This window comes from Phascolarctos cinereus, unplaced genomic scaffold, assembly GCF_003287225.1.
Source record: "Phascolarctos cinereus isolate Bilbo 61053 unplaced genomic scaffold, phaCin_HiC Scaffold_3;HRSCAF=262, whole genome shotgun sequence".
In the NCBI taxonomy this organism is placed as follows: Eukaryota; Metazoa; Chordata; class Mammalia; order Diprotodontia; family Phascolarctidae; genus Phascolarctos; species Phascolarctos cinereus.
In genome coordinates, this window is record NW_027555736.1 from 186,834,709 (window position 1) to 186,976,026 (window position 141,318).

Genomic DNA, 141,318 nt, shown 5'->3' on the forward strand with positions numbered 1-141,318 from the left:
TAAGAGGTAGGAAGAACATATTCCAGGCATGGAGGAAGTGTTGTTGAGTCATATTCAACTTTTTGTGACTCCATGGACTTGTCCATGGGGTTTTATTGGAAAAGACACTGGAGTAGTTTGCCTTTTCCTTTTCCAGGGTGTCCCCATTTTACAGATGAGGAGCTGAGGCAAAGAGGGTTAACTTGCCCAGTGTCACACAGCTAGTAAGTGTCTGAGGCTGCATTTGAGCTCAGATCTTCCCGACTCCAGGAGGTGTTCTATCCACTGTGCCATCTAGCTGCCTCGTGGGGATAGCCAGTATAAATGCAGGGGAAGAGAAGAAGCAGCATGTGTGTGGAATAGCAAGAAGGTAGGTTTATGACTAGGTTGTAAAGGGCTTTAAAAGCCAAATGGAGGAGTTAATGTTTGATCCTGGAGGCCATTAGAATCTTTTGAGCAGGGGGGTGACATGCTTAGACCTGTGCTTGAGGACAGATCTCTGGCAGTCATGTCTAAGGGGAGACTTAAGAAAGGGAGACCAGTAAGAAGCTATTGCAAATGTCCAGGCAAGAAAGTGATAAGAGCTTGAACTAGGATGCTGGCCATGGGAGTAGAGAGCAACAGACAGATGCTGGGAGATAGGAATGACAAGATTGGATGACAGAGTGGATAGAAGGGTTGTTATTCAGTCATGTCTGAGCCCTTGTGACCCTATTCGGGGTTTTCTTGGCAAAGATAATGGAGTGGTTTGCCATTTCCTTCTCCAGTGGATTCATTTTGTCAGGCAACCAGAGGTTAAGTGACTTGCCCAGGGTCACACAACTAGGAAGTGTTTGAGGCTGCATTTGAGCTCGGGTCTTCCTGACTCCAGGCCCAGTGCTCTAACCCCTGAACCACCAGCTGCCTCAAAGATACAAAGGTAAGAGAGAATAAAGAATCAAGGATGACTATGAGGTTGCAAACCTGAGCCACAGGAAGGATGCTATCTCCTTGACCGAAATAAAGAAGTTCAGAAGAGTGATAGGGGAAATAATGAGTTCAGTCTTAGATGTGTTAAGTTGGAGATGCATCAAGGACATCCAGTCTGAAATGTCCAGTAGATAGGTAGGGATTCAGGACTAGAGTTCAAGAGAGAGAACAGGCCTACAAGACAGTGAGGTGGCACAGGGGACAGAATGCTAGACTTGGAATCAGAGAGACTCAAGTTTAAAGACTGCTTCAGACACGGTGTGACCCTGGGCAAGTCAATTAACCTCTATCTGACTCAGTTTCCTCATCTGTAAAATGGGGATAATAATAGCTACTTCTTCAAAAAGCAGTTTTTGTATTTGATTTCTTCAAATATAGCTCTGAAAAACAGGCTTTTAAAAAGCCCATTGTGTTTTGTTTTTGCTAGGCAATGGGGTTAAGTGACTTGCCTAGTGTCAACACAGCTACTAAGTGTTATGTGTCTGAGACTGGATTTGAAACTCAGGTCCTCCTGAACTCAGAGCCGGTGCTCTATCCACTGTGCCCCCTAGCTGCCCCTACCCATTGTGTTTTAAATAGAGATAGTTGACTATGTCTGTAAACCCAAATCACTCTGGCTTTTATTGAATGGCCAATAATAAGCCTAGCAGTGGTGAGGAACCTGGGCCTTAAGGCCGCCTGTGGCCTTCTAAGTCCTTAAGTGTGGCCCTTTGACTGAATCCAAATTTTACAGAACAAATCCTTTTAAAGTTTGGATTCAGTCAAAAAGAAGGATGCAGGTGGCCTTAAAGCCCAGGTTCTCCACCCCTGGCCTAGCTCAAGCCTCCTTGTCTCATTGTTTAGGTTTTGATGGCTTATGAGTGGAAATAGCAATTATTTTCTGTTCTGGTCAAAAACTCTGAGGTCCTTCCCCTCCCAGATTGAGATCTTTTGGGTGGTAAATTGGGCCATCTCTTGTCTCAATCCTTATCTACTCCTCAATCATTAAACAGGTATGGCCTCAGACTCCTGGGAAAAGCTTTAATTTAGAAAGGCCAAGGTCACCTGTTGCATCCCAGGCCAGCACCAGTCATCTTGACCTTTGTCTTTTTTTTTTTTTTGCTTTTTGGTGAGATGATCAGGGTTAAGTGACTTGCCCAGGGTCATACAGCTAGTAAGTGTTAAAAGTCTGAGGCTTTGCCACTGGACTCTGATGACTGTGTTGGAGGGACTGATCACTTTGCACAGCTCTACCTCACTCAAATCCAATTCACTTTGCAAGTGAATCATCCACATGATGACACTGGTCCTCTTCAAGAAAGAAGCATCAACAGCAGCAGTAACAGCACCTAACTCACAGGATTGCGTGAGGACCAAATAAGATGAAATGTATAGGAGAGCTTTGCAAACCTTAAAGCACCATATGAGTGTTAATTACTATTATTGTACGGATCTGGGAGCGGATGCTTGGAAGTGACAATCAAACCCATGACAGTCCTGTGGCCAGGATGGGACGGATACACTGGATCGGGAAAGAGCTGGAGGCCTGTTAGCAGGGAGTAATCCAGGTGTGAAAGTGTCGAGGAGGTGACTAACATTTGTGTTGTCAGACAGTGAAAGCAGAATAACCAAATACACTTGTTAGGCCATCAGTTTAATTCAGTATTAAAGTCCACTAAAGAATTGATACTTTCATACAGCCTGCATATAAATCTCATTATATAAGTTTCAAGGTAATTGAGGATCCTGTTGTTTTCACTTTCAATACACACAGGCCCTGTAATTTGGCTCACTCTTCAACAATTTAAGTAGATTGTGCTTCCATGATAAATAACAGTAATCACGACCTGATTGTGAATGGCAAGGAGAGAGGTAGAGTTGGAAGAGGATCCGAAGTCAAGTACTCCATGGGTATACTTTGAGTTGACCTCGGCTTCCAGTCCCGAGAACACCTATTCTGTGAAGTCAATGGCATCCCATGAACTTGGCTCAGAATTCTCTGTTGCAGGGCTCTCACAGCTTACAGGCTTGGCCAAACTGTTCTTGGGGGGGGGGCAGGGGGGGGTCATTACCGTAGTTTCTAAGCTATGTCCCTAAACAGTGCTATTCCCTAAAATCAACAACCCAAACATGTCTTGAACTTTGCCTAGCATTTGCTAAGATGTGAATGCTGGGACCCCACTTACTTGATGAAACAACATTTCATTGTATCAAGTCCATTCCAATTCTGAATGGTCAGTGGCAAACTAAAATATGGTGCACTGCTTGTCTACATTGCTGAAGATGCCAATATGGCTTAAATGTACACACATTGTCATTATCCTGACCAACAAAAATGACCATAATAATACAAATTTAATTTTTTTTTCCAGAGAAATTTAAAACTGCTTCACAGATCGCATCCCCCGTTTTCTTGGGACATCCATGCAAATGAGAGAGGGAAGAGGCTAAAGTCATTATCTGCACTTTATAGAGGAATAAGGATTTTTTAGCCCAGTTCTCCTCATTTTACAACTAAATGTTAAATGACTTGTCCACGGTCAAACAAATAGTATGTATGACTATATCATACATATGTACATATGTATATATATGTACATATGGACAAACTAGGATTTGAGCTCAGGTCTTCTAATTCCGATACTCTTTTTTTCCCCCTTTTTTCTACTGTATCAAGTTTCTTCTCAGTTAAAACAAGCTCTGGTTCTGCGGTTTCTCCTCTGTCACAGTCCTTAGTCTTCTCAGATGATGGTATGCCTGAGCCTGTGGCAATATTCCTCATCATTTCAGGGAGTTATTCAGGAAGAGTTTTATTTATTTCTTTATTTTTTAAATTAAGAAAACTGCAGTGGTTTCATCGTGGGTCTGAAAGTCCAATGTCCCTCTCATTTGTTACTTTGTGCCTCTTCCCTTCCCTCACATCTCTCCCTCTCCCTAGTATATGAAGCTGGTACGTGTCCAAGTCAGTTTGACTGTGTCCGTCTCTCAGTGAGAGAGTGTGTCTTCTACCAACTAATCAGTTGGCATTAGACTCTGATGCAATGGTGGAAGAGACAGAAATGCCATCCGTGAGAGTCACCATGTTTACGATGAACACGCTTTCTTGAACTGCTTCTTCCTTTCCACAGCTAGGCGTAAGCCTTGAAGGATCGTGTCTGCGTTATTCAGGATGTTGTATTCAGAGAGGTTGACCATTCGGTCAAAAGCAGACTCCGTGTAAGTTACCTCCTTGGTGGCATAGGGAGTATTGTGGCTGTAGATATCAACATGTCCATCCTCCATCTCCTCTGGGCTACGCTCCACACCTAAGGGAAGAGCAAAGAGACCCTCCAGTCACTCTGCTGACCTCTGACCTATATCTGCCCCCAAGGACTGGGAACATTCCAGTGATGGTGGAGTATCTGGAATCAATCCTTCCAGATAAGGAGGAACCCGATCAAGGAAAGGGTATGGTTTATGACATTTCTTGGACTTCAGCCTGACCCTCCTGCACTGATTCCTGCTCCCCTTGCAGCTTCTCCTTAGAATTCCCAAGCTGATGGTCACTCTTGGGGTTCTTCTTGATCACATGCTTCTTTCTTACCCTTTATGTATATGCTAGGTATGGTAGATGGAGAGCTGGCCCCAAAGCCAGGAAGACTTGGGTTTAACTCCTGCTCTGAAACATACTGTATTTCACTGCACAATCATTGCAGATTTTATGATAAATTTTTTTGCAAAAAAGTGGGGTGCGACCATTGTGTGAAGTTTTTTAAAAAAAATTATGCCACTATTACTTGTCTTTTAATTTCTGTGTCTCACACCAACTTTTCACTCACTGAAAACTGTCTTTCAGCAGTTCTGTTTCCATGCTGTTCAGTGAACACAATCACTTTCAACTTGAAGCCCGCAGAATAGTTTTTATATTTACCCATAATCAGAAAGAAGTGCTTTGCATGTGTCAATGTATCGGCAGACGAACCATACAGTTTAGCTAGCGTGGAAGATGCAATTCTTACCATATCACGGGACTTACGGCAGCTTTGCCTGCCTGCCTGCTTCCCTTGCACCTGCAGCTTGACAATACCGTTAGTATTGCAATGCTCTAAACAAACCACACAAGCCGGCTTTTGGAAATATACTGACAATGCAAGTGTGCTGAGAATTCTAGGCTTGTGACTTATAGTGCACGAGAGATAAATGCATATCCACATGCCACTGGTGAGTACATTACTGCTCTGTTTACCTTTTAAGTGACTTGACAAACAATTATACCATGTAATGATTACTCGATGAAAGGTGATAAACCAATTTTTGAAAAAACAGGGTGCAATGATTATGCGGTGGTGACAATTATGCAGTGAAATATGGTACTAGCTGTGTAACCTTGGACAAATAATTTTACCTTTCAATGCTCTAGGGTTGGGGAACCTGTAGCCTGGAGGCCACATATGGCCCTCTTTGACTGAATCCAAACTTCACAGAACAAAATCCTTTTGGATTTGTTCTGTAAAACTTGGACTCAGTCAAAAGACCGCACCTGAGGACCTAGAGGTCCACATGTGGCCTTGAGGCCCCACAGTCCCCACCCCTGCCTTGGGGCAAAACCCTGTTTACCCTGATTAAAAGCTCTGGTGTGTGGCTGTTATAGCCAGCTTGGTCTATCCTTTTTCTAACCAAAGAACTATATTAGCTCAAAGGTTCCTGCAGCCCCTATGAAAAGAATTCCTATTTCTAGAGCTCTCACACAAAGGGTTCACAGTATCGTTGGGACCAAGCCTAGGGTGATTCTGAAAGAGAGAGTGACTTACCTGGGGCTTTATACTTTTGGAAAGAGCCATTGATGAGTGGAAAGAACAGTACTATTGGGGCATCTGGGTCATCTTCATCAGGTGTCAACAGGTAACACTCCTTTAAGTGTTCTTCACCTTCTTCTTTCACACTGTATTTGGGGAAGGGGATATTCTGCACTTTGCAGTACTCACAGGTCTGTTTTAGGGGCTAGAAAAAAAATATCACAGGAGAAAACATGAGTCTTAAATGGGATTGTGCTCACCTGGACTGAGGTTTGCTCCTCATGTGACTTTGCTTCTTAGAATCCCTAGTTTATTTTTTGGGGGGGGTGTTTTGGAGGCAATCAGGGTTAAGTGACTTGCCCAGAGTCATACAGCTAAGTAAGTGTCTGAGGCTGGGTTTGACCTCAGGTCCTCTTGACTCTAGTGCTCTATCTGCTGGGCCACCCAGCTGCCCCGAATCTTCTTTCAAGGCACAGCTCAAGTGCCACCTGTCCTACAGGAAGCCTAACCTGATCTTCCTCAACTGGTAATGCCTTCTTTCCCCTCCCCCTCCACTTATCTTGTATCTCTCTTAGGTATACCTATATATTATATGTACATTTTAGGCTGCATGGTGTAATGAATAGAGGGCTGGTCTTGAAGCCTGGGAGACTTGGGTTCAAAGTCCTGCCTCTGATACAGAGTATATGACCTCAGGCAAGTCATATAACCTCTCAATGTTGGGAGAACACCCTCACACCCTAAAGTGCAGAGAAAATGCCAACCTGCATTGGTAGAGGGTGCTTCCTCACCCAGGAAGAGTTCCTTCTACCAATAAAATCCCAATCCAATCCTTCTTCCCCATCCTATGTACATGCTATTTTTCCCTGGCAGGACTCTAAGCTCCTTGAGCGGGGAACAAGGAAAGAGAAAAGAAAAAGCATTTATTAAGGACTTATTATGTGCCTGGCATGGTGCTGAATGCCTTACAAATATTATGTCATTTGATTTTCTCAGTATTTTGAGGTAGGTGCTCCATTTTATTATCCCAATTATATTATCTCCATTTTACAATTGAGGAAACTGAGGCAGTTGAGTGACAGCTAGGAGGCACAGAGGATAGAGCACTGAAAGTGTAGTCAGGAAGACCTGAATTCAAACCCATCTTCAGACATTTACTAGCTGTGTGACCCTGGGCAAGTCACTTAATCTTTCCCAGCCTCCGTTTCCTCATATAAACTTTTAAAGTGCTATGTAATTGTTAACTAAATATTTGAGGGCAGTGTCTTGTTTCACTTTTTTCTTTGTATTTCCTAGCAGCTAACACGGTACTGGCATGTCGTAGTCACTGAATAAACACCTGTTGTTTAATTGGGCTCTCAGTGCAACAGACCTTACTGGTTTCTGCTGTGAGAAATGCCCAAGACCCCATTGGACCCAATTTCATGTTTTCCAAGGTGAAGCAAACAAACTTAGCTTCCCCAAACGGCTCGTCACTTTTGATTATTTTCAGAATAAAGAAGAGCCAGAGGAAAGAATGCTAGGCTGAAAAACCCCTTCCCCAGGTAACTTGAATGAAAGCATTTCCAATGAAGCCTCCCAAAGCCCTATAAAAATAGAATTGTTATTTATTATTATTATTATTTGTTATTTATTATTTACAATATAGTATATATTATTATTAATTATTGTTACAGTTTTGTAGCCCTTTGTACTTCTCCTGCCCTTATCAGGACCAAACTTCTATCAGCTATTTACATAGCTGATATATTTATATGTCTTATCTTCCCTGTAATACCCTCCCCACCCCTCCACCCCACTCCCGAGCCTGAGTTTCCTCCTCTATAAAAATGAGAATCACAACATCTGTAGTAATGAACTCATTATTGAGCGGCTTATTATGAGGATTAAATCTGATAATGTACATGAAGTGTTTAACAAACCTCAAAGCCCTCCATCTATTTCAACTATAATTAGTTAATCGATTACCACTCTATCAATTTGTTAATAAGCATTTATTAAGAACTATTAGAAAGATTATTGGTTAGAGATTCAGAGCACCTGGGTTCAGATCTCACCTCTGATGCTTGCTTCCTGTGTGACCTTGAGTTACTTCAGTTCTCTGAGCTTCATTTTCCTCATTGGTAAAATGAGGAGGTGTTAGACTAAATGACCTCTGAGGTCCCTTCCAGCTCTAGAACCCTATGATTCCTTTATTTGTTTTTTTGCGAAGCAATTGGGGTTAAGTGACTTATCCAGGGTCACACAGCTAGCAAGTATCAAATGTCAAGTCTGAGGCCAAATTTGAACTCAGGGCCTCCTGACTCCAGGGCTGATGCTCTATCCACTGCACCACCTAGCTGCCCCTGACCTTTTGATTCTTGAGGGTATGGCCTGTGCCTTATTCATCTTGGTATCTTCACTAGTACCTAACACTAGGAGATACTTAATAAATATTGGTTGAATAAATGAAAAGTAAAAATCAAAGTAAATATGAAACCTGTAACATACTTTTTTGGGAGTAATTTTGTATAAACTTCTCTCTCCCTTCTCCTTTGAAAATGAAGACACTGTGGTATCCTCCTTAATGGGCATAAAGCTTTAGAATCATTATCTATTTTTTAAAAATTATTAATTTTTTTTTCTTCAGCACAAGCTATGGAAGAATTTCCAAGTGCAGCAGGCTCAGATCAGTGTCTAGGATAAGAGTCTACTACTAATGGAGTTGATTAAAATTCTAGTCCAGATGTTTAGATGAATGTGATTGGCAGCTGGATGCCTCCTTAGTCATTGGGATGGCTGAGCTCATATTATTCATGAAAAACAACAAAGCTTCTGCCTCTCTTGGTCCAGGATTCCAGAGACCATTGCATCCTCTCAGCTCAGAGCTCACGTGTTCTCCCAGGTATCCAAAAAGAAAGAAAAAAAAAGAAAAAAAAAGAAAGAAAGAAATTACATGCCCCAGAGAATTGATCTCAGAAGAGATTCCAAAACTCTTGGCTCAGACCAAGGATTTAGTATGGATCTGTATAGGCAGAATTTGAGGCTGACCTGATTAAAGCATAAAATAGAGCACCTTGTCTTCTGGACTTGGAGTCAGATGCTTGGGCAATTTTATTTAACCTCTCTGGGCCTCATTTCCTCATTTTAAAAAGAAGGTGTTGGAGTGCATGACAATCTCCGAGGTTCCTGCTGGCTCTATATCTGTGATTCTGTGCTTTGGAGTTCAAGTTCCAGCTGTGATATTTTTTACCTGTGAGACTGTCTACAAGTCCCTTTCTTTCTTGGAGTCATAGTTTCCTCATTTATGTTGCTGTTTTTGTTATGTCCGACTCTTCATCATGCCATGTGGGAGTTTCTTGGCAAAGCTACTGGAATAGTTTGTCATTTTCTTCTCCAGTGGATTAAGGCAAACAGAGGCGACTTGCCCAGGATCACACAGCTAGCCAGTGTCTGAGGTCACATTTGAACTCAGGTCTTCTTGACTCCATGCCCCATGCTCTATCCACTGCTCTACCTAACTACCTCCTCATCTATAAAATGGGGATACATGGATCATAAGTAGTCTTCAGCTGGAAGGGACCTTAAAGGTCATGTAGTCCAACCTTCTCACTGGATTGACAGTTGAGAAAACTGAGGCCCAAGGGTGCTACGTGATATGTCCAAGGTCCCACAGGTGGCAAGCTAAGTATCAGAGGAGAGATTTGAATCTAGGGGCCTCCAACTCCAGGCTCAGGATTCTTTCCACCGTACACACGCAGGACCTATTTCACAGGTAGGTGAGGAAAGACCTTTGGAAACCTTAAAACATGAGAGGAGAGTGAGTTCTCATTCACAGATCAAAGATTTATAGTTAAGAACTTAGATCATCTTCTCTAGCCAGTTCCTCATTTTATAGATCAGTAAACTGAGGACAAGGGAACATAAGTAACTTGCCCAAGGTCACACACCATGACTATTTTTTGCCCTCTAAGACATGGAATTTTTCAGGTACTGGAAAATTCTCAAAATAAAAAAAAAAGTTCTATGTACATGAAAATTTATTTTTCTTGTCCAAGAAAGAACCAGGATTTGAACTCAGGGCCTGTGACTCCAAATTAGCCCTCTTTCCACTTCACCACACCATTGCTATGATTGTTTCCCATCACTTGCCTTTATCTGGGAACCTGCACAGTAATTAAGATGTATGATGATGTCAGCTTTCCTCTCCGGTCTCAGGAGGGGTGGGTAACTGGAGTTGATGAAGAACGCAGTATCCAGCAGGCAGAGATGGCTCTCAGCTTGTGTCAGACGGTTTGGGAAACAATCCAGCACTGTGTCTGAAAGCCAAGCCCTTTCAGTTATTAATATATCCCTGCTACTTGTTAACAGCGCTGCTCCCTTAGCAACAGTGTATAGCAAAGGGTACTGAGTGTTCTGCCTGATCCTTCCCAGACTGGTCTCTTTTACAAAAGGCCCACTGGACGGCAAGAGAACCCAGTTGCCCCTTGTATATTCTCTAGTCCTGCCATCCTCTCCACCAATGTGGAATATAGCCTCTAAGCGAGCAGAGATCCCTTTCTGCCTGGGGTCATTGGAAGATCACATTCTCTTAGGGATTTTGGTTGACGTTGCATAGTACGGGCAGAGAAAACCAGTTACATCATCTCATTAGATCTCAGTGAAAGGGAAGGGCTCAACACAGCCCTAACAAATTTATGGAGCTGCTCTGGCTCGGGGCCAAGCATGTGGCTGGACACCCTGCAAAGTAAGTCCTTGTTGATGGAAATCATTGGGACAGGCTTACAAATCCATCAGGATGCAGCCAAGTAAGAAGTTGGTGAAAATGGAAAGACATTTACAAGGGCTTTGTTTTTCTTTTTCTTTTTTCTTTTTTCCCAGTGGGCGTGGGTGGGAGGGCAAAGGAGGAGGACAGGGAAAGAAAGGGAGGAAGGAAGAAGGAAGAAAAAAGGAAAGAAAGAGAGAGTAGAAAAGAGGGAGAAAGAGAGTAGGAAAGAAAGGAAAGTGGGTCTTGGAGGAGTTCTCTCTCTCTTTTTTTTAAGTGGAGAGAAAAGAACCAAAAGAAGTCTAGAAAGAAAATTACATAGGCAGGACAGCTTAGGTTGATCTTATATACTTCAAAAGAAAATCAAGCTATACATCATAGAGAGGAGCATTTTTATGGACAATCCTCTTTTCTAATACATACATACATATTATATATACAGACATACATACTCATGCAAACACACACACACACATGCACAAGCATACATACCCATTCTATTTGGTATCCAAAATAAAAATAAAAAAGAATTAATTTTTTTTTTTAAAATGGAGTGACACTCAAAGCCTTGGTGCTCCTCTTTATCAACACAAGTATTTTAAAAATGCCTATTATGTGTCAAGGACTGTGTTAAAGCACCAGGATACAAAGAAAGGCAAAAACATAATCCTTGTCTTCAGGGAGCTTAAACTGTAATGGGAGAGAGACAATGTGTAAACAGCTGTGTAATACAAGTGTAAATTCACTGTACATATTGTGTAAATGGTAGGTAATCTCAGAGTGAAGGCCCTGGGGTTGGGGGGTGGGGTGCGGTGAAGGAGCAGGAGAGGGACTCTTCCAGAAGGTGAAATTTGATCTGAGTCTTAAAGGAAGCCAGGATGAGGAAATGAGGAGGGTATCCACAATTTACGTTATTGCTGCTTTATGGTCACAGGTGCATACCCTCAAAGATCACAGATCTAGAGCTGGAAGAGACCTCAGAGTTCTTTTCATAGATGAGGAAACTGAGGACCAAGGAAATGAAGTGACTTAACCAAGGTCATGCAGGTAGTAATTGTTAAAGACACTGGTGGTGAAGTGTATAGAACACTGAGCCTGGAATCAAGTTCAAATATGGCTTCAGACATTTGCTGGCTGTTTGACCCTAGGCAAGTCATCTAACCTCTATTGCCTCCTCAGGATAATAATAGCATCTACCTAGAAGGGTTGTTGTAAGGATCAGCCGAAAAAGTGTTTTGTAAAAAGTGCTTAGTATCATGCCTGGCACATAGTAGATGCTATATAAATACTGATTCCCTTCCCCTTTCCTTCTTACTTGACCAAGTCACACAGGTAGTCAGGTAGTAATTGTCAGAGGTGGGATCTGACTCCAGAGCTAAGGTTCTTTCTGCTCTACTAAGAACGTAAGGACTTAGAAGGCAGGGTCGTTCTCCTCTCTCTCTCTCTCTCTCTCTCTCTCTCTCTCTCTCTCTCTCTCTCTCTCTCTCTACTTGATTGCTTGCTTGACCCACCACTATTCTTGATACTGCTGAACGGAGGGACAAGAAGGGAAATTTTACAGTCCAGACAAAAACAGAACAAAACAAAATACTTGTAAGCCAATGAAATTTGGGGATTTTTGTCCACCTATAACTAAAAAGCCACTTGCATTTCTTCCATATGGATTCAGGCAAAATAAAAGGATGTCCCCAGAACCAGACTCACCTTTCCAGGTGGTGAACTGGCTATTTTGCAGATAGTCTGTGTGAAGCTGCAGGCCCTGGAGGAAGTTGTGGAACTGAGACACAAAGGCTCGGTAGGTGAGGACATCCCGTAGAGTATTGGCTAGCTTTGTGGCAGGTAACACCACTGTTGTCTCCAGGACGTTTGTGTCGCACTTGGGGATTTCAGGCAATAAAGGTTCATCCTCTGAAAGAAAAGAGGGGAGAGGGAATAGGATGAGGAAACTAGAGTTTCTCCACATAATGAGTTGGAACCTGATGATATCATTTGACAATGGTGCCCCCCCAGCACCTTAGAGGGTTGGAATTCCCTGGCTACGGGATGCTTTTCTTGCAAATATTAAAGCCCTTCACAATCTTGTTCCAGCCTACTTTTCCAGATTTATTACACACTACTCCCCTTCACTATGCCTTCAGTCCAGTCAAAATGGCTTTGCTGTTTCTCACACCTGACATTCCATCTGTCACCATCATGCCTTTATACAATCTGTTTCCCCCATCCCTGGAATGCATCTCTGCCTCTTGGGATTCTGAGTTTTTGTGAGTGCTAAACTCAAGCACCCAAATTACCTCCCTCTCTCTCTTTCTCTGTCTCTGTCTCTTTCTCTCTGAGTTTATATATACATACACACAATTTAAGTATTTTTGTTATGTACCTATTGCCAGGCATTGGAAATACAAAGACAAAAATGAAACAATTCCTGCCCTCAGGAAGTTTTTATTCTATCAAAAAGAAAATACATACACAAAAAAGTAAAGAAATATGTGTGTATTTGTAATTATATATACATATATATATTTGTAGCGCCAACACCTGGCAATACATATACAACAAAAATACTTAAATAGTAGATCAACAATTCAATAAACATTTTATTATTTGCTACTAAGTGCCAGGCACTATGATAAGTTCTAGTACTTAATGAATAGCTGTTGATTGGTTTATTGATTAGGTGGCACAATGGGTAGAGCACTGGACTTGGAACCAGGAAGTCTGAGTTCAAATCCTGCCTCAGACACTAGCTGTGTGACAAGGGGCAAGTGTCTTCACCTCTGTCTGCCTCAGTTTCTTCAACTGTAAAAATGGGGATAATAATAGTATCTACTTCCCAGGGTTGTTGTTGCCTGGCAAAAATACTTAAATATGCACATGCACATACACACACACACACACACACACACACATGGGTAGCTAGGTAGCGCAGTCTGTAGAGTGTCAGTACGGGAATTAGGAAGACTCGTCTTCCAGAATTCAAATCTAGCCTTAGACACTAGCTGTGTGACTCTGGCCAAATCACTTAACCCTGTTTGCCTCAAGTTTCCTCATCTATAAAATCGGCTGGAGAAGGAAATGCCAAACCACTCCAGTATCTTTGCCAAGAAAACCCCAAATGGGGTCATGAAGAGTTGGATGTAACTGAATGACTGAACAACATATATAATAAATACAAGATAATTTGGGGGATGGGGAGAAAGACTTCATGGCAGTACCTGAATTTGGCACTCACAAAAAGTTAGGAATCCCAAGAGGCAGAAATGAGATTTGTTGTCAGACAATAATTGTAGAGTGCTTTATAAACCATTAAGTGCTATATAAATGTTAGCTGTTATTCTTATCGATCGACAAAACGCTGTCTTTTCACTCAAGTAGCTTACATTCTATACCCCAGGCTTGAGGTAGAAAGAACCCAAGGGACAGAGACATAGTACAAGGAAGAGGCCAAGGGATCATGAATGGAGGACAGGAGAGATAAAGGGAATAGGGGCTCAAAGAAAAGAGATCCTAAAGGAGAGGTCCATGCATTCCTTTAGGTTTGTGTAAGACAGTGACAGCCACAGGGAATTCAGAAGTTCGAGGGTAGAGGTCTGTGATACACAGTCAAGATGAAGAGGGGAATGGCAAGTAAGGAGAATTGGAATTTTCATCATCTAGTTCAATGGCCCTTAGCATAGTGCCTGGCATGCAGCAGGTGCTTAATAAATGCGTATTGCTTCTCAATTACTAACCACAGAATTTCAGGACCTTGGACTTCACCTCCCACTCCCTCCCTAGCCCCCACTAAATTGTGCTCCTACTTTCTTTTTTCTTTTTTTCTTTTTAAAATTTTTAATTTTATCTTACTTTTTTTGTGCTCCTACTTTCAACCCAGCCTCCTCTTTGGATATTATTACCTTCTCAAACCCTTTCAGCTTCTCAGTCAGCAAGCCTGGACACTGACTTTGCATTTTCCTTAACACACCACTACTGTTGGACTTTTCCAGTTCACAAACCTGTGCCCTTGGTTGCTGACTTCTGCCTTGCTCATGCCACAATTCTGCCCTGCCCTTACCCTTTGGCAAAGTTCCTTTGGAATGTACCTGCTCCCTGCTCCTCCCCTTCCCCCTCATCTGAAAGCCTTGCTGCACCCAACCAAAGCCCCCATAGTTCCAACCCTAGGCCAGCCTATGGGTGGGACCAGGAGATAACATAACAGTACCCAAGTTATCTTTTGGGGGTGCCACTATAGCTATGTGGCAAAGTCACAGAAATTAGAATAGGAAAGGACCTTGATGGCCACCTAATCCAACCCATCCCTGAAAAGGAATCTTTACTATAATCATTGATTAATCAACAAGCATTTACTAATCCCCTACTATGTGCCAGGCACTGTGCTAGGTAATAGGAATATAAAAATGTAGAATGAAACAATCCCTGCTCTCATATGATAAGTGATCATCTGCTCTCTGCTTGATGACTCCATAGTGCCTCAAAACAGCCCATTCCATCAGTTTTTTTAAGAGGGAAAGATCTTTTATTTATTTATTTTTCCATTTTTATATTTCACTTATTTTTGCAATTAATTAATTAATTAATTTTTCGTTTTCGGCATTCGCTTTTGTAAGATTTTGAGTTCCAAATTCCACCCCCCCATTCTGCTTCCAAAGAGGTCTAGTTAGTCATGTTCTTTTCCTGACATTAATACCCTTGTAAATTTCATGCATAGATCCTGGGTTTTCCCTTTGGGGGCCAACGCAATGAGTGTAGTTTCTTTTCTGTATGACAGCCCTTCAAATATTTTAAGACAACTTTAACATTTCCCTGAGCCTTTTCTTTTTCAAACTAATCATCTCCAGTTCCTTCAGTTGCTTGCTGTTTGTCTAAACTCAAGAATCTGTGATTTCATCATTACAAGCTCTCCTTCCATTGATACAGATAAAAGTTTTTGAATTTCTGGTAGTCAGAATTCGTGAGTTTGGGTATTAAAAGAAAAGAATGGAAGGGGTAGCATGGAGTTATCATGATATGGATTTGTAATCAAAGGATCTTGGTTCAGATCCTGGCTAGGTTCCTTACCACCTGTGTTACCTTGGGCAAGTCACTTAACCTCTACAGGTCTCAATTTCCTCATCTGTAAAAAAAAGGGTTTGGACTAGATGACCTTTGCGGTTCTTTCCAGCTCTAAATCTAGGTTCTATGATCCAGAATGCCAGACATGTCTTAATGAGCCTCTCTCCACCTAGCTGGACAGGTACTCAGACAACAGAAACACAGTCCCACTCAAAGCCCAGCCTCCCCTCCTCAACACTTATCCAGGGTGGTAGGACCTCTAAGAGAATATGCTCCTCTGGAAGAGCCTTCAAGAACCCGGGGTGGGAGTGGGAATTCGGTGGAAGACTGAAACTAGACACACATTTATAAGCATTTCACAAAGTGCTTTGCCTCCCAACAATCCCATGAACTGCGCAATGCAGGTATTATTATCTCCATCTTACAGTTGAGGAGACAAAGGGTCATAGGTTATGTGATTAGCCCAAAGTCACACAGATAGTAAGCAGTACAGTTTATATTGAATGCCCATCATAATCTGGCTCCAGCCTCCCTTTCCACCTGATTTAAGAAACACTCTTCTCCTTATTAGGGCCAGACTAACAGTCTATTTGCTGTTCTCCATACATAACATTCCATCTCATATTCATAGGACTACAGAATCACAGAACTTTAGAGTCAGAAGAGATCTCAGTAGCCCTCTCGTTCATCCCACACCCTCCAAATAATTCCCCCGGGTACTCAAACAAATGGTCATCTTGTGTCTGCTTGAAGAGCTCCAATGAAGAAGAAGCCACTCTATCAAAGGCAGCCTATTCCACTTTGGGATGGCTCCAATTATTAGTAGGTTTTCACCCCATATCAAATCAACATCTGCCTGTCTGTAGATTTTATCTTTTGCTCCTGTTTTTGTAATCTGGGGCCAAGAAGTGCAAGTCTAACCTCCTCTACAAGACAACCTTTCAAATGCTTGGTGCTAGTTATCATGTCCCCTTAAGTCTTCACTTTTTTTTTTCTATCAACAAGCATTTTTAAAGTATTTATTCTGTGCTGGATGTGTTGCTAAGTCCTGGGTATACTCTGCCCTCAAGGAGCTCACTTTCTAAATGGGAGAGACAACATGTAAATAAATAGGTTCTTCTTGTTCTTTCTAAATTTCATTTTACTGAGCCTTCACATCTGCAAGTGAAATTAAACATGCCCAGTTTCTTCAATTTATCCTCAGAAGGCATCAACTCAAGGCTCTTTACCATCCTGGTTACTTTCCCTTAGGCACTTTCTAGCTTTGTTCTCAGGCGTATGCTGGTAAATGTGTGCTGAAAACTCAGGACACATCTTAAGTTTATTCTATATTAGCATTTTCTCTCTCACTTTCTTAAATTTAGGCAATCAGAAATAATAATTCAAGTCTTTATTTGCAGTGTCTGCTGATTTTCAAGTACTTGTGTTGATTTAACAATTGGCTGGCCAGAATGAGCTGTCTCTAGAACATCCCATTAAGTCCTTTCTAAAATGTAGTGCTCAGGACTGATTACAAAACTTCAGATGTGGTCTAACTAGGGCACAGTGCAGTGGGGCTATCACCTCCTTATTCCTTAGGAAGCTGTCTTTCTTAATGCAGAAACATTCATTATTTTGGCTGCCAACTCACACTGTTGACTCACATTGAGCTTGTGGCCCACTAAAACCCCCAGATCTTTTCCATACAAACTATCTTACCATGCCACTCACCTTTCCCCTCTTCTCTCTTGATTTGCAGAGTAGAATTTTTTGAACCCAAGTATAAACTTGATATTTATCTCTATTCAATTCCATCTCATTAGATTTAGCCCAATGCTACACATATCCCGTCTGGATCTTGACAGTCATCCAGTAAGTAATGTAGCATCCTCATCTTTCCCAGGTTTGTGTACCTAGGATTTCAATATGCATGTCACGTCGATCTTTATCCAAGTTATTGATTAAAATGTTAAACCCAGGCCTGGGGATAGATACCTGGAGTCTTCTAGTGGAGACATCTTTCCAAACTGACACTAAACCTTTAATGACCATTGTTTGAAACTGTCCATTAAACCAGTTCCAAATCTATGTAATTATGCTATTGTGTAAACCACACCTCTCCATCTTTTCCCTAGGAATAGCAAAGATGCTTTACCAAATGCTTTGCTGAAATCTAGGTAAGTTCTATCTATAGCATTTCCCCGATCTAAAAGTTTGGCAACCAGTCCCTCACACTTCCTCTTCATTTCTACCTCTAAGAATCCCCAGCATTCTTAGGTCGCTTAGCCTAAGCATCACCTTCTCCATGAAGCCTGTCCTGATCTTCTCCAATTGCTGGTGCCCTTCCCGAGAAATTACTTTGTATTTAATCTGTATCTATTTTGTTTTGATTTATCTGCATGTAGGTTATTGCCTTCCATCCTAATAGAATGTAAGCTTCTTGTGGGCAGGAACTGTTTTTTTCCTTTGTATCCCAAGTGCCTGGCATATAGTAGGTGCTCAATAAATGCTTGTTGAATGAATGAATAAATGAAGCTGGAATTCAAACCTGGGTCTTCTGACTCCGAATTCAGTGTTTATTCTACTACTGTAGTATAGCGAAGCTGCTTTATATCACATTTGCTGGCCTCATCCCTCTTTTCCCTTGTCCTCCCTCCAAAGCAATCACCCTCCACTCCAGATAAGTCATTCTCCTCACCACCCCTATATAAACCATGCCCTCCCTTCCCAGTTCTATTGCCCCAAACTGGTGTCTCCTTCCCTAGCTGACCCAGCCTCTCAGAGAGCCATGTTATAGTTTAGGCATGTGGTTAGTTTGTATCTAAATCCTCCCCGCAAGAGGAAAGCAACTGGTTACCCACCAATATCGTGCACTTTTTCTCTTGTCCACCTGTGGAAAAATTCCTCTGAACTGTGGGACAGATTCCAGGCATCAAGCATGTTCAGGGAGAAGATGCTGCTCCACAGGCCTAGGAGTAGAAGAAGCAACAGTGAGGTTCAGATCTGGCTTCAGATACTTACCAGCTGTGTGATCCTGGGCAAGTCACATAATTCTGTCTGCCTCAGTTTCCTCAACTGTAAAATGGGGGTAAATAATAGCACCTACCTCACAGGGTTGTTGTAAGGATCAAATTAGATAATACTTGTAAAGCACTTAGCACAGTGCCTAGCATATAGTAGTATATAAATACTTGTATCTCTCCCTCTTCTGTCACTTCTGTCCTTCCTTTTTTCCTCTCTCTCCTTCCTTCCTTCTTTTCTTCCTTCCTTCCCCAATAGCTCTCAGAGCTATTGTCTAAATCCATTAAATTCTCCAGAGGAGAGGGAAGGCAGAGGCAGAGAAAAGAGGAGTTCTAAATCCCTGTCTGATCCCTGTCAGATACGAAAGAGGGAAATAAGGCAAGAGCCTGACAGCCCGCCCCCACTCCCCACACCATCCTGGTTTCTGCATAAGGAGAATGATTAATGATTCAAGCTCAGCTTTGCCATTTGCTGCCTGTGTGCCCTTGGGTAAGGGTCATTTAATTTCCGTGGGCTTCAGTTTCCTCAATGGTATACATACATTCTGACCAGCATAAAACCTCTCTGTCTCCCTACAAATAAAATGAGGGAATTCTACTAGATGATTACTAAGGTCATTTCTTGCTCTAAATCTATGATTCTGTAATTCTTTGATCCATTCTGTTATCATTCATAAAGCATTTATAGCCTACCTATGATGTATAGGGAACCACTGAAGGAACAAAATTGTGAAGTGGCTATCATTCCAACACGAAATCTGCTTGGATTTCTTCCACCTAAATTACCAAGACTGTAGAATCATAGATTAAAGCTAGAAGAGGGGACCTTAGGGTCAATGAGCCTGAGCAACAGTGTGCTGATAAAGGTTTATCAATTGGCTCTCTGGGGGAAAAATATTTGCAGGATATACTTTTAAGTTTAATTAAGATTAACAACATTTTCTCCATTATGTTCTTAAGTCTAGAGAATCAGCAACACAATAAATCACTAATCTGTAACATTTTCTGATTTCTAAGGTGCACACTTTAACACTGAAAATTTAGCAACGTGTTGGTTAGAGCCGACTCCAGAACATCCCTGTGTTGAATTGTTCCTGTTCAGTCATTTTTCAGTCATGTCCAGCTCTTAGTGACCCCATTTGCGGTTTTCTTGGAAAAGATACTGAAATGGTTCGCCATTTCCCTCTCATTTTACAGATGAGGAAACCGAGGTAAACAGGATTAAGTGACTTGCCCAGGATCATACACCTAGTAAGTATCTGAGGTCAAATTTGAATTCAGGTCTTCTCGACTCAAAGCCTGGTGCTCTATCCACTGTGCCAACCAGCTGCCCAATGCTCTCCTTTATAGACAAGCAAACTGCAACCCAAGTTGGTGATGTGACCTAGAACCAAAGGAATGTGCAGGGTGGCTAAAGTCACAGGGTCATAGATTTAGAGCTGGAAGGAACCTCATAGGTCACCCAGCCGAGCCCTGTTTTTAAAGGTGAGAAAAAACTGAGGCCAGAGAGTTTAACCAAGGTCACACAGATAGGAAGCCAGAGGTGGGATCTGAACCCAAGACCACTGAGTCCACAGCCAGCACACAGTCTTTCCGCTAGAGAGCCTTCAGCCTTCTGTTGGCCAATAGATATCCCAGGATAAACAATCACCTAGCAAGTAACATAGCCGGGACTCGGGGATCCTCTTCATCAATCGTCCCATGTAGAATTCAGAGCCAAAATATTCCGTGGGGACATAGGCTCCATATTTCTGGAATCCCACTTCGTAGGGGGTGAACTCCACCCATTCTGTGTACAAAACAGCAAAAGTAAGGGAGTGAGGAGCCATTTCTGTTCAGGGGGCCTCAAAGGAGAGCTTCAAGTTAGGACGATTGAGAATACAATGGCGTTAAGGAAGGAAACCGTTAGCACAGCCCTCTTTGCTCTCTCTGAGTCAGGGGTTCTCAGCCTTTCTTGTGGAACACTCTCCCTTCTCACCTCTACCTTCGGGCTTCCCTGGCTTCCTGCAAGTCCCACCCAAAATCCCACCTTCTACAAGAATCCTTCCTCCAGCTCCCTAAATTCTGATACTTCCTTCAAGTTGGTTATCTCCAATTTATTCTTTCCATATCCTGTTTGTTAGTGGTTCTTTGCAGGCTGTCTCACCCACCAGACTGTGGGCTCCGTCAGGGCTTTCTTTAGCTTTTCTTTGCATCCCCAACACTTAGCATAGTGCCTGGCACATAGTAGGCACTTAAAAAATGTTTATTCACTATCTGACTGATTTTGTGCCTGTGGACTCTTCAGAATTATATTTTAAATACATATATTTTTATTTCCATCTGCAATCCAAATGTTTTTCTTTCTTTTTTTTGAGGCAATTGAGATTAAGTAACTTGTCTAGGGCCACATAGCTAGTAAGTGTCTGAGGCCAGATTTTATTCATATTTACAAAGGAAACCAATTATATTGGAATATAGGTATCAAAATATTAAAGAGACAAATTTGTGATAAAATAATATACTTATTTTTGGATCCAATAAACACTTTAATTTCAAAGTAGCAATCAGCGTAAATGATATTTTGAGATATCCATAACAACTGTAATGCAATATGAAAATATCTGTGATTTCCATTGGTGACAAAGATAGGGATAATAATGGCACCAACCTTACAGGGTTGTTGTGAGGATCAAATGAGATAATATGTATAGCCTCAGACACGTACTAGCTGTGTGGCCCTGGGCAAGTCACTTAACCCTGGCTCCCTCCAAAAAAAGAAAAGAATATTTTTTCCCTTTGTGCTACATAAGTGCTATCTATTGTTACTATTAAAGTCACAGGTACTGCTAATACTACTGTACTTTGTTGCTAACATTTTAGTTAGAGGTTAGCGAAAATAAAAATATGATTTTTCCCCATGCAAGTTCATAGATCTCCCTCAAATCTATCCTTGGTCCCTGAGGGTAGGAACCATTGCTTTAAGCAGAGATGCTCAAGAGCAGGCCTGCACAATATATGGTCCGTGGGCCACTTGCAGTGGGCCAAAGGATTCCAGGCGGCCCACGAAAAATGTAGAGGATATGAAAAAAAGGAAAGATATAACGAATTTGTCCGTGCCCTGCTTAACCCGCCTTCCACTAGTCACTATTGTGCCCATCATGTAATTTGGTGGGTGGGTTGCCACACGACCTATGGCAACCAACCATCATCAGTCTGTCTAGTCTGAGAGGAGTGAGAGTTGTATCTTTTTGCTCTGTTTTTGGTCATTACTAAATGTAAACAGTAAGAAAACCTGAAAAGTGTATTAAAACTTGTGCCACTTAGCAAAGTAGTTTTTTTTTTTAACATTAATGTGGTTTCATGACAAATAAAAATCTTAAGTAGTAAATATAATTAATTGATATTAATTGAAACTTCCCTTTAAAAATATGGCTTATTTCAAAATAGTTTAATTATTAATTATACCTTGGAAAGTGAGCTGCTAAAAACCTATCTGCAGCCTGAAGAAGTTTAGCCAATTTTAATTTGGCCCCTACCTACAGTCTGCTCAAAAGTATGGGAGGAATGAAGAAATTGCAATTCCAACATAAGACAGGGGAGGGCAGTATCTGCTCAAAAACAGAAGATGACCTAGAACCCAACTTGGCTGTTTCTGGCTCCATGTCAATGACACTGAAGACGATAAGCAGAATAGCCCAGAGAAAGTTATTCCCCACAGTCTAATAAAATGATACTGACAATGGAAAACCAGATTCTCTCTAGGAATCTACAAAGGGAAGAGTCCTGCCCCCTAGACAGTAAAGAATATATAGAATTCTTTCCTTTTGCACAGGTTGCATTCTTCCTGTTCTATGTCATTCAAAGCTGGGAAAGCGATAGATGATTCCAGGAAGGCAGGAGAGTCATGAGATCCAGGGGGAGAGCAAATTAACATGTTAATTAATTAATTAGTTAATTGATCAATTAAGCATTAGGGATATAAAGAAAGGTTTCACAGGTTCATAGATCTAGAATGGGCAAGAGGTCATTTAGTCCAAGCTTCCTCCTCTTCTATTTTACAGATGAGGGAAACTGAGGCCCAGGAAAGTTGTATTTTATTTAATCATTGTTGTGGAGATAAGAAAGATGGTGGTCTCTTAGGAATGGTGGGGCATGGGCAGGAAATGCATCTGCAATCTCAGGTTAGCTCCACCAGATTTAATTCTGTTAACTGTCCAAGGGATGCTGGAATTACCTCTGAAATCCTGGTTGCTTACATCATCCTTCACATTGATGGTGAGGTAGATTGGGAGGGGATTCTGGCCCTGGCACAGAGCTTCTTTTTGCCATGACAACTTCCCTTCATATTTCTGTTTGGAGAAAAGAAGGAATTAAGGGAGAAGAGATGGGCTTACATCCAAGGGTGAGGGGATCTGAGAGAAATCATTGGAACAAGGTTCCACGAAGGGACATACCACAGGACATAATCCCATGAGGGGAGACACAGAGACATGGGGACATCTCAAGGCTGCTGGTGGATCATGGGATTAAAATCAAGGCTGTCAGATCCAATACCTTAGTTTTACATATGGGGAAACTGAGGCATAGAGAGGCTAAAGGACTCCTCCAGGATTACATAGCCAGGAAGTTTCTAGGGAGTCTGATTTCAGCCAGGCAGTGCAGGTTATTATTCTGTGGATGCAGGAGCTGTAGTGAGCTATGGGAGGAGTTCAAGGGGGAGGAAGCTCAGCCTTCAGAAGTCTAGAAGCCTGAGACAAAGTCCTGATTGCTCCACACTAGACATGGTTCTGCATGCTCTCTAGGGGCCAGCACTGAATTGGGTTCAGGCTCAGTTAGAAAAGCAGGACAGACTCCTAGCAGTCTTTCCTCTCATTGACACAACCAAACTATTGGGTGCAATATCATCCCTTACTCTCTGAGAGGAAAGCCTGCCTAGTAGTCACTTTTATTTAGGGATATGGTAGAAGGGCTGCTAGGTGGTGCAGTGGATACAGCACTGGCCCTAAAGTCAGGATAGACCTGATTTCAAATCTGGCCTTAGACACTTACTAGCTGTGTGACCCTGAACAAGTCGCTTAATCCCAATCGCCTCAACAGAAACAAAAAAAGAGCATGTGCTAGAGCCAGATCTTGAGAGCCAATTGTTAAATTTTCAGTGTGAGAATTTATACTTCAGATAGCACAGAAGCTACAAATCAGGGCTTGATTTGCCTAGTCTTAAGAAAGCAATAAAGAAAATGTTAATAATGCAGGCTAAATTTAAAAGCCTGTTGTGCATTTTTAGAGAGTTGGTTGTTAAACATTTATCAAGATACTTCTGGTTTTTTCTGTCTCTGCTAACCTCTCAAGTGAACGTCCTAATAGTCTGGTGCTGAGAATTTTACTTTGTTGAATCCCAGTTTGTGAACACCAGGATTTGGTCAATTGCACAAACTGAACAGATGTAGAAACATCAGGCTGGGTGTAGACCCAGCAGATTGGGCCATACTTGAGGAATGCTTTATGAAAACCAATGGATCAGGCAGCGAGGTGGCGCAGAGGATAGAGCACAGTCCTTAGAGTAAGGAGGCCCTGAGTTCAAATGTGAGCCTGGGTAAGTCACTTAACCCTAATTGCCTCTAGAAACAAAACAAGAAAATGAATGGGCTTAGAGATGTTTTTTATGAGTACATTTTCAGACATGGACAATGTGGGGGTTTCTTTTGTTGGACTATATGGCAATGTATTGAGGGATTTATTTTTCATTTTAAAATAAAATAAAAATTGTCATTCACTGGGAAAGAAATGTTCTTTTTAAAGAACCAGGTAGCTATGTGGTGCGGTGATTAGAATGCCTTGAGTCAGAAAGAGCTGAATTCAGTGAACAAGTTACACACACACACACACACACACACACACACACACACTGTTGAGTTAAATGCTTCAGATTTTCCTCAAGATACTTAATATTTGTGTGATACTGGGTAACTCACTCATCCTTTCTAAGCCTCAGTTTTCTCACCAGTACAATGGGGCACCTACGTCACAGGGTGGTTGTAAGGGTCAAATAAGATAACATATTTAAAGTATTTTGTAAATTGTAAAGATTATAAAAACTTGTTTGCCTCAGTTTCCTCACCTGTAAAAATTGGGATAATACTGGCACCTACCTCCCAGAATTCTTGTGAGGATCAAATGAGATAATATTTGTGAAGTGCTTAGCACAGTGCCTGGCACATAGTAAGCATTATATAAATGTTACTCTCATCTATTAAAAAGAAAGTATGGTAAAATGGGTAGTATCAGAGTCAGGAAGACCTGAGAAGAAATCCCACCTCTGACATGTATTAGCTGTATGACCACAAGCAATCTCTCTGGGACTCAGTTTTCTCATCTATAAAATGAGAATAATAATGCTTAGGGTACCTGCCTTGCATGGCTGTTGTGAGGCTTATGTGAGATCAGCTATGTGAAAGTGCTTTGCAAACTTTAAAGTGCTATATAAATGTCAGTTATATTTTCTTAAGATGTCAAATTTCAGACCAAACTTAACACTTTTGGTTTACTTCAGTCAAACTTTAAAAAACATAATATAAAATTTTTTTCCTGCAGTGGATGAGAGGGAATATATTATTAATGCTCATCATTCTGTATGGCTGATGCATTTTCTTTATCATGGGGGTAGGTATACAAAGAGGCACTGGACCTGCGGTTTAATTGGTACAGGGAACTCCTCAGGAAACTCTTTCTACCAGTTCAGGTGGATCTAGTTATCATTTTATCTATAATTCAAAGTAGCTAGCCATATGGATCAGCATTGGCCCAGAAGCCTAAAATCTGCAAGGAGATGGCCTGGAGCCCCAAAACATGTGGATGCCTATTCCCAGGACCAAAGCCGCTGACCAGTCCTCGTTTGAATAGTGCTGACTTTCTTCAGGTCGCTATTGGCCACATACTCATAGGCTGTTAAGCTCTCATGACCATGTGAGGATGAAAAAGGTCAGGGAGGAAACATCTGGCAGATTGGGGATAGATTTGCCAGCAGATATATTCTTCTGACTCACCCACAAGATAGATGAGTCACCAGTTATACCTGCGTAAGAAAGAAAGTTTGAAACAACCAAGCCAAATGTTACAGGGTAGAGTGACTTAGCAAGAAAAGCCTTAGTCTATCACCTGAATTTGAGGTAGAAAGGCACTCCTGTATTACAATGGCAGTGATGTAGGGGAAAACCACTCCTGTGCTCCTCCCACCATCCCCACACCTCCTAGTACCCTACCCCCACTGTTAAGTTCAATGCTTCAAATCTTGCCTCAGATACTTAACAGCTATAGGACACTGGGTAACTCATCCTTTCTAAGCCTCAGTTTTCTTATCTGTATAATGGGGCAGCTACTTCACAGGATGGTTGTCAGGGTCAAATGAGATAACATATGTATTTTGCAAACTGTAACCACTATATAAATACTAGCTGTTTTTATATAAGCATATATAGAGAATAACTATAAAGAGAATAAGTACAAATATATACAAAGTAGTTAGATTTAAGGAACCTTGGGAGGGAGGGGAACAGCAGGTGAGGGAGTCAGGAAAGGCTTCATGCAGAAGAAGATGCTCACACAATCAAAGCAGCTGAGTCACCCAAGAGCAGCAGAGAACCTACCTCATCCCCCAAAAAGGACTCGATCAATAAACCCCACAGGTCTGTGAAGGTAACTCTGTAGCCTTCTTGGCTCCTTTGTTTCAGGTTCTGCTGGTAGTATCCGAGTTGTTCAGGGCAAAGTGAAGGGATCTTGTTTTTGACAGCATGTCTGCGAGCCTCCTGGATGGCCTTCTCCAGGTTTTTGGAGGACCAGTCAGCGTCTTTGTATAAGTTGGACATGGTCCTGGGAAGAGGCATTTACATGTTACAGGACATCCAGAGCACCCGTGGGCTTGACCTTCTGGGCTGGGGAGAGAGTTGACTCATAGGCTTACCAGGGACCATCTGATCCAGTTCTGTTTTTACAAATGAGGACAACAAGGCTGAGAAAGGAGATGTGACTTTGCCCAACGGGTCCAAACTTACATCCTCTGACTCCAAATGCATTCACCTTATGTTTCTGCTTCCTAAATGGCACATGAACAATTGTATCCCAGCCCCGCTGGGATGAGACTTAGGCTGGGTAAGGGCTGTCAGAGACAAGGGCATGAGGATTGCTCATTTGGTAGACTGCCAAAAGCCTCTGCAGCTGAAAGGTGTTTTTGTTGTTGTCTTAAAATGTTGTGAGCCTGCTTCAATGGGCAACGGAGAAGATTAACACCAGGAAGGGTTTCCCTAGTGGTCTGTCTTTGCCTGTCACTGCCTTTCTCATCCACGTTATCAAAAAGAACAGATTCTCTATTCTGTGTAAATGTCTGAGCTCCCATAAATGTGTACAGCTTCTGTATAATTGTGCAAGTGACTAGCTCACCCTCGGTTCTCTTCCCACAGCGATTCCCCTCCTAAAAGGACTCGGTAAAGTCTAAGCTCCTTGAAGGCAGGAGCTGCTTATTTTTTTCAGTTATTCAATAAACACTTATTAAATATCTACTATGTGCCAGGCGCTGTGCTAAGTGCTGAAAATACAAAAAGAGGCAAAAGATAGCCCCTGCCCTCGAGAGGCTTACAATATAATGGGGGAGACAATATTCAAACAAATATATACAAAGCAAGTAATATACAGGATAAATGGATAATCAAAAGAGGGAAAGCACTGGAATTGAGGAGTTATACACATACACACTTTTGTGTGTGTGTGTGTGCGCGTATCTATATATATATATATATATATATACACACACATGTATATATAAGTATGTGTGTAATATATATTATATATCTATATGTTAATATAGATACATATTATAATATATCTATATGTTATAATATATAGATACATACATATCCCTATATAGAGACATTGATACAATGGTTGCTTCAAAGCCTTTGTCCCCTGTCCCTCGTATGATACTCTGGCATAGCAAGGTTCAGGTCCTAGGAGTATCTGTTTAGGGTATAGGCAATAAATATCCCTAGTACCCAGCACAGCTCCTTGAATATTTTCTTTTTTCAGCCTGGACCTATGATTTTATTGGCCTCAATCAATCAATTAGGCATAGATTAAGCATTTGCTGTATGCCAAGCACTGAGTTAGGTACCAATGATACAAACAGAATGAATGAAACAAACCCTACTTTCCTACCTTACATTCTAATTGCGGAGACAAGTACAGAAATAACTTTATACAAAGAAAATAAAAAGAGAATAAATACAAAGAAATACACAGTAATTAAACTCAAGGGGGTTTGGGAGAAAGCGTTGGGGAGATCAGCAAAGGTATCGTGGGAAAGAACTAGTAAAGAGAAGTCTGTGTAGAAGTTGTATTTCTGGCACCCATCACTGTGCATGATATATAGTTGGCAGCAAAGAGGCAAAATGGACAGCACTGGGGACCTGGCTCGAAGAAGGCCTGAGTTCAAATCCAGCCTCAGACTCCTACTAGCTGTGTAATCTTGGGCAAGTCACTTAGCTTCTACATGCCTTAGTTTTCTCATCTATTTTATATATTATATATATGATGTATAATATAAAATGGGGATAATAATAACCTACCTCCCAGGGTTACTGTGCAATCAAATGAGATATTTGTAAAATGTTTTGCAAATCTAAAAATTCTACATAAATGCTAGCAATTATTATTATTAAATGCCCATTGAATGAATAAACTGGATTTGATTTAATGAATGAATAAATGAATGAGTGAGCAAAATGGAAACTTTCTATGCTGATGTAGATTTACAACTCATTTGTAACAGAATCTTAGGGAGTTGCTTGCAGGTACCAAAGGATTAAATGACTGAGAGATTAAGTGAGGGTCACATAGCTAGGATGTATTAGAGTCAGGACCTGAACCCAGGTCTTCTTGACTCCAGGTCAGCCTTCTTATTCACTTATTCTCCTCACACTCCTGGCACATGGACAGAAGCACTGGTGAGACAAAGAAATATGGGGGTGGTGGAAGGGTGGGCAATGATCAAAGCATGAGTAGCTGCTCACACCTTTGCATTGTGGGCTCAGTCAACATGATACAGTTAGGGGAGGGGGGGTGTGAATGCATTTCTCTAGCATGACATATAAAAGTGATCTCATGACACTGATTCATACCACTTTGCAATCCCCTCATGCACGTATAATATTCCATTTTGTATTCTAATCTATTGTGTATGTGCACGTGCTTTCCACACACATACACACAACAGTTGTTTTTTTTTTTTTGACTTTATATTTTCTCTAGGGCTTATATAATATGTTACCCTTGTTGTTGCTGTTTCGGTCAGACCTATAGAAAGCTCCCTGGCAAGGAAGCTCGTTCTACCAATGTGAATCAATGACTGTTCTGCAACTTGAGATGCCTAAGGCATTGAGAGTTTGCCCAGTGTCTACAGTACCAGAGATGTGACTTGAACTCAGGTCATCCTGACTCAGAGGGCAGAACCCATCTACTACTCCACAGTGCTTCTGCATTACCCATGATATCATAGGATTATAGAATTAAAACAAGAAAGGATCTTAGAGGCCATAGAGTCAACCCCCCTAATTTAATAGATGGGGAAACTGAGGCACAGAGAGGGTAAGTGAAGTCACCCCAGTGTTATACAGCAAGGAAGTGTCTGGAGCAGAATTTAACGTCTGTTGAATGTTCAATGGCTTGGCGTCAATGATATTAGAAATCAGTCCAGTTACTGCCATAGACCCAATAGAAGACAGTGGAAAAAGCAAGGGATGTCAGCTTTGGGGGCCAACACAAGGGGCTTTTCCCCTCTCCCCTCAAGACCCAACACTCTAAGGCTTTGCTCCAAAGCTTAAGCCACTCAGGAACTCCTGAGGGCAGCTAGGTGGCACAGTAGATAGAGCACCGGCCTTGGATTCAGGAGGATCTGAATTCAAATCTGGCCTCAGACACATGACACTAGCTATGTGACCCCGGGCAAGTTATTTAACCCCCATCGCCTAGCCAAAAAAAAAAAAAAAAGGAACTTCTGAGTACTCACCAACTTGCACCTGAAAGGCCTGTGATGTAGCTGGTACAGTTCAGGATGTTCAGCTTTTGAAGACCCAACAGGTGGCCATACATGGAGGTCATCGATCTCAAGCCACCCCCTGTGGCCATGATCGCCACCAGAGGCACCTGACGGATACACAGAGACAGAGTCAGAGAGAAGGAGGCTGGGCAATAGGGCTGCAGAGGAGAAGCTGGAGCAGAGGATATTTTACCACACAGAGAAAGTAGAGTGGTTAGAATGGGGACAGAGTGGAGTGGAGAGTTTAGAAGAAAAAGCTAGATTATAGCAGAGGGGGGAGTCTAGAAAGTCTAGAAAGGTGAGAAACCAAGAATTAGATTTAAACAAAAAGCAAAAAAAAGATCTATCTATCTCTCCACCTATCTCTCTATCCATCCAATTATCTCTATCTCCCCCCACTCCCACCCCCCGCCCCATCTCTCTCTCTCTCTCTTTCTCTCATAGGAGCATGGATTTTATAGTTAGAAGGTACTTTACAGACCATCAAATCCATTGCTCTCATTTTTACAGAGGAGGAAGCTGAGGCACAGAGAAGTTACGTGACTTGCTCAGGGCCACACAATTATTTCCAGGTACCAGCTTACCCAAACTAACTCCAAACCAACTAGAATATGGAGGAAAGAGATGTAAGGTCAGTTGCTTAATCTGAACTCCAGCAGATCTGGGCAAAACAAAGGTCTTGGGGAAGGCCACTACATGTCCTGGTCTTACCACTGCTTGGAGAGGAAGGGCCCTGGTTCATGGAACCACAGAACTTGAGAGCTGGACGGGTGATAGGAGCATCGATCCCAATTCCTTTATTATCAACGTGTAAAACAACTGCAGCAACAAAATGAATCATATGCCCAGAAAAGTGAAATCCCTTGCCCAAGGTCATACAGGGGACCTGGGCTTTTAAAGCAGGAGGCTTTAAAAACGTTCTATATAACAGATCTTTGGAGCCAACACTGGTGAACAATGTGAGTGATCAACCTGGAGTATGCGGCTTTGGGGGCATGGAAAAGAAAGGTCCTTGGGTTGGCGTGTTTGAGATGCCAAACGTTCCTTAAAGGTAGAGAAGTGAAGGGAAGGGAAGGACATTCTTTCCAAATCCTACCTCTTCCAGAGAGTCTCCTGTTGGTAAATGAAGGGGGGGAGGGGCTTATTGAACTTCTATTTACTATTAGTCTCCCTCCCAACTTCTGCGTTTTTCAAAAAAGCAATCTATCTTAGAGAGATCATTTGGCAGCTAGATGGCATAGTAGAGAAGTGCTGATTTTGGAATCAGAAAAACCTGAGTTCAAATCCTGCCTTTACACTTAATAACTTTGTGATCTTGGACAAGTCACTTAATATAATTCAGCCTCAGTTTCCTCTTCTGTAAAATGTGGATAATAGAATCTACCTCACAGGGTTACTGTAAGAATCAAATGAGATAACACATATAAAGTGCTTTGCAAACCTAAAATCATTAAGATAAGTGTTAACTATTATCATTGGGCAGCTAGGTAGTGTAGTGGATAGAGTGCTGGCCCTAGAGTAAGGAAGAAAGTTCAAATTTGGCCTCAGATAAATACTCTGTGAACCTGGGCAAGTCACTTAACCCTGTTTGACTCAGTTTTCTCATCTGTGAAATGAGATAGAGAATGAAATAGAAAACACTCCAGTATCTTTGCCAAGAAAATCCCAAATGGGGTCACAAAGAGTTGGGCATGACTGAAAGTGACGCAGCATCAACAAAAATTATCATCATCATCATCACCATAATTATTATTACCTCTTTTGGAGGTGGAGTCTCTAAGGATTGGCTCTAACTCCTAGGAAGGGTAAACCTTATACAATACTAAGGCTAAATTATAAAAGGGGGAAAAACCCTCCAAACCCATAGTAGAGCCCCTATTTTCCGCTGTCTTCCCCAGCTGATTCTACCATATTTCTCAGGAGGTTGGAAGGAAAGGGCCCCTAGGAAGGAGAGACAAAGAACCATATCTTTAATTGTTGGGCTCTCGTTGTCATGATCCTAAGATATACGGACAGTGCTTGAAGGAAGCCCTTAAAGAAGGAAAGATCTACCAGATCAATGAGTTGTGGGAAGAGCAGGATTGAAGTGGGGAGATCTTATTATACACACCTAACTGGGAGTAAGGGCCGTAATATAGGACACTATAAATCATCTTAGAATGGATCTTGTTGCCTCTTTGATTATCCTAAATTCCCTGATAATCCTACAGGGATAGCTGAGCTGTAAAGGCAGCCCCTGGGTATGCACAACAGATGGGAGACATAGCGACATAGATAGAGACAGTGAGTGGGAGTTGGTGGTACGGTAGCAAGAATTCTCCAAAGGGAAGGAGAATGGCAAGTTGTCCATGAAAAGCAGAGAGAGTGGCCAGCCTTAGTCCCAAGCCAACTGACCTCATTGTCTTGAAGATTCTGCTCCAGCTGCAACACCTGCTTCAGGGCTTCTGCTACAATCACCTTCCGCTTCTGCAGGAACTCCAGCTCCTCTGAGCATAGACTGTAACCCAGCCTCACATTCAACTCATCAGGGCTGTGGTGGGAGAGAGGATGCTTGTCACTCACAATGCATGAGAGCTGTTACCTCCATATGCTTGAGCAGCTAACTCTCCCATTCCTTAGCTTAAGTGGGAAAGAAATTGGTGCCTTGAGAAAGACACTGGGTTTGAAGCAGAGAACCTGGATTTGAATCTTACCTCTGGAATTTACTGCCTGTTTGGCCTTGAGTAAGTTGCTTTACCCCTCTACGCTTCAGGAGGTGGACCAGCTCACTCTTGGATTATTGCAATAGCCTACTAATTGGTCTCCCTGACTCTAGTGTCTCCTTTTTCCAAACTGTTCTCCAAACCATAGCTTCCAGAATATTTCTTTTAAATTTTTTATTTTTTCCAATTACATGTAAAATTTTTAAAACATTTGTTTTTTAAAATTTTGAGTTTAAAATTCTCTCCCTCCCTTCCTTCTCTCCCCCCTCCTTGAGAAGGCAAGCAATTGATGTAGGTTATACATTGCAGTCATGCAAAATTTATTTCTGTATTAGTCATTTATGAAAGAAAACACAGACAAAAAAAGACCAAGAAAAATTTTACAAGTAAAAAAAGTGTGCTTCCATCTGCATTTAGACTTCATCAGTTCTTTCTTTGGAGGTGGATAGCATTTTTCATCATGAGTCCTTTGGAATTGTCTTGGATCATTGTATTTCTAAGAACAGCTAAATCTTTCACAGTTGATCATTGTACAATATGGCTGTTATGTGTACAATGTTCTCCTGGCTTTGTTCACTTCACTTTGCATCGGTTCATGTTAGTCTTTCCAGGTTTTCCCAGAATATTTCTTAAAGCATAAGTCTGACTCAGTCACTATCACGCTCAAAAAGCTTCTCCAAATCTCCCTCAAGATAAAATAGAGACTCCTGATTGAATTTTAAAGCCTTCCACGGTCTGCCTCCAGCCAGCCTTTCCAGGTTTATGGTGCATTATTTTCCTTCATATACTTGATGCGTCAGCAAAACTGGTGTATCGGTTGATCCTCATACATGACATTTTATCTCCTATCTCCATGCCTTTACTAGACTTCCCTCTATCTCTAGAATGTACTCCTTTGTCCCCTCCACCTTATAAAAGTCCCTAGGTTTCTTTGAGGCTCAGTTCAAGTGCCGACCTCTATGTGAGTTCCATTCTTATCTTCCCAGTACTTTGCATTTATTTTATTTATTTCATATGGTTTTCTCCCAGTAGAAAATAATTTCGTTGACTATTTCATCTTTATCTCGTATACCTAGAGCCTAGCATAGGGCCTGACACATAGTAGGCATTTAAGAAATGTTTGTTGAATAAATGAATGAGTGAATGAAGTGTCAGTCTGAATCCTGTGATTTCTTTCCTATATGCCTTGAGCAAACAAGGTCCAGGACACTTCATGTAAATATCCCAGGACAAAGGCCTCATCTTCTTATTTCCAACTTACAACATCTCTAATGATTCTACTATTTTTATTTCATTGCTTAGTCTAAGAACCTACAATGACTCTCTATTGTCTATTACATGAAACTCAAACTCCTCAGATTAGCACTCAAGGCCCTCCTGAATTGGGCCCCATGGGTCATTCTTCTCCAACTTTACCTTCTACTGCTCCCAACGAACACCTTGTATTCCAGTTAGGCAAGTCCCTTTGTTGTTTATAGGACACATCAAACTCACTCTCATTGCTGTGATTTTGCTCAGTCTATTCTTTCCAATGTGGAATACCTTCCTCCATCTTTCCTAATCTTTTCCATCCTTTAAGGCTCAATTCAAGTGCCTCACTTTTCCCTAGCTACTCCAGCACACACCAGTCTCTCCCTTGGCTGAACTCTTTTAGCACAGGGTCAGTACTATACAGTTCAATATTTTACTACTTAACCATTATTACTATTATTTATTACTTACTATTATATATTGTTTCTTAATCATTTTATAACTCTGAGTTATCCTGATCCTGATCATTTAGTAACTTTAAGTTCTAGATCTGTAAGATCCAGGAAAGCAGGAACTGTTGACTTAGAATTTCACAGAAACATATAATATTAGAGCTTCTGGAAGGGACTAACGTTATCTGGTCTTTTTTACCACCAAAGTCTTTGGCACTGTCAAATGGTTCATCATCTAAAGTGGTCATGTTTCTATCAGTAGAAATAACAGTAAAGAAGATGCATTACCATTTGTTTTGATGTTGTACTCTAAGGATCATAAGACCTTTCCCTCTGACTCGCACCCTTATTAGAATGTGAGCTCCTTGAGGGACTGTCTCACATCTGTATTTGTATTCCTAGACCTTTGCATATAATAAGCCCTTAATAAAAGCTTTTTCATTTCCTTCATTCCTTCCTTCCTTCCTGACCTAGCAACAATATCCCCAAAACTTAATTTGCTTTTTTATGTGGGGGGGTATGTGACAGTGGTATGGTTGGAGGCAACTTGAGCATTTATACCTAGGAAATCAACAAATGCTACAAATCAGGACTTGATTTATTGTTTGTCGATTGCCTAGACTTAAGAAAGTGGTGAAGAAAATGTTAATAATACAGATTAAATTTAAGTGTATAGTGTGGATATTTTTTCTTGGAAAGCTAGTTGTTAAATATTTATCTGCACACCTCTGGACACATCACTGCTACTACTAATACTACTTCATTCCTTCATGCATCTTCCCACTTCCACCCTGTAACATTATCCCCCATAACTTAACTTTTTTTTCTTATTGCTACCCTATTCAAGAATATACAGTGGCTTCCTGTCACCTAACTAACCAAGTCTAAACTCCTCAGTATGGCAGTCATTTTACAGATATGGAAACTGAGGCCTAGAGAGAAGAGATGACCAAAATCACTTGGCTAGGTAGTCATGGTTAAGAGTAAAAGCTAGGTTTCCTGAATTCCAGTTCAATGCTCTATTAACCATATTTCTATTTCCTAGTTCTCTCTCATGGTGCCCACATATTGCTGAATGGGCACATGGTGGGTGTTCAACAGTTATTTGCTTACTTCACTTACTACTTGCATATAAGATATGGCTCTCTCTGTCACTATCCAGGAAATGTCAGACATTGGAGAAAGCCCTGTCCTTAACCAGGAGCTCCTCTTGAACTTCACCCATCAAAGTATGACAAAGGAAATGGGAAGTGTAGTTGAACGCTCAGGGGTAGGAATTCCCATCAAAATTCCCACTTCCACTTCTCAATGCCATTTCCCTTTCTTCCTCCTATGTCCTTGCCATTCCCTTGAGCTCCTCAACATGTTCAATAGGACCTAGAGCCCCCAAGAAGCTGGAAAACAAGGATTAGTGTAAATAGCAGTTCTGATGTATGGAAAATAGTGGGGAAAATAGAAGAATTAGAAGAGAAGAGAGACAGAACTGTAAGGATAGGGAAGGTACTTTACCAGTCTTTGGCTGTCACATGTAAATCACAATTTTCATTCTGAGAACCAAGAAAGGGGAAAAGTCTTTGTCAGTGTTGTGATATTTCAAAGCAAAATAGCCCACACCAAAAGCTTACACACTCACTCATCAATATTCACTGACCCCCAACTCTGCCCACCATCCCCATGAGCTCATATCATCACCCCCCACACACCCTCACACTCAACTTTCCTTACGTTCCAACCTCTGTGCATGGTTTTCGTACTCAGCCTTTCAGTACCTCTTTCCCCACCAGGCATCACCAAACAACTCCTCAGACACCATCTTGCCTCTGCATATACAACTCCTATATTTTTCTATTATATAAATGCCCACTGCACCCTGAAACAATGTTGTCCATACCTCTGCCTCTCATGTGAGCATGCACAGGCAACCTTCACAATCTGATAGTTAGATACTCATTCCTTTACCCCACCATCTCTTGGCATCAGCTCTCTGACTCAAATTAACCTGGCTAGGGGGTCCACGTAACTCTTCCCTGATTCCTTAACTCACCATCGGTACTGTCAACTCTTGTCCATCTGGGAGGCAGTCCAAGGACATGCAGACAGAACGGTTTCCTTTATGGGTACCACAGCAGCAGGAAAGCTAAGAGAGAAATTTCTTTAAAAGGGAGAGTAAGGCTTCTCCCATATAGGCTAGGTACCCATTCTCCCCCATTTCCCAGTGAAACTAGGTCCGGGAGCCAGTTAGACCCTGAAGCTTCCCGTGCCCACAGATGATTTCTAAACACCCAGGGCTTCCTACCCCACAGGTCCATCGACTCCTGGGCACTTCCACGTGCATTTGGGGCTGGAAGTATTTGGTGTAGTGGAAGAAGGCAAGATCTGGGCATTGGTTGCTGGAGCTGTAGCAGGGTGAGATGTACTGGGTGTTTTCATAGGATTCATTCACTGTCACGCTTAGTTGTTTTCCTATGAATAGAATGAAGAAGGTCACAGAATTTGAGAACTGGAAGGGACCTTATGGTTATATACTCCAACCTGTACCTGAAAAAGAATCTCTGCTACAACTTATTCAATAAGTGGTCACCCACATAATAATATTCATATAATATCTATCTATCCAACCATCTATCTATTATCTCTCTATCCTTCCATCTATCTATCTATCTATCTATCTATCTATCTATCTATCTATCTGCTTGAAGACCAGTAGTGAGGGGAAGTTATTACACTCTGGTAGCCTATTCCACTTAGGGATAGTTTTAAGGTCATTTGGTAGCTTGGGTTCTCTACTTAGTGTCAGGAAGACCCAAGTTCAAATCCCAACTCAGATGTTTATTAATTCTGTTTCTTTAACCTCAGTGTCATCATCTGTAAAATGAGGGCATTAGACTCTATATCCACTAAGATCCCCTCCAACTCTAAATCTATGATCCAATAATTGTTAGGAGATTTTTCCTGACATGAGGACAAATATTTCCCTTTGTAACTGCTCCCTACTGTTCTTATTTCTGGCCCTTGGGACCAAACAGAACGTGTCTAATCCCTCCTTCATAAGACAGCCATTTAAATACTTCAGAGTTATCATTTCCTTCTTTCTCCTCTGAGCTCCTTAGTTTTCTTCAGGCTAATTATTCCTAGTTCCTTCAACTAATCCATACATGATAGGGATTCCATGCACACAACACCCACAGTGTCCTCCACTCCTTCTTCCAAGGCTGAACATTTGTCATGGAATTCTGGACTTCCACCAAGCTAAATCCAATCTCCTAAATCATCAGGAGAATAGGGAGTGGGATCTGTGGAAGTCTCCGAGAAGGTAAGAGAGAGACCTGAGTCTGCGTTCCAGGAGTAGTTCCAACAATTTGATCATAATAGAGACTTCTCCTAAATGTTTATTATGGATTGAGGAAGGAAGAGAAAAATTAGAAGGAACACAGAAGGGACTGACACAAGTGGGAGGTACAAGTTTTAAGGAAAGGGATAAGATGCTGAGCTCAAGTTCTCTGGTGAAAAGCTGGTCAGAGAATACCTGTGAGCAGAGCCTAGGGGACATGGGAAGAGCTGAGAAGGGAAGGGCCTACCAGATTTGACCTGAAGCCAAAAGAGGGTATACCTGGAACCCACGCAGAAACAGACTTCACTCCTTTAAAGAGCAATTGGGGGGAGATTAGAGGGGAGGAAGGAAGAAGGAGAAGTAAAGGAAATGTGATAGCTCTGTAAGGAAGAATGAAAGATAAGGATACCTCCAAGGAGAGTTGAGAAAATGAACTCCCTACCTTCTTTGTGGAGGTAGAGGAAGATGGGTGTGGAATATTGCATATATTCTCAGATGTGATTAACATGATGGCTTAATTTTGTGGACCTGTTCCTCCTCTCCCTTTTATCTTTTTTATTCTTTGTCACTTGGGATGACTCACTGGGTAAGGGAGGGGTAAATTCAGGACTGAAGTGATGTAAAAATAAAAGATAGCAATTTCTTTTAAAAAGAAAATTAAAAGTAAATGAGCAAGAATAGGGCTAGGAATTTGAGAAGAGACATTTCTCAGGGTCATAGGATTTTAGAGTTGAAAAGGATCTTACAGGACATTTTGTCTAAACCCCTCAAATGAGAGAGAAGGTACTTGCCCATGGTTATATAGATAGTAAGTAGCAGAGGTAGAATTAACATTTTTATTAATGATTTATAAATTTTTATTGATTTCTTTTGTTCTTTTACATCCCCAAAGTTTCTCTCAGTATCCTTCCATTCCCAATTCCCAGATAGCCACCTCATATAACAATATTTTTTTTAAAAGGGTGGGATGGAATCAGCAAAACTGATCAATATATCAAAAAACTCTGAAAATATATGTAACATGTCACCTTGTGGACTTCTCAGAAATGGGATTTAGCCCCAAGTCCTTTAACTATTGCTAGTTTGGCTCTGGGAATCTCTCAGTGAATCTGTGGGCTTTGGGGGCACAAGATCTATTCCAGAGCTGTCCTGAGATATGGGCGGGGGGGGGGGAATTTAAATCTACTTAGGACATAGGTTCCCAAAGTTGGCAATACTATCAAAGGGGCAGTAGTGGCCTCTGGTGCAATTGGGGGGGGGTAAATAAAAATAAGGGGACAGTGGAAGCATAAGGAAAGAAGAAAAGATAAGAAAATTTTGAAAAACCATTCATACATGTTTCATTTGTTGTGTAACAGAGTTAAAGTTGTGGCGATTACATTATTTTCCAAATAAACATACAAAATGCAAGTTATAACTGATCGTTGGTCAAGTCCCCGTACAGACTTAACAACCAAGTGTTGGCAGGTAGCTCTCATTGTCAGGAAGTCCAGTGTGCATAGGCAGGAATATGTGCATGGAATGACTTATTTACAATATGATACTATATAGTTACAAGATGCAATACTGTACCATCAAAATTCTAATGCAGGAAAACCCCCACAAATTTACAATAAATTATTAAATATAAGATGTGTCATTTAAAATATATTTATTTTATATTTTTTTGAAATGATGCAAATTTTAAAAAAATTAAAGGGTTAAAAAAAAAGTAGATTTCCAGGGCGGGGGCAGTGGGTAATTTTTTTTTTAAAGGGGGGGCGGTAGGCCAAATAAGTTTGGGAACCTCTGACTTAGGATGAGGCAGTTTTGAGGATCCTGAATGAAGTTTCATACACCCACCCCTCTTCTACCCAAGCCCCCTCCAAATTCTAACAGTGTTTCTGAACCTTGGAAGGTAGAACTGACTGGACATTTCAGATAGAAGAATGCTACCCCATCCCACCCTGCCCATCAAAGGAAATAAGTCTCTTACTCTTTCGATTCTTCTTCTGTTTTTTATGCTTCACATGGACTTCCAGGCAGGAAACTTGTCTAGACTGTAACAAAGGAAATCCCTATAAAAAATCTCTGTGGTACAGTCTATCCCTCACTGTTCCTGGCCGTAGGAGAGGGCCTGGGCAGAAGGGAAAAGAGGTCAAAGCGACAGGGCAATTGTAAATGTGTGTGTGTGTGTGTGTGTGTGTGTGTGTGTGTGTGTGTGTGTATGTGTGTGTGCATATTGGGGCAAAATGGGTCCCAGAGAAGGCTAAGACAGGGTGAAAATACAGAGCCACCACAGGTAGGAGATGGTTCAGAGGAACCATCCAGGTCTGGAGAACGAGGCTTGGGAAGCAGGCCTTTCCTTGGCTAGGGAGGAAATGGGTAGCTCTTTATATCTGTGTTCCTGTGCAAACAAACAAGACTTTGGGGGAGGAGAATCACGAGAAGGTGGCAGAAACAGATCAGTTCCCTTTCCAATAAGATCCTAGGGCCTGTTCAAATTCTTTGTGATGCCCTATAATGCTGGGCTATTGAATATATTTGCTTGTACCACCTGGAGTGACAGCTCTAGCTTGGAAATCTTTGTCTGCTTTTGGAGATTTGGGATGAAGAGAATTTGAGCTATTGGTATGAGGGGTTGGCAAAAAGAGGTTATTACTAGGGAAACAAAAGATCTCTGTGATTATTATCATCGAGGGAACAAACAAAATAGGTATGCATACGTCCCCAGGGAAGGGCGTTCCCTTTGTTGGAAACTATCTGAGAGTAGGGCTGGGCATGGTTCGGCTCCTTTGGGGTTAGCTGAAGGACCCTAAAGGGGATAAGTCTGAAATACCAATAAAATAACCTCTCCTCAAGTGTGCATCCCCAACCCCCCAACCTCCCAACCATTTACTTCATTTTTCACACTTCCAACCTGTCCCATAAAAATCCCACTTTGGAGGCTGCAGTGGGTATTATTTTTCAGTGCGGTCAGTAGGGTCCGTCTTGTGGTCAGTTTCCTCTCTTACAGCCCTCTTCCCCTTCAGGGATGCAGGAACTTGCTCATCTAGAATTGCTCAGGGAGGGATAGTTACCACTAGTACGCCATTGGTGAGGAGGCTTTCAGGTGGAGCTGGGCTGAAAAACAGGATTAAATCCCCCAGTCAGCTACTGTTTCTTGTAGAAGCACCCCTTTCCCCAGAGTCAGTTAGGCCTGTGGCTCTTCTGAATGGGCCCCGGGGAGCCCAGATCTTGGCTAGGATTTCTACAATGGCTACAATACTTTCCCCACACTCAGCACCAGCTTTCTGGTGCATCAGCCTAAGGACTACCATTGAGACACTGATTTAATGAATCATTCATTCATAAACCCTCCCACTGAGACTAAGCATACTCTTCCAGTATCTTTCAGAAGGAAGAGAATCTTGGGAGGGTAGCAATTTAACTAGCATTCTGGAGAGTTTAATTGTCATGGTGGGAGAGAGACTGTGTGAGATGCCAAGAGGTGCTAAGAGGACTTACTTCCTGAGAATCTGTATGAATTAATGATTAAGGAGAAAGACTGGAGACATTTCCTGAGAGAACAGAGTTTAACTCTTACGTTATAGAGGAGGTATCCTAAAGAAAATTATTGAGAAATTTTGTTATCCACAGAGAGTTGAACGGTGGGAATATCTTTCCAGAGTTGAAAAGCCTGCAATTGCAGGTGATAACTAGAGGTGACTGGCTGTAATCTTTCTCATTGTCATATATTGTTGAAATATTTAAATATATCTTTGTATTGTCTGTCATAGTGTTAGTCAACTAACGTTATATATGTATAACATTGACATTATATGTCATATATTTGGGTATATTAGCTTACACGTATAAATTAACTCTATATAGCTTATAACACTGATATAATAATAAAAACTAACATTTATATAGTGCTTACTATGTACTAAGTTGGTCCTCACAACAACTCTGGGAGGAAGGCACCATTATTACCTCCATTTTACAGTGGAGAAAACTGTGGCAAAAAGAGATTAAGTGACTAGCCCAGGGTCACCTAGCTAGTAAGTGTCTGAGGTCAGATTTGAACTCAAGTCTTCCTGACTTCCGACCTGGTACTTTATCCATCGCATCACCACTGACCACAATAAAACCCCACGTTTATTTAAGTCTATGAGACAAGGAGTTTTGCTATTAAAAAAGAAATGAGTGGAAGCTTATGGAAAAAAGGGACACTAGTTTATTTAAAAACCTGGGGTGGAGGCTCAGAACTAATTGATTACTGAGATTGTGCATTTGTCTTAATTTACGAGGAAATATCTATATCTTGATTGACCTAGGACCTAGGATAAGAATTAATAAGGAGATGAGCCAGTAGCAACTTAAGAGAGGTACGGTCATTCCATCTGCTCTATATGAGGTGGCAGAATGGGGGTTGGGGGAAAGAGAGATGGGATGGAGGGGGAAGGGCAGGGAAGTTATTCCTAAAACCCTGCTAGACAGACATCCACTTATTTATTCAACATATCTATTGAATATACTTAGTGTATTCAAGACATTGTCTTTAGTGCTTATATGTAGACTAGCAGGGGCCCAGACTTGGGAAGCAACCATTCTGGAGTGATAAGGGAGATCACTCACCTCTCCTCCAGCAAGAATTCCACTTCTAGTTCTTCCATGCCCTACCAAGAGAAAAGGAAAGAAAGAAATCAGCTCTGAGTTATGACCCTGTTCAGCTGATATTTCCCTGCCCCAGAGAAGCCCTTGCAAACACTGAAGCTATTGGCTTTTCAGATACCTAAATGCCTCTACCCTCTTTACAAGGGCTGTTATTGCAGTCTGTGAAGGATGGAGCACTGATTATGGATATGGTAAGATCTAGAGCTGGAGGTGCCCTTAGCAATTATCTAATCCAACCTTTTCATTTTATAGATGAAGAAAGGTGAAATTCTTTGCCTAAGGCCCCAGAGGAAGGCAGAGAATATAGATTTAAAGTTGGAAGGGACTTCAGAAATTATCTAGTCTAGTATCCTTCTTTACCAACGAGAAAATTGAGACCCAGAGAGGTCCCCCAAGTCACATATCATGGACTTGGAAATGGAAGAAACATTAAGGGGCAACTAGGTTGGCTCAATGGATAGAGCCCCGGCCCTGGAGTAAGAAGGACATGAGTTCAAATCCAACCTCAGACATGACACTTCCTAGCTATGTGACCTTGGGAAAGTCACTCAACCCCATTGCCTAGCTGGAAAAAAAAAAAGGAAAAGAAACATTAAGGGAACACTTTATGTGGCCTTTCTGTTTCAAAAACCTAGCAAAGTTAAATATCTGCCCATGGTCAAAAGGTAGTAAGTAGCAGAGCCGGAATTCAAAATTAAGCTCTTTAACTCTAAATCAAGTGATTTTGAGGCCTCTTTTTCTGACACATAATTGATCCCAAGGCTTTTCTTTACCTGGGATATCCCCGCTAGTTACTGCTTTATGCCAAGTCATTGACCCTAACAGGTACACCAACACTTGGGTCTGACATCTGATCATAGAGCACATGAAGCTGAGTGAGGTTATATCACTTCATCTTTCTAAGACAGTTTCTTCATTTATAAAACGAAGGGAATAATCTCTAAGATTCTTGAGATGGGAGTCCAAAACACACTTGCACTTGGGTCCAAAAAAAAAAATCACCTTCACAAGTACAAGATGGTTGGGGAAAGGCTAGCCAGTAGTTTGATGTATTTAGAGCTCAATATGAGTCAACAGAAAAAATGCTAATGAGATATTAGGTTGCATTAAGGAAGGCACAACTTCTAGGATTAGGGAAGTGATTGTCCTGCTCTGCTTTGCCTTGGACAGACCATCTAGAGGCCAACTCAATGATTGGTCAGTCCCTACATGGAATCCCTATTATGAGAAGGCCCCAAACCACATTTACTTTCTTACCCTTACTTACTTTTCTTAATTATTTATCTTATTCTCCACTTCAGGTTCATTTTGGTCTGCTCATTCTCCACAATGGTTACTGTTCATGTGGTCACCCTCCTTCCTCCCAATCCTCTTTCAGCATCCCTTTATGTTTTGTCTTCCCTTATTAGCAGGTCAATGTTCTCATGCCAATCAGTACTGGCACTGGGGCCATGAACGACTGCTATACTTCCAGCCTGAGCAAGGTAATGGACCCAGTCTCAAAAACAAAAACAGTTATCCAAGAACATGGGAGATTAGCCAGGTCTCTCTCCTACCATGTCTGTCCCTGTTAATTAGGCATACTACACAAGTCTAGACTTTGGTTTAGTAGTATTGGGTCTACCCAACTTGTCTGAAGCTCCTGCCTAGTGGGTTCAAGGTGGGATAGGCTGCTCACCTCTTCAAGCAGGAGGCACTACCTGGGTAAATTTGGGCAAGTCACTTAACCTCTCTGGGCCTCAGTTTCCTCATCTGTAAAAATGAAAGAGTTGGTCCAGATGACCTCTAAGGTCATCTTCCAACACTATCTGTGATCCTATGAAGGACCTGTGCTGTGCATTGAGTACTTTTACCCACCTCAGGGTTGAGTGGAAATTTCACATGGGTCCTCTTTCGGAAGCAGAGCTTGCTGAGGTCATAGAGGACAGTCAAGAGGTGATCATCTGGAGTAAGTGAGTCCTCATCACAGACACTTAGTTCAAGCACATTCTGGGGAGAGAGAGAAGAGGGATAATGGGAAAGGAGAACCTTCAATTACCAGAACTTCATTGCTTCAGTTCTTGGAAGAGAAGATGAATGTGACCAGAGACTGGCCCAGTGAGGATAGAGAGTTGGCAGGGTCTTTAGAGACCATCAAATCTAACCCCCATCATGAGGAGAAGTGGAAAAGGTGTGAGAGATAGTGCGGTACACTGGAAAGAGTGGAGAGTCTGGGACCAGAGAACCCGGCTCTGAATCTCTCTTCTACCACATATCTGAGAATCCCTGAAAAAAAATCATTGGGCTCCAGTTCCCTCATCCATAAAATGAGTGGCTCCTCAGGTTCCTTCTGGCTCTATATCTAAGTGATTTTTTGAGTCAGAGGATGGGGATTCATTTTCTTGCTCAGCTATTCCCTGTGTGACTTTGGGCAAGTGACTTAACCTCTCCGGGCCTCAGTTTCCTCATCTATAAAATGAGGTGGGGATAGTTGGTCTAGATGACCTCTAAGGTCTATTCCAACTCTTAGTCCATGATCCCATGATTTTATAGATGAGGAAACTGAGGTCTAGAACAGTTAAGTGACTTGTCCAAGGTCACACAGTAAATGGCAAGAGTTTCTACTGTATTACATTACAGCTAGGAGAGGACACAGAAATTTGTGGGTGAGAATGGGTGTGGGCGTGGGGTGGTTGACACAGAAGTGCCTCCTGAGATAGGACCTCTGCTCCTGGGCTTCCCACTCAGGGGCTGCTTCCACCTCCAATGTCAGGCATTGTTAGAACTTTGGAAGGAGGTGGGGCTAGGAACACAGTCCCGTGAGCTCCCATGATATTTGCTTATGATATCACCCTAAACCGGTCCTATTTCAAAGGACCACTTCCTCTGGCAGATAGTGGGATGTGGGAGGACCAGGATGGGAAGGGCAGTCAGTCAAGATGCCAATCCAGGGAAGGAATGTAACAGGTTTCGTGGCTCCAAGATCTTTTTGTTTATGATGTGACCTTTCACTCTAAGTTATGTGGAACTTATTTTGATAGTGTATGAGACATTAAGGCAGCTAGGTGGCACAGTGGATAGAGCATTGGCCCTGGAGTCAGGAAGACGTGAGTTCAAATCTGGCCTTACTAGCAGTGAGACCCTGGGCAAGTCATTTACCCTTTGTTTGCCTTAGTCCACTGGAGTAGGAAATGGCAAACCATGCCAGTATATTTTTCAGAAAACCCCATGGACAGTATTGGCATGATATGGTCCCCAGGGTCACGAAGAGTTGGATGTGACTGAACGACTGAATAACAACAATGAGCTATTGGACTATGGCTAGCTTCTGCTAGGATGTTTGACAGTTTCCTCAACAGTTTTTGTCAGATTGAGTTTTGAGCCCCCATACCTGAGGTCTTTGAGTTTATGAGATACCACATCTACTGTGTTTATTTGCTTCAGTATTTAATACTTCACTTGTTTTTTGTCCTTCATTCTCCAAGAGGACCATGATATCAAGAAGGTGATGTCATGACTTGCAAATGAATTGGATTGAAGTGAGGGAGGGCTGTGCAAAGTCATCAGCCTCACTCTCTTCTCCAGAGCCATCTGGGTCCAGTGGCCAGATACAGAGCAGAACAAATGGAGATGGCCGGATGCAGTGGGAGACCTTGGCCTTTTTGAGGTAAGGGCTTTTCCAGATCTCAGTTTGACTGAGGCAACACCCATTCAATGATTAAGGCTAGGTAAGAAATGAGGCAAAGAATAGCTTGTTTTACCAAGTCAAAAACAACAAAAAAAATCAATCTGGGAGGGGAAGACCTTTAGGGTTTCTGGCCAAAACAGAAAAAATTGCTACGTACACTCACTCTGAGCCAAACTCACTCAGAGTCCAAACAATCATCAAATGAGGCTCATCTGTTCCACTCAACCTGCTCTTTATTTCCTAATCAGTATCAAATAATTTTGATGATTACTGTTTTGTCTTATAGTTGGGATTTGGTACTGTTCTTCCCACTTAAAAAAATTATTTTACTTGAGATTCTTGACCTTTTGGCCCTCCAGATAAATTTTCTAGTTCTCTGAAATAATCCTTTGGTAGCTTCATTAGGATGACGCTGAATACGTTAATTATTTAGTAACATGTCATTTTTATTATATTGGCTCAACCTACCATAAGCAACTAATATTTTTTCAATTATTTAAGTCTGTCTTTATTTGTATAAAGGGTGTTTTGTAGTTATATTCATATAATCCCTGTGTCTTGTTAGGTAGTCTGCCAAGTATTATGCATGCTGTAGCTATTTTAAATGAATTTCTCTTTCTATATCTTCTGGCTGAATTTTGTTGCTATACAAAAAATACAGAAATGCTGATGATTTACATGGATTTATTTTATATCTGAACTTAGCTGGAATTATTGTTTCAAATTAATTTTTAGTTGACTCTCTAGAATTCTCTAAGTAAAAGCATATCATATCATCACAAAAGCAATAATTTTGTTTATGCTTTGCCTTGCTTATTCTTTCAATTTGATTCTCGTCTTATTATAGCTAATATTTCTAGAATGATATCAAATAGTAGTAATGATAATGATCATCCTTACCTTAGCCTTGATCTTATTGGAAAGGTCTCTACTTTATTTCTATTACATGTAATACTGGCTCTTGCTTTTTAGATAAGTATTACTTATCATATCAAGGAAATGTTCATTTGTTCTTATGTTTTCTTTTCTTTTTGGAGGCAATTGGGTTTAAGTGACTTGCCCAGAGTCACCTAGCTCATAAGTATCTGAGGCTAGATTTGAATTCAGGTTTTCCTGACTCCAGGGCCAGAGCTCTCTACACTGCACCACCTAGCTGCCCTTATTCCTATGTTTTCTAGTGTTTTGTTTTTTTTAAAAATAAGAATAATTGGCAACTAGGTGGCGCGGTGGATAGAGCACAGGCCCTGGATTTGGGAGGACCTGAGCTCAACTGCGGCCTCAGACACATAACACATACTAGCCGAGTGACCCTGGGCAAGTCACTTAACCCCATTGCCTAGCCAAAAAAAGAAAAAAAAAAGAATAGTTATGTCTTGTCAAAAGTTTTTTCTGTATATTCATATGCTCATATGATCTGGTTCTTATTATTAATATAATCTATTATGTTGATAATTTTGCTAATATATAATGAACTCTACATTCCTAGTACAAATCTAGCCTGATCATAGTGCATATTTTTTTGTGATATGTTGCTGTTGTCATTTTGCTAATATTTTGTCTAAATTTGATCTATAGCAATGATCATCAAGCTTTTCATTCCCAGGACCACTTTATACTCTTAAAATTATTGAGAAGCCAAAGAATTTTGTTTATGTGGGTCATATCTATCAATATTTACAGTATTAGAAATTAAAACTGGTACTTTAAAATGTTTATTAGCCCACTTAAAATAATAAACCTGTTACATGTTAACACAAATGATATATTAAATGAAAAATAATTATATTTTCCAAAACAAAAAATGTAGTGAAAAGAGTGGCATTGGCTTACAAATTTTTTACCAATTCCTTTAATGTCTGGCTTAATAGAACACAGCTAGATTCTTATATAAGCTACTGCATGTAATCTGTTACAAAATGTTGATTTGGTTGAATTATATGAAGAAAATCCGGTCTTACACAGATATATATAGTTGGGAAAGGGAGGAGCATTTTAACAGGCAAATAGCTACATTATGAAAATAGCTTTGATGTCACAGACCCCACAAAATGTTCTCAAGAACTTTCAGGGGTCCTTGGACCACACTTTGAGACTCATTAGCCTGTAGCTGTTTTTTTTTTCTCTGCTTTGACTCTTGCTGATTTTTATTTCAAGGCCATATTTGTTTCATAGAAGAAATTTAGTAGGCCCTTTTCTTTGTCTATTTTTCCAATATCTGTAATATTGGAACTAATTTTTTTTAACGTTTGATAAAATTCACATATAAGTCCATCTAATCCTGGAATCTCATTTCTAGGAGCTCATTTATGACTTGTTCAATTTCTTTTTCTGATATTGCTTATATGGGTCATATCTGTTAATATTTACTGTATTAGAAATTAAAACATACTTTAAAATGTTTATTTACTAGCTTACTTAAAATAATTATTATTGTCAATCTCAGCATTTAAGTTTTTGTTAATATTCATTTCATTTAAGTTATCAGTTTTGTCAGTATGTAATTGTGCAAAATTGCTTCTAACAATTTTTTTATTTCTTCATTTGTTGTGAATTCACCTTTTTCATTTTTTATTCTGGTGATTTGTTTTTCCTCTTTCTTTTTAAAAATCAAATTAAGTAATGGTTTATCCATTAAAAAAAAACAGCTCCCACTTTCATTTATTAATGCAATGGGGTTTTTTCTTCCATTTTTCCAATTCCTTATATGATTTAAAAAATTTGTATTTTGACTTTTAATTAGGTTTTTAAAAATTTGTTGATTTTCTAGTATTTTTAGTTGTATGCTCAAATCATTGATCTGTTTTTTCTCTTTTTTGTTGATGAAAGGGTATAGAGTTATAAATTTTCCCCTGAGGACTCCTTTGACTGAATACCAAAAATTATGGCATGTTGTCTCATTGTCATCATTATCTTTAATGAAATTATTGATTGTCTCTATGATTTCCTCTTCAGTCCACCCATTCTTTAGAATTAAGTTATTTAGTCTCCAATTAATTTTTACTCAATAGAATTGCCAGTTGGTACTCATTCTTGCTCCCTTCTCACCAGAATGCTTTTTAAATAAAATTTAATAAAATATATAGAATTCAAAGGAAACCGAAAGTTAGTGAAAATGGAAATGAGAATTTTGTCCTCCATTCAAGTTCATGGACCCCTCTGTAATCTATCCTGGGACTACACAGATCCTAGGTTAAGGAATCCTGATCTAGACCTTAGTCCTTGTGTTAGAAACAGAATAGCTTTAGATTTATACATAGTACAAAAAAAAATGGCAACTCATTCCATCTCATTTTTACCTCAGGGAAACATGTAGCCTCCTTTGTCCACCAGCCTCTCACCTGTCACTGTCATGTCAAAAGATCATAGATTTAGAGCTGGGAGGGAAACTATAAGTCACTCCCTCATTTTACAGATGAAGAAACTGAGGACTAGAGAGGTTAAATAACTTTCCCAGGGTCACCCAGCTAGTAAGTGTCTAAGGCAGGATTTGAACTGAGGTCCTCCTGACTGAGTTCAACATTCTATTCATTACCCAAGACTACTTCACAAAATTTAAAGAGTTAGAAGGAACCTCAGAAATCGTCTAACACCTTCATCTTATAGATAAGGAAACTGATACCAGAGGGGATAAGTGATTTATTTGGACAAAATCACATAGGTAGTAAGAGAGCTAAGATTTAAATCCAGATCTTCTGACTAGGGAACTAAGTGGCACAGGGCCTGGATTCAGGAAGACCTGAGTTCAAATCTAGTGTCAGACACTTACTAGTTGTGTGACCCTGGGCAAGTCTCTTAACCCTGTTTGCCTCAGTTTCCTCATCTGTAAAATGAGCTGGAGAAGGAAATGGCAAACCTCTCCAGTGTCTTTGTGAAGAAAACCAGAAAATGGGCTCATGAAGAGTTGGACATCACTAAACAATGACTGAACAACAGCAATCCCTGACTATAAACTCCCCTCCTTTCCACTTGCATGTCATGACATCACCTCCTTGACGTCATGGTTCTCTTCTAGGCCGAAGGACAAATAACAATGACAACAACAATAAACTCACACCCTTTCTACAATACCAAATGGTTTCTCTGTCAAGACTACTAGAGACACATTTAGAAATGGCCAAGAAACACTTACCCAAAGCAGAAGGACAGGGACAAATGAGCAAACAGGGACACCAAAAAGCAGCTGAAAGGTGCAGGCTCCTGGCCCTTACCTTCACCTGGCTCTGGATCCGGAAGTTGAAGGTTTCATTCCACTCCGGGTTGCGACAGTTGGAGATAGTCCTTGTTCTCTGCTTCTCGTGGGAGGCGGTTGGGAGCCAGAGACTTACGAAGCAGTCTGTCAGACTCACTGCCCGAGGAAGACACGGAGGGGAGGGAGAAAGAGGTGGAGAGATCAGGGTCCAGAAAGGAAAAAAATGGAATCCCAATTAGGCTGGTCCAAGACAAGTGGTCCCCTCAGCCTTCGGTCGTGACCTCCCTCACATCCCCCAACCAGGTAAGATTGCACATGCAGAGAGAGACACCCCAGCTCAGCCCCAGGTCTGCTTGACAAACTCCTAGGACTTACTGACATGTTGTCTCTCACATTAGAATGGAAGCTTCTTGAGGGCAGGGACTATTTTTGTCTTTCTTTGTATCCCATGCACTTTGCATAAATAAATACTTTTTGACTGACTGACTGACTTTCTTTTGAAGTGGCTAGGGAATTTCTTGGACATGAGCCCCAACTTTATTGCCCCATCATTGCCTCTAAGACCTGAAGACTCATCTGGTACGATACCCTCGATTCTTTGGCAAAATAAGTTTCTAAAATCTCAAATAAATCTTTGCTTATTCTAGAATAGCAGTGTGCAATTAGGCCTGAATTTGAGGATGAGACCTCTATATTCACACCAATAAGACTTTATTCCCTTTTAATGACTGGAGGAATTTGGAAAGAAAACCTTATCTGGATTTGAATGAGAAAATAGTGATCTAGACTGAGAAGTATAATAATAGCTACCATATGTATAGTCCCTCAAGGTTGGTAAAGCACTTTACAAATATTATCATATTTGATCCTCACAATAACCTTGGTAGGTAGGTGTTATTATTATAAATGTGGCTGCTGAGTCTAGAGAGTAAAAGTCCTTAGCCCTACAGCATGTATATATAAATGCTATTTTCCAGTCCTCAGCAATACTTGGATCAACCCAAAAAAAAGTGTTTTGGGTTTGTTTTTTTTTTCGGGGCATGGGGGGGGGAAGAGATCACCTATGGGAGGTACAAGAGGGGCAATATGGCCTAATGGGTAGAGAGCTGATCTCAGATTCAGGAAGACCTGTCAGGTCCCACTTGGTTATGTGACCTTGGGCAAGTCACTTGACTACTCAGTGTCCTGGGGACTCTGTAAGATGGTAAGTTTCAGAATAATGGCTGATGCGCATTAGTAGAGAGAACTTCATCTTTGGGATAACCCTACATCAATCAAATCATAGATCCAATCACCAGCACCACTGGGCCCCTCTCCACCCCACCCAACCCCCCAATAGTAGGCTCAAGCAAAGGCCCTTAGTGGGAGTTGATAAGAGTCAGAAATTGCAGCTTCTTTGACAGAAATGGCAACACAGATTTGAAGAAATGTTTAGACCTTCTTTGGGTCTAAGAAGAAGAGAGATGCCCAAGAGTCTGGGATCAGCCTCAGTGTAGAGCCATAGAGAAGAGCCTGTTGGAAATGCCTTGATCACAAGAAGAGAGACAGTTAATTCAAGGTAAGGGTCCTGAATCAGTCAATAAACATTTATAAAGCCTCTGCTATATGCTAGGCAGGCAACGAGGTGGCCCAGTGGGTACACTGTGCTTGTAGTAGGAAGACCGAAGTTCAAATCCAGCCTCAGATGCTTATTAAATGTGTGACCTTGGGCAGGTCATTTAACCCTATTTGCCTTGGTTTCCTCATCTGTAAAATGAGTTGGAGAAGGAAATGGCAAACCACTCCAGTATCTTTGCCAAGAAAACCCCAAGTGGGGTCACAAAGAGTTGGATGCAACTGAAACAACTAGACAACAACAATATCTGCTAGGCATTGTGCTAAGTTCTGGGGATAAAAAATATTATAATGTATTATAATGCACTATAAATATATAATACACTAGAAGTGTATAATGTATTCTTGTTTGGATATGGGTTGGATTGGATGACTTCCAAGGACCCTTCCACCTCTGACATTTTGTGGTTCAGTAGAAAGAGTTACGTATTTGGAGTCAGAAGACTAGGGTTCAAATCATGACTCTGCTACTTGACACCTTGGTGACTTTGTACAACATATTACTTTACCTCTCTTGGCTTAGATTTCTTTGTCTTTAAAAATGGATGAATTGGACCAAATGACCTCTGAGGCCTCTCCCAACTCTAAATCTATGATCTAAAATTCTGTGAATAGACATCGATGATGATGGTGAGGAAGATGATGGAAGACAACAATGGAGTGCCGAACAAGGAACTTATCTTCAATTTGAAAGGGGGTAGTATTCTAAGGCATACTCAGTTTGCACATCTTTTTTCTCATAGGGTGACTATCCATGGGCTAGGTCATCAAGGTGAGCTTTCTTTCCTGGAAGGGGGTGGTGGGAAGTGACTCAGCAATTGCACATTACAGTCAGAGGCAGAGGCAACTCCTTCCACACTTGACTCAAGGATGGTTTTCCCCAGGAAGAAGTCAAACAAGTTGCTAGGTGGCTGCTGATGATTTCATTTGAATGTGAGGAGCTATCCTCAGGATTTTCCAGGATAAAGTACAAATGCCTCTGTCATTTCAAAGCCCATCACAACCTCAACCCAATCTACCATTCCGGCATTATTACACATTACCCCCCTTCACACACACTATGGTTCTGTCAAAGTGGTCTTCTAACTGCATATCATTCACAGAGCTTTATCTCCCATCTTCTTGCTTTTGCACTGGCCATTGCCCACGCCTGGAACACACACCTTCTTCACCTCCACGTCTTAGAATCCTTTGTATCCTTCATAGCTTAGCTCAGGTACCACCTTCTGCATGAAGCCTGGTTCTCCACCCTGTCCCCCTTCGCTTCCTGCACCTGGTATTGGTACTTTCTCACTCCCTGGAAGGAAGGAAGGAAGGAAGGAAGGAAGGAAGGAAGGAAGGAAGGAAGGAAGCATTTATTAAGCACCTATTATGTACCAGGCACCATGCTAAGTGCTTTATAGATACTATCTCATTCGATCCTCACAACAACCTTGGAATATAGGCTCTATTATGATCCCCATTTTGTAGTTGAAAACACTGAAGCCAACAGAAGTTAAATGACTTAGCCAGTGACACACAGCTAGGATGTGTCTGAGGCCAGATTTGAACTTATCAGGCCCAGTGTTCTACGCACTATGCCAATGAGCTACCAAATGATCTCGTATCTATTTGTAGATAACTATCTTGTATCTTGTATCTATTTTTGCATGTAACTATCTTGATCTTGTATCTATTTTGTGGGTGTGTATATATATATATATATACATGCTGACTCTTCTGAATAGATTGTGAGCTCCCTCATGGCAGGACCTATTTCACTATTGTCTTTGTCATCGCTAGTTCTGGGCACAATGCCTGGTATATAGAGGAGTTTAATAAGTATTTGTTGATCAATAGTTTCGTAAGGGCAGCTAGGTGGTACAATCCACTGGGTGCTGGGCCTAGAGTCAAGAAAACTTATCTTCCTGAGTTCAAATCTGGCCTCAGATACTTACTGGCTATGTGACCCTGGGCAGGTCACTTTGGCCTGTTTGCCTCAGTTTCCTCATCTGTAGAATGGGCTGGAGATGGGAATGGCAGGCCGCTCCAGTATCTTTGCCAATGGGGTCATGAAGACTCAGACATGACTGAGACAACTGAACAACATCAAGTTAAAAGACCTTCACAGAGAGCCATTTTGGCTGATACACTCGAGGTTCAATTGTGTGTGTCCTTGGGATGGAGGCTTTTCGATCAAATTCATTAGCTTTTTCTTTGGGTGAAACAAAAAGAAAGTTTAAGGAATAGTCTCATATCTAGAAGACACTAATAGATTTCTAGACACCAGTGATCTCGTAAAGTAACTCTGCCCCACATGTGAGTAAAATATACGGATGTGGTCACCTTCCCAACCACACACACACATACACACACACACGATCATCCATGGCATGGGGCAAACTACAAGATGTAACCTGTGACGTTTTCATTTGGATGACCTTAGATTAAAGTGAACATTCAGGGCATCTCGGGAAAAATAATGTACAAATGTCACAAAAGAGCGAAACTTCACCGGTATGTGTGACTATGTGTGTATGGAGGAGAGGAAAGACAGTCCTAAGAGAGTTTAAAGCGGGTACATCTAACCTTTCTTGTGTCACAGACCCCTCTGGCAATTTGGTGAAGCTTATGTATCCCTTCTTATTTTAAATAATTAAAGGAAAGGTTAAATTTTGGTCCAAGGTTAGAGAAAGTAAAGATAATTTTTTTTTCCATCCAAGTTCATAAACCTTCCCTGGTATCTTTCTATGGGTCCTTGGACCTTGGCTTAAGAACAGTTAGTTTAGGAGCAGCTAGGTGGCACAGTGGATAGAGCTCTAGTCTTGGAGTCAAGAGGCCCTGAGTTCAAATGTGACCTCAGACACTTGACACTTACTAGCTGTGTGACCTTGGCCAAGTCACTTAATCCCAATTGCCTCACCAAAGAGCAAAAACAAACAAACCAAAAAACCAGTTAGTTTATGACAGCAGTTCTCAGAGTATTGGCTGTGTACTCCTGGATGTCCCTGAGACCTTTTCAGAGGATCCTCAAGGTCAAAACTATTTTCATAATGATTGTTGTTGTTCAGTTATTTCAGTCATACTCAACTCTTTGTGACCCCATTTTGGGGCTTTCTTGGCAAAGATACTGGAGCAGTTTGCCATTTCTTTCTCCAACTCATTTTATGGATGAGGAAACTGAGGCGAACGGGAATTAAATGACTTGCTCAGGTTCACACATTTAATAAAGTGTCTGGGGCTAGATTTGAACTCAGAAAGATGAGTGTTCCAGACTCCAGGTCCTGCACTCTATCCACTGTGCCAGTATTATTTCATAATACTAAAATGTTATTTGCCTATTAAAATGCTTCTCTCTTTTTCCCATCATACATTATCTGTGTGAGACTGGATTTTCTTCATGTACTTCAACCAAAACAACAAATCACAACAGAAGGAATGCTGAAGCAGATATGAGAATCTAGTTGTCTTCTATTAACATTAAAGCAATTTGTAAAAAATATTTAAACCAATGCCACTCTTCTCACTAAATTTTTGTTATAGTAAATAGTTTTTTCATTAAAATGTTATTTATGTTAATATGCAATATGCTTATTATAGTTATTTTAATGGATTAATAATTATTTTAAAATTTATCCATTTTAAAATCTAAAATGCTGAATATCAACAAATACAACCCATGTAAACAAAAGTTCTTGGAGTCCTCAATAATTTTTAAGAGTGTAAGGAATACTTACATTCCTAAACTTTGATAACTGCTGGTTTAGAACTAACTCGTACTCCCCAAAACTGCTGAGTGCAGTCTGAATCAGATTAAAATGTAATTGAGAAATAGTTAACAAAAATTTGAAAATACAATACAACATAGATGATGTTAATTCGTGATTTTCTAAGTCAATCGCTCCATCAGGGATCTGTTTCTATGAGTTTGATACCACTAGTTTGGTGTATACACTGGCTGTATATTAGCACCTCAAGAGAGGGAGCCCTTGTACTGGGGACAGTGCTGGACTTGGAATCAAAAAAGACCTGGATTCAAACTCTACCTCTGACACTAACTAGCTGTGTTACCCCTGGCAAGTCACTTAACTTACCTGAGCTCTGAGTCTCAGGTAACTCTGTAAAGATTATGCTATCTGTAACTGCACATGTACAACCTATATTGAGTTGCCTGTCTTTTCAATGAGGGTGGGTGGGGAGTGAGGAAGAGAGGAAATCTGAAACCTAAAGTTTTAAAAATATATGTTTAAAAAAATGTTTTCACATGCTACTGGGAAATAAGAAATACAGGAAATGGGGTACAGAGTTCTATCCTGCCCCGCAGGAAAATAGAAGGGGAAAGGGATAAGAGAAGGGGGGGGAAGAGATAGAAGAGAGGACAGACTAGGGGAAGGGATATTCAGAATGCATGCCATCTTGGGGTGGGGGGAGGGGTGAGATGGGGTGAAAATTTGGAACTCAAAAATTTGTGGAAGTGAATGTTGAAAACTAAAAATAAATAAATTTATATTAAAAAAAAAAGATTATGCTATCTGCCTCCGTGGAGTTTTCATACGCAGAATTCTCACAACAAATAACATCCCAGGCACTTGATGATTAAAGTATTTGCATTTCATGTCTTTCAGAGCTTCACTGTCCCCATCCCATCCCGAGGAAGAGAGGTGCCAAATGTGATCTGAAAGGTAGATTACCCAGTGAATCATAAACTCTGCCACAAGGGCATCTGAATGAAGGAAGATAATCCAGGTCACAGACTACCCCCAGGTATATAAGACCCAAGATGCAGATCGATGCAATGGAAAGAACCATGGGACCTGAGATGAATTCAAAGGAACTTGGATTCACATCCTGCTTCTGTCATTTACTAAGCTTGGACAAGTCCATCTACCTCTTTGGGCATCATTTTTCTTGTCTGTAAGACAAGGGAATTAGATTAGATGACCTTTAAGGTCACTCCCAACTATAAATCCATGATCCTGCTGCCCAAAGAGTAATGAAGCTGCAAAATCTGAGTGAGCGAAGAGTAAAGTCTTTGACCAGTGCCTGGCACATAGCAGACGCTTAGCAAATATTTATTGACCGAATGAATGAACTAGCACTGGCCTTCTTCCTGCTTTCCAACAGAGAGATGGATAACTTCAACATTACTCATATTAACTGTTCCTTCTTCCCCACATGCTGTTTAGAGGATGGGGCAGGCCTATAAACCAGTGTCCAATTAATACTGCTAACCACAAGCCTCCCTGAAATGCTATTCCTTTCATGCCTCTTTCCCCTGACAGATGAATTAAACCTGTAATTTGCCTGTAAGAGCTTTCAGTGACACTGGTTCAGGCAGCCTCACTCTCAGGATGAGCTCAGAGACACAGTGTTTTTTGTTGGGGGTTTTTTTTTTAACCACCTTCCTCCCATCTCTGTTTTTTCCTTTCTCATCATCTCATGTCTAGATTACTGCACCAGCCTATGAGCTGTTTTCCCTTCCCCTAATTTCTCCTCCAATTCATTCTGAACACTGTGGAGAAACTGCCACCAAACACTCCTTTCATCATCTCACCTCTCCTATCCATGAACCTGTACTAAGTCCCTGTTGTTTATATGATCAAATTCAAACTCTCTCTTTTTGCCTTCGAGGCGTTCCAGTAATCTGATCCCTATCTTACACTCTCAGCAGTGTTCAGCCTTATCTCACAACTCCCAGCATGTCCTCTCTTTTCTTATTGCCCTTTATACATGACAAGCTTATTCCTGCCCATCTAGTTTGCTTATTATACATCCTCTCCCAGAATGCCATTCCTTGCTTCTCTCCACTAATCCAAATTCTACCCACACTTCAGGTCCTGGCTTGAATCCCCTTTCTTCCCTGATGAACTTCACTACCAATAATCTCTCTCCACGGGTATACTGGTTAATGTTTAACATCTGGCTATCCAGGGGAAAAAATATAGCCATGACACACTTTTAAGTTTAACCTTCAGTATTAGTATTTTCTCTACCACTTTCTCAGGTCTAGACAATCAGCAAAACAACAAATCATGCCCCAATCGGTACTGTTTGCTGACTTCTGAGGTGTAAATGCCTGCATTGAAATGGGAGAGCAAGGAATATTTCACCTGGCAGATTTGTGGAAACAGAAGAATTTATGAGCAAATAAGAGATAGAGAGAATAATGAAATGCAAAACGGATAATTTTGATTACATTGAATTGAAAAGCTTTTGCACAAAAAAAGCCAATGCAACCAAGATTAGGAGGGAAGCAGAAAATTGGGAAAGAATTTTTACAACCAGTGTCTCTGATAAAGGCCTCATTTCTAAAATATATATAGAACTGAATCAAATTTATGAGAATACAAGTCATTCCCCAATTGATAAATGGTCAAAGGATATGAACAGGCAGTTTTCAGATGAAGAAATTAAAGCTATTTATAATCATATGAAAAAATGCTCTAAATCACTATTGATCAGACGAATGCAAATCAAAATAACTCTTAGGTACTACATCACATGTATCAGATTGGCTAACATGACAAAACGGGAAAATTATAAAGGCTGGAGGAGATGTGGGAAAATTGGAACACTAATGCATTGCTAGTGGGGTTGTGAACTGATCCAACCACTCTGGAGAGCAATTTGGAACTATGCCCAAAGGGGTATAAAAATGCGCATGCTCTCTGACCCAGCAATACCACTTCTAGGGCTGTACTACAAAGAGATCTTACAGATAGGAAAAGGGCCCACACGTACAAAAATATTCATAGCAGCTCTTTTTATGGTGACAGAGAATTGGAAATTGAGGGGATGCCCATCCACTGGGGAACGACTGAACAAGTTGTGGCATAGGAATGTAATGGAATACTGTTGAGCTATAAAAAATGATGAGCAGGTGGACTTTAAAGAAACCTGGAAAGACTTATATGAACTGTTGTTGAGGGAAGTGAGCAGAATCAGGGGAACATTGTACTCAGTAACAGCCACATTGTGCAATGACTAACTTTGATAGACTTAGCTCTTCTCAGCAATGAAACGATCTAAGACAACTCCAAAGGACTCATGACGGAAAATACTATCCACATCCAGAGAAAAATTATGGAGTCTGAATGCAGATTGAAACATACTATTTGCTCTCCTTTTTTGTTTTGTTTCATCTTTCTTGTGGTTCCTCCCATTTGTTCTAATTCTTCTTTACAACATGACTAATGTGAAAATATGTTTAATAAGAATGTATATGCAGAGCCTATATCAGATTGCACACCATCTTGGGGAGAGGGGAGGGAAGGTAGGTGGAGAAAATTTAAAACTCAAAAGCTTATGGAATTAAATGTTGAAAACTAAAAATAAATTAATTTTAAAAAAAGAAAAGAAAATTGAACGATGGATTTCTCCCTTGCTGAAATTCCTATAGCACTTATAATTTGATATATGAAGTCCAAAGTGAATTCTCTCTTGTCTTTCATTGTTTTATAATTGCTCTACTTTTCTCTAATTGTTTCTTGTCCTTAAGTCAGTCAAACAAGTCAACTCGGATTTATTAAGCATCTACTCCATGACAAGCATTGTTCTAAGCCCTGGGGATACAAAGAAAAGCATAAGACAGATCCTGTTCAAGGAGTTCACAATCAAATAGAGAAAACATGGGAAGAACTGTATACAAACATGCAAAGATCATATACAAACAAGATTATATAGCAGATAAAGTGGAGATAAACAACAGAGGAACTAGCCTTAAGGGAGAGTTAGAAAGGCTTCTTGAAGAAAGTGGAATTTTAGCTGGGACTTGAAGGAAGCCAGGGAATTTAGGAGGCAGAGATGAGAAGGGATAGAATTCCAGGCAGTAAGTGAAAATAACTGGAGATGGGAGATAGAGCATCTAGTTCAAGGAAATGAAAGGAAGCCAAGGTCACTGGATCACAAAGTAATATCTCCTCCCCTAGGATCTTAAGATCACAGAGGCCATCTAGTCCCATCCCATTATTTTACAGAGGAGGAAACTGAGATTTTGAGAAGGTAAGTGACTTGTCCAGGGTCACATAGCTAGAAAGTGTCAGAGGTTGGATTAGAATCTAGGTCTTCCTTATTTTATTTAATTTTTTTTAGGCAATTGGGGTTAAGTGACTTGCCCAGAGTCACACAGCTAGTAAGTGTCAAGTGTTTGGTCTGAGGCCGGGATTTGAACTCAGGTCCTCCTGACTTGAGGGCCAGTGCTCTTTCCACTGCACCACCTAGCTGCCCCTTGGTCTTCCTTATTTCAAGGCCATCCTTCTAGCACAGCGGTGGGCACAGTCATTCCTTTTTTGGGGGGTTAATGACTCATTTTTTAATAAAAATTGCTGGAGAAATAGAAAGGTGGATCAATGGAACAGAATAAACATACAATTGACAGCAGCAAAATACATATAGTGATCTTGTATTTGACAAGTGTAAAGACTTAAAATTTTGGGATAAGAATTGATTATTTGTTAAAAAAGAATGTTGGGAAAACTGGAAAACTGTACGGCAGAAACTGAACATAGACCAATATCTTACATCATTTGCCAAGATAAGGTCAAAATGGATCCATGACCTAGATACAAAGAGAGATATTACAAGAAATTTTGAAGAACATGGAACATATTATTTATCAGACTTATGGATGGGCAAACAAACTATGAATAAATAAGAGATAGAGATCAGAGTGAGGTATAAAATGGATAATTTTGATTGCATTAAATTTTTAAAGTTTTTTTAAAAATATAACTTTATTAGTTTTCAATATTTACTTCCACAAAATTTTGAGTTCCAAATTTTCATCCCGTCTTGCCCCTCTCCCCACCCCAAGATGGCATGCGTTCTGAATATCCCTTCCCCTAGTCTGCCCTCTCTTCTTCTCTCCCCCCCTTCTCTTATACCCTTCCCCTTCTATTTTCCTGTAGGTCAGGATAGACTTCTATACCCATTTCCTGTATTTCTTATTTCCCAGTTGCATGTGAAAACATTTTTTTAAACATATGTTTTTAAAATTTTGGGTTCCAAATTTTCTCCCTTCCTCCCTCCCCACCCACCCTCATTGAAAAGGCAAGCAACTCAATATAGGTTATACATACGCAGTTATGCAAAACACTTCCATAGTGGACATGTTGTGAAAAACTAACTCTATTTCCCTTAATCCTATCCTGCCCTCCTATTTATTCTATTCTTTCTTTTGACCCTGTCCCTCCTCAGAAGTATTTGCTTCTGATAACCCCCTTTCCCAGTCTGCCCTCCTCTCTATCATCCCCCTGCTCTCTTGTCCCCTTCTCCCCCTATTTTCCTGTAGGGTAAGACAAATTTGCATACCCAATTGAATGGGGCACAGTCATTCTTAATGAATATTTGTTAACAGAAGAAGAGAGGACCTTATTTTTTCCTTAGTGAGGACACTAAGATTGGGGTGATTGGGCGTTTTGGGGGAGCAGCTGCTAACTTGGGGTAAGGCTTAGATGATCACTTGTAAATAGTGACATCCACATTCCCCACAGGGCATTGACACAAGGGATTTGCCCTTCAGAATAGGAGGTGATGAGTTCAACCTATGGGATGTAGAGTCAGGGCTTTTTATCCTCTTGAGATGTCTTGATGAAGCAGAAGGATAAGTTGAGGCAGAGGTAGAGAAGGGGGAAGATGAACTTGCTCCTCCTCTGCCACGGATATCTCCACACCACCCTTAAAGACATCTTCTCTCCTCTCTCCTCCCCACAAAAAAGAGACGGCCCTGGGAACCATGATTTGGGAACATGGCAGTAGGGGGCTCTTTCTTTCCAAAGAGTGAATATGAGGTCCCAAGAATGCAATGACTATTAATTTATTCCTTTAGGACAGAGACCAAAATCTCAGCGTGCTCTACCCTGATAAGTTTTATTCACAGTGGCAAAGAATACTTACTCAGGACTGAGGGTACAATGTGTGTTCCCATTCTGAATCCTCTTAGCTCCCACATCCAATCAGGAGTCAAGTCCTCCACCTTGTGGAGTCAAGTTTCCACCTTTACAACCTCTCTTGAGCATCCTCTTTTCACCTCTGACACTGTCGTTATGCTGGTGCAGACCCTCATCACCTTATGCCTGGATTATTGCCATGGCCTGGTCAGTCTCCCTGCCTCAAGTCTCTCCTCACACCAACCCATCTACCACTCAGCTGTCAAATTCATCTTCCTAAATCACAGGTCCGACCATATCACCTCCCTATTCAATAAATTCCAATGACTCACTATCACCTTCATGATCAAACATAAAGTCCTCTGTTTGGCGTTCAAAGCCCTTCATAACCTCACCTGCCCCTCCGCTCCCCAACACACACCTTTCCAGTCTTCTTACACCTTTCTGCACCCCCCTCCCACACACACTCTCAGATCCAGTGCAGTGTCCTCCTTGCTACTCCTTAGACTAGACACTCCATCTCCCAAGCATTTTCACTGGCTGCCTCCCATGCCTGGAATCTTGTATTTCTTCATCTCTGCCTCCCAGCTTCCCTGGCTTCCTTCAAGCCCCAGGTAGAGTCATACTTTCTGCATGCTGACCCTCCCAATCATCTTTAATTTTAGTGCCTTTCCTTTGAGATTACTCCCAATTTATTGTGTGTATATATAATTATATAGCTATAGATAGCCACATAGATCTATATCTGTACATATGTACATATTTAATGTATATGTATATATGTATGTGTATCTCTCTCTCTCTCTCTCTCTAAATACACACACACACACACACACACACACACACACACACATCTTATTTAAACATGGTTGTTTTCATGTTGTCTCTTCCATTAGGCTGTTAGGTCCTTGAGAGCAGGGGCTGGTTTTTTTGGGCCTTTCTCTGTACTACCAGCATTTAATACAGAACTTGGTACATAGCAGACTTAATAAATGCTAGTTGAGAGATAGCTAGGTGGCACAGTGGATAGAGCACCAGCTCTGGAGTCAAGAGGACCTGAGTTCAAATTCAGATTCAGACACTTTTTAGCTGTGTGACCCTGGGCAAGTCACTTAACCCCAATTGCCTCCAAAAACAAATAAATGAATAAATAAATAAATGCTAGTTGACTGATCCTGGAGAGCTCCCAATGATTGGTTCCTCAGAAGGAAATCCTTGTAAGATCTGAGTTCTTGGGACCACACAAATTTTTCTGACTGCTACTGCCTCAAGGCCTCTACTTCCTTCCAGAAAGCCATAAAATGGGAACACCTTAGTGTTGGCTTCAGCACTCTGAGAAGCTCATATTCTTGAATGGGAGGGTTCTACAGGTGCAGGTGCTAGCAGCAGAAAACAGGAAATGGCAGAGTGGGGAGAGTGAAAGCTGAAGAAGAAGTGAAGGGGCTCAGAGACAATATGGTGCAATGGAAGGGGTTCTAGACTTGCCCTCAAGAAACCTGAGTTCACAAGAGAACGTTGTACACAATAACGGCCACATTGTGCAAAGACTAATATTGATAAACTTAACCCTTCCCAGCAATACAAGGATCTAAGACATCTCCAAATTCCTCGTGATGGAAAATGCTATCCACATCCAATGCAGATCAAAGCATACTATTTGCTATTTTTTTCTTCTGTTGAGTTTTGTCTCCTCTTTCTGGTGGTTCCTCCTATTGGTTCTAATTCTTACTTACAGCGTCACTAATCTGAAAATATGTTTAATAGGAATGTATATGTATAGCCTATATCAGACTGTGTGCCGTCTTGGGAAAGGGTAGTGGGGAGGAAGGGGGAGAAAAATTTTAAACTCAAAAGCACATGGAAGTGATTGTTGATAAATCAAAATAAATTAATTAAAAAATTTTAAAAAAAAAGAGAGAGAAAGAAACCTGAGTTCAAATCCCAGTACTGCTACTTGCTTGCTCTGAAATTTGTAAGGTGGAAGGGCTGGACTCAATGACCTCTAAGATCCCTTTCAGCCCTAATAGTCTATAAATCAAAAACAGGCGTTTTGGAGGCAGGCATTCTCTTTGTTTTCTTTTGTTTTCTTTTTTTTTTCTGGGGGTGAGAGAAGGGAGAGTAGGGAGGGGGGGAATAAACCACGAACCTTTAATGTCACTGAAATCTAGACCAGGCACAAGACCTCGGTAGGCAGCCCTAACCCTCTCTCTAGCCAGGACCTGTCGAGGCCAGGTCTGACCATCTGGACCTCACAGACAGGTAGGAGCCTATTGAAGTGATACTCACACACATCAGCCTGACGGACATTTTTCATCCGAATGATCCTCACTGAGAGAAGATGACAGGGAAACTGGTCCTGTAGAAGGAGGAGAAATCGAACATGATATTAAGAGAGCTATAACTAGGTTGCGGCACAGACATGGGACAGGTGTATTTCTCCTTTAATAATGTACCATCCTTGGAGACGATAACAGCACCTACTTATGGTAGTGCTACTTACAGTACAGTATAGGGCTATAGAGGCAAACAAATGAGATAACATAAGTCAAGGGCTTTGCAAACTTAAAGCACTACATAAATGTTAGTGATGATTATTTTTGTTATTATTATTACCTCTTCAAGTCAATAAACATTTCTCAAGCACCTACTGATGTGCAAGGCATTTTCCTAGGCTCTGGGGATATGAAGACAACCCCCAACCCCAACCCCACCAAAGTCACTGCCCACAAGAAGCTTACATTCTATTGATTCAATTTCCTTATCTGTAAAATAGGAATAATCCTACTCAGGTTATCTACTTCACAGTGCCCTGAGGAAAGGAAAGTGTTTTGCTAACTGTAAGGCATTTCCTTCTCCTCTTTCTTTCTTTCTTTCTTTCTTTCTTTCTTTCTTTCTTTCTTTCTTTCTTTCTTTCTTTCTTTCTTTCTTTCTTTCTTTCTTCTTTTCTCTCTTTTTTCTTCTTCCTTCCTTTTCTTTCCTCCTTCCTTCCTTCCTTCCTTCCTCCTCTTTCTTTCCTTCCTTCCTTCCTCCTCTTTCTTTCCTTCCTTCCTTCCTTCCTCCTCTTTCTTTCTTCCTTCCTTCCTTCCTTCCTTTCTTCTTTCCTTTCTTTCTTCCTTCCTTCCTTCCTTTCTTTCTTCTTCTTTCTTTCTTTCTTCTTTCTTTCTTCTTCCTTCCTTCCTTCCTTCCTTCCTTCCTTCCTTCCTTCCTTCCTTCCTTTCTCTCTTTCTCCCTTTCTCCCTTTCTCCCTTTCTCCTTCCTTCCTTCCTTCCTTCCTTCCTTCCTTCCTTCCTTCCTTCCTTCCTTCCTTCCTTCCTTTCCTTTCTTTCTTTTTTTCTTTCTTTCTTTTTTCTTTCTTTCTTTCTTTCTTTCTTTCTTTCTTTCTTTCTTTCTTTCTTTCTTTTTTCTTTCTTTCTTTCTTTCTTCCTTTCTTCCTTTCCCCTATAAAATATCCACCCAGACCTCACCTTTGGTGATGCCAGTTCTCTCCCATATAAACAGTACACCAAATTACTTGTAATCATTTTCAGCTGGAGGCACTTGTGCCCTCTTAAGGAATCAGTAATGAGTATGCATTTCTCTTCCTACCTCAATATAATTTAACTTATAACTTAAGCCATGTTCCGATTTGATTAATTTCTCTTTGTTCCTATACATTCTGTTTTTAAGACTCTGCCTAGTATCTTAATCCCAGGGAACATTCTTGCTAAATGTTCTAGTCAGCACCTCATACTCAGTTTGTCCAAAGCTGAACTTATCCTCCCATATTTTACTCCCACTTTCCACTCCTTAATAAACCTGACTCTTTTTTGGTGTAGTAGATAACAGCGTTCTGGACTTAAGTCAGAACTTAATGAGCATGAGTGTTTCAATATACAAAGAAGAGCCAAAAGGAAGGTTGCATAGGAAACTATGAACTTCTGTTATATACAGTTTGGGTGTTTTTATGTGCATGTCAAATTTAATGCTAGTAATAGTAGTAATTACTAGTAGAAATAGAATTTCCCCTGCTTATCTGTGTCCCCTTCTGAACTTCCTTCTGCTCTCTTCAGCATGTGTGTGTGTGTGTGTGTGTGTGTGTGTGTGTATATATATATATATGTATATAAATTTTTTTTTGGCTAGACAATGGGGTTAAGTGACTTGCCCAGGGTCACACAGCTAGCAAGTAACTAGTGTTTGAGGCTGGATTTGAACTCAGATCCTCCTGACTTCAGGACCAGTGCTAGCATATTTTTTTGGAAAGGATGTTTTGTTGATTTTTTTTGTTTTTTTGAAGCAGCATCTTCCAAATGGTGGGACACAATTGCCTATTTTGGGGGAGGGACGTGGGGAGATGGAGGAGGACAGGAGATCTTTCAGGGCATGATGTGAAACAATGACTAAAATAACTGGATATTTTCTTGTACAGTTCTTGCATAAATAATTATTTTTGAATCATTTCAACTCTGTCTGATTCTGAGACCCCATTTGGGTCAGATTTGACAAAGATACTGGAGTGGATTGCCATTTCCTTCTCCAGCTCATTTTTCAGTTGGGGAAACTGAGGCAAACAGGGCTAAGTGACTTGCCCAGAGTCACATAGCTAGAAAGTGTCTGAGGCTGGATTTGAACACAGGTCTTCCCGACTTCAAGCCCAGCATTTTATCCATTTCACCACCAAATTGCCCCATATAAATAATACATTTTCTTTCTTTTTTTTTTTAAATGAAAACGAAGTTCAAATCAAAGTCAGCAAAAGAGAGACTAATACAGCAAATTTGTTCCAACTGAGGTGGGGGTGGGAGGTGTGGAAAGGGCCCTACAAGTAGGTGTGGGCCATCCTGGATGGGTGGTGCCCCTCCCCCAACTCCTCCAATCTACCCCCAGTGTTTCTCGTTTGTGTTCTAGACCACTGGGGAAAGGGATGGGGCCCTCGGCTAGAGGGAAGGAGAGGGGGGATGCTTATGGCAGGGTCGATGAACCTAGATGACAGCAAGCTAAGCTCCATGACCAAAATGAGAGCTTTGTGTCTGACACACTTTTGCTCAAAATTCCACTTGTCTCTATTACTTCCCCTGCCCGGAATACAGAGACCCGGAACCTCCTCCCCTTTGCTCTTCTCATATTTCATCATCAGTTCTCTACAGGATCCACCCATCCTCTTCCCTTTGGTCTCTGGCTCAGACCCCTGTCATCTGCTTCCCGGACACTCTGAAATCTGCTCCACCCGAGTTTCCAGTTTCTCTCCTTTTCTTAGTTTCAAAGTGACTTCAAATCATCTTTCCTTTGGGGAAGGGGCGGTCTGTGATCACGTGATCTCCCTTCTTAGCTCCTCAGATACCTTCTCAGACTTAGTACCATCTTCATACAAAGAAAAAACCTCTCATCCATTAGGCCTCTGGCAGTCTATCTTTGTTTGGACTCATCATCTCCTACCTTTTCTGCCCACTCTCTTCAGCCGTGCAGGTCCTAGGGCTAGTGGACTTAGCCTGGAAGAGCAGTTCTCAAAATACGATCCAGGGAACCCCCTTCCTAGGGATCTGTGAGGTCAAAACTATTTTCATAATAATACTAAGATGTTTTCATTTCTAGAATATGGTAAATATCAATAGATAAAATCCACATAAATAAAAGCTTTTTTGGGGGGGCTCTCCTCACCAACTTTTAAAAAAAATAATTAATTTTTCATTTTTAATAATCACTTTCATAACCTTCTGAGTTCTAAATTTTCTCTGCCTCTCTCCCCAAGGTGGCATACAATCTGATATGCTATCTACATATACATTCCTGTTAACCATATTTTCGTATTAGTCATGTTGTAAAGAAGAATTAGAACCAACAGGAGGAGCCACAAGAAAGAAGAAACAAAACAAAACACAAGAAAAAAAAAAGAGCAAATAGTATGCTTCCTTCACCAACTTTTAAGAGTGGCAAGGGCTCCTGTGACCCGAAAGTTTGAAAATAGAGTTGGAAGGCCTGATGAAAGATAGTTCTGCATGTTGGACGGGGTACCAGATTTCTGAAATAAACAGAGGATAAGACCCCACTGCAATCACTGGGTGAGAGCACTATTGAAAACAGTCTCTAATTGTCTTGCACTCAGTGATACATTTCACAAAAGTTTGTTCAACTGTTGATTTTTTTAGTTGGATTAGAGGTTGTGTGGCTTAGAGCAGAACCAGCTTCAGAGCATAGTCCCAGATCTTAAACTATATTGTAAGGCAATAATTATCAAAACTATCTGGTACCGGCTGAGAAATAGAAAGGTAGATCAATGGAACAGAGTAAACTTACAAATTACATCAGCAAATGAATGTAATAACCTTGTATTTGACAAGTATAAAAGCTTAAAATTTTGGGACAAGAACTCATTTATCTGGTAAAAATTGTTGGGAAAACTGGAAAGCAGTATGGCAGAAACTGGGCATAGACCAATATCTTATACCATTGACCAACAAGATAAGGTCAAAATGGACACATGACCTAGATATAAAGAGAGAGATTACAAGAAAATTAGAACACGATACATATCACTCATCAGAGTTATGGATAGGTGAACAATTGATAAATAAACAAGAGATAGAGAGCAAAGTTAGGTGTAAAATAGATAATTTTGATTACATGAAATTAAAAAGGTTTCATGTAAGTAAAACAAATGTAGCCAAGATCAGAAGGAACGCATGACCTTAGGCAAAATGGTCACTTAACTTCTCAGTATTTTGGGCAAAACTCTTTGACTATAAATTGAAGAAAAGGTGTCAACTCGCATTGGTGAAGGAGTGCCCTCACCTAGGAGTTGTCCATATCAATAAAATCATAGGTTCAATCCTGTTCTCCAGGATTGGGCATCCTCTAAGGTTGATGGCTCTAGAGAAATTATTTGATCTCCATTGAGAATCTGGGGTAGAACATTCATATCAGACCCATTCCACACAGTCTTTGGTGCTTCTAAACACTGGATTTTATCAGTAGACCACTGATATTGGGCCTTTCCTCCCAGGGCTTTGGCTCAGAATCAATTTGAGACAGTTATTTTAGTAAATGTGATAAAATTACTTCCTCTAATACATTTTTCAGCCAGCATATGTTGGAGGGCAGACTGGTTCACTCTCAGCTGCTCCTCTGCCCAATTCTGCATTTCCCGAGTCTTTCCCTTTTATCCTCACCCACTTCCTTTATAAGAAAGCCATCCCTAATAACATAGATTTTTTAAAAAGAGAGAAAAAAAAGTAATTCAGAAAAACCAATGAACATATCAATTATGTCTGACAATATATGCAATGCTCCACATATATAATCACAGTATATGTAATACTCTACATCCTTAATCCCCACCTTTGCAGGGAAGGGAGGGAGGTATATTTTCTCAACAATTCCTCAGGCAAAGCAAAGCTTGGTCATTATGATTACCCAATATTAAATTTCTTGGTAGGGAAGGGGTAATTTTCACTCCAGAAAAATTCTGGAAAAGGTAGTTTACTTAACTCTGAAACACAAAGTAAATTATTCTCTCTCTCTCTCTCTCTCTCTCTCTCTCTCTCTCTCTCTCTCTCTCTCTCTCTCTCTCTCTCTCTCTCTCTGTCTCTCTAGTTGCAATCCCTGCAAAAGTTACCTCAGATGCTCTAGTTGAAGCCACAAGATGAACAATGCATCTGCTGATCCTTTTTATAAAACGAACTCAGGAATGATATCTATTTTCCTGCTCAGAAATCCACTCTATTCTACCTTTCATTTTATAATGTACACTGGAGAATGTGGTTTCCACTGTTTTGAAAGTTTTACAGTGGTCTTCGACAAAAAAGCAGTACAATTCTGACCCGATTCTCCTCTTGAGAAGGCATGGCTGGGTTACAGGTGCCAAGATCAGATAACAGGTACAATCTCCTTGATTTTTCATTGTTTAGTGGCAGGGCTGCTGAGCCTAAAAAGGTCCTGCCTAGTTTATTTGAACATGATAGAAAGGAGGAAGGTGAGGGTCAGGTTTTAGAAACAAGACAACATAAGCACTGACCAGGAGAGCTCAGGGGTAACTATGTGATGCAGTAGATAGAGTGCTGAGGCTGCAGTCAGGAAAACTCATCTTCCTGAGTTCAAATCTGTCCTGACACTAGCTATGTGACTTGGGATAAGTCAGTTAACCCTCAGTTTCCTCATCTGAAAAATGAGCTGGAGAAGGAAATGGTAAGCCACTCCAGTATCTTTGCCAAGAAATGAAGACTTAAATGAACTGATACAAAGTGAAATGAGCAGAACAAGGAAAATACTATACATAGTAACAGCGATATTGTAAGGTGATCAACTGTGAATGACTTCGCTATTCTCAGCAATACAATGATCCAAGGCAACTCTAAAGGACTTAGGATGGAAAATGCCATCTCCCCAGAGAAAGAACTGTTGGAGTCTGAATACAGGTTGAAGCATACTTTTTTTTTTACTTTATTTTTCTTGGGTTTTTATTTTGGTCTATGTTTTCTTTTACAACATGACTAATATGGAAATATGTTTTGCATGACTACACATGCATAACCTAGATAAAATTGCTTGCTTTTCAATGAGAGGGATAGGAAGGAAGGAAGAGAATTTGGAACTCAGTTTTAAAAATGAATGTTGAAAATTGTTTTTACATGTAATTGGGGAAAAATAAAACATTAAATTAAATTTAAAAAAAAGAAAGCTCCAAATGAGGTCATAAAGAATCAGACATGACTGAAAAACAATTGAACAGGGAAATTTAGGGAAAACCTTATGCCCAGAGGACCTTCTGCTTTCCCTCTTACTTTTTAAAAACTGTAATTAGTGGTCCAGTTGGGAAGATTCCAAACCAAAGCAGCGGCTGATCTCAGCCTGGGAAATGGGTCAGGTCCTCAGAGGATCTCCTAATAGCTCTTCTGTCCTCTAGAAACATGGCTTGTTAGCTTTCAAGCCTCCACTTGTCACGACATCTTAGGATCACAGTTTTATTCTGGAAGAAACCTTAGAGGCCACTCAATCCAACCTACTCGCTTTTCAGATGAGGAAATTGAGGCACAGGGAAAGTTAGGTGACTTTTTCAGGGTTACACAGCAAGTAAATGCCTGGAGCAAGATTTGAACCCAGGTCTTCCTGACCAGTGCCTTAGCCATTACATCATGTTGCTCTTATCCTTCAGTGAGGACTTTGCTTCACCCAGACCAGACAGGTGTGTGTCTGTTCTAAAAGTTCTCCAGGAAAGGAGCCTCCCCCTCAGCCCCCTCCAGAGGAAGTCTCTCCTGTTGTCTAACCCAGATACTTCCTGCTTCTGAAACAAAACTGTTCTATCCTTAGCAAAGATGGTCTACAACTAGCCTCCAGCTTCTAGAAGAACCCATCAAAAACTTGAAGATAGTTATTAGGAACCCTTTCTTTCCTTTTCCCCTAACTGAAAAAAAAAATCTGTCTCATCGATTCAGTAGGGGGAGCACTGAATTTGTAGTTAAATGACCTGAGGTCAAGTCCCTGCTTTGGTATTTAGAAATTGTGTGACCTTGGATAAATCACTTCCCTCTCTGGGCTTCAATTTGAGCCTAGGTTCTTTGACTCCCTATTCAGTGTTCTTTATATGACCCTGCCTCCTTAACTTGGGATCCACTCTAAACCTCAGATCATATCCTATCATTTATAGATGGAGACAGTGACTGCAGTTAATTTATAAGCAGTTATCAATACACCTGGAAGGTTTGAGCCATACTTCTAAGGGAAAACTGAGGCACCTTGCCTCATCCCAAAGGCAACTGTGGCACAATGAGCCCTGGGCCTGAAGTCAGGAAGATCTGAGCTCAAATGTGACCTCAGACACTCACTAACTGTATGACCCTGGGCAAGTCACTTAACTTCTGTTTGCTTCAGTTTCCTCAGCTGTGAAATGAGGATAATAATAGCACCTTCCTCACAGGATTTTCCAGTTTGCACCTTCCCAGTCTTTTTATTTTGTTTGTTTTCAGTTTGCATTTATTACCTCCAAGTTGAAGCATTTATAATTGTTTCACTCTAAGAGAGCGCTTTCTGTCTGCCTTTGACCTGGTTGCTGGTGCCCAGAGGAGCTCATCTGAACCTATCTACTTACCACACCTGCCTTTGGGAAAGGAAGGAAAGAGAATAAGCAAGTCACTTAAATTCTGTCTGCCTCAGTTTCCTCAATTGTAAAATGGGGATAATAATAACACCTACCTCCTAACGTTGTAAAGATCAAATGAGATAATATTTGTAAAGCACCTAGCACAGTGCCTGGACATAATAGACACACAATAAATGCTTGTTTCCTTATTTATGCCATGTTCTCTCTTCTGGTAGAACGTGAGCTCCGAGAGCAGAGACTGTTTCCTTCTTAGGTCTGCATCCTCAGCATCTATCAGAGCATCTGGAATGGAGTGCTAGATTGATTGATTGATTTTGAAATCAATAAATGTTTGTCGATTAATTGCTTGAGCAATAGATACCATAGTTTGGTTTTCTTCTTGGAAGCTTGTTAGAGAAATAGGCCTCATCAGGCTACACAAACATGGTTTCTTAGCTTTAGCTCCCACTGTCAATGAACAAATGGGAGTTTTGGTTACAGATCAGCATGAATTGGGTGCCAAGGTTGGATCGCTTCTGGTATGACTGATAATAGCATTCGATGGAGTAAAGCTGAGGGACTAGGCCTGGGAAACTGAGACAACCATCCTTGAGGCCCAGAATCTACTTTGTCTCCAGCTGATGACTACCAAAGTTAGGGTCTGTTGCCTGCCTCCACACTGCCAAGATTCCCTCTTGAAAAGGCAGACAGCTCTCCAGAGAGGCTGGAGGAAACTCCCATCCTCAGGCTTCTTGAAAAAATATGGCTCAACCGAGGCCAAAGGTACCTCCTCCTCCTCCTCACACCCAGAAGCATGCTGGGTGTAACCACCAGATCCTTACAACATTCATGTCAGCCCTTAGGACAGCCACGTGCTAGCTCGTTGGGACATGTGGGCTTCCCACTGCAAAGGTGTCATGGGGCTCGGCATCCTCTGGAGACCATGTAGGTAAATTGAGTAGGAGAGGCCAAATGGTGAAATGGAGGAAAAGCTCTGTTGTCAGAGGTTCTGGGTTCAACTCCTGACTCCCATGCCTTGCTACTTCCTACTCTGTATGACTTTGAACAAGTCACTTACCACTCTAGGCTTCTATTTCCTCATCTATAAAATGTGGGTACTTAATTGGAAAGCTAACTTCTGAGGTATCGTCTAGCTCCATATCTTGATCTTACCCAATGATTCTTCTGCTTTTCTTATTTGCAGAGACTTTGTTAACAGGGTCTGAGCAAAGACTTCCTGATCTGAGCCAATTTTAGTTTGATCAATAATCAAACCCTGGGCACTGACAGCAGGGCTAATGAGCTAGCTAGTCTCTCTGGGTAAATCCCCCAACAGTCTCTTTTACCTTTTCCCCTTCCTCTAAATAGTCCTTATATTCTCTCCTCTTTACAGAATTGGGGCTTCTTCTAGAGACCAGTGACTTATTTTGGTAGTGGCTGTTCCATCAATACTCTCTACCCAGAGCCCCTGTAGGGAACATTTGGAATTTAGTGGGGTTTCCTGGGAGAGGGAGGAACCTTGGGGAAGGGGATTCCCAGTGTCCCAAGAGTCCCTTTGCCCAGAATCTTGGACAGTAGTGATGATCATTTCAAACCCATGGATGTGACAACATCATGGGGCATGGAGGGAGTGGTAGCATGTGTCACAGAGCCATAGCTAACTCTAGCTATGCCTGGGGAAAATCCAGCTGAGGTAGAAAACACAGAGGCAGTTACTCAAAGAGGGTTCTCCAGACAATCCAACTCCAGAGGAAGGTGTAGGAAAAAGAGGGCCTTGAGAGAGGGGTAGGTAACATCACCACAGGGCCATGATGGTGGCCATGATGGTCTGTTGTATGCTTGGAACCACTGGAGGAATAGGAAACAGCTGCTGGGAGAAAGAACTGGGCACCCCCCGCCCCATGTCAACACCCTGGGCAAAGCACTAGTCTCACCATTCTAGTTACAGATCTGTGCAGTCATTCAGCATAGGGTTTCCCATCCTGTCACCCCATTGAAGCCAAAACTATAGTATTAGTGTCACCTAAATCCTCTTCATTTATATCTTTAGGAACTCTCAGTATATCATTCGGTTTTATTCAAGGATCAAATTCAAAAAGCATATTTGCTAAGCAACTACAATGCTCAACACTACCCTAGGTCTTGAGGTGTAAGAAAATATAATGTGATGTGTCTACGCTGGAGAAGTTCACAATCCTCTTCACAAAGTTTCAGAGACATAGGGATGGCCTGTTTTACAGAGGGAGAAACAAGTCCAGAAAGACTAATACAGTGACCTTAGGACACATAGCTTCTATCAGACTAGGACTAGAATAGAAAAGTGCTCATTCCCAAGTGTAAGGCATTTTTTGGTAGGTCGTGAGGTCTTCCTATAATCTACTAGAGTTGTCCACAAAGCAATGAGGGCATATTTCCATGATGGGCAGAGTTTGCAATGGGGGAAGGGGAGGAAATAAATAACAGATCTTCAGCAGAAATGCACACACACACCCAAAATTCAGGTGACTCCCTAGGAGAAATACCTGATTGTCCTCTGGGCCAGTGATCCATGCTTAGCAATAGTACTGACTCTTTAAGAAATATTCTCCACAAGGAAGTTGATTCAGTAGCATCAGACCTTCAACTATATTATGAGGTGAGAGCATTGCTGAAGTGTAAAAAGGATACTTTCAGTTACTTTCAATTAAAATTTTCTTGTATAAAACCTACATAGCCAAGAACAGAAGGAATACAGAAACTTGAGAGAAAACTTTCATAGACAATCTCTCAGATAGGATGTGAATGGGTTGGAATATTGCTGTGGTATAGGAAATGATGAGCTGGTAGAGTTAGAAAAACATGTGAAGACTTGGACATATGAAAGAAGACCCTATCCACCTTCAGAGAAACGATGATAGGAAGAAATAAGCATAGTACGGTCTTACATATATGTATATGAGGATATATGTGCATATAGGTGTATGTTTATAGATATCTATGTACATGTGTATATATATATATCCATGCTTAATTTTAGCCTTCTTTAGGGGAGGAAGGGAAAAATAAAGTAAAAAGTACACAGCAGAGAACAAAAGAAAACTAACAAGAAAGCAAAGAAAAGCTGGGCAAGGGCAGCTAGATGGCACAGTGGATATAGCACTGGTCCTGGAGTCAGGAGGACCTGAGTTCAAATCCAGTCTCAGACCAGACACTTGATACTTACTAGCTGTGTGACCCTGGGCAAGTCACTTAACCCCAATTGTCTCATATATTAAAAAAAAAAAGCTGGGCAGCTTTGAAAGTAATGTGTAGTATTTATTATATAAGTTTTCTTGAAATGTAAATTAATTGTTTTGTATTGAATCCTCTCTTATGGTCTGCTCTGTATATGGTAATTTTTTTTCTTCTTTTCTCATTTTGCATTTAAGTTTAACTTGTTAAAAAAAATTACCAAAAAAAGAAGTATTCTCCACCCAGAATACCAGCTTGGTCTCAGCATGGGTCAGACTGGTCCTGGAGTTTGGTGCAAAGCTAACCTACTTCCGAGTTCCCAGTTGACCCTTTTAATTCTTAGTCACATAACCTTACATCACCTTTAAATCTTAATCACAAATCCACTAGCATCTCTCATAGCTATACCCCTTTTCCCTCAGGTATCCCACTCTCAAGACTGGTACCAGATACTGATCTCAAGTCCTTTAAGGAAAATCCTGTTACCTAAGAACAAAGCCAAATTGAGGTGTCCCCAATTCCCTATGCTGTCAATCCCTATTGCTCCTCTCCCCCAACACCTGCCCTCCAAGCTCCTACCTCTTCTGAGCCCTTGCTGCTTTCTGGAACTGTTACACACAGGACCTCCCCTTCCCCAGTTCCACCTCCCGACCCCATGTTGCCCATGGTTCCCTCACCTTTGAGGTACAGGTGCCTGGAGGGACTGCATCTGCTCCCCCACCTGAGTCTGGTGGGTAATGGGGGACCCAGACAGGTAGCTGGTTCTGAAACATCGCTGCTGCTCTGGGGCTGTCCTGGCAGAATGAGCTGCTTTATACACTGACTCATAGCCCCACCCTCTCAGCTCCCTCCCAGGAGTCAAGTTTGGTTGTTTAGGTGAACAGGTCAGGGTATGCAGGGATAGTCAAGGACCTAGGGCCTACACTGAGCTCCCCGAAGAGTACCACTGTGTCAAGGAGAGAGGATTCCTAGGAACGGAAACCTTACCCTCAATGATTCAGGGGTGTGTGCCAGGGGCTCCAGTTTCCAGCAACATCTGGGGCTGCAATGAGCAGGCTTGGAGCCTCAGGGATTTCTGGGGTTACAAGAAAGTGGTGCATTGCAGGTATAATGATGAGATAGCACAAGAGAAAAATTAAGGACTCAAGGTGCAGTCTGGCTCTGATCTGAAGAACCTACACACACACACACACACACACACACACACACAAAGACACACATATACACACACATACGCATACCCACAAACACACACACACACACACACACAAAGACACACATATACACACACACACATACGCATACACACAAACACACACACATACACATACACACACACACACAAAGACACACACATATACACACATATGCATACCCACAAACACACACACACACACAAAGACACACATATACACACACACATACGCATACCCACAAACACACACACACAAAGACACACATATACACACACACATACACACACACAAACACACACACATACACACACACACACACACACACACACACACACACCCCACCTCCAAGAAGCACTGACTCTCCTAGAGCTACTATCTTCGCTCCTGGGAATAGGTGGCACTAGGTAGACAGAGTTGTCCGTGGTGGATTCAAGGAATGGAGACCACCAGATTCATCCAAGGGAGAAGGGAGATAGCTGCATGGACTTTAAATAAGTAGAGAGTGAGGAGAGAAGAGGATGAGATACCCAATCGCCCTACCTACGGGACAGAGGAAAACACAGGGCCCTTCTTTTTCCACTGAAGTTCTGATGACACTTGGGGTCTCCAATACCGCCCAAGATCCTAAACTTAGAAGATGATGCCTATCTCTATTTCTGTCTCATTGAGGGGAGGCAGGACAAGGGCCCCACACCCAGTTGGGAACACTGGGAGTTTCCGGCCTGAGATTTTGCCCTGGGCAACACAACCGGCTTTTCTCGCCCTTCGATGAAAATGATCTGATGAGTATGAGGCCAAGTTCTGAACTTGGAGCTGACTGAAAACCTTAATACCAAGATGCAGAAATGGTGGGATTTGTGAAACCTTTTGTGACTGTGTCTCTCTCTGCTGCTGTTTTTAACCTTATTCCCTAGAGATGGGCCAAGGTTGGGCCAAAGTCCTTTCTCTGTGCTGGAGAAATCGACGGTCTTCTTGTCTCAGCTCCATTCTTTGTGCTAGCTCTAAATCCAGTTGAATTGACTACATGAAGATAAGGAGGCCATAGATTATCTGTGATTGCCATAGCAACGGGGACCCAAACTTTCAAGCTAGTCTGATAATCAAGAAATGCTCAGGGGCCCAGGAGCCTGGTTAGAATTTCCTTCTCCCATTTCTTAGGAATTCATGTTGTACTCTGTCCCTTTTCTTCTCCCCCCGCCCCCCAAAAACGCTTACTTTGCTCTCCAGTCATATCCCTTCTGGTGCTTTCTACCCAGGGGTAGGGAGCACAGGAGAGATGAGACTAAGGGTCAACTAATCAGTGAACAAGCATCATGCTTACTGAACGCTGCATGCCCAGCACTGTGCTAAGCACTATGAGAGGTACAAAAAATGTATATGATATGGAACTTACAACTTGCTGCATTTCTACTTTTTTAAAGTCAAATTTTATTGATATCTTTTGTTTTCACATCGCCTGAATTTCCCAATGTGTCCCTCCCCTCCCCTCCCCTCTCAGACAGCCATACCTTACAACAAACAATAAAAAAGAGAGGAAAAAATTCAGCAAAAACTAATCAACAAATCAAAAACTTCTGGTATTATATGTAGTGTTCCACCTATGTGTAGCGTTCCAGTCAGCCAAGCAAGCAATAAATATTTATCAGTGCCAGCACTATGCTAAATGTTGGAGACACAGAAAGAGTCCCTGACAGTCCCTGCCCACAAGAACCTCACGATCTAATGAGAGTCAACGAGCAAACAAATGTGTACAAACAAAATATAGAGATGTATAGAATAAACCAGAAATAATCAAGAAAGGAAAGGCACTAGAATTAAGCGGGGTTGGGAAAGACTTCCACTACTCATAGTCCCTCACCTCTGTGAAGAAGTTAAGAGAGATATTTTCTCCAATCTGATCATCTAAGCTTGATCATTATTATTTCACAGCATTTCATTCTCTTTTCCATTTCCCTTGACACTCTAGACCTTTTGCTCTTCCCAATGAATTTCACTGCCAGTTTGTCCAGCTTAATAAAGTAACTCATCAGTAATCTGATTGATATAGCACTCAGTCAGTAAACTTATTCAGGTAATATAATTTTTATTCTAAGTGGTATAGCCCAACTATGAGCAAAGCATATCTTTTTAATTATTTAAGTCTGAAGTGATAAGACTAATATACATGGAACTATTGGAGGATAACACAAGATCATATATAATTAAATGCTGAATTATGCAATTTAAGCTGTTAAAAAAAAAAAGGAATTGTTCAGAGAAGAAAGACTAGCATGGCCTGGGACCATAAGAGAAGTCTTCATAAAGAGGCTGATCATTTATTTAGGCTTGAAGAATGGGTAAGATTAAGAGAGATGAAGGGGAAACAGAACTGACCACAGCTTGGCACTCAGGCTTGCCTCTTCTTCCTTCCATTCTAGCACTCTGAATTTTTCTCTTGCTTCTTGCTACCACAGGAAGATCCTTAGGTCTGTTAATTATGGCTTTTCTCAGAAGCTTTTGACTTACTGTCTCCTCAGTATCTAAGGCCAGAGATGGAAAGATAGCTCCGACTAGGAAGGCATACCCAATGAGTAACATGTTGCCTTCTCCGACAGAAAGCTTCTGAGACCTGCAAGGGTGTCCTGAGATCTGAGGCTCAGGGACTTTGGGCCCATATAGACAGATAGTGAAAATTTTAAACTAGTATCCACAAACTCCCAAAGGGTCCATGAACATAATTCAGGAGATCTATGTACTTGGAGGGGAGAAAATTTCAATTTTATTTTCACTAACCACTGATTGAAATTTAGCATTTCTTTATGTCCTAAATTTATTTTGCAAACATTGTTCTGAGAAAGGCTCCCTAGGTTTCATCAGATTGCCAGAGGGGCCCATGACACAACAAAAGCTAAGAACCCTTGTAGTAAAGCTATTTACCAGTGCCCCTCTCTCCCCCACACCCTTAGAATCTCAGCTGAGTCCCATTGCATCCCTTCAGCAGCTCTCCTGCCAGAAGAATAGTTCCCAAGGGAACAATGAATTGAAGTGATTTCCCAGAGCCCTTAGCTTTGGAGATTCCCATACTGCTGGGCAGGTGGGCAGGAAAGGATAGGGAGAGGAGCCCCATTAGGTAATGCTAAAAGAAACAAACAAACAAACAAACAAACAAATCAACCCACAGCACTTCCAGAGAGACTGACCTGGGAGCCCCCAGATCTAATCCTAACTTAGCCACTTACTAGCTGTGTGACCTTGGACAAGTCATCTACTCTCTCCTGGCTTCAGTTTCTCATATGTAAAAGGAGGATGTTGGGTTAGATGACCTCTGACGTCCCTTCTGGCTTTAATAGTGACTGTCCTTGACGTTAATTTTAATACTTTGGAACACTTTTCTCCCCTCCTTTGTCCCTTTGTCGTCTTCTTGATCGTCATTTAATTAGATTTTACCTGTAAAAAGATGGAGGGGGTGGTGGTGGTAAGGGGATCATATAATTATAACTTGTGAGCAGATTTTAATAAGCTTGGGAGCTAGCAGGCTCGGAACCTGCTTGAAGGATCAACAAGGTGATTGGTAGGCATTTTCTGAGCTAAATTCTATGCTGCCCTGTGTTACAGAGGCAGCTGGTGGTGCAGTGGGTAGAGTGATGGACATGGCATTAGGAAGACTTCAGTTCAAATCTGGTCTCAGACATTTATTAGCTGTGTGACCCTGGGCAAGTCATTCAACCTGTTTGCCTCAGTTTTTTCAACTGTAAAATGGGAATCATAGTAGCACTTACCTCTCAGGGCAGTTATAAGAATCAAATGAGATAATATTTATATAAAATGCCTGATACATAATAGGTACTATATACATGCTTATTTCTTCTCCCTCTTCTTCTCCTTAGCACAGTGACTGGCACACAGTAGGTGCTATACAAATGCTTATTCCCTTCCTTCCCTTCCTTCCCTTCCTTTTCCTTTCCTTTTCCTTTCCTTTTCTTCCCCCCATTCTGGCTCATGCCAAGGGCATTCCTATTGATGTTTTAAAAAAAACAAAACAAAAACAACACAGGGTTTGTTCATTGTTGAAAGAGCAGTGTGGCCTACTAGATGAAGCTCTGGTCTTGGAGTCAGAAAGACCTGGGTTCAAATCTTACCTTAGACACTTAATAGCTGTGTGACTCTGGACAAGTAACTTAACCTCTCTCAGCCTCAATTTCCTCATCTGGAAAATGGGGATAATAATAGCACCTATCTCATAGGGTTGTTGTGAGGATCAAATAAGATCAGGGATACAAAAGGCTTCGCAAACTTTGAAGAACCATGTAAATGTCACTACCATCTTCCCAGTCCAGGGTCTCACTCTTTATAGGTCCAAGAGGAGCTAATCGAGGGGCAGTATCTGTCAGTCAATAAATATTTATTAAGCACCTACTATGTGCCAGGCACTGTACTAAGTGGTTATGGTTTGTCCTTTCTTTTCTTTTCTTTTTTTATTTTTTTTTAAGTCAATTGGGGTTAAGTGACTTGCCCAGGGTCACACAGCTAGTAAGTATCAAGTATTTGGTCTGAGGCCATATTTGAACTCAGGTCCTCCTGACTTCAGGGCCAGTGCTCTATTGTCCTTCTTTTCAAAGAGGACCGATGACATCATGGATGATGTCTTGACTCATGGGTGAATTAGATCTAAGTGAGGCAGAGTTGTGCAAAGTCATCAGCCTCACCTTCTCTTCCAGTCACCGAGGTCCCAGTGGCAAGACAAAATTCAGGACAACTGGTGATGGTCCAGGATACAGTGGATGACTTTGGCATTTCTGATGTCTGACCGAGATCTAAGTGTTCCATAGCACCTTCGTGGCCATTGGAACAAATTTTTCTCATTCACCCATTCTGCTGGGAGAAGTCTTCACATGCTTGGGGTAGACATCCCCCTAATTCACTGATGGGTGTGAGGCCTGTCAGTTACCCTCAACCTAGTTTAGCCTGCTTGCCGAGATGTTTTACTGGGGTATGACCACTGTGCATGCTATAGCTTCTCAGAGCCACATGTGAGAGCTGGAAGAAAGTGGACGAGTAGCCCCAGCAAGGGCTCGGCAAGCCCTCATAGCAGAAGAACTAGTCTTCCTGAAAAAATCTCCTACACCCCCCCTACACTAAGTGCTACGCAAAAGACTGTCCCTGCCCTCAAGGAGCTCACAATTTAATGGGGGATATAATATGCAAACAACTAGGTACCAGCCAGCTATGTCAGGAATCACACTCCTGTGCCTCTGGTTTTTTTCCTCCTCAACTCCTTGGGTGCCTCCGATGGACTTCTTGAGTCCCTGCGGTTCTAAGATTCAATGACTTGATGGGGGCAGGCATCCTCTGAGTGCCGTCTTGGATTTCCTACTCTTCACTCCCTGCTGTTTTCTGTATGGAGTCCACCTAACCTGTTTCCCAGCCCAGAATCTTCTCCATCTTCGAGGCAAATTCTTCACAACCCATCTCACTGCCTAAACTCATAGCTCACAAAAACACGTTTTTCTCCTAGCAACACGAAGAGGTAGGTAAATAGTTCAAGGATGTGCCACTAATATGCCAAGAGTTGATCCCATTCTTCCTGGCTACAAGTCCAGTACCCTTCCCAGTGTGCCAAGGTACCTTTCGGTAATTAATTTCAAACCACAGAAATTTTTCCTTTCTCTAAATTCCCCTATGGCTTAAGAGTCTAAACCACATGACCACAGACTTGCTTAGGCAACTTTTACTGTATTTGGGTTCAGGAAGCCCTGGGCTCATTTCAGCTCTGCCACTCACTACTTCTGTGACCAGGTTCTGAAAATAAACAGAAGCAATAACAGCAAAAAAAAAAAAACCAAACCCTTATCCTCTCAAACCCCAGTTCCCCTTATATATAACATGAAGATGCTAATATTGGTACTGCCCTCCTCACAGGACTATTGTGTGAGTCAACTCTGGTGGAGTGGGGTTTGGACACCCCTATTCACTCACCCCTCTCACCCTATTCATTGCTTAGATGAGCTTCCCCATATAATATTTTTTTCTCAGTTCTGGGAAGAGTACAAAAGAATATATAATTCTCTCTATCTTTAAAAAAAATTATGAGCCTGTAGATAGAAAAAGAACTCTAGAAGAAACATCTCAGCATTAAATTTCTCTTCTCTGGGATCTTCCCACTCAATTGCCTCCTGCCCAGACTAGCAAATCCCTATAGTTATCACTATTTATGAAGACAAGCAAAAATATAAGGCACTCAGTTCTTGACTCATGTGTTCGTGTCCGAGTCTTTGTGACCCCATTTGAGGTTTTCTTGGCAAAGATACTGAAGTGGTTTGCCATTTCTTTCTTTAGCTCATTTTATAGATGAGGAAACAGAGGCAAACAGCATTACGTGACTAGCCCAGGGTCTCCCAGCTAGTTAGCATCTAAGGCCAGATTTGAACTTAGGAAGCCGAGTGTTCCTGACTCTGGGCCTGGCACTCTATCCACTGCACCACCTAGCTGTCCCTCTTGGCTCATAGTAGGTACTTAATAAATGCTACTTCCTTTTCCTTCCCCTCAAGTCTAGAAAGGAAAGGCTTAAGGTTCTGGTGATGGAGTCCAAGGAGAGAAAGGAAATCTAGAATTATGGCTTTAGGATCTGTAGTCTGGGAAGGTTCTAAAGACAGAGAGACTCAACACTTCTTGTGCTTGGTGGGTCTACCTGACCTCCCTCCATATGTCCTCCTCTCTCTCCCTTAGCAGCTGCCTTGGCGCTGAAAGGCCTCCCTTGGCCTCCCCTTCTCCAGCTCTATGCATCATGTCTGCACCATCAGAAACCGGGCTCCTCCCCCAGTTGGGTCTAGCCTCAACCCACTCAAACTAGCTTCTTTTCAAACTGTCCCATCACCAAGTGGGTACCCACTAGATGAGGAATTCTTTAGCTGTGACGTCTTAAAACAAAGAAAAATGCTAACCTCAATAGCCACCATTAGACAAGCTTTTTGCAGACCTTGGGTGCTAGGAAGACAAGGGCAACCGAGGGGATTGTGGAGAGCCTCATGATCTTGTCTCCAGCTGATTCTGCTTCCTGGCACCTTCCCAATTACAGAGAAGTTTGCAATGGTTCTCCACCCTTAGTATACTATCCTAGAGAAAAAATACCCTTCAGATGTTCTGAGAAATCACAGAGTTTCTGGTTGTGTAAACACAGAACAAGTAGATTTATTATTTATGTATTCATTTTATATCTTCCAATATCCACATTTAACAGAGATGTTCCCTCTTTGTTCAGAAATATTCTCCTGACTATGCCCAAAGGGCTACAAAAATGTGCATACCCTTTGATCCAGCAATAGCACTTCTAGGGCTATATCCCAAAGAGATCAAACAAATGGGAAAAGGACCCACATGTACAAAAATATTTATAGCAGCTCTTTTTGTGGTGGCAAAGAATTGGAAATTGAGAGGATGCCCATCAGTTGGGGAATGGCTGAACAAGCTGTGGTATATAAATGTAATGGAATACTATTGTGCTATAAGAAATGATGAACAGGCTGACTTCAGAAAAACCTGGGAAGACTTATATGGTCTGATGCTGAGTGAAGTGAGCAGAACCCAGAGGACTTTGTATACAGTAGCAGCCACGTTATGCAATGACTAAGAATGTTAAACTGAACCCTTCTCAGCATTACAAGGATCTAAGACATCTCCAGAAGCCTCGGGATGGAAAATGCTGTCCACATCCAAAGAAAGAACTATGGAAGTCGCATCGCTCTCACTTATTTTTACCTTCAGCTGAGTTTTGTTTCATCTTTCTGATGGTTCCTCCTATTGGTTTTAATTTTTACTTACAACTTCACTAATGTGAAAATATGTTTAATGGGTATGTAAATGTAAAGCCTATGTCAGATTGTGTGCCGTCTTGGGGAGGGTGGTGGGGGGAGAAAAAGGGAGAAAAAATTTTCAACTCAAAAGCATATGGAAAAAAAAATTTTTAAATAAAAAAAATAATAAAAATTTAAAAAAAAAAGAAATATTCTCCTATACTTACTGATGTTGTCAGCTTTTGGAGGGCGTAACCAAGGGCTGAACTAAAGTTACCTGGAGTGATGTCCCTCCAAGCTCTAGACATCCAGGTTGGCTTTATTAAATAGGGGCAGAAAAACACATGGTGTTTGTGGGTGCAGATAGTTCTCGACATTCAGCCCACTGAAGGTGTCCTATATACAGATTAGTAAATAAACCATCCTCTTCCCTCACCTTTTTCCTCTGCTTGTTCTCCTTCCTTTCCCCAGTTGCTTCTGCTTTCACCTGATTCCCTTCCCTTCTTTATCCTTAATTTCCACCCTTCCTTCATCTGCTTCCCCCTTTTCTTTTTTCCTCTAGACTTTTTGCTTCTCTAGAAAAAAATAAGGTTCCATCCTGCCACATTTGAGGAAGCTGGTAGACAAGGCAGAAAAAGGGTTCTTTAACAACGTAGATGCTCATCCACTAGGGAACAACTAAATAGTTTGTGGTACCTGAATGGAATGAAATGCTGCCATCCTGTAAGAAATGATACTCTAAATCTATGAGTCTATGATGAATAAGATAAAGACAGAGAAGCATGGAAAGACTTATACGAACTAATGAAAAGTGAAGGAAGCAGAAATAGGCTAACAATATACACAATGGCTGCAACAATATAAATGGAAAGGATAACCAAAAAACAATGGAAATTGAATGCTCTGATATTATCATGACCAAGTTGGTCCAAAGCGGGGGGGGGGGAGACAGACAGAGACAGAGACAGAGAGAGTCAGAGAGAGATAGAGAAAGAGGGGGAGAGAGAGAAGAGAGAGAGAGAGAGAGAGAGAGAGAGAGAGAGAGAGAGATACAGAGACAGACAAAAAGACAGAGAAGAGACAGACACAAAGAGAGAGAGAGATGGATAGCTAGACACATGGATGGATGGAATGGATGGATGGGTGGGTGGATGGATAGATGGATAGTCAGAAAGATAGAAAGATAAATAGATAGATAGATAGATAGATAGATAGATAGATAGATAGATAGATAGATGGATAGGTAGACAGATGGATGAATGGATGGACAGACAGTCAGATAGATAATATACATAATTTATTAAGCACTTATTATGTTTCAGGAATTGGTCCAACAAATTCAAGCAAGAAAATTTGAACAAGCACAATAGTTGTTGTTCTGAAGGAGTTTATCTAATGGGGAAAGACAACACATAAAAAGCAGTTGGAAATGGGGGTGCAAGTTGGGGGGGGCAAGGGAGAGGGAGGCACGAGGTATATAGAGATGACTGGGAAGTAGAACAACACCTGATTCCTGGCAAGATAAGGTGAAATCTCGTTTGTGAAAACCAGGTATCTTAGAGGTAGCGTCTAGGTGGAGAACGGTAAGAAAGCGGAAGGTGGGAAGAGATGGGGATGATGACCAGAATGAAGGCATCATGGTGTGGAGAAGACACTTCTCCCTTCATCTTCCTCGTAGAGGTGGGGACTCAGGTGTGTAATACTGCATATTAAGTCAGACTTTTTTAAAAATGTTGCTTAGTTTTACTGAATATTTTTTGTTCTATTTTTTTCTTGGTTATAAATTGCTCTCTGGAAGGGAAAGGAGAAATAATACCTGGAAAATGTAAGTGATATCAATAAAAGTATATTTTTTAAAACCTGAAAAATAAATACACAATAAAAATCAAAGACAGTTTCCATTAAATAAAAATGGTGAGAAGAGGATGGGCAAGGAGGAGAAAAGAAGGGAGGGGAGAGGAAGGGAGGAAAAAGAAGGGGAAGAGAAAAGGGGTACCACTCTCTGAACTTCATATCCCATCACTTCTATTACTACACTCACCACTGCACCAAAATTGTTCTCCCAAAAGTCATCAATGACAGACAGATTGCAATTAATGAGGTGCTATTATTATTCCCATTTTCCAGATGAGGAAACTGAGACCCAGAAAATTCAAGTGACTTACCCATGGTCACACAGCTAACAAGTGGGATCTACACCCACGTTTCCAAGCTGCGTCTATGACATCTCCAACCAGATGGCACCTCAAACTTCACATGTGCAAAACCAGTTTATGACTTGTCTGTTAAGATCTACTTCTCCTTCTGACCTCTGTTTTGGTCTATGGCATCACCCTCTACTCAAACTCCCATATTTGTAATCCTGGGGCTATCTGTATTCTCTCTCCTCATTGTTTCTAATGTGTTCCCATTTATGCCCTCTTTTTTTAAAAAAAAATTATTTGTTTTAGTTTTCCACATTCACTTTTTATAAAATTATGAGTTCCAATTTTTTTCTCCCTCCTTCTCCAAGGTGGCAAGCAATCTGACATAGGCTACATATACACACACACAACCATATTAAACATACTTCCACATTGGTTATGCTGTAAAAGAAGAATCAGAACAAAAGGGGGAAACGATAAGAAAGAAAAAAACAACAACAAAAAAAGGAGAAAATATTAAGCCTTGATCTGCATTCAGACTCCACAGTTCTTTCCATAGCATTTTCCATCATGACTCTTTCAGAATTGTCTTAGATCCTTGCATTGCTGAGAAGAGCTAAGTTTATTAAAGTTGGTCATTGTACAACGTGGATGTTACTGTGCACAACATTCTCCTGGTTCTGCTCACTTCACTCTTTGTAAGTTCATGTAAGTCTTTCCAGGTTTTTCTGAAATCCACTTGCTCATCATTTCTTATAGCACATTAGTATTCCATTATAATGAATATCCTATTGATTCTATCTCTACAGTATTTCTTATCTCCATCCTCTCTTCTCTATTCCCAAGGCCAGTACTCTAACACAGGTCCTCGGTAAGGATCTCCTAACAGGTTTTCCCACCTCCTCTCCATTCTTCAGCCAATCCATCTTGCATAACAATCCCAAACTGACTTTCTTATGTACTGATATGACCATGTCACTCTTCTACTAAAAAAAAAGTTTTCAGTAACTGCCTACTGCCTCCTGAGTAAAATTCAAATGCCTTCACCTGGCATTCAATCCAATCTGACATCATCCTATCTTTCTGTTGTTGTTTCACAAGACTGTATTCTCCAGACATACAGTGTTGTGTGAATTACAAGGGACAAAGGAAAATAATAAAGTTTATTGACATACAATAAGCCTTATAACTTTGTACATTAAAAATAAAAAAATTTTAACATGTAATCTATCCTTTCACTTCAGTCATGTGTTTTACATGATTTGACATTGAGTTTACAAGATTTTGATACATGTTCTTTCATTCTTTGCTGTGAAACCACATATTATGTTGGATATTAATCAACCAATAAACATTAAGCACCTACTATTTGCCAGGTATTGTGCCAAGTGCTAGGGATACAAAAAAGAGGCAAAAGACAGTCCCTGCCCTCAAGGAACTTATAATCTAATGGGGGAGAAAACATACAAACATATATACAAGCAAGCCAAATATAGGATAAATATGAAATAATTAACAGAAGACAGGCACTAGGATTAAGAGGGGACATAGAAGACTTCCAGTAAGAGAAGGGATTTTAGTTGGGACTTAAAGGAAGGTCAGGAAAGGAGTTCAGGAGTAGGAGCAGAAGAGGGAGAGCATTCTAGGCATGGGGTCAATCAGAGAAAATGCCCAGAGCCAAGAGGTGGAATTTCCTATTCACACAATTGCCAGGAGGCCAGTGTCACTGGGTAGAAGAGTACTTCTCAGGGAATAAGGTGTAAAAAGTCTAGAAAGGTAGGAAGGTGCTAAGTTTTGAAGGGCATTGAATGCCAAATAGAGAATTTTGCATTTGATTCTATAGGCAATAGGGAGCCATTAGAGTTTATTGAGCATGGGGTTGACGTGGTCAGACCTGCGCTTTAGGAAAATCACTTTAGAATGCCAATTGGAAGTAAAAAAACATCCCACAAACATTTTTGGGTAAATGTTTTACAAGCTGATGATGAAGATGTCCAGATTTTACAGGGTCACCTGTACTTCTGACAATGCTTTTGGCATGTCCTTTGATGGAAAAAGTAAATTGAATCAATAAAAATTACCCTTTCTCCAACCTTCAGTACTCTAGTCTTTGTATCATCTTGCCCACAATAAGCATTTTTTTTCCTCAATAGTAGGTTATTTGGTGCATTTTTTAAAAAAATGGTATTCTCATTGTTCTTCCAACTTCAAGAAATCTATATTGTATTGTAGAGGAATAAATAGTCACTCCTTCAGCTATCAGGTCCCACTGAAGGTCTTTTTCCCCCCCTGAGGATTAATTAAATTGTTTCACAGCAGTAGTTTTTTGATCATACTTGTTTCATTATGGACTTGAATGACCCTTGACTTCCCCAAACCAACATCTACTGCAATATTTCTTTTCTTTTTTTTTCTTCCTTTTGGTGAGGCAATCAGGGTTAAGTGACTTGCCCAGGGACACACAGCTGAGGCTGCATTTGAACTCAGGTCCTCCTGACTCCAGGGCCAGTGCCCTATCCACCGAGCAACCTAGTTGCCCCTATTGCAACGTTTCTAAGAGTTAACTGAAGTGTGTTCTTTAAAAGCTACAATGTTTTGCATGTTTCCTTGGAGTAACATCCATTCTTAAAAGCCACAAAATTAAGACTTAACAAAAGAGAGTATGACATAAAATTTAACACTCAACCGACAACTGAGTAAAGGTGGGGAGACCAGCTCAACCTGAATTCATCTGACCAATGTTAGACATTTTGAGTAAGCCTAGTGTCAGTAGAAGAACATATGCATGATCACTGCTGTTGCAAAATAAAACTATTTAGGGGCAGCTAGGTGGCACGGTGAATAGAGCACCAGCCCTGAAATCAGGAGGACCTGAATTCAAATGTGGCCTCAGACACATAATATTTCCTAGCTGCGTGACTCTGGGCAAGTCACTTAACCCCAATTGCCTCACCAAAAAAGCAAAACCACACAAAATAAAACTATTTCAAAATTTATGTTTGTCCCAAGCAATTTTCATATAACTCTAATAATTAATAACTAATAACTCTAATCTCTCTCTTCCTGACATGTCATATACTCTTTTCCCTCTGTGGTTTTGCTCCTGTTGTTCCCATGGCCTGGAATGTCCTTCCTCTCATGATCTCATGGTCTAACTCCTATGCATCCCTTAAAACCCAATTCAAATACCCCTTTTCCATGAAGCCTTTCTTGATACTTTGATCAGCACTAGCTTTTCCCTTCAGGTGTCTTACCGAACTTTGCTTTATAATTCCCTAACGCACTCAAGAGAGTCAACGATGTGATATCACCAAGCTAAGACACTTGTGCAATTTTAGGTAGCTTCAAGAGAGGCATAGTCTGCAGAGTGAGGGGATGAAAGTCCCACCATACTCTGCCCTTCTCACGCTATATCTAGATTATTGCAAGAATCCTAATGAGCTAGAGGCAGACCAGAAGAAGGTCATCAAAGAGATAAAGGGCGTCTGAACACAACATACAAAGATCTGTTGAACAAATGAGTAACATTTAACTTACAAATGTGGGAATGTGTTTTGTTTGACCATACACTTTGTAGTGGCTTCTGGTTTTCTTGCTTTCTCACTGTGTGTGGTGGCAGGGGTAGGGGTGAGAGTGTGGAGAGTAGAATGTGAAAGGGAGAAAAATCAGAATTGAAAATAAAATTGAATTAAGAAAATTTTTTTTTTAAAAAAAGGCACTTAGAAGGGACAGAACAATAGATTACATTTATATGATGCTTTATGTATACTATCCCAACAACCCAGTGAGGCAGGAACTATTATTATCATCCGCATTTGACGAATGAAGAAGCTGAGGTTAGAAAGAAGGTAAGTGGCTTGTCCCATGTTGCCTGGTTACACAGCTAACAAGTGTCAGAGTCAACATTCGAGACCATCTTTCCAGCTCCATTTCTGACACTCCCATTTTTGATGCCACCTAGTTTCCTGATAGCTATCCTCTGCCATGTGAAGAGGGATTCGATTTGTTCCCCTTGGGCTCCAAAGGCAGTCCTAGGAGCAATGGGCAGCCTCAGTGGCAGAGAAACAAATTTCAGGAAAAACTGAAAGACTGAGAGCTGTCCAAAAAGGAAAGGCGCTGCCTCAGGAGGTAATGAGTTCCCCCTTATCAGAAACCTTGAGGTAAAGGCTGGATGCCCACTTCTTGGGGACGTAGCAGAAAGGATTTTTTAGCCAGGTACCTTCTACAAAAAGCCTTTCCTGACCCCTAAATGCTAGTACCTTTCCTTTCTTATCTCCAATTTATTTTGCTTGTATCTTACTCATCCATAGTCATTAGTTCATTAGACCAGGAGCTTCATGAGAGTAGGGATTGTCTTTTACCTCTCTTTGTATCCCCAGCACTTAGCACAGGGTCTAGTATGCAGTAGATGCTTAATAAATGCTTGTTGACTGTTGACTGAGGTATAACCTAGACCAGTTGAGTCTCTTCCAGTTTCTGAGATCCTGTTATTCTGTACCTTATCTAAACTCTGGAACTCAATGCTCTCTATACATGTTTAATTTTTTTGTCTGGAGTTGTGATTTTATAGACATAGGGCTCTATACAGGTTTCAAGGTGGTGTGGTGGAGTCAGCAGGACCTGAGTTCAAATCCAGCCTCAGACACTTTCTAGCTGAGTGACTCGGGGCTAGTCACTTAACCCTGTTTACCACAGTTTCCTCAAGCATAAAATGAACTGGAGAAGGAAATGGCAAAGCACTGCAGCATATTTGCCAAGAAAAAAACTCCAAATGGGGTCATGAAGAGTCAGACATGGCTGGAAAAACAACTGAACAACAAAGTTGATCAAATGATATTTTGTTTTAAAAACAATGCCATCATTCAAAAATGAACAAAGTTATCAACCAACACATTTTTTTTCAGTTTATCCTGCTAAAAGTTTATACTAATTAGTAAGATAAATTGACAGAAATCTTTTTTACTTATATGCGTTTTTAGCAGCTGGATGTGTGTAACTAGTAGTTCTTTTCCAAGGCCCCATGCATCAATGAAGTCCCTCCAAGAGTACAGATCAGAACCTATTTCTGTCTTTTTGTATACTTATTGACTAGATCCTTCCAACATTTTCTCCATAGGGGATCTACCCAGTACTCTAATCATTTATTTTTTTTTGCTTTTGGTTGAGGCAATCCGGGTTAAGTGACTTGCCCAGGGTCACACAGCTAGTGTCAAGTGACTGAATCAGGATTTGAACTCAGGTCCTCCTGACTCCAAGGCCAGAGCTCTGTCCACTGTGCCACCTAGCTGCCCCCAAACAGTGGAAGAATAGATTACATATTAAAATTTTTTATTTTTAATGTACCAAGTTGTAAGTCTTATTGTATGGCACTAAACCTGAGTAGTAATTCTGTCTCATCAGCTAGATTGTAAGCTCCCCGGGACAAACACTCAGTCCTCTTCTTTTTTCTTTTATCCTATTCAGCACTAGCACAATGCTGGATGTGATCAGTCAATAAGCACTTATTATGTGCTACTGTGTGCCAGGCGCTGTGCCAAGTGCTGTGAGGATAGAAAGAACTGCAACAGGAACAAGCAGTCCCTGCCTTCAAGAAACTGAAAGTCTCCTGAATAATCCATCAATAAATACTTGGTTTGGGGGCAGCTGGGTGGCACAGTGGATAGAGCTCTGGCCTTGGAGTCAGGAGGACCTGAGTTCAAATCTGGCCGCAGACCAAACACTTGACACTTACTAGCTGTGTGACCCTGGGCAAGTCACTTAACCCCAATTGCCTAACTGAATAAGTAAATAAATAAATAGTTGGTTAATTGAGTATAAAGAGGGCTGAACTAAATGACAGGTTGAGATCGACAGTGAACCTCTTCATTTTGGTTCCCTGAGGACTCTTACATACACCAGCAGAGGTGAGTATCAGGAACTACCATCTTGCAGAGATTATAATTATATTTATATTTATATAGCACCTTCAAGATTTTCAAAGTGCTTTTTGTTTATTATCTCAATTGTTTTTGATGCCCTAATTTGTAAAGGTTGTTTCTACCATGGGATGGGGGAAAAACTGTGCTACCCTGTATTCTTGTAGGATCATAAATTTAGAGCTGGAAAGGACCTCTGAGGCCATCCAGTTAAATCCCCTCATTTTACAGATGAGGGACTGAGACTCAAAGAGGTTAATGACTTGCTCAAGGTCAAACATAGAGTAAAAACCAAGATTCAGACCCAGGTCCTCTGACTTCAAACCTTGCACATTTTTCATTTACCATAAAATGTGACCACCATCTCTCATACCCTGAATCTAATTTAATTATACAAATTGATTTACAATGTAATTCAATTTCAACTCAATTTAATTTAATTATGCAAATCAAATTACAATGCAATTTAATTCAATTATTCAACAAACATTTATTGAGGGCCTTCTATGTGCCTGGCACTGTGCTAGGCCCTAAAGCTACAAAGATGAAAATGAAGTGTTTCCTATCTTCAAGGAGCTCACATTCTGCTGGTAGGAAACAACATGAATACAGATAAGCAGATACAACTGATGGTGAAACATAACTTTTGCCTCTCCACAGAATTCTCAGACACAGACAAGGTCATCAAGTCAACAAGCATTTATTAAGCACCAACTACATGCAGGGCACTGTGTCAAGCACTGGGGACGCAAAGAAAGGCAAAAAACAACATCCCCTGTTCTCAGGGAGCTCAAAGTCTAATGAAGGTGACAAAACTATGTATAAACAAGCTCTCTCTCTCTCTCTCTCTCTCTCTCTCTCTCTGTATATGTCTCTGTCTCTGTCTCTCTGTCTCTGTCCCTGTCTCTCTCTCTGTGTCTGTCTCTGTCTCTCTTTCTCTATATAGTTTGTTTACACACACACACACACACACACACACACACACACACACACACACACAATACACACAATAAATTGGAGACAATCCCAGAAAGAGGGCACTAAGATTAAAGAGAACTAGGAAAAGCTTCTGGTAGAAGGTGGTATTTTAGCTGAAACTTGAAGAAGCCAGGAGAAGGACATGAGAATAGAGAGAGCACCTGGCATGGGGGATGGCCAGAGGCATGGAGTTTGGAGACAGATGGTCTTGTGCAAGGACCATCTGGGAGGCCAGTGTCTCTGGATTGCCAAATACATGAAGAGGAGTGGGTGGAAGAAAACTGGAAAGACAGGGATGGCCTTAAAAGCCAAATGGAGGATTTTCTATTTGATCCTGGAGGTAACAAGTAATCACTGGAATTTATTTGAATAGGGGTGTCATGGTCAGACCTTTGTTTTAGGAAGATCAATCTGATAGCTGAGTGGAGGATGGAATGGAGTGGGAAGAGATTTGTGGCAGGCAGATTAACTAGCTAGTTACTGCAATAATCCAGATATGAGGTGATGAGGGCATAGACCAGGGTACTGGTGCCAGTATCAAGAGAGAGAAGGGGGCACATACAAGAGATGTTTTACTTGGGCTATGCTTATTTGTTACAAGAAAGGATCCTATTTGGCTTAAGGAGGGAATACCATACACAATTGGGTATGGAAGTCTATCTTACCCTACAGGAAAATAGGGGGGAAAGGATAAGAGAGCAGGGAGATGATAAAGGGGAGGGCAGATTAGGAGAAGGGTAATCAGAAGCATTCACTTCTGAGGAGGGACAGGGTCAAAAGAAAGAATAGAATAAACAGGGAGGGAGGTTGGGATAGGATGATGGGAAATAGAGTTAGTTTTCCACAACATGGCTACTATGGAAGTGTTTTCCATGACTACACATGGATAACCTGTACTGAGTTGCTTGCCTTCTCAAAGAGGGTGGGTGGGGAGGAAGGAAGGGAGAAAATTTGGAGCCCAAAGTTTTAAAAACAAAGTAAAGATGTAACGAGTGCTTTGTCCGTGCCCCGTTTAACCTGCCTTCCACTGGTCACTATTGTGCATCATGTAACCTAACAGGGGTTGCCACTGCGCAATCTCTCCTGTTTGTCATGTGACTTGTGGCAACCAACCACCATCAGTCTGTCTCTGGTCTGAGAGGAGCGAGAGTTGTGTCTTTTCACTAGTATTTATTTATTTATTTTTTTTTTTTTGGCAATTGCAGTTAAGTGACTTGCCCAGGGTCACACAGCTAGTAACTGTCAAGTGTTTGGTCTGAGGCCGGATTTGAACTCAGGTCCTCCTGACTTCAGGGCCGGTGCTCTATCCACTGAGCCACCTAGCTGCCCCTTCACTAGTATTTTCAGTCATTACTGGTGTTGAACAGGGGACAAAGTGAGTGCTGCTACCCACCAACACAGCTGTCGCTCCTATGACATGAGCAAGGGCTTCTTCCCCTCCCTTGCTGTGTGGCTGCTCTCCAAGTTACATGAGTATCTGGCACTGTCTCCAAGATCAGACACTCAGTTCAGTATTTCTCTGTATGTGAGTAGTTGCTGTGGAAATTTTTTGGTTCTAACATTAACATTTTGGGAGTGGCTTTGTAAAATGGGTGATAAAAAAGAAGATCGAATCAGAACATAGAGTGTTTAATCTGGACAAATAGATACTTGTTTACTTACAGGAGAGATAAAATATTGTGCCTGTTTGCTGAGAAGTAACAGCCTGTTCTGAAGGAATACAATCTTTGTCACCATTTTGAATCAAAACATCCTGACTTAAGCAAATTGGACACCAATGAAAAACAAATTAAAGCATCCAAATTATTGGAAAATCTCAGTGGGGAACAACGGTTTTTCAAGAAAGTAAACTCAGAAAATGACGAGGCTACTAAAGTTAGTTTTCAGATTTCTAAAGAAATTGCTGCTTCTAGGAAGTCTTTTACTGAAGGTAACTTCATAAAGTGTTTGCTGAACTTCTAGGCCTATATCCCAAAGAGATCATAAAAATGGGAAAAGGACCTATGTGTACAAAAATATTTGTAGCAGTTCTTTCTGTGGTGGCCAAGTTGGAAATTGAGGAGATGCCCAGCAATTGGAGAATGGCTGAACAAGTCGTGGTCTGTGAATGTAATGGAATACTATTGTGTTCTAAGAAATGATGAGCAAGCAGACTTCAGAAAAACCTGGAAAGACTTGTATGAACTGATGCTGAGTGAAGTGAGCAGAACCAGGAGAATGTGTACACAGTAACAGCCACATTGTGTGATGGACGATTGACTTTGATAGACTTACTCTTTCTCAGCAAAGCAATCTAAGACATCTCCAAAATCTCATGATGGAAAATGCTATTCACATCCACCGAAAGATCTGTGGAGCTTGAATGCAGATTGAAGCATACTATTTGCAGCCTATATCAGATTGCATGCCATCTTGGGGAGGGAGCCGGGGGGGGGGTGGAGAAAAATTTAAAACTCAGAAATATATGGAAGTGATTGTTAAAAGCTAAAAATAAATTAATAATAAAAAAATTAAATTTTAAAAAAGAGGTATTTGCTGATTCCAGTTTCTGGATTGCGTCCTGATAAAAAATATGTTTTTGAGAAATAGTTTAATCATTAATTATACCTTTCTTGGAAAGTGAGTTGCTAAAAACACATCTGTGGCCTAAAGAAGTTTAGCCTATTTTAATTTTGGCCCCTAGCAACTTCCAGGTTGTGCAGGTCTGCTTTAGTTCAATGGTTTTAGAATATGTCAGTTTTGGTTTAACCTTTTTTATTATTATGCTTTTTTTAACCTTCTTTTGGGTTTGGGTTATCCTAGACCATGGAAACTGATGACTTGCTTTATCTCTGACCCATAATTTCTGCTTTGGAGAAGTCTGAGAGGTTGTGGGGATCAAAGAAAGTGTCCAGTCCACCATCTTGTAGCTCATATGCCCTGGAAGCTAGTACTATACTTTAGGAGTCAACGTGGTATAAAACAGAGGGGTCAGACTCAACTAATCTCTACATAAGGAACCATACTGGCTGCATATTGACTTAGTTTTAAAATCTATGTTTTATTTTATTTTTAATAATTTTGTCAGGGGCAGCTAGGTGGCACAGTGGATAGAGCACTGGCCCTGAAGTCAGGAGGACCTGAGTTCAAATCTGGCCTCAGACCAAACACTTGACAGGTACTAGCTGTGTGACCCTGGGCAAGTCACTTAACCCCAATTGTCTAAAAACAAAACAAAATAATTTTGTTAAATATTTTCCAATTACATTTCAGTCAGCTTTGGGCCGCACTCAGGAGTGTTGCTGGAGGCATATAGGCCAGGGGTGAGGGACCTGCGGCCTTGGGGGCACACTTCATTTGGATTTGGTCAAAGGGTTGCCCTTGAAGACCTAGAGGGCCACATGTGTCCTCGAGGCTGCAGGTTCCCCACCCCTGGAGGAGACAGTGTGTTTGATTCCTCTGTTGTAGTGGTCGGAGTGCTAGGCTTGGAGTGAAGAAGACCTGAGAAGCAAACAGAGAAGGAAAGAATGAATTAGACACGGAGAGAAGATGATTATGAGGGCAATCTACTAAAGGAGATGGGAAGTGATGGTATCGAGGTTTGACCAGGATTAGGAAAGGGCCATTTCTTCATCAGAGAATGAAGTAAAAAAGGCAAGGCTGGGAGATGTCAATGGGTTTTGAAATGTAAAGAGATGAAGAAGGAGCTCATGGTGAAAGGCCCTATTGTCTTAGTAAACTATGAGACACATTCCTCCACTGAGAGGTTGGGGTAAGGGTGGTATGGGAGACTTGAAGGGGAAAAAAAAGTGTTGGAACAGCTGAAGAATTAGAACAGCAAGTGGTGGTGAGAATTGAGCAAAACCCACTGATTCCATCTTGTGACTTAATTCTGGAACTAGATCAGTTCCCTTTCTATTCAATTATGGGTCTAGTCTAATTTCTGTCTTGTAAGAAAGCTATTCAGTTGTAGGAATTGCGAGAAAACTTTACTGCATTGTTTAAACCTAGCCATCTATGGCTGGGAAGCTGGACCACCTCTACCTGCTGCTTAGAGACCCTCAACTAAGGCCTTACCTCATACTGACCAGAACCAGTCAGATCCAAAGATTGATGCAAGGAGTTTTCTCACAATTACCCATCTCAAGCAACCCATATGTCTTATCTGAAAACTAGCCCCATATGGTCAATCAGTTAATGTTTCCTTTGATTGAATAGACAGTTGAATACAGACTTTTTCTGATTTCAGGGAATTGCACCTGTTCAATCTCCCCCTTCCAACTTGGAAAGTCCCTAATCCTTTCTCCAACTAGGAATTAGATTACTTAAATTTCTCACTCTGGTTAATTATTTTCTTTTTCATTCTTTCTTTTTTTTAATTTTTAGGCAATTGGGGTTAAGTGACTTGCCCAGGGTCACACAGCTAGTAAGTGTCAAGTGTTTGGTCTGAGGCCGAATTTGAACTCAGGTCCTCCTGACTTCAGGGCTGGTGCTCTATCCACTGCTCCTCTTAATTATTTTCTTTTAATAAATTGTTCTTCTTTAACTATCTTTAATACAGAAAAATTTGTCTCTCCCTGTATTCAGGGTCCTGTGCCAAAGCTGAGGAAGACTACTGGTTCCAATTTGTTATGCAAATTGGCATTCATTGCTTAATAAATCCATATGCTTGGAAGCTTGAACCTTTTGTTTCCCTCAGTCATTTCATCATTCACCCACCACATAGCCCACATGAGGTGTGGGATAGAGAATCACTTAGGGATAACAGAAAGGATTATTTTGCTACAGTGAAGGCCCAGTTGAGATGAAATAGCATAAACTGGTAGTGGTTTCATGACTTCCTCTAGATCCACTTAGCAACACAAAGTGAACAGGAGCAGAAGACGAAGATGATGGAAGCTATCCAGGGTAGAATTATTGCAAAGCATGAGTGAGGATAGGAGAAGGAAGGAAGGGATTCAAGAGGGGAGGAAAAAGTAGTATTGAGCCAGTGAGAACCAACAGGGCAAAGATTGTGAAGAAAGGAAAATGAAGCTGGAGTAGGGGATGACGGCTGAAGAGAATACTGAGGGATAGAAGGGACAGAAGTCATTGAGAGGATGAAGAACAGGCATAGAAGAGAAGCAATGCCTAGAGAGAGGTGAAATGATGGGAGGTTATAATCAGATAAAAGCAGTCCCAGAGTTCTTGATGATGCAAATGGAATACTTGTAGGTGATGGTGATATCAAAGGTGTGATTGTTCTCTGTCTGCTTAAGGTGGGGAGTGGAAGAATAGGTCCTAGCAGTTGGCAGGCCAAAGTTCACGTAAAGGGAACATCGCATGTGTGTTGAAATCCTTTAGTGTAGAAGAGGCAAGAGTTGAGATGGAGAGGATTACTGTGAACTAGTTACTGAATTTCTTGAGAAAGAGTTGAGGAAAAAAAATCATGCCAGGCATAGGAAGCAGCCTGTACCAAGCATGAAATTGGAAGCTAGAATACTGTGGAAATCATTCAAAAAGTGTAATGAATGCATAATATCTCCAAATCTCAAGACAGATCCTTGGGATTTGGGACTTAGCTGAACATGCTCCAGTAGATTAGCTAAGGATAACAAATATTAAACCGAAGGGTTGATGTATGGATGGGGGTTGATTGAATCAATTGGTCAGTCCCTCCACTCTACTTAAAGTAAATATAAATAATAAGATGCTCCACTCCTGCTACTTTTATTAGAACACCTGAAACAATCAATCAATCAAAGGCATTAAGCTAGGCATAACAATCTTTAATTTGGGAGGAGTAAAAGCTATTGAATGATGTGAAATGAAGCTACATAGGAAGTGTATTGAGATTGGCTGAAGAAATTCAGTCACATTCTGTGGTTCTTAGATAAAATGGCAAACCAGTTTGGAACCCAGGATTCAAGTGGTTGGCCAGAATGGAAGAGAGAGAAGCTTCAGCCAAGCCCCTGAAAGGAACCACTCAGGGAGGGGAAGAGAGGACATATCTCCTCATCCCACCATTAACCAGATTGCAAACTGGGAAAACGTCAGGCGATTTTGGACTTCCCGTGGATGTCCTAGAAGTACCCTCAGAATAGCAGTGACTGATGGCAATGTCTGCATTCTTTCCAGGGATGTTACACATACATGATGAGGTTGATGCCTACATTGCCAGAGCTAGTTCAGTGTTTGAGAGGCTCCAAAGGAAAGTGTTTTACGGAGAACTCACACAAGGCGAGCACTTGCATGGAGGTCAGAAGAAGTAATACAAGGACACTCTCAAGGTCTGTCTGAAGACCTTTGGAATCAATTGTGAAACATGGGAGATATTGGCACAGGACCATCTAGCATGGCATGCCTGCATCAAAGAACACGCTGTGCTCTGAGCAAAGCAGGATTGCAGTAGCTCAAAAGAAACATGAAATTTGCAAATTTAGAGCCATCTCCACCCTAAATGTTCATATGGACTATTTGTGCCTGACCTGTGGCAGGGCCTTCTGAGCTGGTTGGTCTGATCAGCCACAGATGGACACACAGCACCTTGACTCCAACATAGTGATGTCATTGTGGTCTTCTTCAACAACCAACCAACCATTCCCATGGAGCTCCATCCATATCTTCTGTTTATGAAGGGTTGAGGATAGTATATGATCTGGAAAGACTTTTTATGCCAAAGAACAAGCCCCAGGTTTGGTGAGGAACAGCCTCTGGACCCTGGTGACAAAAGAAAAGTCTGTGCCTGATCTCAGTTCACTGCCATTGTGCACCGACTTCGGGGAGGTATTGTAGTTGCTTTGTGGAGGACATCTGATTTGACAGTGAGGAGATCTGAGTTCTAATCCCAGCCTGGATACTAACGGTGTACCTCAGTTTCTTCATCTTTAAAATAAAGTAGTATGGGGCAGTTAGGTGGCGCAGTGGATAGAGCGCTGGCCCTGGATTCAAATCCGACCTCAGACACGTAACACTTACTAGCTGTGTGACCTCGGGCAAGTCACTTAACCCCATTGCCTAGACCAAAAAATAAATAAACAAATAAAAATAAATAAAATAAGGTAGTTAAGAGTTCTATGTTGCCCTTCGCCTGCAGCCTAGTCTATGCCTGCCTATTACCTGGTCAACAGTAAAGTCACCTTCAGGGAGAGAGGGAATGAACACCAGTCTGGGAGCCAGAAGAGTTTAAGTCCTGGCTCCTCCACTTGCTGGCTATGTGGCTTTGGGGAAGGCATATCCATTCCTCTGTGCCTCAGTCCTCTTATCTATAAAATTGCACTAATTATGCTTATACAATCTACCTCATGGGATTGCTAGATTAAAAGTGATTTGGGTGAGTGTGGAATAATGCATATAGTCTCAGTCAGATGTAATTGATGTGCTGGCTTTGTTGAACTTATTTTTTTTCTTTTTTTAATCTTTCTTACAAGAAAAGGCTCTCAGGGTTGGGGGGGAGAAGAAATATATTCAGCAATGAATGTGTTGTCAAAACCAAAGACGTTGATTTTTTTTTATTTAAAAATTTTTTTTTGTTATTTTGTTTTTTGCCAGGCTAGGGTTAAGTGACTTGCCCAGGGTCACACAGCTAGTAAGTGTCATGTGTCTGAAACTGGATTTGAACTCAGGTCTTCCTGACTCCAAGGCCAGCGTTCTACCTACTGCGCCACCTAGCTGCCCCTCAAAGATATTGATTTTTAAAAGAAAGCTTTGCAAACCATAAAGCTTTAGATAAATAAATGGGATCTCTTGCTATTCTGAGATCCCTAAGAGCATCTGAGACCTCTGTTCATAAAGGTGCCTAACTTATTTTCCTAAAGCACATGAATGACCATGTCATTCACCTGTTCAGTAAACTCCAGGGACTCTCTATTACCTCTATAATAAAACATAAGCTATTTTTGACATGTAAAGCCCTTTACAACATGGCCCCAGCCTACCTTTCCAGTCCTACTACATATTACTTCCCTTCGTATACATTGCAGTCCATCCACACAGGCCCTCTTGAGGACGTTCAGTATTTTCAGTCATGACTGACTTTTTATGACCCCGTTTAGGGTTTTCTTGGCAAAGATATGGGAGTGGTTTGCTATTTCCCTATCCAGCTCATTTTACAGGTGAGGAAACTGAGGCAAACAGGGTTAAGTGACTTCTCCAGGGTCACCCAGCTAGTAAATGTCTGAGGCCATATCTGAACTCAGAAATGTTCCTGACTCCAGGCCTGGCACTCTACCTACTGCCCCACCTAGCTGCCCATATATTTTATATATACCTATATTGTTGTTTGTTTGTCTTTCATTTTTGAAGAGGACCAATGACATTATGGATGATGTCTTGACTTGTACATCAATTGGAATTACGTGAAGCAGAGGTACATAAAGACATCAGCTTCCAGAGTCATCAAATTCCAGTGACAAGACAAAAGTCAAGAACACTGATGATGGCCTGATATTTAATGGATGACCTTGGGGTTTCCAGTGTGTGACCAAGCTCTAAGCATTCCCTGATGTCTGCTTCAGCCATCTTCATGACCGTTGGAACAAATTGTTCTCATCTGCCCATTCCCCCAGGGGAAGTCTTCACGTGCTTGCAGTAGACTCCCCCCTCACCCATCAGCTACCCTTAACCTGGTTTATCCCGTCTGCTGAGGTGGTTTACTGGGTGGCTGTTGTGCATGCTACAGCTTCTTAGAGCCACAGGGAAGAGTTGAGCGCCAGGTGGACACAAATGTGGATGAGCAGCCCTGAAAAGTGCTCAGCAAGCCCTCACACCAGAGATGCTAATCTTCCTTGAACACCCATACACCCCATACCTTCTTCTTGGCCTTTTGGCTAAGATCAAGAGTAGTATCTACTCTTTTCAGTTTAACATCTGACACATCCTCTATCTAATATACTTGGATATGTAGCTCTTGTCTCCCCTGGATAGACTGTAAGGTCCTTGAGGGCTAGAACTGTTTCACTTTTGTCTTTGTATTGCCAATGTCTAACACAGTGCTGGCACATAGGCGCTTAATAAATGTTTGTTGGTTGACTAATTGATTAATATTTCCATATTGCTAGCTTCCTTGGGCCTGCACTCTCCCACCCAATCACTCTAAATAGCTTGGATGCCATTCCAAGGCTTGGACAATAGGGAATACTACAGCATCATTTCCAAGGTAAAAGTAATAGTTTATATTTATATAAATTATAATTTATATTTTTCTCATTGGATCTTCAGAATAACTTTGTGAGGTAGGTGCTATTTTCACTCAACAATTTACAGGCTGAGATGTTAGGGATCTATAAGGATGTAGAGGGCCACAGGCTGTTCAAGAGGTCTCACTGATGGGTGAAGGCCCCTCTCGAGTGCTGATCTTTGAGCAAAGATCGCCTGGTTTGGTGCTCCATTGTATGGATCTGTAACAATCTTTAACTCCCCGAGTTATTGTATGGTCATTAGCAGTCTGTTCTGGGATTGGAGTCAGATAAGAGAAAGAGAGTTCCTGTTATTTTACTATATAAGTAAATGCTTTGCTAAAAATAAACGCAGTTGCTTCCTCTTGTCTCCTGCCTCATCAATGCGCATTCGAGATAGAAGTTTAAGTTGGCCTTATCCCTTCACAGTTAGTATAGGATCCTGGCTCTAGTGGCGAGCTGAATTAGTTGTGCACAGCACTGAGAGAAGTGAGCAGAGAGGAGGCGCATTATAAAGAAAAGAGCTAGATTTAGAGTCAGAAGATTTGGCACTGAAACTTAATTTTGCTTCTGCCTCTGTGACCGGAGTCCAGTCCCTTACACTTCTCTGGGTCTCAGTTTCCTCCTCCTTAGAATGAGGAATCTGGACGAGATGACCAATAAGGTTCCTTTCCACTCTAAATCTATGAATGTAAGCCTTGCCCAAGACAGCTAATAAGAATCATAGGCAGGATTCAAACCCAGGCCTTCCTGTCTTTCATCCCTAGAGCTTTGTGTCTTATGCAACACTGACTCTCTAAAGTGAGGATAATATTTTAAGACTCTGAAACTCTGAATAATTCCTGATTCATGGGTGTGGTGAATTAAGATGTGTAATAATCAGATGTAATAAAGATAACAGAAACTAAAAAGGAGTTCTGGTGTTCCCAAATTCATTGCTACACAACAAGAGAAGATAGAAACTTCTTTGGCAAAGTTTACCAACAATTAAGGACAGATGATTTTCCAGGGGAGGGGAATGAGGTGTGTGCGACATGGGAGAGAATCAGATGGCTGTATGAAAAAATGAGCTCATGAACCACAAGAGATTTCTTTTGTCCTTTAAAGCAGAAGGACCATTCATTAGCAGAGTCCCAAATCCTCCCACTTTGTGGCAGAATAAGGGGGTGGAGGCTTATGTTCCTTTTCTCCTTACAATTCAAGATAAATGGTCCTTCTATCAGAATCCAAGAAACAAACCCCTAGTTTACCCAGACTGAACTGGTGTCTGTCATAGCTTTGACTTGCTCCTGGGACAGAAGGGCTACAGCCTCACCCTCCTTTTCCCTTCTCCCCTACTCCAGACCGTGCCAGATGCCTTTAAGGGTTCCTTGAGGGCACCAGCCAGACCTGGCTCCAAGCCTGACCACACTCTTTTTTCTCCCCTTTATCCCAAAGCACACTCCCAACCTCTTTCCTACCAACATCCCCTACCCCTTTTCTCCTCCTGGCAGGATCTCCACCCACTCCCATTCTTGTTGAAGGAAATCTCCTCCCCACTCTGACCCTTAGGCTCATATCCCACCTCCTTACCAATAATGAGATGTTGCTTTGAGGCAAACACTCCGTGCATCCTAAGAATGCCTGGGTCTTCTCATTCATACCGTAGCCTTATAGGACTCTGAGCATTTCTATCTACCTGTAGCTGACTTCTCCTTGTCATCTTAAAGTGTGAAACCCTTGAAAATGGGGACTGTCTTAATTTTCTGTCTGTACCCCCCAGCACTTAGCATAGCATTTAGCACACAGTATGCACTTAATATGCTTTTTTCATTCATTCATTTATTTAATACTCACTCGACTTTCAGCTGCTACTTACAGAATCTCTCCCCCTCACAGGTGACCATCCTGTCTACCCCTTGGCCCCATGGCCCAGATGTTGACAGCTGGCTGAGCTCTCCACAGCTTTGGCCCACTATCTCTTAATAAGCAAAGGACCCAGTTGTCAGATAGGACTGATACTGGCATCTGATACTTAGCCAGAAGAGAATTTGGGCTGCACAAGGCTGACTCCAGAATGTTGCTGTAATCCAGGCTGACACTGCAGTCTCAGCAAACAACTTGGAGAAGCTGACTGAGGCCTGGGGACTCTGACCCACACGAAACAGAAAGGGCCTGCAGTCACCCTGATCGGGTTTTCCTCCCTTGCTTGTTTCCTATAGTGGCCAATATTGCTGGCAGTTCCCTTAGGACTCTCCAAGGCAGTGTCTCCCCTCTGTCAGCTGAGCCTCTTGATATACTCTCTCTCTCTCTCTCTCTCTCTCTCTCTCTCTCTCTCTCTCTCTCTCTCTCTCTCTCTCTCTCTTCCAATTTTTAACATTTTTATTTAAAGTGAGCCCTTCAACTCTCAGTCTTTGTTCTATATATCTGGAGAAAAGAGGTCAGAACAAAAAGGGGATGAGTGTTCTTTGGGGATTTAAGCCACCTGCCACAATCTAAGGTTCCTTTGTATGGGACCTGGAGGCAGCACTAAAATGCCCTGCTAATATGCCCAGGGACCTATCTTTCCCAGTTCTGCTAATCATCAGGAAGAAAGCAAGCTGGTCAAACTAATTCATGCTAAGGTGTGAGTGACTGTCTCCTTAACTCTCTCTCTCTCTCTCTCTCTCTCTCTCTCTCTCTCAGGAGCACTTGCATTTTAGTAGGGAACTCCAATCAAGAGCTGTAGGTAAAGGCAACTGGGTCTTTGCACTAGGCCACCAAAATTTAGAAGACACAAATATTTCACATGAGGATTTTTAATAATTGCATAATTTTTAAATGTATGATATTTAAATTTTGACAGATTTTGCCCTCCTTCTGCAGTGTAGAAACAACTGAGTTTAGCACCGCGTTAGCAAGGATAGTTAGTTAAACGAGGAAGCTACCTGATGGAGTGCTTTCTTCCCTACAGCTCTGTGAGGATCTCCCTAGCCCTGCTCCCAGCTCCTCCGCCTGTGACCTTACCAGAAATCACCTCAGTCACCTAAATCTACACTGGGAGAAGAAAAGTTCCTAACTGGGTCTTCCCTATACTGATGAAATCATAGGTTCAGTTGAAAAAATAACAACTGTCTCCCCACCACAAGTTGGTGCTGGTGTCCCAGAGTCTCATCTCCTGCCAACTGAATTTCTCTTAATTATGTATTATAAGGGCATGTTTTGTGATGCTTGCCTTGGACCCCGAGATTACTTACTAGGGTTCTGTTTGTATTAATCCAAAATTGAACCATTTCAAAGGGTGGAATGGGGGGTGTTTGGTCTTCACCTTCACTCACACCATGTAGGCAATCCCTTATTCTGTTCTGTCACTTTTGGGAGGCCTAGCCTTTTTTTTTTTAACTTTTCCTTTTGTCTTAGTCAGCCAATAAGTATTTATTAAGCATCTTACTAGGCTCTGGTCACTTTAAGGCCTTGCACGCAAAGCTTGCTCAGTCAATGCTGTGATAGCACAAACACCATAAAGGGAGGGATCTTGGTTTTAATTCTTGTTCTTTCAATTGGACCTGTGATTTCATTAGTGTAGGGAAGTCCCACTCAGGACATCTTCTCCCCAGTATAAATTAACAACTTATGGTTTGTTGTGTAGGGATGTGACCGGTCAAGTGACTTACCCAACCGAAGGTCATATATTCAATGTATTAGATAGGACTTGAACCCAGGTCTTCCCAACTCCAAGACTGGTTCTCTGTCCATAACACCACGCTTGTCCTCTTCCCTGGACTTTTTATTTCACTCAGGTGGCTGAAGCTGATAAAACTGACCAAGCAGGATTTACTGAGTGTGTACTATGTGCCAAGCACTGTGCTGGGACACTGGAGGATTTGTGAGGGAAATAGCAGATACTTGGTGCAGTGAATAGAGTGCTGAACCTGGGGCCAGGAAGACCTGAATTCAAATCAGCTTTAGACACTTCCGAGCTGCGCAATCTTGGGCAGGTCCCTTGGTCTCTGGCTGGTTCAGTTTCCTTATCCATAAAACAGAGATGATAATAATAGCATCTACTTCCCAGGGTTATTGTGAAAAATCAAATGACATGCATAATACACCTTACAACCATAAAGAACCATGTAAACGTTAACAATTATCATTAAATAAAAAGAGGTAAAAGACACAGTCCCTGTGCTGGAAGGGCTTTATATGAAAGGACAGAACTAATAATGACATCAAGCCATATAAGAGAAAGTACAACTAAGTACCAGGGCAGCTAGGTGGTGCAGTGGATAGCTGGCTGAGCCTGGAGTCAGGAAGGCCTGAGCTAAAATCTGGCCTCAGATGTATGTGACCCTGGACAAGTCACTTAACCCTGTTTGCCTCAGTTTCCTCATCTGTAAAATGAGTTGGAGAAGGAAATGCAAACCGATCCAGTACCTTCCCCAAGAAAACCCCAGATGGGGCATGAAGAGTTGGACATGGAAACAACAGAACAACAGTAAGAACTAAGTCCTAAACTCTGCAATTCAGACATCAAATATTGTAGCATCACCCTGATCAATGGGGCCAGAGGGGCCAGTTGGCAGACTTGAGCTGCGACTTGGGGATGGGTGGAATTTGCATGACAGAGAAGTGGGCTTTGGTGGAAAGGGGGAAAGGAAATAAAAAGGGCATCAGCAGTAGGGATAAAAAAAATCACAGAGGGGCAGCTAGGTGGCGCAGTGGATAGAGCACTGGCCCTGAAGTCAGGAGGACCTGAGTTCAAATCAGGCCTCAGACCAAACACTTGACACTTACTAACTGTGTGACCCTGGGCAAGTCACTTAACTCCAATTGCCTAAAAAAAAAATCATAGAACCTCAGAGTTGGAAGGAACCTCAAATATCATCTAGGATGATGGGTCCTACTGGCTCACTAAAGCTGATCATTAAATTTTTCTTTAAAAAAAAATTTTTTATTAATTTATTTTGATTTATCAACAATCACTTCCATAAGCTTTTGAGTTTAAAATTTTTCTCCACTTTCCTCCCCACCACACTCCCCAAGACGGCACACAATATGATATAGGCTATACATATACATTCCTATTAAACATATTTTCACATCAGTGATGTTGTAGGTAAGAATTAGAACCAATAGGAGGAACCACCAGAAAGAGGAAACAAAACACAACAGAAGAAAAAAAATAGCAAATAGTATGCTTCGATCTGCATTCAAACTCCATAGTTCTTTCTTTGGATGTGGATAGCATTTTCCATCACGAGGCCTCTGGAGATGTCTTAGATCCTGTAATGCTGGGAAGGGTTAAGTTTATCAATATTAGTCATCACACAACATGGCTATTATTGTGTACAATGTTCTCCTGGTTCTGCTCACTTCCCTCAGCATCAGACCAGACAAGTCTTTCCAGGTTTTTCTGAAGTCTGCCTGCTCATCATTTCTTATAGCACAATAGTATTCCATTACATTCACATACCACAACTTGTTCAGCCATTCCCCAATTGATGGGCATCTTCTCAATTTCCAATTTTTGTACATGTGGGTCCTTTTCCTATTTGTATGATCTCTTTGGGATATAGCCTTAGAAGATCATTAAATTTTTCAGTGTGGATATTTATACCTCAGAAATCTGCAAATACTACAAATCAGAACTTGATTTAGTTTTCTTGATTGTCTAGACTTAAAGTTAGGGAGAAAATGTTAATAATGCAGATTAAATTCAAAAGTTTAACCTGCTTTTTGGAGAGCAAAACTTTTTGGTTGTTAAAACACCAGCACACCCCTGCATCATTCAGACAGCTGGAAAAATTCCCTCTATATCAACAATAATAAATATTGCAATATATTAAATACGTATTTTATATATTTATGTAATACAAATTCTTTTATAACAATCCCTAGAAATGGCCATCTAGCCTAGACTTGAAGACCTCCAGTGACGGGGAACCCACGACCTCCCAAGGCAGCCCATTCTACTTTTGGACAGCCCCAATTGTTAAGATTTTCTAAACATCAAGCCTTGATCTATCTCTCTTTGGCTTTCACCAATTTTTCTCCTCCTTCTTCTTCTTCTTCTTCTTCTTCTTCTTCTAAATATACCCAGTTCCTTCATCCTATTGCCATATGGCATAATCTCCAGGCCTCTGCCCATCCTGGGATGCACCAACACAGATCTCCAGGTTATCTGATGACATACTCATTTTGAGAGAGCTTCCTCTATCACTGGCTTAATGATCATATGGTCTTTAGGGCAGGGTGGGGGAGGTTTGGGAGGGCAGAGGAAGAAGAGGCAGGAACACCAGTGAGGAAACTCATCTTTTGCACAGGCCTACACATGTCACTCCCTTATTCAAAAATCTTCAGTGGAACCTTGTCATATACCAAACAAAGTTCAAACTCCTTTATATTAAATGACTTCTCAAAAAGTAGCAGTATAATAGTTCTCTAATTGTTTCAGGTGGCTAAGTCCTATCTTCCCAGATGGATGGTGAGTTCTTTGGGTTCTTCCCTTGTATTTGCCAAAGAACCTGATATAGGACCTTCAAAGAATCAGACCTGGAAGGGCTCTTAGAGATCACTGAGTTCAGCTTCCCCATTTTACAGATGATTAAACTGAGGCACATTAAAGGTTAAGTGATTTGTCCAAGGTCACATGGCCTAATAAAGCTCCAAAGCTGGATAAGGTCTTTCTGATTGTAAGGCCAATGTCTCATCCATAACTACACCTCACTGCAGACAAACTCAGGGGATAACCAGTACATTCTCCTTTAACTTCCTGGGTTTGGGATAGGGGAAAAGGTATAGACAACCTTCACGCTGTTTGCTATTTTTTTTTTGGCTAGGCAATGGGGTTAAGTGACTTGCCCAGGGTCACACAGCTAGTAAGTGTTATGTGTTTAAAGCTGGCTTTGAACTCAGGTCCTCCTGAATCCAGGGCTGGTGCTCTATCCACTGCACCACCTAGCTGCCCCATGCTGTTTGCTATATGTCCTTCTTTCTCAAAGACAACCATCATATCAGGGAGATGATGCCATGACCTTCAAGTGGATTGGATTTAAGTGATAGGGCTGTGCAAAGTCACCAGCCTCACTTTCTTCTCCAGAGCCATCTGGGTCCAGTGGCCAGATATGGATCAGGACATCTGGAGATGGCCCAAGATACAGTGGAATACATCTTGGAATAATAGAAAACATAGAACACATAGTCAAATCATCTGGGTTCTAGACCTTTCTGTGTTTCAGTTTCCCCATCTGTAAAATGAGGAGGTTGGATTAGATGACCTATAAGTTCTCTTCCATCTCCAGGACTATGAGCCCCCTCTCCTGGCCTCAGTTTTCCTCCTCTTTGAAGTGAGGAAGTCGTCTCTTCCTGCTCTGACAGTCTATAACTAGGGTTGACAGATTTCACTCTAGGACATAATCTCCTAGAGGGGTGAAGCAGGACTGATGATGCCCTGGCTATCTCCTATTTCCACTCCTATTGCCACCTCTCTAGTCAAGTGCCCTAATTAACTCTCACCTGGACTCCTGCAATAGTCTCTTATTTAGACACTTAGGTTTAATTTCATTGAACAAACATTTATCAAACTCCTACTCCTCATACCGCACTGTTCTAAGCTCTGGAGAGGATCCAATGTTTAAATGACAGGACCTCTGTCCTCGAGGAACTTTCATCCAGTAGGGAATTTGCCATATTCACAAATACGTCTGATTCAAAATAATCACGGATGGGTGCTACAGAACTAAGTCATTTGTGAAATCAGGGTGGGGGAGGATGGATGTCAGGGAAGGCAACCTGGAGGTGGCATTTGAGCTGGGAATTAAAGGGCAGGTTTGGTTTCTGATCAAGGGGGTGGAGTACAGGCGGCAACCTAGCCAAACTCTACCAATATTCCCCTCTGAACCACTTTAAAATAACTCCTCCAATAAAATATTGCAGCAATTGAGCCAACAAAAGCTCAGAGTGAGACTTTTTTCCAGCCTAAGACAAGTTGGGAGGTAGGCAGGGGAGGTCTTGACAAGGAGGTAGGAGCTAACCCAGAGCAGAGAAGGTGGAGCTAAGCGGCTGCACAGCAGAAGCAGCAGCAGCGTCAGGCACTTTGGGCCTGGAGACTATAAGCAGGGCTGGACTGCCAGTCAGAAAGAGATTACAGGGCATCCTTTGTTGGCACTGGGTGCAACTGACAGTAATTGGTAACTCTATTGACCCTAAATAGTTCTGGGTCACAGTTCCAGGTCCAAGAGGAATGCTAGTACATGCAGCTGCTGGGGAGCAGGAACCCTTCCAGGGTAAAAACCAAAGCACAGATCAGGAGATCGACGACCACACCTCTCCCTGGATCACACCACTTTGAAAGCACTGAAAACTTGCAGACTCCATGGACTTGCTCTGAAAATAGCCCCATGAAAAAAGTCTGAAGCTTGGGGCAGTGTCTCCTAACCCTCTGGTGAGCAAAGCCCAACTTTAACATAAGGGTCAAAGATAAGAAATAGGCTGGCAAAATGTGCAAACAACAGAAAAATAACTTAATCATAAAAGGCTATTGTGGTGGCAAGGAAGACCAAGACACAAACTGAGAAGACAGTAACATGAAAACAGTCACAAAGAAAGCCTTGAAGAAAAATGCTAATTGGACCCAAGCCCAACAAGCATTCCTGGAAGAGTTAAAGAAAGACAAGAAAAGCAGAGGGAAAATTGTGAAAAGAAATTAAAATAATGCCAGAAAATTTTGAAAAGAAAATTAATATCTTGGTAAAAAGAGGCACAAAAAGAAGAATACTGAAGAAAATAACACCTTAAAAGACAGAATTAGCCTAATGGCAAAAGAATCACAAAAATTCACTGAAGAAAAGAACTCCTTAAAAAGTAGAACTGGCCAAATAGGCAAAGAGGTACAAAAGCTCACTGAAGAAAATGATTCCTTTAAAATTAGAATTGGGCAAGTGGAAGCTAATGACTCCACAAGACATCAAGAAACAATGAAGTCAAAAGAATGAAAAAATATCAAAAAATGTAAAATATCTCTTCAGAAAAACCACTGACCTGGAAAATAAGTTGAAGAGAAATAATTTAAGAATTATTGGACTACATGAAAGCCATAATTTAAAAAAAAAGAGCCTGCACACCATATTTCAAGAAATCATTAAGGAAAATTGTTCTGATATCTTCCATTCAGAGGATAAAATAGAAATTGAAAGAATTTACCCATCACCTGCTGAAAGAGACCCTAAAATGAAAATCCCAGGAATGTTATAGCCAAATTCCAGAGCTCCCAGATCAAGAGGAAAATACTGCAAGCAGCCAGAAAGAAACAATTCAAATGCTGTGGAGTCACAGTCAGGATCACACAAGATTTGGCAAGTTCTACATTAAAGGATCAGAGGGCTTGGAATATGATATTCTGGAAGACAAGGGAGCTAGGATTACAACCAATAATCCAACCAGCAAAACACAGGATAATCCTTCAGGGGAAAAAATGGCTATTTAACAGACTAGCGGACTTTCAGGTATTCCTAGTGCAAAGACCAGAGCTGAATAGAAAATATGACATTCAAAAACAAGACTCAAGAGAAGCATAAAAAGATAACGTGAAAGGTATTCATGAGAGTCTCAATAAGGGTAAGTGGTTTACGTTCCTGTATGGGAAGATGATCCATGTAACTCTAAGAGCTTCATCATTAATTATTAGGGCAGTTAGAAGAAGTCTATCTAGACTTCTAGGGAGTGAGTGTGAGTCTTTGATGCAGGGATAATCTCCAAAAAGACAAACAAACGGAAGAATGAAGAAGTGAGAAAGAGAGATGCAACGGGAGATAAGAGAAGAGAGAGGCAGAATAGGGAAAGTTTCCTCACATAAAAGAGGCTTGCAAAGAAGAGCTTTTATAGTAGAGTGAAAATGAAGGGGTGATGGACAATGTTTGAACCTCAGTCTCACTGGAATTGTTTTAAAGAGAGAAGTTTCCATATACACACTCAATGGGGTGTAGAAATCTATCTTATCCAATAAGGAAATAAGAGAAGGAGATGAGAGAAAAGGGGGGATGACAAAAAGGAGGGTAAATTAAGGGGGAGGCAGTGGTCAAAATCAAAACAGACTTTTGAAGAGTGAGAAGATAAAGGGCAGCTAGGTGGTACAGTGGATAGAGCACCAGCCCTGAAGTAAGGAGGAACTGAGTTCAAATCTGGCCTCAGACCAAACACTTGACACTTTCTAGCTGTGTGACCCTGGGCAAGTCACTTAATTCCAACTGCCTTTAAAAAAAATAGCCAATGAAAAGAGTGAGAGGATAAGAAGAGAGAGAAAAAAGGATAAGGGGGGGAGAATAAGATGGAGGAAATACATGGTAATCATAACTGTGAATGTGAATAGGAGGAGTTCACTCATAAAATAGGAGTGGGTAGCAGAATAGATTAGAAACCAGAATCCAACAATACGCTATTTACAAGAGATACACTTGAAACAGAGACACACAGAGAGCTAAAATAAAGGGCTGGAGAGGAATCGATTATGCTTCAGCTGAAGTAAAAAAAAAAAGGCAAGGATAGTAATCATGGCCTCAGACAAGGCAAAAGCCAAAATAGATCTAATTAAAGGAGATCATTAGGAAAAGTACATTTTGATAATAGGTACCATGATAATGAAGTAATTAAAAAAAAGTAATATAATGAAAATCCAGTTTCTCTGATGAAAGCCCTCATTTCTCAAAAATGTAGGGAACTGAGTCAAATTTATAAAAATAAGAGCAATCCTCCAATTGATAAATGGCTAAAGGATATGAACAGGCATTTTTCAGAAGAAGAAATCAAAGCTATCAATAGTCATATAAAAATGCTCTAAATCACTATTGATTAGTGAAATGTAAATTAAAACAACTCTGAGGTACTACCTCACATCTATCAGAAATGACAATGCTGGAGGGGATGAGGGAAAATAGGTACACCAATAAACTGTTGGTGGAGTTGTGAACTGGTCCAACCATTCTGGAGAGCAATCTGGAAAGTCTATAAAACTGTGCATATCCTTTGGCCCAGCAATATCACTACTAGGTCTGTACCCTAAAGAGATCAAATAAAAAGGTCCTATATGTACAAAAATATTTCTAGCAGCTCTTTTTGTGGTGGCAAAGAATCAGAAATTGAGGGGATACTCATCAGTTGGGGAATGGCTGAACAAGTTGTGGCATATGATTGTGATGGAATACTATTGTGAAAAAAAAAAGATGAGGGGGTGGTTTCAGAAAAAAAAAACCATGGCAAAACCTATACGAACTGATGCAAAGTAAAGTGAGAAGAACCAGGAGATCATCGTGCCTAGTAACAGCAATGTTGTAATGATGATCAACTGTGAAAGACTTGGCTACTCTGGTCAATATAATGATCCAAGACAACTCCAAAGGACTCATGATGAAAAAATGCTATCCACCTTCAGAAAGAGAACTGATGAAGTCTGAGTGCAAATTGAAATATGATTTTCTTTCTTTCTTTCTTTTTGCTGTTTTTGTGATATGGATGATATGGAAATACATTTGGCATAATTTCACATGTATAATTAGTCAATATCATTTTGCTTGCCTTCTCAGTGGGTATAGGAGGGGTTGGAGGCCAGGAGAGAATTTGACACTCAAAATATGTGTGAAAAGTGTTTTGTAATTGTGTTCATAAAGTTCCTGGGTTTGTTTTGGCAGGTAGACTCCCAAATGTTTTATGATGTCTACTGCAGACACTCAAAATTTAAAAAGAAAATAATGTTATAAATAAATAATAACATTTTTAAAAAGAATAAAATGCAAAAAAATTGGGTGGGTATGGATTCACAAACGGCAGGGAGGATATTTTTTGGCACTGGGAGCTGTGTGAGCTAAAGTGGGAAAGCACAAGTCATGTTAGGTGAGCAGAAAATAAACTGGTTTGGCTGGAATGTAGAGATTAAGCAGAGTGGAATCAGAAAAGTGTGGAAAGATAAGGTGGTACCAGATCATAAAGGGCCTTGAATGCCACAAAAGAGTATGACCACTATAGGGAGTCATTGAAGATTTTTGGACAAGGGAGTCACAGGTTCAGTCCTATGCAAAAGGAAGATTTGTTTCCTAACTTGTCTTCCTGCCTCTCATTTCTTTGCCCTACAAATCCTTCCACCTGATAGTCCACTGATATAATAACCCCACTGTAGTTTATAATCTCAGAATGCTTCATTGGGCACTGAGATGTTAAGTGACTTGCTTATGGTCACCCAGATAGGATGTATCAGAGGCAGGATTTGAATTGAGATCTTTCTGATACCAAGAATGCTTCTCTATTCGGTTATCCATGGTACCTCTCTGTTTTACTGCCAGATTAAGTTTCCTGAAATGCAACTCTGATCATAATATTCTCTGGCTCAAAATCCTTTAATTACCCAATAAATGAAGCCTGAATCCTGGACCTGGCCTTCATGGTCTTAAGGCTGAGGTACCCTTAACAGCTTTATCTCAATTTTTTTTCCTATTTAGCCAATTATCCGGCCAAAGACGACCACTGGCTATCCCATCTCCATATCTTTTCTCACACTGTACCTTTTGCCTAGATCTGCTGGTTCCCCACCCCTGGCCTAGATCATCCTACCTACCCCTCAGTTTCTGTAGTTAAAATCCTACCCACTCATTCTTTTTTTCCAATTAACAAACACTTTTTTTTTCTCTTTTCCTCTTCTGGAGGAATATGCATAGTCAAGCAAAACAGATCCCCATTTTGGCCACGAACAAAAACATATGCGCTATTCTGTATCTTATTCTGTATCCTCTCTTTCTGATAAAGCTGTCAGATCTTTCTTTAATTTTTTTAAAGCTGTATCGATGCCTTTTGATTTATACATTGTAATCATTTCACAATACAAACTCCTCCCTACCAAAGAACCCTTCCTTAAAACGAAGAAAAATAATTAAATAAATCTAACTGACACAGTGATCTCATCTGATGTCATATGTCACATTGTATGCAGCCTTCAACACCCATACTCCTCTCCCACACCTCTCTACTCAAAGGAGGGAGCTATATATCCCCTTCTCTAGAGCTGAGTGATATGAATGAATGAATGAAAAAAACAAAGTTTATTAAGTATATGCTATGTGCCAAGTGTGGTGCTAAAAACTGGGAATTTAAAAAAAATTTGAAGAGAGCCCATGCCCTTGGGGATCTTATATTCTGATAGGGGAAGATAACACATATCTAGGCATCTGCATAATGAGCTGGAGAAGGAAATGGCAAACCACTCCAGTATCTTTACCAAGCAGTGGATAGAGTGCCAGGCCTAGAGTCGGGAAGATCTGAGTTCAAATCTGACCTCAGGTTCTTATTAGTTGTATGACTCTGGACAAGTTGCTTAACCCTGTTTTTGCCTCAGTTCCCTCATCTGTAAAATGAGCTGGAGAAGGAAGCGGCAAACTCTCCAGTATCTTTGCCAATAAAACCTCAAAGGGGGTCACAAAGAATTAGACACAACTGAAAAATGACAGTATGACAATTTAATGTGGTGGCTTGTACATTTAGTAAACACTTAATAAATGCCCTCTAATTCATTCATCCTTTATCTTTACATCCCCCTCACTCATCCAAACAGAACCTAGTCGCTTGCCTTGTACATAATATTTAATTTTTTTTCATCAGTATAAGGAGCTCCTAGTGAGGGATTTTCTCTACCTATGCAGATTAGTGCCTCCTTTATAATTTATAATCTCAAGAGAGCTGCCCAGAGGATTGAGAAGTAAAATGATTTGCTGGGTGTGCTACAGCCAGTATGTGTCAGAGGAAGAATTTGAACCCAGGTCTCCTTGGCTCTGAGGTCTGCTCTCTAACAACTATGCTACAACATCATTTAAGAAATATTAATCACATGCATACATAGGTCTGGAGCTCAGAGGAAGCTCAGAGGCCAGCTACTTCAAGCTCCTCATTTTACAGATGGGGAAACTGAGTCCCAGAGAAGTTCTGACTTGCCCGAGCTAAGACAGGTAGTTAGTCATAGTGGTGGGATTTGAACCCAGTGTATCTTGTATGAACCTAGCTATTTTCATGTTGTCCCCTCTACTAGAATGCAAGCACCTTGAGGAAAAGGACTGCGGTTTTGCCTTTCCTGTCTCCCTAGCACTTAGCACAGTGCCTGACTCATAGTAAGCACCTAATAAATGCTTACTGCCTAATAAGCCCCTCACAGCCCTGCAATTACAGACACACACACCTGCAGCCCTCTTGCTGCCTCTGTGGCTTTCTCACTCCAGGTGAGGTCTCTCCCATCTGTGGGAGTACCAGCTAATGCCCCTGACCTCAGGCCTTTAAATGGACTTCAGGGCCAGCACCTGCTGCACTGGTTTTCAACACCCTGGAAACTGCGATGGGGCAAGATCATAATCCTTAATGGCATACCTCGGAGGTGCAGTGGGTTCTGCTCCAGACCATTGCAATAAAGAGAATGTCTCAATAAAGCAAGGCAAGTGAATTTTGTGGTTTCACAGTGCACATAAAAGTTATGTTTACACTATTACTTTAAAGTGCATAATAATACTGTCTCTAAAAAATGTACATACCTTAGTTAAAAAATACTTTATTGCTAGAAAATGCTAACCATCATCTGAGCTTTCAGCGAGTCATAATCTTTTGGCTGGTGGAGGGTCTTGCCTCGATGTCGCTGGCTGCTGACTGATCAGGGTGGCGGTTGCTGAAGGCTGGGGTAACTGGGGCAATTTCTTAAAATAAGACAACAATGAAGTTTGCCCCATCAATTGACTCTTCCTTTCACTTGAACACTTAGAAGCCACTGTAGGGTTATTAATTGGCCTAATTTCAATATTGTTGTGTCTCACGGAACAGGGAGGCCCGAAGAGACAGACAGGAATGGCCTTTGGTGGAGCAGCCTGAACATACACAACATTTATCGAGTAAATTTGCAGTCTTACATGGGCACTGTTTGTGGCACCCCAAAACACTGACAATAGTAACATCAAAGATCGCTGATCACAGATCACCACAATAGATATAGTAGTAGTGAAAAACTTTGGAATATTAAGAGAATTACCAAAATATAAGATAGAGACACAATGTGAGCACGTGCTATTGGAAAAATGGCACCTTGCTCAATGCAGGCCTGCCACAAACCTTCAATTTGTTAAAAAAAAAAAAAAGGCAATAAAGCAAAGTGCAATAAAATGAGGTATGCTTACTGTCTATTCCCAGGCGTCTTGTGGATACAGAGGGAGACAACGGTCTCCCCTCGGGAGGCAGAACTCCCAAATGAGGAAAACTTCAAGGTGCCCAGAAGAGCAGAGAAAGATAAAAAAAGAAGAAAAAAAGTGTACAGGGTGGAGTTCACAAAATGGTTCATGAAAAGTCCTGGAAGGGTTAAGAACGAGGAAACAGAGAAAGCATTTCCTACATCAATCAGGATAAGGACATTCAGGCAAATGTTGCTTGCCTGGTGATGAGTAATCTTTACTCAGAGATACTAAGCATGACATAAGCAGCCCTTCCCAGCCAGGAATCAGGCAACCAAGCAGTCGATAAGCATTCATTAAACACTTACTGTGTACACCAGACACTGTGCTAAGCACTGGGGATACAAAGAAAGGTAAAAACATAGCCCCTGCCCTCAAGGAGCTCACATTCTAATAGGAGAGACAACATGTAAATTAATACATGCATACAAGACATGTTCAGAATGGATGAAGGTAATTTGAAAAGGAGAAGGCTAATGGGGGTCCGGAGGAGGGATGTGGGAGGAGGAAGAAGAAAGGTGTCCTACAGAAGGTAGGGTCTGCCATGAGTCTTGAAGAAAGCTAGGGAAACTAAGAGGCCCAAGTGAAGGGTCAGAGAACCAGAGGGATGGGAGAAATGAAGTGTTGTGTTGAGGAACTGTAAAATCAGGCCAGTATAGCTCGATTGTAATAGACTTAGAGGGCAGTATGGGCCCCCATCATTCACCAAGCTCACACATTTCTAGGAAACTCATTGGCCAGTATTAACAACAGCCACAGTCTGCAGGTCAGAGCTCACAACTTCCTGAAGGGAGAGCAAGGGGACCCTGGGTAATCTCCAGGATTATCTCAGGGAGATGCTGAGTTCCCTATCTGTCACTGGGACTTCCTTGAAGGAAGGTGTAGGAGGGAGGAAGTAATATCTCCACACATACAGGAATGTATAGATTCCCTTGGGTAATTCCAGAAGTCCAAGCCTAGGAAAAAGTGCTTTGTCATCTATGTAGTTCCACCTCACCATGGCTCAATGTCTCATCTGTCTCTGTCTTCCAATAGTGGCCTACCCCAAGCACGGCTACATCCTCTATCCTAGGCATTCAAACTAGGCATACCCCACCCCAACCCAGCTCCTTTGATGCCTGGTTTCCTCGGCTTCTTCCTTCAAGTCTCAGTTAAAATCTCAATTTCTGCAAAAAGCTTTTCTTAATCTCTCTAAATGCTGGTCCTTTCCCTGAAAGATCTTGTCTGTATCCTGTTTGTACATGGTTGTTCACATGTTGTCTCCCCCATTACATAGTGAGCTCCTTCAAGTCAGGAACTGGTTTTTCCATTTGTTTTGGTATCTCAAGTGCTTTAATAAATGCTTGTTGACATTTCATTTTAACGGTGGCCTTACAGAGACAATATTCCCCACCTTGACTTCCTAGTTAGTGACTCTAACGGTGGTCATTTTACCAGGGAGGAAAGAAGGGCTGGGTCAGAATTGACAGATAATTTTGGACAGGTGGGCCTTCAGGGGAACTCAAGTCACAGTTCATAGGCGGTCACCTACTCTACCTACCTACTAACTAACCCTAGAGTCCAAGCTCAGACCTTTCCTCCTGATATGACATTACCTCAGTCCATGGACTGAGGGAAAGTTTCTTTGGATCCATGACTGATTGACTCAACCATTATTTTTGCCATCCTGAACCACCACCACCCCCAAACTCACATACAAACCAGCACCAACAGGTGACTTCAAGCCCTAGATGGCTTTCCTGGGAAGGAGCTGAGCAGAAAATTGCAAAGTGTAGAAAGGCCGTTTCCAGCAGCTCCCTCCATCACTCATTCGTGCAGCAGATATTTGCAACCTTTGTACCCAACACTATACTAGGCACTATGAAAGATACAAAAGGAGTATAAGCCTTTGTCCTCAAGGAACTTCTGATCCAGTAGAGGAAATAAGGCTAAAATATTTAGGATGATTGTTGTTGTTATTCAGTCTTTCAGTCATGTCAGAGTCTTCCTGACCCCATTTGGGTTTTTGTTTCATTTTGTTTTTTGGCAAAGATACTGGAGTGGTTGGCCATTTCCTCCTCCAGCTCATTTTATAGATGAGGAAACTGAGGCAAACATGATTAAGTGACTTGCCCAGGGTCACATAGCTAGTAAGTATCTGAGTCTAAATTTGAACTCAAGAAGATGAGTCTTCCTAACTCCAGGCCTGGTACTCTATTCACTGCACCACCTTGCTGCCACAATTTAAGATAATTAGATACCCATTATAACAGTTCAGAGAAGCTAGAATCAGTAAAGGTTGGGATATGCAGAGGAAGCTCCATGGATTTGAAATTAGGTGACTTAGGTTCAAATCCCATCTCTGCCATTGATAGTCACATAACCTTGGGTAAGACTTGCCTCAACAGCCTTCTTATCTTGGAAGTTCCCTCAGCACCTATGACCTTCTCACTTCGGAATAACCCTTGGCCCCACATTCCCCTTCAATCTGCATTCAGATTTCATTGGTTCTCTTTAAAAATAGACAGCATTTCTCATCATGTGTCCTTTGGAATTATCTTGGATCATTATCTTGATCGGTGTACTGAAGTCTTTCATAGTTTCTTGTCATTACAATATTGCAATTACTGTGTAGAATGTCCTCTTGGTTCTGCTCACTTTGCTTTGCATCAGTTCATATAAGTCTTCCCAGGTTTTTCTAAAACCATACTTCTTGTCATTTCTTATAGCACAATAGTATTCCATCACAATCACATACCACAACTTGTTCAGCCATTCCTCAATTGATGGGAATCTCTCAATTTCCAATTCTTTGCTCCCACAAAAAGAGTTGCTATAAATATTTTTGTAAAAAATAAATCCTTTTCCCTTTTCTTTGATCTCTTTGGTATACAGACCTAGAAGCAATATTGGTGGATCAAAGGATATGCACATTTTTATAGCCCTTCAGGCATAGTTCCAAATTGTTCTCCAGAATGGTTGGATCAATTCAGGACTCCACCAACAACGCATTAATGTCCCAATTTTTCCACATCCCCTCTAGCATTTGTTATTTTCCTTTTGTGTCATGTAGCTAATCTGATAGGTGTGAGGTGGTATCTCAGAGTTGTTTTAATTTATATTTCTCTAATCAGTAATGATTTAGAGCATATTTTCATGTGACTATTGATAGCTTTGATTTCTTCTTTGTCAACTGGGGAATGGCTCTTATTTTTATAAATTTGGCTCAGTTCCCTATATATTTGAGAAATGAGGCCTTTATCAGAGAAACTTACTTCAATCCCCCCTCCTTGCAGTTTCCTGTTTTCCTTCTACTTTTCGTCTGCATTGGCCTTGTTTGTGCAAAAGCTTTTTAATTTCATGTAATCAAAATTATCTATTTTACTTCCCATAATCCTCTCTATCTCTTCTTTGCACATAAACTTTTCCTTATCCATAGTTCTGACAGGTATATTTTTCCATGCTCCCCTAATTTGCTTATGATATCACCCTTTATGTCTAAATCATTTTTCTGTTTTGACCTTATCTTGAGATACAGTGTGAGATGTTGGTCTATGCTTAGTTTCTGCCACACTGCTTTCCAGTTTTCCCAGCAATTTTTGTCAAATAGCGATTTCTTCTCCCAAAATCTTAGAGCTTTGGGTTTATCGAACACTAGATAACTATGGTCATTTCTTACTATGTTTTGTGTGCCTGATTTATTTCACTGACCCACCACTTCATTTCTTAGCCAGTAGCAGATTATTTTGATGTTTACCATCTTGCAATATAGTTTGAAATATGGAACTACTAGGATACCTTCCTTAACATTTTATTTTCACTTGATTCCCTTGATATTCTTGACCTTTTATTCTTCAGTTGAATTTTGTTACTATTTTTTCTAGCTCTATAAAAGAATTCTTTGGTAGTGTGATCTGTATGGCACTGAATAAGTAAATTAATTTAGGTAGGATTGCCATTTTTATTATAATAACTCAACTAATCAATGAGGAATATTTGTAATTGTGTTCATATAATGACTGAGTTTGTCTTGGCAGGTATACTCCCAAGTATTTCATATCATCTGCAGTTATTTTAAATGGAATTCTCTTACTATCTCTTCCTACTGGGTTTTGTTGGTACTAAATAGAAATGCTGATGATTCACGTGTTTATGTTATATCTTGCAACTTTGCTGAAGCTGTTAATTGTTTCAACTATTTTTTTTTACTTGATTATATAGGGTACTCTAAATACTTAGAGAATACCATCGCATCATTTGCAAAGAGTGATAGTTTTGTTTCCTCATTGCCTATTTTTATTTGTTAAATTTCTTTTTCTTGTCTTATTGCTATAGCTATCATTTCTAATAGAATATTGATTAATAGTGGTGATAATGGACATCCTTGCTTCACTCCTGATCTTACTGGGAAGGCTTCAAGTTTATCTCCATTACAGATAATGCTTGCTCTTGGTTTTAGATAGATACTACTTATCATTTTAAGAAAGGCTTAATTGATTCCTATGCTTTCTAGTGTTTTTAGTAGGAATGGGTGTTATATTTTGTCAAAGGCTTTTTCTTCATCTATTGATATAATCATATGATTTTTGTTTTTATTGTTATTAATATGGTCAATTATGCTGATAGTTTTCCTGATATTGAACTAGCTCTGCATTCCTGGTATAAATCTCACCTGGTCATAGTGTGATATATTGCTATAATCTTCTTGTTAGTATTTTATTTAAAATTTTTCATCAATATTCATTAAGGAAATTGGCCTATAGTTTTCTTTCTCTGTTTTTGCTCTCCCTGGTTTAACCATCAAAACCATATTTGTATTATAGAAGCAATTTGGCAGGACTCCTTTACCTATCTTTTCCAAGTTTATATTGTATCAGGATTAATCATTCCTTAAATGTTTGATAGAATTCATTTATCGATCCAGCTGAGCCTGGGAATTTTTTTCTTTTTTTCCTTTGTTTTCTTTTTTTCTTTTTAGGCAATTGGGGTTAAGTGACTTGCCCAGGGTCACATAGCTAGTAAGTGTCAAGTGTTTGGTCTGAGGCCAGATTTGAACTCAGGTCCTCCTGATTTCAGGGCCGGTGCTCTATCCACTGTGCCACCTACCTGCCTCATAGAGAAAGTGCCAACCTGCATTTTTTTTTGTTTTTGCTCTTGCTTTGGGGGAATTTTTTTTCTTAGGGAGCTCATTGATGGCTTATTCAATTTCTTTTTCTAAGAATTTTTGAGTATTCTATTTCCTCTTCTATTGATCTGGGCAATTTATACTTTTGTAAATATTCATCCATTTCACTTAGATTGTCAGTTTTACTGACATGTAATTGGGCAAAAGGGCAGTAAGGTGGCTCAGTGAATAAAGTGCCAGGACTGGAGTGACCCTGGGCAAGTCACCTAACCCTGTCCATTTCAGTTTCTTCATTTGCAAAATGAGCTGGAAAAGGAAATGGCAAACCACTCCAGTATCTCTGCCAAGAAAACCCCAAATGGGGTCACAAAGAGTCAGCATGACTGAAAATGACCAAACAACAAATTGGGCAAAATAAGTCCTATTAATTGCTTTGATTTCATCTTCATTCGTAGTACATTCAACCTTTCCACTTTTATACCAGTAATTTGTTTTTCTTCTTTCCTTTTTTTAAAAATCACATTAACCAATGGTTTATCTATTCTATTGTTGTTGTTTTTATAAAGCCAGCTCATAGCTTTATTTATTAATTCAATGTTTTTTTAACTTTCAGTTTTATTAATCTCTCTTTTGATTTTCAGGATTTCCATTTTGGTGTTTAATTGGGAATTTTTAATTTGTCCTTTTTCTAGTTTTTTTTTTAATTTGCATGTCCAATTCATTGATCTATTCCTGCTCTTTTATTTATGTATGCCTTTTGAGATATAAATTTTCCCCTAAGTACTATTTGGCTGCATCCCACAAATTTTGGAATGTTGTCTCATTGTTGCCATTCTCTTTAATGAAATTATTGTTTGTATGATTTGTTCTTTGATGTATTCATTCTGTAGGATTAGATTATTTAGTTCCCTATTAGCTTTTAATCTACGCTTCCATGGCTTTTTGTTAAATGTAATTTTTATTGTATTATTATCTGAAAAGGGTATATTTAATATTTCTGCTTTTCTTTATTTGATTGTGAGGTTTTTATGCCCTAATACGTGGTCAATTTTTGAGAAGGTACTATGAACAGCTGAGAAAACGTATACTCCTTTCTATTCCCATTCAGTTTTCTCCAGAAGTCTATCATATCTAACTTTTCCATGATTCTATTCATCTCCTTGATTTCTTTCTTATTTATTTTATGGTAAAATTTATCTAGCTTTAAGAGAGGAAAGTTGAAGTCCCCCTCTAGTATAATTTTATTGTCTATTTCCTCCTGTAATTCATTTAATTTTTCTTTAAGAATTTGGATGCTATGCCATTTGGTGCATATATGCTTCATTGTCTATGGGTTTGTTTGTTTTTAGCAAGTTGTAGTTCCCAGCCTATATATTTAATTAGGCTTATTTTTGCTTTTGCTTTGAAATCGTGATTGCTACCTCTCCCTTTTTTTACTTCAGCTGAAGCATAATAGATTCTGTTCCATCTCCTTATTTTAACTCTGTATATGTCTCTCTGTTTCAAATATGTTTCTTGTAAACATCATATTGTTGGTTTCTGGTTTCTAATCCATTCTACAATTTACTTTAGTTTTATGGGAAAGTTCATCCTATTTACATTCATAGTTATGATTACTAACTGTATTTCCCTCCATCCTATTTTCTTCTGTTTATCCTTCAATCTCCTTTATCCTTTCCTTCCTCTAAAGTCTGTTTTGTTTCTTACTACTGTCTTCTTCTATCTGCTCTCCCTTGTCTTCAGTATTTTTCATGCTTCTTTTACTAAGTGATTAATTATCTCTTCATAATTTTCTTCTTTTGCATTCATTTTTGCATTCACAATTCTTCCTCTACCACTCCTATTTGATTTTTTTGCAAGGCAATTGGGGTTAAGTGACTTGCCCAGGGTCACACAGCTAGTTAAGTGCCAAGTGTCTGAGGCTGGATTTGAACTCAGGTCCTCCTGATTCCAGGGCTGGTGCTCTATCCATTGTGCCAACTAATTGCCCCACTCCTATTTGGTTTTGAAAATCCTTTTTGAACTCTTCCAGGAATTCTTGCTGGGCTTGTGTCTAATTCACATTTTTTTGTCGGAGGCTTTGCTTGTAGTTGTTTTGACTTCATTGTCTTCTTCTGAGTTTGTGTCTTGAGATCTACCCTATCATCAGAGTTAACTTGTCATGGTCAGATTCTTTTGTTGTTGTTGTTTTTCAGCCCATTTTTCAGCCTCTTTCTTGATTTGGAACTTTATGTTAATGTCGGGCTCTGCTCCCAGCATGGGAGGATCGGGGGTCCTTTCTCAAGCTTCAGACTTTTTTACACTTTTGTTTTCAGAGCCAGTCCTGGGAGTTTGGAAACTTTGGGTGTTTCCGTGGTGGTGTGATCTGGAGAGAGGTGTGGTCACTGTTCTTTTGGTCTGCACTTTGGTCCTTATCCAAGATGGGCTCCTGATCCCTTGGGATTACAATCAATATTGCTCCTCCCTTGGGACCAGGAACAATATTGTTCCTCAAGGTCTCTGATCACTTGGTGATAGAAGTGTTACTGTCCTTCAAGGGCTCCTAGGCCCTCTTGACTGAAAATGCTTCTTTCTACCCTGGAACTATGACCCAGAAGTGGTTATAGGCAGTGGAATTGACAAACAGTGTCTGGTCCTACGTCCAGTGCTAGCAGAAGGGTACCTTGTAATCTGTTTCTCATCAGCTGCCGGGTCCCCTTAATATCTCTGGCTTGAACCTCCCAAAGCTGCTGCTACTTTTGTCACCATGCCCTAGTCCCACCACTAATGTTTCATTCATGTGAGTTCCAGGTCAACCTCCTCCCCCACGTCACAGATCTCTCATTCTGACTTTCTACATTGTCTTGGGCTAGAAGAATGTCTCACTCTGATCTTTTGTTATCTCAGCCACTCCAGAATTCCATTTGAGGCATTATTTTTAAGTTGTCTGGAGGGAAATGTTGGGAGAGTTTGGCTGGGTACTTCTCTGCTACAGCATCTTGGCCCACAACATACTTTTAAGTTTAATCTGTATTATTAGTATTTTCTCCATTACTTTCTGAAGTCTAGACAATCAACAAAACAATAAATGAAGCCCTGATTTGTAGCATTTGCTAATTTCTGAGGGGTAATTCTCACACTGAATATTTAACAATCTGGGGAGCTTATATGCACATTCTTGCCTGTGAGATACCTTATTTGGCCTTAAGGAGTTTATATCTAGTCAGGAAGCCAATAGGTACACATGAGAAAAGATCAATAACAATCCAAGGCAGCAAACTCGTAACTTTTTCCCAGGTAGTCACTGTTTTCTCTGGTAACTGAAGATAATGTGTTAACATGTTACTTACCCAAGTGACTTGCATTTTAATAGTGGCCTTTCCAGGGATAATGTAGTAATATAAAGGAAGACTCTTTCTGGTGGGAATTTCAAGGGTCAAAGTGGTGGTGGAAGGGAAGTTATTGGGGATAGCAGGTATCTATGACTCCTTCAAGGCACAATACATAGACAGCCACTAACTCTGCGACCCTGCACAGGTGTGTTGATACACAAATACCATCACAAAATCTGACCCTGTACCAACATATTGAGGTGTGTGTGTGTGTGTGTGTGTGTGTGTGTGTGAGCGCCCACGCACGTGTGTGTGCAATCCCTTTATGTTAACCAGATCAATTAATCAACGAGCATAAATTAAGCAATTGTGTCAAACTCTGGGCATACAAAGACCAAGATGAAAGTTATTGTCCTCAGGTCCCCATGTAGGTGGAGACTGCTCTGTTACCTAAGGCCTCTGATGGTACCTCCTCTCATGAAAGAGACCAGAGAACCTGCTTCTAGAAGAATGGTGATGCTACGTAATAAAAATGCCTTAGAAATTCTTGAGTATGTGTAGTCATTCTACAATTGGTTCAAGTCCACTATGCGCTATGGTTAGGAAAAGCTTTTTTCAATTGATTGAAGTAGAACTCGGAATACCTGCAAAAGGCAGCGAGGTGGAGAAATGCTGGACCTGGAGTCAGGAAGACCTGAGTTCAAGTCTAGCCTCAGATATTTCTGAGCTGTGTGACCCTGGGCCAGTCACTTCACATCTCTGTGCCTCAGTTTCCTCAAGTGTAAAATGAGAACAATAAAAGTGCCTCTTTCCCGAGGTTGTCATGCAGATGAAATGAAATAATATTTACAAAGTGCTTTGCAAATCACAAAACGCTATATAAATGCAATTTATTATTATTATTATTGTTATTAAAAAGGTACCAATGACCATACTCCTGGCCTCACTCTATTCAGCAACTCCTTTGCTGACCACATCCAGTGAGAGACAATATTGTCTCTCATAGCGTGGCCTACTAACATTTGTTCCTTTTCCATTTTAGCTAAAACGATTGGAGACCCCCATGAGTGTTTTAAAAGCTCAAAAGAGTGAGCATCCTGATGGCCCAGCATCCCAGTGTCCTAAAGTCTGAGTTTTTTAGGCAGCTGAGCATCAGTACCCTAAGGAGTACAGAATGACCTTCAGGAGTGACCTTCAGAACTTATCCCAACATTAGCTGACACAAGGACTCATCTGACATGATGCATCTGAACATTGGTGGGATAAATATCACATAAAATATAGCTAAATATGAACCCATTCCCCCCAGAGATGGAAGAAGGGTAAGGGAGAATACACACCTGAGACTTTGGAGATGGGATGGGAAACATTTGTCCTTTTGTTTTTGTTATAGCTTCAAAGCATATGTCCTTTGTAAAAATTAATTGATGTTCAATGAGATGCTGAGGTGTCAACAGTGGTAGCTAACAGTGAGGAAAATACAACCAATGGTAGCAAGCGCTAATAGCAGGAGAGGAAAGATACCCCAAACCCCTCAAGAGCACCCCTAGAACCCTGAGGGCAAAATGGAGCAGCCTGACTCTTAAAGAGTGGGCCAAAGCATAGGAATATACAAAATAGATAAAGATGGTTGTGGGGGAGGGGTACTTGGGGTAGGGGCCCGAGAGGGTGAGTCACTAGTAACTGTGAGAATCAGGAGGGGTTTCACATAAAAGGAAGCCCTTGAGCTGAGGATTGAAGGAAACTAGAGCTTCTATGACATGAAGGTGAGGATGGAGTAGATTCCAAGAAAGAGAAATAGTCAATGCAACATCGTGGAAATAGGAGGTAAAGCCAGTTTGGTCAGACTGTAATGTACTTGAAGTTTACCAGCACATAATATGGCTGGAAAAGTAGGTGTGTGGAGATGTTACAAAAGGCCTTAAATTCCAGACAAAGGAGTTTACTTTTGATTTCAGAGATCATAAAAACCATTGTAGTTTGTAGAGTTGTAGAGTGAAATGGTTAGATCTGTGCTTTAGGGGAATCACTTTGGCAGCCATACGGAGGATGGATTGGCATGGGGAGAGACTTGAGGAAGAGAAACCCATTAGGAATCTATTACAATAGTCGAGGTGATACTGTTGGTAGAACTGCAGATTGAACTAACCATCCTGAAAAGTAATTTGGAATTATGAGAAAAGAGTGACGAAAGTGTCCACATCCATTGATGCAGAAATGCCATTGTTAGGCATATGGCACAAGGAGGTCAATGGTAAAAAGAAGGGCACCACATATACCAAAATATTTATAGCAGTACTTTATGTAGCAGTAAAGAACTGGAAACAAAGTAGATGCCAATCAGATGGGGTATGGCTAAATAAGTTGTGATAAACAAATGTAAAAAATATTACTATACTACAAGAAATGATTAGTAGAATAAAGAGAAGCTTGGGAAGAATTATATGGACGGATTTGAAGTGAAGTAGCCATAATCAGTACAACAGTATACATAGTGATCACAACAATGTAAATGCAAAGAACAACAAAGTAATTAAAAATTAATGCTCTGAAAAAAGAATGACACCAAAGGAAAGATTTGAGAAGGCATCTCCCTCTCTTCTTTGAAAGAGTAAAGAATTGTGGGTATGGACGACTACAGATGAAGTTAGAATTTTTAAATGTGGTGGATAGTTTTGCTGAAGTATCTTTCAAAAAATATCTTTGTAATAAAGAATGGCTTTTTGGGAAGGGGAAGAGAACAAAGATATATTGGGAAATACAAGTGATTTTTAAAAAAAGAAAATGTAATGTATCAATGAAAATTTCGTTTTAATATTTTTGTACATTTTATTATTGGTTTTGTATTTTTTAACATAGCAAAATAACAAAAATGATAGTCCAGGAAAGAGGAGATAGGATCATTTTTCAATCATTCAACAAACAATTATTACTCATCTACTACATGCACTGTGGAAAGCAAAACATTTAGAAAACACAGTCTTTGCTCTCATGTGTCTTACTGAGGGATAGGTACGGGAGAGTGCTGGTAAATGTTTAACAACCAACTCTCCCTCCGCCCCAAAAAGTGTACACAGGACACACTTTGAACTTTAATCTGCATTGTTAACATTTTCTCCAACATTTTCTTAAGTCTAGACAATCAACAAAATAGTGCATCAAATCCTAATTTATAGCATTTTCTTATTTCAGAAATGTAAATGTTCACAATGAAAATTTAACAATCCTCTCACGAGTCAGTTCAAGCTGGCTGTAGTACATCCCTGGATGGGTACCAACATACACAGATAATTATAATAAACACTACATTATTTCATGATAAATGCCTTGGGAGATAAGTGGGGTACAAAGGAAAGTACTGGATTAGATGTTATAACACCTGAATTTGAATCCCGTGTCTTCCACTTACTATCTTCCTAATGTTGGACAAGTCACTTAACCCCTGTGGGTCTCTCTTTCCTCATCAGTATAAGGGGAATGGGGGCTGGGTGTGGATAGGACGAAATGACCTCTTAGATCCCTTCCATGAATAAATTAACAGTCCTCACAAAGGCGCAAAACAAAATATTACATGAAGACAGAAGGAGACATACGTTCTTAAAGAAATCTTTCTGCCCTCTTCTCACAGTGATCACAGCACTTTGAAAAATACCATGTGAAAAAAAAAAGAATTACATTTTCCAAATACAAGACTGCAATGACCTACCTGAGAATCCTGGGGGATGGTAGGAAGCGAAGGTGGGCAGACAGGTGGCCCCAGATCCTGTACATCCTCAGAGTTGCTCAACTCCCTTCCCATCCAACTGTCCTCTTCAGCCCCCTGGAGATTCGGGGGGGCAGACATATTGTTTCCAAGGTCTGGACTGCCTCCTGGAACCTGCTGGCTCATTTTCAGCCTGGTCTGCCTCCACACTGTTTAGATATGTCCCGCTAGAAATAAGACTAAACAAGACCTGGGAAATGTCCTGGGCACACAGGACCAAATCTCCAGCAACTACCCTCCCTTAGTAATAAAACAGTCAATTACCTTCACGGAAGAGCATTTGGGAAGAATAAAAAGACAGCTTCAAGGGAACTTTGCTAGAATAAGAAATCGACACCACTAAGATTCTTCCTGAAGATAAATCTGATTAATTATTAAGAGAGAAAGAAACCAAAGTCAGACTGAAGGAAAAGAATTAAGCGACAATTTGTATTTTAAATTCTTTCTGCTGCTTATTAACTGAGTGACCTTGAGCAAATCACAACCAATCTGGGCCTCAGTTTCCTCATCAATAAAAGAATCTGAGTCTTTTATCCTGGAGAAAAAGCTCTTTTAGCACCTTGAAGGAGGTTAGAGGAGGCTAGGCTGAGCCTCCCACCACCCCCACTTTAGGTATTCCTTGGTCACACAGTCCCATGGGTTAGAGCTCTACTTCCAGGCCCAGATAATTCAGGACAGCTGAAGGCCAGGAGCACTGACAGAAACCATTAGGTCATGTTTCCATCCTGATGCCCACAGAGCTCAGCAGTAGCCGTTCTTCAGTCAGAATCTATTTTTAAAAAAGTATGAAACCCTAGACTCAGGAAACATCATCATGGGATGTGTCGGGAAAGGGAGCCCACAATACATTAGGAATGTTTGGGCACATTGTAAGGAAACAAGATTTTTGGGCACGACCATTTCTTTTTAAAAACTAAAACTGCACGAATTTAAGCTGTATTTGCCTCACTGGACACTGACCTTCTTCCCCAAGGCTCCTATTTGGGGCTCCAAATAGATCTTGAGAATAGATAAGTGGATGAGAGGAAATGTGTCCTAGTAAACGGAGCCAGGCCTCAGACCAAGATTCAAATCCTGCCTCTGACACATACTGGCTGTATGACTTTGGATAAATCACCTCAGTTGGTCAACAGGTATTTATTAAGCACCTACTAGGTGCCAGGCCCTGTGCTGGGGAGAATATAAGTACAGCAAAACAATGCCTCCAGGCCTTCAGCTCTCTGCCCCAGGGATGGCTCCAGACTAAAAATAGCAGAGAAGTAATTGACCTGCAGCAGCGGCAAAGAAAGTTTTCTCGCAGAGATGTCCCTCTACCAATGAAATCACAGATTTGGTGAAAAAAAGGGTTGAGGAAGAGAGGAATAAAATAGCCCTTGTGTTCCGGGCTAAAAAGAAACCAGGCTGGTCTTGAGGGCAAGGGGCCCAAAAGAAAGTAATCGTCAACCCCAGTGGCATCCTACTGCCTCCAGGATCAAATATAAAATTCTTTGTTTGGCTTTGAAATCCTTTATAACCTCTCGGTCCTTTCCTACCTCTCCAGGCTTCTTACACTTTACTCTCCCCCCTCTCCATGTTATCAGAAATGCAGTGATCCTGGGCTCCTTGCAGCTCCTCATACCAACACACCATCTCCCAGCTCCAGGCATTTTCACTGGCTGTCCCCCACACTTGGAACATCCCCCTGCTCACCTCTACATCCTGGCTTCCTTCATATTCTCAGCTAAAGCCCACCTTCTACCAGATGCCTTTCCCAATCTCTTTTTTCAATCTGTTTTCCCTCTGAGATTACCTCAGACTTACCCAGGATATACCTTATTTCTACCTACTTGTTTGCATGTCTTCCCCATTAGACTGGAAGCTTATTGAGAGCAGGGACTACTTTTCGCCTTTCTCTGTATCCTTGGTGTTGAGCATAGTGCCGACACATAGTAGGGCTTAATGCTTGTTGACTATGCCTTTTTTTTTAAGCCCAGCTTCAGTTGGACTTGTGAAGCTAAATGTAGTCAGTATATAGGGGGCTGTAGGATTCAGACACTGTGGGCATATCCCAAGGATTAAGTCAGAAAATGTCACCTGAAAAGAAATTCAATTTATTTCATCAAAATGTATTAAGCAAAAAGAGCAAAGTGAACAGAACCAACAGAACATTGTATACAGTAACAGCAATATTGCTTTAAGAATGACTTTGAGTGGGCAGCTATGTGGTGCAGTGAGTAGAGCACCAGCCCTGGAGTCAGGAGGACCTGACCTCTAACACGCAACATTTGCTAGCTGTGTGACTCTGGGCAAGTCACTTAACTCTAATTGCCTAGGGGAAAAAAAAAGAATGACTTTGAGCAACTAAATCACTTTGACTATTATAAATCCGCAAATTAAAAATAAAGGTCATGGGCAGCTAGGTGGAGCAGTGGAAAGAGTACTGGCCCTGAAGTCAGGAGGACCTGAGTTCAAATCTGGCCTCAGACCAAACATTTGATACTTACTAGCTGTGTGACTGTGGGCAAGTCACTTAAACCCAACTGCCTAAAAATAGAGGTCATATGAAGAGAGGAGTTATCTGCATCCAGAGAAAGAACTGATAAATAGAAGCACGTATGGAATGATTTCACACACACACACACACACACACACACACACACATATATATATATATATATATATCGATATATGTACATATAGAGATAGATATTTGTGTCTAATGGTAGCCATCTCTAAAGCAGGAAGTGGGGAGAGGGAAGAAAAAAAGGAAAAAAATAAATTTACCTGATAACTTTATTATATATTTAAAAGGAATAGCAACTTGCACATAATAGATTTGCCTTTTTACATTATCTTTTTATTATACTACATTAGGGAAATGCTTGTTTTATTCCATAAATTAAAAATAAAATAATTTTAAAAGCAAGCTATATATATTAAAGATTCATTGTTTTCACATATTAAAAAAATAAGTGTATTAAGCAGAGTAGTACAGAGGGAAGAGCCACAGACTTGGAGTCAGACAACATGGGCTCGAATACTCACACTGTAGTTAATTATTGTATAACTATGGAGAAGTCACCTAACATCCTCATTTGTAAAGTAAGGTAGACTAGGCTGTATGGCTGTTAAGGACTCTTTCAACTTGAAATATGTGATCCTAAGCACCTACTATGTTCAAAACATTCTTTGTATAAGTATGCTTCAAGTTATGTTGTGAAAGGGATGAAACATTTTAGGATTTAGATATGAATTGGACAGAATCACAGAATTTAGAAATAGAAGATAGCTCAGAGGTCATCCAATCTAATACATACCTGAATAAGAACCTTCTCTTTGGCGTAGTGGACAAGTCATCAGCCAGCTTTTGTTTGAAGACCTCCAGTGAGAAGAAGCCGTGTCCTTCCAAAGCAATTCATTGCATTGAATTGTTCCAATTATTAGGAAGTTTTTGTGGACTATAAGCCTAAATCTGGCTCTTTTCAATGTAAACCCACTGTTCCTCTTTCTCACCCTAAGACATGCAGGACAAATTATATATGTGTGTGTATACATGTATATGTGTTTATGTATATATTTCCCCCAATTACATATTAAAGCAATTTTAAACATTTTTTAAATTTTGGGGTTCCAAATTATATCTTTCCCTCCCTCCATCCCCTCCCCCCCCCGAGACAGTAGGCAATCAGACATAGGTTTTACCTATGCAATCATATAAAACATTTCCCATATTAGTCATTTTGTACAAGAAGACTCGAATAAAAGAAAAAAGAATGAAAGAAAGAAAGTGAAAAATAGCATGCTTCAGTCTGTATTCAATCAATATCAATCTTTCTCTGGAGAAGGATAGTATGCTTCATCATGAATCCTTTGGGATTGTCTTGGATCATTGTATTGCTGAGAATAGCTAAGTCATTCACAGTTCTTCATCATACAATATTGCTGTTACTGTGTACTATGTTCTGGTTCTGTTCACTTCACTTTACATCAGTTCATGTAAGTTTCCCCAGATTTTTCTGAAAACATCCTGCTTGTCATTTCTTATAGCACAATAATACTCCATCACAATCATACACCACAGCCTATTCAGGCATTCCCCAATTGATGGGCATCCCTTCTCTTTCTAATTCTTAGTGCGGCAATGTTTTTAATAGAGAATAGTTTTTCAATACTCCAGCTCTAATCCTCAATGTACTTGGGTCTATTTCATATATTTATAGTAAATGGATAAGCCAAGGATACAGAACTGGGTCAAAGGCCTTATGAAAATCAACAAAGGCAGTCTATATGGTGCAGTCCTTTCAGGCAGCTTGGTTAATAGTTATTGTTTTTGTTGCTCAGTTGTGTCTGACTTTTCATGACCTTATTTTGGGTTTTCTTGGCAAAGATACTGTAGTGGTTTTCCATTTCCTTCTCCAGCTCATTTTACAAAAGAGGAAACCGAGGTAAACAAGGTTAAGTGACTTGCCTAGGGTCATTCAGCTAGCAGGTGTTTCAGACCAGATTTGAACTCAGGAATGTGAGTTTTCCTGACTCCAGGCCCGAGCTCTATCTGTTGCACCACCTAGCTGCCCTAGAAGAGAAGAAAGGTAATGAAAATAGCACTGGAAGTATATACAGAGAGAGAGAGATTTCTCCACTTCTTTCATCTTCTCATCCAATGAGGAAGAACATCTTGCAACTGGTTAGTGCCTTCTGGAAGAAGACAAAGATAACACCTATTCTGTAGGTCACTGGTACAGTTCTTACTGGCATACATATTTCCTGTGTCTTAAATTAAAGCAGAGTCCTTTGTTTCCTCCCTGGAAAATGTCGTGACAAATTGCCACTTTGCTCTACCTGTTCATCTCTGGGCTTCCAGTTGCATGGAGACTCCCCAAGAATTCTACCTTTCATCAGTCTGTTTATGCCTCTTCCCCTCAATGATAACATCTGCTAATCTTTTTGGAGTTAGTAATTAGCACTAATTTATGCCAGCTGTAGTTAAAATCCAGCTTCCCTTCCCTTCCTTTCAACATTTACGGCAAGCAAATTGAGCTTCTAGACCTACATCTTCCAATGTTTCTCACCCATGTCCTTGAACTTTAGCTAAGAGGTGGTGGTGGGGAGAGGAGCAGAGTGGGAGGAGGAGAGGCCGAGGTTGGGAGAACACTAAGACCTGCAGTAACTCTACTTGCCACCAGATGGCAGTAATTCATGAGACATCCGCTACTGAGGGTTAAGGCTAATGGACAAACCCCACTTGAAGGGGATTAAATAGAAAGTGTCTGCAAGAGATGGTATTAATATTTTAAGCCAAGTCAAACTGAGTAATGCAACTTTCCCTACAGACTGTAACTTACCTTACAGACACTTAGTTTGTGCCAAAGATTAATATTCACTGTTGCTGTGGTTGTTTAGTTGTGCTCAATTCTTCTTGAGCCCAAAGATACTGGAGTGGTTTGCCATTTCCTTCTCCACTTCCCTTTACAGATGAGGAAACTGAGGCAAGCAGGGTTAAGTGACTTGCCCAGGGTCACACAGCTAGTAAGTGTCTGAGGCCAGATTTGAACTCATGAGGATGAGTCTTCCTGACTCCAGGCCCAGCACTCTGTGCACTATAGCTTCACCTAGCGGCCCTACCATTCACTGTAGTAAAAATAATTTGGAAATCAGAAATGTCTTTATGTGTTCTGTGCTTCGATGAAAAAAAGGGCAGAGAGGGCTAGGAATACCAGGAACAAGGAATTTGGAACAGAGGTGTAGCTGGGAATTTTTTTCACCTGAGACGAAAACAGCAGCCATGCAAAGGGCACTCTGGGGGACAGTGGTGGGGGAAGGGGGAGGAAGGGAAATAGCACAGAGGATATACTGCAAATGGACAGGGCCTATTCTTACCCACTCCTTTCCCATCTTCCACTGGCCCAGACTCTCCTCCTCTCCCTCTCCTGGGTCCCACCTTTCCCTCTAACCTCAGCATGTGAGGGTGGAGAGTGGACTGGCAGAGAACCTCAAAGTTCAGAATGGCAGTTTCTGGACCACTATGGAGAAGAACTCACCATCCCCACCCCAGATATCAGCACCAGGGACAGAGTCCCTGCTGCTTGGCTAGTTACAACTCACTCCATTCCCTAGATAGTAGAAGCAGAGATAGAATTGGTTGGTTACACTTCAAGAGGAGTTTCTTCTCAAAAGGAGGCCTTGGGAAAGTATCCTGAGGTTAATATGTTATTCTTTTTATGAAGAAACTTTTTCCAATACCAGCATAGAACTAGAAGGACCTTAGGGACTAGTTTATAGGATCTCCTAGCCATCAGTTTCTCTGCTTCCCCCTGCCCTCCCCACCTTATTTTGTAGATAAGGAAACTGAAGTTTAAAGGGACCAAATGACACGCCCAAGGTATTACAGGTCATAGAAAGAATTTGAACCTACGGTCCTTTAGCTACAAGCCCAGGGCCCTTTCTGCTAACTCCTACAAATTCTGACTAAGTCAAGTATTGAGCAAATGGGGCAAACAGATCCTTCGAACTAATTGTCTCCCATAGAAATGGAGAGTCCACCAGTTTTCCCTAAAAATTATCAAAAGCAGCAATTGATGCAACAATTTGCTTGTTCTTTCGAGGTCTTCTTAAATTCCAGTCATTCTATTAAAGAACCACTGTGTCATTGCATTTGACTGGTATGTGGAAGGAGCGCACATCTCAGCTCCTTTCAGGAAGTTGGTTATAAAAGTCATCCTTTGGAGAATGGCTGAACAAGTTGTGGTCTATGAATGTAATGGAATACTATTGTGCTATGAGAAATGATGAGCAAGCAGACTTCAGAAAAACCTGGAAAGACTTGTATGAACTGATGCTGAGTGAAGTGAGCAGAACCAAGAGGACTTTGTACATAGTAACAGACACTTTGTGAAATGACTAACGTTGATAGACTCAGCCCTTCTCAGCAATGCAAGGATCTAAGACATCTCCATAGGTCTCATGAAGGAAAATGCTATCCACCTCCAAAGAAAGAACTATGGAGTTGGAATGCAGATCGAAGCATACTATTTGCTATTTTTTTCTTCTGTTGTGTTTTGTTTTCTCTTCCTTGTGGTTCCTCCTATTGGTTCTAATTCTTCCTTACAACATCAATAATGTGAAAATATGTTTAATAGGAATGCATATATATATATATATATATATATATATACATATGTGTGTGTATATATATAGAGACAGACAGACAGACAGAGAGACAGAGAGAGACAGAGAGACAGAGAGCCTATATCAGATTGCAAGTCATCTTAGCGAGGGAGGTGGAGAAAAATTTAAAACTCAAAAGCTTATGGAAGTGATTGTTGATAAATCAAAATAAATTAATAAAAAAAATTTTAAAAAATAAAGGTCATCCTTGGGGTGGGATTTGAAAAAGTAGAAAAAGAGATAAACTCCAAGATGGATATGAGCCTTATGGCAAAGGGACATTTAGGAGACAAAGTGCAGCCTGCCCATGTTACTAAGAACCTCAGCTCCTTCTTTTTCTCCATTTGTCTTCTTTTGACATTGTCTACCTTTGTTTAGTAAAGACTATTTTAGCCCCCTTCCCTGTATACTGCCACTGAGGTGTTGCCTTATTCACTTTGTCTTCCTACAAGACTTCTAGGATCTAGAGTTTCCTTGAGGGAGCAAAATTATTCCATTCCTCGACAAATTCTCACAAAAACTGGCAATAAAGTCAGGTACAACTCAAAGAGGAGACACCAGAGAAAGACCAAGCTGGGGCCTGGGCTTTTAAAGGACATGCCAGCACAATGACATCTATATTTATTCTGGACCATGTCTAAACACCTAACCATACCAACATCCCTGATAAGAGGGAACACCACTACCCTCCCATATGGGAAGCTGTCTGCCAAGCTAAGACGTTAAAAACAAACAAATAAACAAACAAAAAAGCATTGTTGAAGAGACTTCTCCTGCCTTTTTATTTTCATAAGTTGAGTTGATTGGTTCAGTAATGAATCTGGATGCTATATTTTGAACTCTTGTTTTCTGTAGCTGGGACCAGTAATGTTATATTTGAGGCTGTGCTGTAAGAAGCAATGTGCATAATGAATGAAGTACTGGAGTCAGAGTCAACAGGACCCAAGTTTGAATTATGCTTCAAACATTAACTGTGGGACCCTCAGCAAGTCATTTCATCTTGCTGAGTCTATTTCTATAAAATGCAGATTCAATTCAATAAACATTTATTAAATGCCTACTATGTGCCAGGTCCTGTGCTAAGTGCTGGGGATACAAAAAGAGGCAAAAGACAGCTCTTGCCCCCTCTAAGAGCTCCTAATCTAATCGGTGAGACAACATGCAAAAAATGTATGCAAATAGGATAAAGAGGAAATAATTAACCAAAGGAAAGCACAGGAATTAGGTGTGGTTGGGGAAGGCTTCCTGCAGCAGGTGGGATTTTAGTTGGGACTTAAAGGAAGTCAGGGATGTCAGTAGTCAAAGCATAGGAGGGAGAGCATTCCAAGCATGGGGATAGATAGCCAAAGAGAATGCCCAGAGCCAAGACGCCAGTGTCGCCGGATGGAAGAGTATATGTAGGGGGTAAGGTGTAAGAAGACTGGAAAGTTAGGAGGGAGCTAGTTATGAAGGACTTTTGATAAATTATAGACCCTACATCTCAGGGTTGTTGAAGTGATCAAATGAGATGGCAAGCCTACAGAGCTACACACCAAGACCTAAATCTGGTTTTGATTGTTCAAGCTTTTCTGGCTCTCACGACCACATTTGAGGTTTTCTTGGCAGAGATACTGGAGTGGTTTGCCATATTCTTCTCCTGTTCATTTTACAGATGAGGAAACTGAGGCAAACAGGGTTAAGTGACTTGCCAAGATCACACAGCTAGTGTCTGAGGCTGGAGTTGAACTCATGAAGATGAGTCTTTCTTTTCTGGTTCCAAGCCCGGTGCTCTATCCACTGTACCACCTAACTGCCTCTAAGTCCGGCTCATCAAAAGGTATGGTCCAAAGTTACCTGCTGACTCACAGTTTATTTTACCGAAGAGATCAGTCATCTTGTTCCGTTTTGTTGGGTTGGGAGCTTAAGATTCTTGATGTTGACAGCTTCACGTGGGGCAAATTCATTGACCATGCCTCATGCCTCCTGACCTCTATGTTGTGGCATCCTCGGCTTCTTTCCAGTCCCAGCTAAAATCCCATTTTCTACAAGCAGCCTCTCCTGGCCCTCAATTAATGCCAGTGCCTTCCCTCTGAGATTATCTCCAATTTATCCAATGTCTATATTATTTGTAGATCATTATTCACATGTCTCTGCCATTAGACTGGGAGCTCCTTGAGAGCAGGGATTGTTTTTTTCTTTTCTTTGTATCTCCAGTGTCTAACAAAGTACCTGCACATAGTAGAAGCTCAACTTAATTTATACTAGTTGATTGACTGATTGAATTCTATTAAATTGGGAGCTCCTTAGGAAAAGAGACTGGGTTTGTTTGTTTGTTTGTTTTGTTTTTCTTTGTATCTCCAGTGCCTAACAAAGTGCCTGGCGCACAGTAGGCACTTAACTCAATAGATATTTGTTGACGTGACTGAGTGACTCCCATTAGACTGAGCTCCTTGAGAGCAAGGACTTTTTTTTGTGTTTCTTTATATTCCCAGCACTTATTACAACACCTGGCACAGAGCAGGTCCTTATTAAACGCTTGTTAACTGATTGTGCACATTTGGAAAGCCCGGTAATTGTGGGAACTGGACTGAGTCCAGGTGAATGGCTTAACACATTGTTTGCAGAAGATATAGTTCAGCTAATAAAGGACTAAGGGGGTGGGGGTATTTTGGGCCTTATCTCTAGTGATTAGTCAGAGGAGGACAAAAAGGGATGTTCCTAATGGTCATGAGTGAGGCCTAGCCAGGATTAGAGCCAGCAGTTTGTGGGAATCTCGGGTCCCTAAGGAGTGGGACTCAAACATTTGCAAAGTCCATCTGTAGAACAAACCAGCCTGGGAGCTCAGCCACTAAGACCATTTCTTTCTGCTCTCGTTTGAGGAGAGATTGTGCTGCCCAATCCCTCGGGAGCCAGGAGCCACAGGTGTCTGTTGTTCATGCCCTACCCTCTCTGCTTCTTGAGGCATCAAAGAGATGGGAAATGTGGGGCTGAGTAACCACCAGAGTAACCTTGGGCGGCAAATGGAGGAACACAGTTTATACAAAGCATCGCGGAACTGAGGAAGTTTTAAAGGGACAGCTCAGTCAACACTTTGTGATTTGTGCTCCCTTTCTACACAAGGCAAGGGTTCTTAATCTTGTTTCATGGCACAGACTCCTCTGTGAGTCTGTGGAACTCCATGGACCCCTTCCCAGAATGATGTTTTTAAATTCAAAAAATAAAGTACAGGATCACAAAGGGAAACTATGATGCTGAAATAAAGTTACCAAAACAGTTTTCATCAGTATCGAAAAAGTTTTCATAACAAGCTCACAAATCTCAGGTTAGCAGCCCCTGATCTAAGGAGATATGAACAGTTAGCTAGAGACCCGCGTCTCTACCACATTCCACTTGACTCTCAGAGGCGTCAAGCGGTGGGAGCAGGTGGCAATTGTCAACAGAGCAATGCCTGTTCGCACTCTGACTTGGCAAAGCCGGAATGAACCCTCCTCTCACCTGCTCTGGCTTAAACAGTCCCTAAACTCGCTGTGGCTGCCAGAGTACAGGAGAGCTGTTGTTACTGTTACTGCTCAGTCTTCTCAGTCCCATTCAAGTCTTTGTGGTACCATTTGGGGTTTTCTTGACAGAGATACTGGAATGGATTACCCTTTCCTTCTCCAGTTCATTTTACAGATGAGGAAACTGAGGTAAACAGGTTTATAGTGACTTGCCCAGGGTCACATAGCTAGCAAGCATCTGAGGCTGGATTTGCACTCAGGAAGATGAGTCTTCCTGACTCCAGGCCTGGTACTCTATCCACTGTGCCACATAGCCGCCTGCACAGGAGGGAGGAGGGGGGAAATCCTCTAAGTCATATATCCCCCTGAGCAAGGGGAATCTGCAAGAGATAGACCTGTCTTCTGCAACAATCACAGACTCACAGATATGATATTGGAAGGGATCTCAGGAGGCATCTACCCATACTCCATTATTTTACAGATGAGTAAACTGAGGCCCAGGAAGGTTAAATAACGTCATAGGACCATAGATTGAGCTGGAAGGGACCTTAGAGGCCATTGGGGTCCCCCCCCCTTACTGATAAGGAAACGGAGTCTGAAAAAGGTTAGGCGACTTGTCCAGGATTACCTAGGTAGTGTCTAAAGCAGAAATCAAACACAGATCTTCCTGATGTCAACCCCACTGCTCCATTCACTGCACTGTCTAGCTGCCAAGATTACACCTGCGGTATTAGAAGTGGGATTAGGCCAGATCCTCTGACTTTAGGGGCAGCTAGGTGGCGCCATAGTGCACAGAGTGCCAGGCCTGCAGTCAGGAAACCTCATCTTCCTGAGTTCAAATCTACTAGCTGGGTGACCTGGGGCAAGTCACTTCACCTTGTTTGCCTCAATCTCCTCATCTGTAAAATGAGCTGGAAAAGGAAATGACAAACCTCCAATATCTTTGCCAAGAAAATCTCAAAAGGGGTCGATGAGTCAGACATGACTGAAAATGACTGAATAACCAACAGCCTCTGACTTTGGAACCAATACTCTTTCTACTCTAAGTTTCACAACCTGATAGTTAATTTTTGCATCTGGTGCCATGTCCTACATAGCCTCTGAGTTCTCTTCTAACTCTGAGATTCTGTGAAACCTGTAAAGAATGTATTCTTCTTAGCCCTGGTAAGGAAAGCCAGCATTTAATTAAGCAGAGATACATTAACAATCAAAGTTTAGGGGGCAGCTAGGTGGCACAGTGCATAGAGCACTGGCCCTGAATTCAGGAGGACCTGAGTTCAAATCCGGCCTCAGACACATAACACTTAACTACCTGTGTGACCCTGGGCAAGTCACTTAACCCTATTGCCTAGCCCCCCCCAAAAAAAAAACAACAACTGAAGTTTAGTGTGAGAAGGTACTTGCTAAGTGTTTATATTTTCTGGGGTAGAGGAAGGTCAGACCCTCTACTCTGATGTTCATCTCTGGTAAAACTTGGGTTCCCTAATCTACACTGTGACCATTCAGAATAAAAGCAGGGAAGAGAGAAATAGAGGAAACCATTTTTCCTTCTGAGGGTCCCAGCTTCTCCCCACTTCTTGGTAAACGTTATAAGACTATATAAATCTACATTGCTAGTAGGGTGTAAATTCTATGAAAGCAAGGATCATTTCTTTCCTGAG

The 141,318-nt window shown here is 41.0% G+C and overlaps 1 protein-coding gene and 1 pseudogene across 1 annotated transcript; one reads left to right on the plus strand and one right to left on the minus strand.

The window, feature by feature from the left end:
- Positions 1 to 2,577: 2,577 nt before the first annotated feature.
- Positions 2,578 to 75,303, minus strand: PLA2G4E (phospholipase A2 group IVE). Its single transcript, XM_078151356.1, has 20 exons — positions 75,208 to 75,303; positions 63,556 to 63,625; positions 49,809 to 49,945; positions 43,791 to 43,922; positions 41,895 to 41,935; positions 40,355 to 40,397; positions 39,271 to 39,334; positions 36,261 to 36,427; positions 36,009 to 36,101; positions 35,474 to 35,511; positions 31,954 to 32,089; positions 29,530 to 29,666; positions 26,120 to 26,342; positions 22,711 to 22,825; positions 20,146 to 20,283; positions 18,336 to 18,443; positions 12,151 to 12,354; positions 9,834 to 10,000; positions 5,718 to 5,907; positions 2,578 to 4,232 (listed from the first exon to the last, which is right to left on the minus strand). Exons 1-20 carry the CDS (start codon positions 75,301 to 75,303, stop codon positions 4,012 to 4,014), a joined length of 2,520 nt encoding a protein of 839 aa, XP_078007482.1. The 3' UTR covers positions 2,578 to 4,011.
- A 25,995-nt stretch (positions 75,304 to 101,298) lies between these two features.
- LOC144456448 (U2 spliceosomal RNA) lies at positions 101,299 to 101,400 on the plus strand (annotated as a pseudogene).
- The last annotated feature ends 39,918 nt before the right edge of the window (positions 101,401 to 141,318 follow it).

Bases quoted from the DNA above. Each gene is read 5' to 3' on its own strand.
- PLA2G4E (XM_078151356.1), bottom strand. From the start codon at position 75,303: ATGTTTCAGAACCAGCTACCTGTCTGGGTCCCCCATTACCCACCAGAC. The intron at 63,626-75,207 runs GTGAGGGAACCA...CTCCTTCTACAG, and splicing joins CAGGCACCTGTACCTCAAAG to GACCAGTTTCCCTGTCATCT. The intron at 10,001-12,150 runs GTGAGTCTGGTT...CTTGGCTTTCAG, and splicing joins CCAGTTCACCACCTGGAAAG to ACACAGTGCTGGATTGTTTC.